Source organism: Spinacia oleracea, chromosome 5 (assembly GCF_020520425.1).
Source record: "Spinacia oleracea cultivar Varoflay chromosome 5, BTI_SOV_V1, whole genome shotgun sequence".
Taxonomy (NCBI): domain Eukaryota; kingdom Viridiplantae; phylum Streptophyta; class Magnoliopsida; order Caryophyllales; family Amaranthaceae; genus Spinacia; species Spinacia oleracea.
In genome coordinates, this window is record NC_079491.1 from 29,424,958 (window position 1) to 29,569,136 (window position 144,179).

Sequence of the window (144,179 nt, forward strand, 5' to 3'; positions counted from 1 at the left end):
GGTTCCCAAGAAAAGGAAGAAAGAAAAGGCAAAATAGAAAAAAAAGAAAAAGAAAAAAGGAGACACATGGTAGCTATATAACCAAGGGTATAATTGTACTCATACTATTGATAAGAATAAGACAAAAATAAAATTAAGGCACAAAATGGGGGCATAATGGTAAGTGGACTATTGGGTGAATAGTAATAGAAGTTCAAGGCTTTATAAGTGTTAGGATTTTGATTACCTTTTAAATTATATCATAACCTTTAAAAAGCTGGAAGTTGTAGCTTCTGAATAGTGTTCACACGTGTGATTTTCGACATGTGAGTGGAATGTACTCCAACATCTGTGTTCTTTTGCCCCTCCTATAACTTTTAGTATATTTTGATTACCTTTTATGTTATAAAAAAAAGTTGATAGATAAAAAATTTAAAGAATTACATGATTCATATTATACATTATTAGTGATTTTGAAAAAATATGTTTATTAAATGAAAATTTTATATATCTCTAAAAAATAAATAACTTTTACATGTATAAAATAACTTTTAAACATTTTGAGTTAACTTTTACTTGGTGTACAATATTTATTGTACACTACTTGTAAATAAGAATTTGTGATAGCTAAATTACCGGAATCCGGGAAAATATAATACTTTGTATATTACTCCCTCCGTATTTATTTAAGAGATACACTTGGCCGGGCACGAGTATTAAGAAAAAGAACTGAATGAAATAAAATAACAAAGGAAGTGGGGTTGGATAGATATTTTAATAATTAAACAATGGGGGACCATGTCATTTTGGGAGGGTGGGAGGTGGGGTGAGTTGAGTTTATGAAATTATTTGTTTAATAGGATGGTGGGTCATAGGGTAAATTAAATGTATTATTTAATTAGATGGTGACATTGATAAGTTACTAAATATGGCAAGTGTATCTCTTAAATAAATACAGCAGAAAAAGGCAAGTGTATCCTTTAAATAAATACGGAGGGAGTACAACATTTTACTCTTACATTTATTACTTGTATGAATGTTGAAATAGGTTCCCAAATAAGAGATTGAGAATTTGCATGTAGCTGAAAACCAACAGTAAGAACGAAAATGATTTATACTTTATTCTTCAATATTGGCATGAACATAATAAATTAAATAATATTCTCATTGTTTGGGCTCCCAATTGGATACCAATTGGGCCACTAAGTTCAAAGTCCAATTGCTCAACACAACAACATCAAACCCCTTTCTACTCAACATGGCTGGTCAGCCACCAACTAAGGCCCAAGGCCCAATAGCAATAAATGATCAATGGGCTTTTATTACACAAACACTATAAATAGGCCGCCAAGGCTCACACCTCAAGGTACGTCCAATTTATCTCCTTAAGACTACTCTCTAGAGAACTTCTCTCTAGAATCCGAGCATCGTTCTTACTTAGGCATCGGAGGGGCTTTCCTCGGAAACACCCCCCCGAGCTAGTAACTTTGTCATTGTGCAGGTAAATACGGACACAATTCATTCAAGCAATCAAGATCTTCAACACGACAAAAAGGGCCTTCATACGAAGCCATTGTTTCAACACCGGAACAATTTGGCGCCGTCTGTGGGGAAGAACACTTCAAAGCCTTGAAAAAATCAACCATCTTCGCTACGAAAATGGATAACAACGGTGATAACGACATGATAGTCCGCAAAGATTCAGAATCTGAAGCGGAAGTGCAACCGCGGTCGGTGGCGAGGTCACAGCCAAACAGAGCTACGACCGCCACTATCGCAAGACCCCTAATTCCATCCCGGGAAGAGCTCAACGCAGCCATGACCATCATGAAAAACTTCCGCTTCAACGAGAAGGAGCAGGGATTGCCAAATGACCGCCGAGAGGAAAGGAGAACTAGGCGACGGCTGAACATGCTGCCCAATGAAGAGGTTTCCAGACCCGAACGAGAGCTTCCTTCCATGACAGGAACTCACCTAACATCGAGGTGGATGGAAAGCACGTGGGATACTCAAAAAAGGGCTCAACAACAGCCAGATTGGTTTGCAAGGCCAATGTCTACTCCATCAGCTCTCCAAAGCAAAACGACAGCCCCAAACACTCGGATCCGAAGCTCGGTACTCAGCAGGTTGAGACCATGGGTTTACGACAGCCTAGGTGAGTCAAGCAGGTCTGGCGAGCGACCCGAGGTCAGTAGCTGATCGGCACGAAGGAGAGACAGAAGGAGTGATCGAACCCCTATCCCCCGACGCACACCCGAGCGTTCCAACAACAGAACCTCGGCAAGTGGAGGTATCAGAGCGAAGCTAGGGAGGAGAATCATGACCCCAACGTCCTCCCCATTCACAGAGGAGCTGATCATGGAGGAGATCCCAAAAGTTAGGCTGCCAGCGCACCTTACATACAACGGGACCATGGATCCGAGGGATCACGTCATCTCCTACGAGATTCCGAGGGATCACCCCAACGTCTTTTTTTGTTTTTTACGTTTGATATTTTTCACGCGTTTTAACGATTAATTAATTTGCATCGAGATTCCTGAATTTTTTATATTTAAACATGATAAATTACGTTTATTTATAATATTTTCACTTTTATCAAAATTCTGATATTGGGAAATGAGAAAAATTTATTGTATCAATGAAAAAGTGTGAAAGATTAAATGACCCAATGGATTTAATTGGTTAAAATAATAATTGGACACAAATTTTAATAGAATACTAAGTCATTTATGTGATAATATAAAAGGAAAATGTAAAGAACATTTTGAAATACCCAAAAAGGAAAATGTAAAAAACAAAAAGAGATGGAGGGAGTATTAATTAACTTTAATGAGTGATCACAAAGAATTTTAATATAATAATATAAATATGATGTATTTAATATAACAACGCAAATAATCATAATATTACATATTTTATTTAAGAACGTATAGAAACTTATACGACTTTATTGGAACTTATAGGACTTTATTGGATCTTATTGGAACTTATAAGACCTTATTGGAACTTATAGGACCTCATTGAAACTTATTGAAACTTATATGCCCTTATTGAAAATTATTGAAACTTATATGCCCTTATTGAAAATTATTGAAACTTATTGAAATTTATATGCCCTTATTGAAAATTATGAAACCTTATTGAAACATTTTGAAACGGAGGGAGTATCATTTATCATTCGGCAACTTTTGTGTAAGACCGCCTTACAGGAAAGACCACTTTGATTTCTTAACTAATTGGTTCTATTTCTTAACTAATTGGTTACAATTGATAAATTAATTGATTCAATTGCTTAACTAATTGGTTTCAGTGCTTAACTAATTGGTTCTATTGCTTAACTTATATGATAACAAGGTGGTCTTTTGTGTAAGACGGCCTTATAAAAAAGTTTGTATTTATCATTTATTATTTATCATTTATTATTAATAATAATTTCAAGAAGTTCCAATAAGTTTAAATAAGTTCAGAAGTTCAGATCGGATAAGTTCAGATAAGTTCAGATAAGATCTGATAAGTTCAGATAAGATCTGATAAGTTCAGATAAATTCAGGTCAAATAAGTTGAACAGAACGCACCCTATGACTCTCGAGCAGAATAACAGACTCAGAATGTGTATGAGTTTATCCACGGGCCTGGTTCCAATTCATTGCACCACTTTCTTCGGACAACCTTTTATTTTAATTTGTTCGGTAACCACCACACTATTCCAAATTCCAAATTCCAAATTCCAATTATACCATATTGCCAACAATCAGCCTTACTGCAGGGGCAACTTGCATCCTGTCCAATTTCCCAGCTATTTCTATTAAGAGGATAAATACACTAACATGTGATCGTTGAGTTGTTGCACTTATTAGTTATTACCAATTAGTTTAGGATAAAACTCTAAGATTTGATAGAGGTAGTCTGTTAAATTCTTTTACAGATTTGTAATAGATATGAATTTTAAAATACAATTTCTACTCCGTATTTTGTTAAATGGTAAAAATAATTAGTGAAATTTGGTTAGTGATAAAAGCCAATTTAACTCTATCCTTGTGACAAACACGGTTAGTTCAGTAAACACGGTTTACCGTCTAACCCTGTTTCCCCTAGTGGGCTTCATACTCCCATACTTAAGGATGGATGGTGTAATAAAATACGGAGTAGAATAATAGGGATCCTGGTTATCCCGTTGGACATCTGGGTTTCCAGAATTCCAAATGTCACAAAAGGAGGAGACTAAGCTGATGGAGATGGAGATGGAGATGGGCGTGGAGAGGTGGACACGTAGAAAGGCGCAACAAATATAGAACAAGAGAGAGGAAGTGATAAACGAAGCCCTTCTCAATTCCCATCTATCTACTCGTAATTGGAAATTTCCAACGGCGGCAACTCATAGTAATTTTTAATGACGTCAGCAATCGCCTTTCCAAATGAACACCTGAAAAGTGAAAAGTGAAAAGTAAATCAGATACTGTAGAACCCCAAGGTAAGGCGGCTATCTACATAACTTGAAAGTTGAAACGGCAGGGGGGCAGCTGCAGAAAATATTAATATTAATTTAAATTAAAAAATAAAAAAAACAAATCCCCAAATAGTTTGAATACTTGATCAATACGAGTACTCCTCCGCAATCACACAGAACCAAAGTTAAGCATCCTCAAAAGATTCTCCAGCTCTTTCTCTCAGATCATAAGTAAGCATATATAAGGAATAAGCTAGCATATATAATCAATCACTCAATCAATCTAAATGGATGGTGTTGATAATGGCAATATTGGCAATAATACATCAATATCGAAGGAGGCAGAGAGGTCAATAGCCGCATCGTCAATGTTTCCAGGGTTTAGATTTAGTCCAACAGACGAAGAATTAATATTGTATTATCTCAAGAAGAAGTTGGATGGCTTTGACAAATGTGTTGAAGTCATCCCTGAAGTTGACATCTGCAAGTTCGAGCCCTGGGACCTGCCTTGTATGTTCTTCCTTACCCTTTTTTTTTTTTTTATTTTTATAATTCTACTTTGATTATGTGCTACGGAGTAGTTCCCCCCTACCTAGCTTATATGGAGTACAGAGTACTTCATAAATTAGAAAATAGTTAGTTTTTTTTTTGGTAATTAGAAAAAACTAGCTGTGGTGGTTGATACGGAACAGAGCAAGGAATAGCTTTCCTTAATTTGTTAGACAAGTTAGAAGCACTTGAATGAGAAGTAACGAATATCTTGGTTCTTGGAGATTAATATTACGAAATTTCAGGAGACCATAAAGCTACCTAATTTCTACAGGTAGATAAAGCACCTTAATTTGGTTTCAATTTTTACTCTGTGTTGCTATAATAATAAAATTAGAACAACTTATATCGTTGATGAACAAATCGAATCAACAATTGTCCAAAACCGAGTTATTTTAGTGTTGATTTTTTCTTGGAAGCTATGAAAGTGGCTGGGTACTGGCCGGCCTATAGGCGCGCTGTTTATGTCCACCAAGACCGCGCCACTCTCTTTACTTTGATAAATAATAGTACACCAATAAAGGAAAGTGATGGTTTTCTACTGCATGTACACCTAGTATAAGGTATATTGTACACCATGCTTTTCTATTGGTTGAAATGACATATTTATTATCTTTTTTTCTCATTTTTTAGTGAGTTTGATGATGTGTCTACAAATTAATGGTATTGTAGATGAGAATCTTGTACACTAGGTGTACATATAACCTTTTCCGTTTTCTACCGATAGTTGGACAATTTCCGGTCTACACTTTTTCACTCATTTTCTTTGCTTTCCTCAACTAGAATTTCCAACACGGACTCCGTAACACACTTAACTTGTTAATACACCTCTCCATTTTTACAAATAATTCAATACTAACTATTTCTCAAAAACAAGTTATTGTTTGGAGCACTTGGTGTATTGTGTGGCTGTTTATTGAAATAATCCGTATTTATTAAGTGTTACACTATCCCTTATGGCAGCCAAGGCTATCATCAACTCAGATCAGGAGTGGTTTTTCTTCTCCCCTCGTGGTAAAAAGTATCCAAATGGTTCACAAAGTAAGAGGGCAACTCAGATTGGTTATTGGAAAGCTACTGGCAAGGAGCGTGCTGTTAAATCTGGTTCGAATGTCATCGGTACAAAGCGGACTTTGGTATTCCACATTGGCCGGGCACCTAAAGGCGAGAGAACTGAGTGGATAATGCACGAGTATTGTATGTCTGGAAAGGCTCAGGTTATTCTTTTTTCTAGCTTCATTATCGTGTTACACTACTAGCTAGCTATATTAAAAATCTTACTGCATTAATTGTTGTACTATAGGACGCGCTGGTAGTGTGCCGCCTTAGGAGGAAATCTGACTATCAAGCCATGAATGGTGGTCCAAATGGAGAGATTCAATCACCAGATCCGTCATCGTTGATGGCTAGTAGCGGGACCTACTCAGGCTGTGGTATTATGGAGCTCATCAATACATCGGCCAGGGACAAGTTAGTTGCTGAATGTTCTTTTAAGAAGTCCAGCAGCAGTCATGACTCTCATTCGGTAGAGCAGATGGATTCTGCATCTCAGTCGGATTGGAAGGCCAAAGATGAAATTATCCAACCAGAGTCTACAAGTAATAACGTGAGTGTACACACTTTGGTTTATATACATGCATGCACTCATATATGATAGAGTATAAAACTAATCTTGGGGTTTCAACCATCAGCTGGCGTTTGATAGAGTATAAAACTAATCTTGGGGCTTCAACCAAAAGCTTAAGCTGATGGTTGAAGCCCCAAGATTAGTTTATACTCTATCAATATATGCAAGTATTTCAAATCAATCAATTGCATGCTGCATTCAGAAGCTTGTATCTAAATAGCTGATTGTGATTGAATGCAGCATGTTGGCAATGAAGATGACTTATTTGCTGAGATATTGAATGATAGTATCATTCAATTGGATGAATGTCTACCCCCTGCAACAATTGGTGTTCAATCTATAGTAACCAATAACACGACCGTGCCCATTGTGCCACACTTACACAACAATCCTCCACATCAGTCCAACGTTCAACGAGTACACCCCTCTCAAGGAACGGCGAATAGAAGAATAAGACTACGAAAACTAAGAAGATTCAGCCCCTGTAAGGACGAGTTGGAGGAAAGCTTAGGTGAAAATACGGTGAGCTCCAAACCAAAACAGTTAACCAAGGGTCGAGGATGGGCGAGGGTACTAAATAATTATGCTCGTCTATATGTAGTAGTCATTACCATGGCTTTGGTGATTCTGGCCTATACCACTGCTCCTGCATACTATTAGTAATAACATAAGGTGTAGTTGAAATTCTTAGTTAAGTGCAATTTGTTATTCTCAGTTTGTATGTAGTAAGGGACCAGTGCAGGCTGGCAGGGATAATCTGGGATCGGATCTTATTGTATAAATTATGGTCGATTTGGGCCAGGCTAAAAGCTTGTTTGGTTCACATAAAAGCAAAATAACGGAGAGTGGCCCAGATTTTTGGCTGCATACATATGCATGTAGAGCTGGCTGCATATGAGTTTTTATCGACGTCGTGAAACAGTTAAAATTGAACACGATGATAACAAAAAATGAACATGAAAAAAAAAAATCTTAATGCTTCACTTTTGGGAAATAATAATTTAGACTAACTGTTGAGTAATGAGGTTTTGATGATTGTAAACTAATGATGATTATCTATTTAACATGTGTGTTAAGATTCGCGCAGGATGTACAAGTTATGATTGAAACAAGAAACAAGTAACACGAGCAATAAGAAGTTATTGTTCACTAAAGTGAAGATGGCTACGTCATACATGTTGTTTATATTGTTTATATGCAAATTAACATTTACATTTTCATGTGGTAAGTATAGTGACAAAGGAAGAACGAAATGATACTTTATATGGTCCAGCAGGAACAACCAGAAAGAGATCAGAAACTGTGTATCAGAGTTCCTAGTTGTCTGACTGTTCATGTTCCTAGTCACATGTACGACATGTACTTGTATGCGTTAATAGAGCTTAGGAGTGCATATAATACTTTCATATTTGCATCCTAATATATTTGTTATATTGTAGGTAATAGTCCATATTGGGATAAGTTGTTTATTAGACGTAGGATTTTGCATTAGTCTAGGTCTCTCATATTATCCTATCATAAGTACACATAGTTGTATGTGCTTAGGACTCTTCATATAGTTAGATATGCATTAGGAGTCTTCTAGGAATGCATATCATAGCTGGTGTCATTTATCATATATTATGATGTATTGTATACGGTTTAGGAGTCTAAGAGTTTTAGTTTGCATAAGCATTTTAGGAAAGATTAAATGCTTAGAGTTTAAGCTTTCATAATTAGTATTATGCATAATATAGGACTGTTTAGATTCACTGTATTTTAGGTATTTGAGTCACATAATATTTTCCATACATATTAAAGTTCTTATTAGGGTAGGAATATTATTTATGTATTAATATATTATATTCCATATTATCTTATGTGTATTTTAGTCAAGCAAATATTATAATATATGATTTATGCATATCTATCATACTTGACTCAATATCTAACGTGGTTTATTATGCATGCAAAGAAATGATAAATGACGTGTGTAGGTAAGACTTTGAAGAAGACCCAAAGACTTACAGGAAGAACGAGGATTCAAGAGTTAGAGAATCCAAGAGAAGAGAAACTTGGACTCGAGGAGAATTAAGAGTACAAGTACAGAGAAAGAGAAGAGAAGAAAATCTAGTAGCATTAGTGTGCTTAATAGATTTGTCTTAGAAACTGAATGTTCGGAGCTGGTGGAACAACGTACGTGGAACAGTGTCAATGACGAGGGTACTGGTCCTAGTCTGCACATAGTATATAGGATTGCATGAGTATAGTATTTAGATCACGTTACCTTAGAGTTTATGTCCTAATAGAAGTCTAAACATAATAATACTAAGTCATGTACTATAAGGAGTTTTAGTATAGTTAGGATTATGTGTTTGATAGTAATTAGGATTGCATTAGTTAATGGTTAAATAACGTTTATCTTATTTAAGAGTCATGATAGGAAAGGAGTGTCGTTTAGATAGAGTTTTCATTAATATATCTACTGCATAAAGAGTTATTATTCGATCATATGTTTGTTAGAGTTTTAGGATAAAAGTCTATCATGATAGAGTTCTATTAGGTCTAGGATTCCTAAATAAAAGATAAACATAAAATATATCTTCTAGGGTTAATAGGTAACATGCATCACTATATATACTGCATTCATAAGTCTAGGAAAATTGTCTGACTTAGTGGTGTTACGTGCTTAAGTTAAATCTACATTATAACCCACGTCAGTACCGTCAGTTCCTGTTCCACATACGTAGTTCCTGCTCCAGCAGAATTTCAGATTCTATTTGTTATTCTATCTTTTATACTTGAGAGTTGGGAAGGGGTTTGAGTGAACCTTGTAATTGAGAGAATCAGCTTGAGTCGAGCTGAAGAATTGAGAGAGAAGATCTCTAGAGAGATCATTGAGAAGGAACGGTCGAGGGACTGTTCATAAGGGAGTTGAGTTTAGGGAACTGTGATTTTCCTAATTAGTAAAAGGGTTTAAGTCCCTACGGGGCCGTGGTTTTTCCTCTCTATTAGGGTAGAGAGGTTTCCACGCTAAAATCTCTCTTGCAATCTCTTAATGTTTTTAATTCCGCGAAAAAGTAGATCCAACATCTACAAACACTAATTCACCCCCCCTCTTGTGTTGTTCATCTAAACTAACACTAACTAAGTAATATTAATTAAGAGACTCTTGCACGTCCGCACAAATTTAATCAATACGCCACAGTTCGGGAGTAAATTATCATTCGAAAAATAAACAAATAAAAAATATGAGTATTGATGAATTGTTTTTCTTCTTCTATGTTCCGCTTTCCTCTATGTTTCTTTCTCTCTCATCTGCAACTTTTCTCCATCTTAATGGTTCTTATTTGCCCCTTTTCATCGATAAATTTTCTACCACCAAATGCAAACTGATTGAGTTCACCAACTTCTCCTCCACTTCTTCTTCGACTCTGTCTTTTTTTGATGCTCAAGGATCCAAGAGTGTTGGATCGTATACATCAATGGTGAAGACGGTATCTTCCATTTGGACACCGTACAAGTCTTCTCCTTTGCCCGTGACTTCAGTCATAGAACAACTAATGTCGAGTGGTGGGGCGTGGATGACTATTGTCACTCCGTTATGATTCATCTTAACCATTTGATGCAGAGTTGACGCTACACCTCCTAAGTCATGGAGCCATGGGCGTCCAAGTAGGAGGTTAAACGTGGGTTTGATGTCCACTACTTGAAATTCCGTAATTCGTCCTACAGGCCCGGTCGGGATTGCAAGTTTGACTTTGCCATGTACCGTTCATTTCGAATTCTCATAGGCTCTTATTCCTTGTTTAGATGGCTGAAAGTCACTGTCTTTTATTTAGGCCTAGGTAGGAATCGAGCTGTGCGGAGTTGGAAAACGTTTATGGTTGAACCGTTGTCTACCAGTCCGAGAGGGATATTTTGGCCTTTGCATCCGATTATCAAGTAAAACGCCTTGTTATGGGCGCTTCCTTCTTTGGGCAAGTCTTTTTCGGTAAAGACCATTGCCCGGTCTTCTAAGTCGCCAATGTGAGGGGGTCGAAAAATATGACGGGGCGCCTCTAAAAGAGTATACGGCCCGCACGACTTTTCCCCTCTAGACGTGGCAAGCATATTAAGTAAATAGGAACTAACTGTGGGCGCTAGCCTCTTTTTTACTAGTCTGTAGGAATCGCCATTCAGTTTTACAACAACATTGAAGAAAACTGACAAAATCCGATTATCGTGATATGCCTGGAATGCAAACATATTTGACTCACAACGGCCATAGGTTCCCTTGTGATCCTTGTTGTGGAGATCGCTCAACGTACATCCATTGGAATAGAGATTGAGAGTTCAGAGGACGTTTATTAATACGGGGAGTGTCCAGTATTAGCCCACGCGGCGGTCCTTACTAGTTCAATGCGATGACAAAAGGGACATGCGTTATGCTACATTACTAATATGAGTTGATTTTAATGCACATATATTTACTAAACAACGGTGATATAGATTGATTTAAGGAGCTTAGCAATAATCAGATTTGTGCAAAGATTATCTTATTAGGCGTGATTAAATAAGCGGTTAAGTGAGCAGATTTATATGGTGATGAAAGCTGTAAAAATGTAGATTTCAGGTTACAGTACAACGTAGGTTATACTGCGGTTCTCAAGAACACTAACCACATGACTTTTCTAACTTTCCTTTTAACTTTGGAACCTTCCGGTAACTGACTGACTGCGGGGTGGATTCTTTTAGAGTTTTGTGTGTTTAGGCTAGAGATTGGGTCAGAACTTCAACAACGTCTGGACTGAACTGGGCAATCGTGCGAGCAATGTCTAGTTAACAGTGTGTTAATACGGCAGACGAATGAGAATGCGGGACAGAGAGAAAAGCTTCGGCCAATACTCAAGCTTAGGGGTTTGGTTTGGGTTGGGATTGTTAGTCAGTCACATGTTGTTCGTCACGTTTAGGAAATCTTAGTGAAGCATTGTTTGGTTTCATCATCAAACACACCGCTTCGGGCGTAGGGACAAATGTAGGCATCTATAGGGAAGAACAATATCATTAATAATCAACCCTACGACAAATATAAGATAAAATATATCTGCATACCACATATTCAAAGAAAATACATAACTGTTACAATCAAAACAATTACTATTCTGCATCCTAAAGCACATCTCGTACTCCACCGGTTCTAGCTTGACGCGAGCAGTGCTTTTTGATGATTTTGCATCTTTCCAAGTAGAGCTCTTCGCAATCTGCGCACGAATTGTTCTGATCGACGAGTTGATGATAAACCCTAAACCTGTATGAATCCAAATCTCCTTCCCAATTATTGAAACCCTAAAAAAATTACCATCCATGGATGAAAATCAAGAACCTAGAAAACTCTAGGAAAAACCCAAATAAATTGGGAACAACCCAAGAATAAATTGAGAACAAATCAACAGAAAAGAAACCAAAACAAGACAAAACATGAAGAGAAAACAATGAAAAGCAAGAAGAAGGGTCGAAAATAGTCTAATTTTCGAAGAAATTAACCTACTTTCGGCAAAAACGGCCAAGAAAACTGAAACCCTAAAAGATGAGAGAGAAGAGAGAAAAAGGAGAGAGAGAGAGAGAGAGAGAGAGAGAGAGAGAGAGAGAGAGAGAGAGAGGAGCGGTTATGATATAGTTGCATGTGAACATACCCTTGGAGCTTTATTATTAGATTGATTGTGTAACATCAATCAATTGATTTGTTGACTGGTATAAATTAAATTACCTTAAGTGTTTCCTCCATTTTATGGCTTAATTGATGACCAATTAATAACCTTTCATTCTTGATTAATCTTTTCGGCCTATTTAAAGGCTATTGATTCTTCCTCTAAAGGCACAAAAAATTTACATATTCATCCTCTATAAAAATGAAAACACAAACCCTCCATTGTTCTGGACATTGTTCAAGAGTGTTCTCAATCTTCGTATCCGTCCACACCGAAATGCAGAGTCGTGTAACCCTGGGGGTTGATTGTCATGAGTGTTGTGTAGCGGGGAAAATTCAACTTTAGAGTAGTGATTGGTGTCACGCCACAATATAATTTCAGATAAGTCATTCTAATTTCATCTACTATTAGTCATATCTCCTACAAAATTAACGTTGCGCGGGTGGAGGAGGAGGAAGAGCAGCGACACGACGTGGCAGCAAAGTTCAGACTTTAGAGGAGCAGAAAGTTATGAAAATGTTCAAGAGTGTGAGTATTGTGAAAAATGGAGATCGGGGAGGGGGAAAATAAAAATGTTGAAGAGGGTAAGTGTTGTGAAAAAAAAAATGTGAGTTTTAGTTTTGTGTTGCTTTGAATTAAACAAGAAACACTTGAGTTCAAAGTAGCGCTTGAACTCAAGTGTTACTTGTTTCTATTCAAAATAGTATTGGTGAAAATGTCTTTTTAATTTGGTTTTTAGTGCCCTCAAGTGTTGTTTTTTTTATACTAAATGATCATCATTTGAGCTTTTTTCTACTAATGTGTGTATCATTAATGGCAATGTTGTAATATTGAGAAAAATAGAGCTCAATTCTCGTTCGTCCTTTCCTCCCATGTGACGAACTTCACTATCTCCTTCTTCCTTCTCTCTCCCTTTTCCCTAAAACTTGATGTTATGCAAAGAAATTTTTATTTATAATTTAAGAAGAGTCAAATAATATATTTATTTTAAAATGAAAATGAATTTGAGTTTTAAAAAGATGACAATCGGCATATAAAATATTAGTATAGGTAGTAACAACGTATAGCGTTGGCAAATGTGATAAGGATTATAAACTTGCATACAAAATAATTTTTTTTACCATGCCCTCAATTTTTCTAAAGATATATAGCAAAACTTGATTTTATCTTATATGGTTAAAAAATATCTTTTAAATATTTTATTAAAAACGGAGCATAACCTTTTTTTTTAACGCATAACTGGGATTATATTATATTAGAAAGCAGGTTCTACAACAACCGTCGGGTGATCCAAAAACTTACATCCCGACGGAATGACGTTACAATCAAACCTACGAAGGCTCAAAAGGCTATACAACAAAAGGTACCAAAATATTCCCATCACAGCTTACAACCCTTCGAGAAATACAATTATGCTGGGGGAACCAAACCCAACCACCACCCGGCTTAAGTCGCGCCTGCTCCTGCTGCGCCATCACCCACCTGCTTCTCCCTGTGCTCCACATTCGCGGTGGCGCTGCGAACAGGAATCGTCGTGATAACCGTCGCCGGAATCGTGCCAAACATGATTGAGGTGGACACCACATCACCCTCATCCTCCTCAGGAGGAGCCTCCAAGTCAATAGGTGTAGTGGAGCTTGTGGCGTTCAACAAATGCAACTTCTCTACATCATCCAGTTTCTGCAATTCTCCCTCATACGCCATAGTTGCAAATGGTGGAGGGGTTAAAAAAAACTTTGTGCCCCACTGCCATCTCGACCGCAAAGCATGCTAACGAATGAGCCACCTTGTTTTTGGCTTTGGGGATGTGCTTGACCACGACAACATTGAACTTCGCCATTAACCCTGCCACATCGACCAGAACCGGTCTCAACTCATCATGATACGATTCACTGGCAGAGTCAAGCATGTTGGCTAAGAGCTGCGCATCCGTTTCCAATTCCAAATTCTGAATACCAAAATCAGCTGCCATAATGAGCCCTTCCCGAACCGCATACAACTCCGCTGCTAGAGGGGTAATCGCATTGAACTTACTAGCATAACCCATATACCATTTGCCTGTGGCTCCGCGAAAAACCCCTCCTCCACCTGCCTCGTTCTTTGCCTTCCAACTACCATCTGTATTTAATTTCAAGAACTCATACGCTGGGGGCCTCCAAATTTGGTCGCGCTTGCTCACCTGTGCTTTCCCTTTACCCTGCAGTGCTTTGTTAGTATCCAGTAAATCCACATAGAATGCATTATAAACCGAGAACGACTTAAACATTTTATGATCAAAGACAGCCCTATTGCGAGCCTTCCATATGTGCCATAGAGCAACACAAAAAATGATCGACCAAGCAGACCCTTGATTCAAATTAAACCATAACCAATCCCCCCATCCCAAGCTGAAAAAAGTGTGCAACTGAATCCTGTGATTTGGAAGGAGACGAGTAAAAATATAATTCCACAAAATACTAGAATCCCCACAATCCCTAAATAAATGGATGTGATTTTCAGCCACTAAATTGCAACGAGTGCAATTGGGAGAGATATAATCCAGCTTCAAATGCAACATCTCAGCCACCGGCAAAATCTCATGACAAGCATTCCACAAAAGCATTTTATACTTAAAAGGAACTTTAATTCTCCAAATAGACTTCCATTGAAAGAGTTGCGAAAGCTGGGTATGAGTGTCATTATTCTGAAGCTGAAGGAAATGAGCAGACTTAATTGTGAAAACACCATTCTTAGTATAAACCCATCTAGTGAAATCCTCCACATTGGAACAAGTGGCTAAAGGGACCAGCCTAATCATATCACAAATATCAGGTGGTATGAAATGAGACACTTTAGTGAAATCCCATGTCCCATGTCGAATAATATCACTGACTAAGAAGTGCGCTATACGGTCCGGAATATCCTTATTTATCAACTTGTACAGCGGTGCCGATCCTACCCAATGATGATACCAAAGTGACGTAGAACGACCATTCCCAATACCCACTATAAGCCCCTTTTGAAGCAAAGAACGACCCTTAAGAATATCCCTCCACATGGGGGAATGGTGCGACCCTGGAATACAGTCGAGAAAATTACCCCTTCTAAGATATTTCTCATTAAAAAGTCTAACCCAAATCTTTCCCGAACATGTAAGCATTTTCCATCCCAATTTGGCCATAAAAGCTAAATTCCACTCTTTTAGTCGTCTTATTCCCAACCCTCCCATCGAAAGAGGCTTAGTAACATTAGCCCAACTCGTACGAACCATAAACCTAGACCTATCCACCTTATTCCACAAAAATTTCCTACTTGATTTCTCTAAACTATTTATAACCCGAACCGGCAACAAAGAGGTTTGCATATTGTAAAGGGGATAAGTATTAAGCACCGATTTGAGTAAAGTGCACCGCCCCGCCATATTTAATAACTTTGCTTGCCAACCTTTAATCCTATCCATAGTTTTATCTAGCAAGCCCACAAAATTAGCGATCTTCAATTTATTCGGCCTAATATCTACCCCTAAATACTTGCCGAAGGAAGAAGTCACTTTCAGACCATGGGGATTTGCAATAGAATTCCGAACAACATGAGACATGTGAGTTGGAAATATTAAACTGGACTTTTTCAAATTAATTCTCAACCCCGATATCTCCCCAAACCCCTTAAGAACCTCAAGCATACTCCCCATGTTTTGAGGCGTTGCATGCCCAAAAAGGAAAACATCATCCGCATAAAAAACATGAGAAATTTTAACCGTCCTAGAAAGAGTAATCGGCTTCCAATGACCTAAGTCGACCTCATTTTGAATAAGCATGGAAAGCCTATCCAGACACAACACAAAAATGTAGGAAGAAAGAGGGTCTCCTTGACGAATACCCCTAGACGGACAAAACTCTCTAGTTATTGCGCCATTCCAAAGTGAAGGAAATAATGCCCTTGGTCCAAGTATGCATTCTATGTTAAGTCTAATAAATGCGGTTCAGTATTAATTAACAAGTTAATAATTCAGTGAGATCAAGTGAGCTGAATGCCTAGCTAGAGGCCGCTTCAGTTCAAGTGGAATTAATGATATTAATCCACAGCTTACTCTTGACTGAACCCGTAGGGTCACACAAATAGTACGTAAACGGATCAAGTATTTAATGGCATTAGATACTCCATCTATGGATATTCGGAATCGACGGATCTTGGTTTCAGTGGGAGCTGAGATCGTCACAGGCAAGAAATGAATACTCCGGAAACGATGATATTGCCGGAAACGGAAATATGGATCGTATCGGAAATATAAATATTATCCAAGTCGTAGATGTTGCCGGAAACGGAAACATGGTACGTATCGGAAAATATTATCGGAAATGGAAATATTACCAGAATCGGAAATATTGCCGGAAACGGAAATATTGTTAGAATCGGAAATATTATCGGAATCGGAAAATAATTCCGGAAACGGAAATATTAAATATTTGTTCGAAACGGAAATTGATTCCGGAATCGGAAATATTAAATATTGTTCGTATCGGAAATGAATTCCGGAACCGGGAATTTAATCGGAATCGTATCGTACGAATTAGCATCGGACGAGGCCTGCCGGACGAAGGCCCAGCACGAAGTCGGGCCATCGCCCAGCAAGCCAAACGCGCACCACAAGCCCAGCCAAGGCAGCGCCCAGGCCTACCGCAAGGCAGGCCCAGCGCGCGCCAAGGCCACGGCTGCGTGGGCTGCTGCTCGCACGCACGCGCATGGGCGGCCCTTGTGGCTGCCGTGTGTGTGTGAGTTTGTGTTCATGCATGATTCCTAAAACTATTAGAATTAGTATATGATTAAATTCCTATTCCTAAAAGGATAAATTAATTAATTAGAGTTCTTGTAGGATTCTAAGTTTAATTAATTCGTATCCTACTAGGATTCCAATTCCCTTTCCATAACTCTATAAATACGTGCCTAGGGTCACATATTTTCAGAGATTAATTCAAGTATTCAAAGTGAGTTTTGAGAGAAAAATTCAGCCATATTTCTTACCTAAGAGTGCCGAAAATTCTAGTACCTTAAGGGCGATTCTAGTTGGTCAATCTTAAGGCGGATCCGGACGTGCTGTGGACTATCTACGGAGGGACGACACTTGGAGTCCTAAAGAATTGTTCTTGTTCGGTTCGGGCGCAGCTAGGGAAGGCACGCAACAAAGAGTATGCATCTAAATTATGCTATATGATTATGTGTAAATAATATGTATTCCTGGGTTAATGGTTGTTTCCGCATGATTTATGTAATATCATATGTATCATAACCTAACAGTGGTATCACGAGCCCCTTATTATTTTCATAATCTAAATTGCATGAACATGGTTAAATATTACAAATTTGCAAGAATTAAAAGGGGTGATTAATTTTCGTAATTGTTAATTAATTGCAAATTGCGTTTATTTAATTATACGTACGCAGTTTTTCGGCAGTTTCTTCGTTACTCATCCAAATCGAGTGATTTTTGTGTCAATTCCGCATGTAAAAGGCATTCTAAAATTTTGACAAAAATAGTCTATTTCTGCCGAACCCAGAATTCTCAAATTCGAAGCCTAACTATGACTTTTCGAAGGTTTTAGTTTTTCGAATGCAAAATTTCGTAAATTTAAGATGTTAAAATTAAATATTTGCGATTCTTGTTGATAAATCTTGAATTTTTGATTGACCTACTGTATATGTTTAACAAGTTTGAATGCCTAGCCTTGTTAATTATGCAATCTAATTTGTAATTATGATTAATTTGTTGAAAATTAGAATAATTTAGAATTAATTTGATTTTCATAATTAATTATAATTTAATTAGATACCTATGATTAAAAACCACCATAAAAAATTGTAAATTTATGATAAATTTTAAATTTTTATGACCTAGACTTGAATCCATAATAATCGGAAATCAATTGGATAATAAATTTTCGATTTTTTGCCCTAAAATTATGAAATTAATATTATTTATTAATTTGTCATTAATTTTAAATATAAATTTTAATTTTTATGCGATTCGTTCATATAACTTGCACGCACAAAGCAATAGACGCTTCGTGTTACCCTTAAGGGGTGTTGTATAGTGCGGGCATACGACGACGAGCAAGGGAGCTCGTCGCCCGTGCGGCACGAATGCAATGAGCAAGGGCATGGTGCACGAGTACAAGGCAGCAGCCCTGCCTTGTGTCGTGGGCCACGAGCTATGAACAAATGGGCATGGGCGAAAGGCAAGCCAAGGCAGTCGCGTGTGGGCAGCAAGCGAGCTGCGCCACGACGCGCACTGCCTCGCGCAAGCGCGCGCAGCGAGCGCGCAGCGAGCGCTAGCTCGCGTGCCACGAGCGCTGCGCCCAGCGTTGAACGCGCGCAATTGCTCGCGCGCTCAGCGAGCGATGGCTCGCGCGCACAAGCGAGCGATGGCTCGCGCGCACAAGCGAGCGATGGCTCGCGCGCACAGCGAGCAATGGCTCGCGCGCACAGCGAGCGATGGAGCGAGCGCAGCGTGCGCTGGCGAGCGCGCACAGCGAGCGATGGCTCGCGTGCGTCGAGCGCTGGCGCGCGCACAGCGAGCACCACAGCGTGCGATGGCTTGCGATGGAGATGCAGCAGCTATGCGACGAGCGCATAGGCTGCGCGCACATGGCCAGCAATGGCTGTGTGCGTGCGGCCCATGGGCGTGCAATGCGTAGGGTGTTTGCGTTGCGATTAGATCGTTTTGAATGTTTAATTTGAAATTTTTCAGTTTACGTAATTTTAATTAATTTTAAAATTAATAATTTAAATTATTTTATTGGATTTTAATTTTGAATATTATAATTATAATAAATTTTATTTATTCTAATTATTTTACTAAAAAAAATTAAAATCATGAATTAATTTAAATACGACTGAAATTAAATTAAACTTTTTGGATTCAATTATAAATTTATATGAGCTTTAAATTTTAATTAAATTTGTATGTTTCCGGTTAGACTAGAAATACATTTTTATGTTTAAAATTAGTAAAGCATATGAATTTATTGGTTTAAGTGGGAGCCCTTTTAGTCATAAAACTCTTGATTAGGTCTACAAATCCTTAAGGTTAAAACAACTTGATTAGAATTAATAAGGACTGAATAATTGGTAGATTATTGGTGCCCTTGATTAATTGCTGCAAATGTTTACGTGATGCATAATGTGTTTTACTAACCAGCTATGTGGGCCATTCATGATAATGAATGGGTGAATGGTATATATATATATATATTGTATATGTACTGTTTTGCAGGTTATGAAGTGACTAGTATGGCCCAAATAGGATAGAAAATATGGTCTGCGTACCATTAATTTGAATGTAATTGGTCTAAAGTACCAAAGTTATTTTTCAATTCAAATATGGTCTGCGAACCATCAAATAGTTGTAATTAGTTATAGCTTATCCTATTTGAAGAAAATGGTGCCTCCCACGGAGATTTTCAAGACGGACTTTGAAGTCAAAGCTTCAAGATGAAGTCGGGCCATACTAGATCACATTTATCTTATGCATGCTTTAAGTTATTTATTACTTTAAATATGTCTTAATTATGCATATTATTGTGGCTTGATTATGTTGCATGATTAAGGATTTTAGTTCACTTAAAATCTAACCAACATAGTAAGAGCCTTAAGTTCCAAACTTAAAAATTGAGTTAAAAGGTGCCATGCCAAAATATACACTTGCTTGGATATCCTTTACATCAATCTAGTAATAGTTTTCGCTCAGCGAGGTGTTACTTATTGGTCCTAAAGGGGCAAGGTACACAAATAATTGTGAGTACATGTTAGTTTTAGTGAAACTCAACTATATAAGTAAGGAGTCCTTTTATGTCGTGGCAAAATCGATAGGTTTACCTAATAAGTAATTAGACGTACCTATCAACCAAGAGTAGTTTCTAGACTATTAGCAAAAGGCTTTTGCTTACCTAAAATGTTTTAGAATTGAGTCGACAAACTGTGCTTAATTCTTCAATGGTTTTAGGGTCTTGGAATCATTTATTCACACCCGCCGGAACAATAAAATCGAATAAAATGCTAATAACTTGTTTGAATTGCATGGTTGCTTTAATTTCAAGTTATTATTCATGATAAATATTTAGACTTTGCATGCTTCAATGTATGTTTTAATTATTGTTTAAAATTAAATATCTTGCACTGCAATAAATCCTTTTAGAAAGGTAACAGTAGATTTCCTCGATTGGTAGTGAATCCAAGAACGATTCACGGAAATGAGAGAAAATGAGCAATTTAAAATGTACGTTTCTTTTAGCGACTTTTATGGTTGTTTTCGAACATCAAAGTCGAATGGCAAACCAATTGGTGCTTGTGAATTCAAAATACACTGTAGTTTTGAGATCATAAAGCATTGAGTTTAATACGCTCAGCTTTACCAATGGTTAACAACCTAATATCTTTGTCCATTTAATTCTCGAATGAGTCTAGTCCCTAGACATTCGAATAGATCGATGCTTAGAGAACTTTAGAAGCTTCTGGTAAGATCATCTAGTTGAAACTTAATATTCAACATAAATTAAATGGTAAGAACCTTGTTGGGGTGACATTGGACATGTCTAACAAAGTATAAAAGTCAACACTAAAGAATTCAATTCTTAAGACTATAAGAAAGGGTACAAGAAATAGGAAAACGAGGAACAAATGAAAGGAATTTACGATTCCGTTTCTACCTATAAGTTCATGTTTAAAGAGAAGTGACCTAGCAATCAAACTTCCTTGGTATCATATACCGCTTGAGGTTCTTACTTCGGTAATAACTCAAACAATGGAAGCTAGGATACACTAATGACCTACAAGTGGGAAATGAAGCATGGAAATGCTACATTAGTTGTAGGGTCATCTAGTTTGTTTTAAGTCCTTTCAAAGGCTGGAACTTAATGGCTATTTTGTTCCATAATCAGCATACCTAAATTTCTGTTTTTCAAACACAGAAAGACTCACATTCAAGAAAAACAAAAACAATGTTTGTTTGTTTATTTGAGTGAAATGGTCAATTACGGGTTGAGTCAATATGCTTGATTAAAACAAACAACTCTTTAACAATAAAAACTTTACTAGGTTCAAATCAAACCCTTGATTTGAGTTCCATTAATCTTTGGCATTGTTGCTTAGACCATATCAACAAGTTAACATTCATAAGCTCTATTTTGATGGACTTTTTGAAAGTTGGTTGATTTCTAGATCAACTTAAGAAAAGCTAGTCTTACTTGTTGAAAGTAACAAAGAATATGAACTATTGTTAGAACGCCTAGACGATAGAGTTCAAAGCTAAAGAAAGGTTTTATGACTTTATTATTTCACATGGATTTTAGTGAATATAGGTTTATTTACTCAAATGTGATATAAGTTGAATCTGTTTGGCTAGTTCAAAGATTCAGAAGTATAAAATCCACTTGGCAAGAAATCATAAAGATCTAGGTTAGATCATGTTGATGATTACTTGAGACCAAATATGATCATCAATGATTGTGTGTTGTAATTTCACAATCTAGCTCCATAAGATATGGCATATCTAAGTTGGAATGATCGAAGTCGATTAGTACTTGATTCGATCAATGATGGATCATAAAGACTTTTCCTTTAATTTCTAAAACAAAATGCTCAACTACCACCAAACTAAACCAAATTCGTCAAAGCTATTGAAAAGTAATTTCAGAATAACTTTTCATAAAATATATCTAGAGAGTTCCTAAACTCAGTGGGAGCTTAGTGTTTGTCATTCGACAAACTAAGGCCCAAGTATAGATATATGTTTCATTGTGATTTATTCAATTGAGACACAAGGGTATTGTTTCTACCACGAATTTTTGAGAACATAATGTTTGGTTGCTCGAAATAATGTCCTTTTGGAGATTCGTTTCCAAAATGACAAGTGGGAGAAAATAGACCTCGAAAGTCTTCGAGGCGAACAACAAACATAAACGGACATTCCGGAGGCTTTTCGAAATGCTTCAGAAAATCCGAACTTATTCTTTAAGGACTTTAGAAGTGGCTTTAAAGAATAGACATCTCTTAGAAGACTTTACAAGTGCTTCAAGGAGAACAGAATATTCAAAGGACTTTCAAGTGGCTATTGATATTCTATTGTTTGATGTTCTATACCCAAGTAGGCATAGAGTTCAAGTCACTGAAACTATGCAATTCTTCTATTAGATAGTAAAGAAACCTACAACTTGCAGTCAAACTAAAAGAAGTGACTTGTAAGAAAGCTATGACGAAACCCAGATTCCCTAAAATGGTTAGAGGCCATATATAGACTATATGTTTAATTGGTTAAAGGCCATAAAACATACTCAATGTGTTGATGACAAAATTGAAATTTTGTTGATTTGCAAGAATAGTTTCACACCTATTGGTTGCAAGTTTGTTTTAAGGATAAAAACCATCAAACATGGAATTGTGTTCACACACAAAGCTAGATTAGTTGCTAAAGGTTACAAGCAAATTCATGGCATGGATTGTGTTGAAACCTCATGCAAAATCATAATGCTTAAGTCTATAATTCAAGCAATGATTGCATATTGGTACATATGGCAATTGGATGACAAAACGTATTCCTCAATCAAATGTTGGAATATAATATGTACATGGTATGTCATAGAATTTGTGGATCCAAATAAATGCTTGAAAAAGAAAGCTAGCTTATAAAATCTAAGTACAGATTTAAGCAAGCAATTGGGAATTGGAACTATATTTTAAGTGAAGCTAATAAGCATTTTAGTTTCATAAAATATACATGATTCTTATAGATATATAAGAAGTTTAGTGGGAGTACTTAAAACTTAATTGGTCCTATGTGTATTACACACATATCTCTCTGTTGTGAAATAACATTCAAATGCTAATGACTTAGATTTGAAATTATTCATCAATGATGGACCAAGGCGAAACTTAGTACATACTGGGTATTAAGATCTATTTACAAAGATCTTATGATATTGTTTTGGATTAAGTAATGGCATTTACTAAATCAAACACGAAAGTCTCCATTGGAGATATTCGACCCATGTGAATAAATCTAAGTAAAGGATGTTTGAACTATGTATAAGCATTTACTAAGTTAAACATCAAAGAGTCTAAATGAGATTCATAACCTATATTATATGTCAAAGAATTTAGCCGAATTTAGTATCTACTGAAACTAGATAAGCTAAAGTTACATGAATAGAATTCAATTGGGAATTATTCTGCAAAAGAATTTATCATGTATGATATAATATGAGGATCGCCAAAAACGTATCGTATGACTTTAGGCATGACGAACATATACCAATCTCTATTGATCTAAGTGAAGATCAACTAGATTGAGATCAAGAATACTTATGGTACTTGAAAAGGTACATAGGAATAGTTCTTGATTCAAGGAAATAAAGATATGCTAAATATTGATGCTACACGCATAAACACTGGCAAAGGATCAAGCAAGACCCTTTGGAGTTAACCATTGATAAGGACGAGCTATAGAGCATCGTGTTTTGAAATGGCAACATGGATTGGAGACCATGAGTTGTTGCGTGGGAAATTAAAATATTAATTTCTATGTTCTAAGATACAGCTGGAAAGTCTTCCACATGTCTGTGAACTGCTTGGATAAGTAAATCCAAACAAAGCATCACTAGCAACCTAAACAGTTGAAGTAAAAGTAATTATTGCCTAAGAAGCAATAAAACAGGGTTTTTTAAAGTTCTTCACTGAACTTGGGTAGATCACCTATCTGCTGGCTTGATGGTTCTTCATTAAAAAATACGTAGAACCACTCTTGAAGCAAGAAAAACGTCTGCTAACTTAATGGTTCTTCATTGCAAAATGAGTAAAACCACCATCGAAGTAAGAAAGACTAGATCACATAATAAACAAACTCGAAAAGATCTTATCATCATATCTCGAAGAACATTCGATGAAAAGGATGTTAAGATTGGCAAAGCATGATAACTAAACCTATGCAACAAGTGAGAAGCAACACTCACGTTGTAGCACTGGAAATCAAGCGTAGCTTTGAATTCCATGAATTGTTTTAGAAGATGGGTTTTGAGGCCCATGGTTATAAAACATTGGGGTTGAACATTTATCATATATGAAATGTATTTTCATATTCCATTTAATCTTGGTTTAGTATTAAATGATGAGTCCCTTCAATTTGACGATATATTCAAGATAGACTGTCAGGACCAGTCCTGTGACTAAGAAATGTCTATCAAGTGAACTTGAATGTCAAAGGTTGAAAATGGTCCCTGGTCGGAGTTTTCTATAAAATTGGACGCATAGAAAACGTTAGACGATTAGAATGCAAGATGACTAGTAGTTCTGTTTCTTGAACTATGTGGACATGGCAATGTCATAATCATTTGCATAGATACTTACTTTGGGAAGACTAGTATCGGACAAGACCTATGAAACTTTACTGTAAGAGATGAAAATCTGTCATAAGTAAATTTCATTAAAATTATTAGACACTAAATCCTCAGTACCTGAGTGATTTGAGATTACTTGTTTGAGAACTGGTTGCTTTGACGTTGACCAACCGTCGCACCGTAAAAGGAGGCTATAAAGGCAACGCTCAGGTAATCACCTATCAAACGAAGTCTAATCTCAAGATCGCAAGATTGGGATTGTCCTCCCATAAATCGGGATGAGATGCTTAAAAGTTGTACAAGGCCACTCGGAGAGCTAGAAACTGTGAAATGCATGGCCGTGCTCGGATGAATCATAAGCTATGATTATCTGTTTATTTGATCAGTTGAACTCTGAAACCGAGGAACACCTCTGGACATAATAAGGATGACAACTCTTACCTTATGTTCAAGAGCAAGCATCGAGCGACAAAGGAATTAGGAAATGCACACTTGTCCCTAAGGACAAGTGGGAGACTGAAGGAAATAATGCCCTTGGTCCAAGTATGCATTCTATGTTAAGTCTAATAAATGCGGTTCAGTATTAATTAACAAGTTAATAATTCAGTGAGATCAAGTGAGCTGAATGCCTAGCTAGAGGCCGCTTCAGTTCAAGTGGAATTAATGATATTAATCCACAGCTTACTCTTGACTGAACCCGTAGGGTCACACAAATAGTACGTAAACGGATCAAGTATTTAATGGCATTAGATACTCCATCTATGGATATTCGGAATCGACGGATCTTGGTTTCAGTGGGAGCTGAGATCGTCACAGGCAAGAAATGAATACTCCGGAAACGATGATATTGCCGGAAACGGAAATATGGATCGTATCGGAAATATAAATATTATCCAAGTCGTAGATGTTGCCGGAAACGGAAACATGGTACGTATCGGAAAATATTATCGGAAATGGAAATATTACCAGAATCGGAAATATTGCCGGAAACGGAAATATTGTCAGAATCGGAAATATTATCGGAATCGGAAAATAATTCCGGAAACGGAAATATTAAATATTTGTTCGAAACGGAAATTGATTCCGGAATCGGAAATATTAAATATTGTTCGTATCGGAAATGAATTCCGGAACCGGGAATTTAATCGGAATCGTATCGTACGAATTAGCATCGGACGAGGCCTGCCGGACGAAGGCCCAGCACGAAGTCGGGCCATCGCCCAGCAAGCCAAACGCGCGCCACAAGCCCAGCCAAGGCAGCGCCCAGGCCTACCGCAAGGCAGGCCCAGCGCGCGCCAAGGCCACGGCTGCGTGGGCCTCGCTGCGTGGGCTGCTGCTCGCACGCACGCGCATGGGCGGCCCTTGTGGCTGCCGTGTGTGTGTGAGTTTGTGTTCATGCATGATTCCTAAAACTATTAGAATTAGTATATGATTAAATTCCTATTCCTAAAAGGATAAATTAATTAATTAGAGTTCTTGTAGGATTCTAAGTTTAATTAATTCGTATCCTACTAGGATTCCAATTCCCTTTCCATAACTCTATAAATACGTGCCTAGGGTCACATATTTTCAGAGATTAATTCAAGTATTCAAAGTGAGTTTTGAGAGAAAAATTCAGCCATATTTCTTACCTAAGAGTGCCGAAAATTCTAGTACCTTAAGGGCGATTCTAGTTGGTCAATCTTAAGGCGGATTCGGACGTGCTGTGGACTATCTACGGAGGGACGACACTTGGAGTCCTAAAGACTTGTTCTTGTTCGGTTCGGGCGCAGCTAGGGAAGGCACGCAACAAAGAGTATGCATCTAAATTATGCTATATGATTATGTGTAAATAATATGTATTCCTGGGTTAATGGTTGTTTCCGCATGATTTATGTAATATCATATGTATCATAACCTAACACAAAGAACACTAATACGGGGAGTAGTAATGCAAGACATAATTAGACTTATTAACTGGGAAGGAAATCCAAAGCTACTCAAGGTATCCCGAATAAAGCTCCATTCCAAACTATCGTAAGCCTTAGTTAGATCAAGCTTAAGAGCCATTATTTTCTTACCCTTTTTACTTTTATGGAAAACATGAGCCATTTCCTTCACTAAAATTATATTATCCTCAATTCCCCGCCCCGGAATGAAACTGGACTGAAACGGACTAATTAACTTACCCAGAATTGGACGGACACGAGTGGTAATAATTTTAGTAATAAGCTTATAAATAGTGTTACATAATCCGATGGGTCTAAAGTCCCGCATACTTTCAGGAGCGTCCACCTTTGGAATGAGAGTAATAAATGAACGATTAATATCCGACGGGATGGCCGCAGATAAAAAACAGGAACTACAAAACTTAAATATACTATCTCCGAGCTCAGCCCAGTATCTCTGAAAGAAAATGGGCTGAATGCCATCCGGACCAGGGCTCTTAATTGGGTCCATTAACCTTAAATTATGCCAAACTTCATCCTTAGAGATCGGTTTAAGTAAACTCAACCTATCCTCATCAGATAACTTGTTAACATTAGGATATGAAACCCCCAAAACACTTCTAATCAAAGACGTTTGGAAAAGAGTATCAAAATAGGAAACATCCATATCTTTAAGCACTTCCCCCTCCGTAACCCAAACACCATCCCCATTTTTAAGAGTTAAAATTTTCCCCCTACTTTTCCTAACTTTAGCAATAATGTGAAAATATTTGGTATTATAATTCCCGAATTTCCTCCAATTTAATCCGGCCTTTTGAGCCCAAATTAAACGTTCTTTCCTAAAAATGCTATTAAGCTGATTAAGCAAATCTCGTTCTAGATTAACCAAAAACCGACTATACGATTTAGATAAAGCCAATTGAATACCGTTGATACGCGCCAATAACCGTTTTTTTTGCAGTCGTAAGTTACCAAACACATTACTATTCCAACCAACAATGTTTTTTAAAAAACTGTCCCGCCCTCTAATGAAATCAAACTCACAGTCAGACCAATTATGCAAAAAGAAATCCTTAAACTGGGGGTGTACTTGTATTAAATTTGTAGTCCAACTTTTAATGAAAAAGATTTGGGATGAAAGAGAAATACAAAAATCAAAATGTGAACATTACTTTCCCTTCCTTGATGTGTTTTTTTTCTTTGTACATAATCAAAACTTGGCATATCTTCCCTCAAAAAAAAAAAAAAGAAAAAAACAAAACACGATTAGGCGATTAGCCCCCAAATCATACATTTCCAATTTCAGTGTTCCATCTCTAGCATAATCAAATCCAAAATTCCCGTAAAAGTAAAGGCAAGAGAGGAAAGAAGACGCAGAGAATAAGTTCGATCAGGCGTTCCGAATTGAGATTTGAGGCTGAATCGGTGGATTAGATGCTACACATTTCCAGTCCGCACTTGTTCCTCCCACTTTTATTGGTATATTTCTATCTCGGGACTGTTAATTAGGGTTTAGTTACATTTTGCAGAAAGGATTAGGGTTAGGGTTACTGGGTTATTGCTATAGAATTGTTAATGAAATTGGGTGCATTGGTGTTGAAATAGGTGGTGTAAGAGGAGGTGGTAAAGATGTCTAGGCCGATGTTGCTGGTATTCTTGCTGCTCATTCTTATCATTACTTCTCAGTTCGAGTGGAGGCAACAGCTTGTCGCTGATGTCGATTCCAACCACACTTTGTCTCAGAAACATCACCGTATTTCCAACAGAGAAGAAGCTGTCAAGGAGAAGGTTTTTTTTTTTTTTTTGTTGCTGCTGACTATTTCATATTATTACAACTGCTAGCTGTGCTTCATTTTCTGTAATTTCAAACTAGCCTATCTAATGATTTGAACCTCTATCGTGTTTACTGCAGTTTCTAAAAGCTTCATCTTAATGTCCAATGTTAACTGCAGATTTCGCCTTTGTGTTTCAGTAAATCAATAGCGTCTCTGGCTCTTTTGCAATTGCCTCCCGCATTTAATTTGCAGCACTCTCTTGTCTCTCCATACTTCCGCAATCATAATCTTTGGGATGAATGTCCCCTCTCCCCTTTCAAATTCCACTGTTTGGTCTCAATGCCATTTGACAGTTTTCTTCGTCCTACTCTTAAATACCAACCAATATAATGTGTTGAGTCAGCAATGCATACACTCACTAGGAATGTCATTGTGGTCCTCGTAGAGTCGTATGGCACATATCACTCTGCGTAGAAGAAAGTGATGGAAGCACTTTTCAAATTCATTTAGCATATGATGTTAGTTAACTGGATTTACTGGATAGATCCTGCTATGAGATAGGGATCTATGGAGAATGGTGGAAGTAATAGTGAACATGCCATTAAAGGGAAAATTGGATGCAACATTGGGTACTGCTCTGAGAAATGAAACATTCAGCCAGTGAAGGAAGTAAAAAAGGCCCCAACTTGTATTCTACGAACTATCTGAGTAGTTGAGATGTGAGATATGTTGTCTATATGCCTTGTTTGTGGGAATGACCTTCCTTGTGAAATTAACTCCGTATTAATCAAGATAGGTTGATTAGGAAGAGAACGCAGTCTTTGTATGAAGAGTGCTGTTCGTATAGTATTGTGTTGGTGATTGTGGGGAACAAGTTACTAGCTTAAAATTGTTGAAATCTTCCAACATATTTTTATGTATTTTTGTTCTTGTTGAGTAGTGAAATCCTTGAAGGCAGGTGTAGGCATCTGGTTTTTATGCTTTTATTGTGTAAATGACTGACTGCTAGTTTGTTCTTATGGCATCTCCAGTGGTTGCCTACTATTTGGTGTAGCTTGCCAGTGCCATATAATATAAGCTCTCTTAATTTGTTATCTGGGTACCACTCCAATGGTAGGCTACAGGGATATAGGTTAAATGGTCCGTCCTGTCAGTCAACACTCCAACATTGTTTATTTGCAATTGTAATTTTTTGTTTTCCCTGTTGGAAAACTATTTGTAGTTTCAGAAAATGAAATGAAATTATGATTGACTGCTAGTTTATTCTTATGATATCTCCAGTTATTGGCTACCAGTTTGTATAGTTTTATTTGTGGTTTTCCAAGTTTTGTTGCTACTAGGCCTACAACCAGTGAGAGCGCTGAACCCCCCCCCCCAAAAAAAAGGGAACTGAAATGCTTAGTGCTTAGATGGGGGATAACCCTAAGGCATCAGACACCTCTATCATGCTTGCATTTTCACTGTGTTTGATGTTAATGCAAGTCTCCTGTCTGCCTTGCTTCGTTTTGATTTTATTAAAAATCCAATCAGAGTTTCCTGTTTTGGCTACTTATCCTGAGCCCAACTAGGAACATTCTCCCGTGGCTCTTCAGCAGTCCACCAGGTAGGTAATTTTGAGCTGGGACTAGAGGCTGCAATTGGAGTTGCTCTTATGTTGGTATGGCTGGCTGATTTCTGTTAGGATGTACCCATAGTAGACATGGTGTTATAACTGTTTAGACATGGTGTTTGAACATTTCTGCCTTCTCTCTTGCTAAAACCATCTTCCGTTTTGGCTGTCTACCTTTTTGTAGTTGACAACAATTCATATTCTATTACCATCTCTAGTTATTGAGGTAATTAGGTGAAATGCTCTCTGGATCAATCTAGTGTTACTCACCAATCTGTTTTTTTTGTTATCCAGCGTGTTAGGCTTTTAGTTTGAAGTATTTAAGGCGCCCGTGATGTTTGTGAGACAAATTCTGATAAATTTAGTAGAATTTTCCTATTGTATGACGTGCAGTAGATAACTTTGTCTCAACTGAACATCTTGACAATTCATCTTCTCATGTTCAAACATCGCAGATCATTTTATCTCAAGAGAAGAGCATTCAGAAACTCAATGAGCTTGTACGAAGTCTGCGAGAACAGTTATCAGATTGCCGTAGTATTAATGGAAGTGCAAACAGCAGTTTAAGCAATTTAACTGAAAGTATTATAGAGCTTGAACGGCAGCAATTTTTGGAAGATTAAGCAAGCTGTGCGTATTGTTCCATTTAATCATGTGATAGGAGGGTTTTATACGTGTTTTGTGCCCTTGAATGTTGCCATATTTGTATTCAAAATTCATTCATACACACAAGTTGTACCTGCTGTAGGGAAGAGAGTATTGTATCTTATAAAGGCATGTCTATATTATGTTTTAAATATGTGATATGACATTCTCTTTAAGATTAAGCTTGATTGTGAAAATGTGGCAATGAAATTGGTTTGGATCCAGATGGGATATGTGTGCTAGATCATTTAAAGAAATTGGTTTTGATCCAGATGGGATATGTGTGCTAGATCATTCAAATTTTGTGAAGCGTTCTTAGTGTTTAGAAATTAGATAGCCTTAACTGGTATAGATGAGATTTCATTGCATGTCAAGAATAAAGGCACCTCAGGGCTTAGAGGACTTTACTCATGGAGCTATCCGGCATTGATTGTTTTTCTTTTGGTGTAAATGAGCCATAATGGCGGGGATTAGAATCGATACCAGGATCACCTGAAACCGGGAGGGAAGCTCTAACCAACTGAGCTATCCCCCACTCTCATCTGGCATTGATTGTGATTAGTTGTAAATCCATCCTAAAATATTCAATTATAGTTCTTTTATTATTTTTGTACTTGCATCTAAAGATGGCACTGGGACGGTCATGTGCACGAAAAAGCATAACCCGACACGAGAATGAAGTTGTGAGCTATGGGTTGGGCCCGATTTGTATTCTTTTTTTTTTTGGAAATAGCACGACAAAACACGTTAAATTAAGTGATATTATGCTTAGTCGAGTCCGGACACATTTTTTTAATTTGAGGCACAACCCGGCCAAGCACGTAACAAATCGGATTGGCATACCCTTTCAGACCCTAGGCACATGACCTCGGCATGAAGCACGACCCGACCCACAACCATCTTTACTAGCGTTAGTTAGGACTAGTTTTATATGTACGTGATGCGTGTGAGAGTAAAAAAATAAATATTGTGTTATTACATACCATCCAATAAATAATAGGTTAGAAAATTGTTCACAAAGTTCAGCTAAAGAAATCATCTCTATAAAAACATCTAACAACATACGCATGTCTTTACTTTACATGACACAAAATTCTAAATGGTAAGGAGCAGTACAAAAGTAGAGAAATTAAACATAATTGGGTTTCACTTGTAAATAAGGCTGGAAAAGGCAAGTGTATCATGTCATTTCAGAGGGGTGGGGTGGGTGTAATTCTGAAACTATTTGTTTAATAGGGTGGTGGGACATAGGATATACTCCCTCCGTCCCTTAATACTCCCACCAGTTTGACCGGTACGGAGTTTAAGACATTTAGATTGACTTATTAATTTAATGGGTGTTAGTTGATAGTGGGGTATTTTTTTAATATAGTTAGTGGGAAATGGGTAAGAGGTGGAGAGTGGTGAGTGGGGGTGTAATTTTTTAAATGATTTTTTTGTAGGGAATAGGGGTGTAGGTGAGGTTAGTAAGTAAGTGTGAGAAATAATAAAATATTGGTATAAATTTTCATTTATAGAAGCGGTGCAAGTATTAAGGGACGACCTGTAAAGGAAAGCGGTGCGAATATTAAGGGACGGAGGGAGTATTAGATAGATTATTTAATTAGATGGTGGGGTTGATAAGTTACTAAAAATGGCAAGTGTATCTCTTAAATAAATAAGGCTAGAAAAGGCAAGTGTATCTCTTAAATAAATACGGAGGGGGCAGCTCTTTAGTTCTAAAAAAAATTGTAACAGATAAATAAGGCCTCGTTCGGTATCTTTTTTGTTTCCAGTTTTCTGTTTTTTTACTAAACTAAAAACCAAAATATGAAAACCACAAAAAGTAGTTTCCAATTTTTTTATTGTCAGTTTTAAAAATCAATATGATTACTATAAGTATGATTATTTTTTAGTTAATGGCTCAATCAAAATCACATGACTTTGTATTTGTATAATTAGTAGTTATTCAACTACAATCAATAATAATACTCTAACATGATCTTACATTATAGATCACATAAAGTGAGAGCGAAACATGTATTGTGTTTTGAGTGATTAAGATGGGGAGGGAGTTAAGTTTATATAGTAAACAAATGTTACTTATATTTTGCTTCTTGTGAGTTGATTGACGCGAATTATGGGTTAATTGTTATTATCCCCAAATTTAGATTAATCATAAATTATAATTGCAATAATTACAAAGATGATTGAATTTATTTAATTTATTTTCACATTGGCAATTACTCCGATATAATTATTCTTGATTTAATATAAGGCAAGATTTGTTATTAATTCAATTATGAGCAAGGGTATAATATATAGACTATTCTATAGGGGACTCCAAAAGTGTAGTTACTAAATTGAGCTCATGAGTTCTCTTATGAAATAGAGATGAATCAATAAGTTGTCACTTTTATTCCTTAATTAAATTTTATTAACTCAAAACCCTTATAAATATTTTGTTTTCTTGTGAAAAAAGATTAAAAAATAACAATTTTCCATAAAAGTAAAACAATTATAGTTAATCTTTTATTTTCCCTTTTCTTTAATAACCACATAAATGGCAAACGGGAAAAACATTTAGGGACGGAAAAAGTACCAATTAGGTATGTACATAAAATCTACCCCTTCCGTTCCTTTTTGTTCTTATCGTTTGGCTTTTTACACGTTTATTAACGACTAATTAATGTGCATTGAGATTCCTCTATTTTTTTTATTTAAACAAGGTAAATTGCGTTTATTTAAAATGTTTTCACTTTTACCAAAATTCTAATATTGGACAATGAGAAAATTTTAATTTCACAATGAAAAAGAGTGAGAGATTAAATGAACCAATTAATTTAATTGGTTAAAAAAAAAACCCGTAAAAAAAAAAAAGAGACGGAGGGAGTACTAATCTAGGGAGATTTCCAAAATTGAGGCCATGATGGTTTTATAGAACGTCGGCCCCTTATTTCCCTGTCAATGTTTGTAGACTAGTGTTTGTTGACTTGTAACTTTACTTGACCATCATAAATGTATTAATGTATTATTATGTCCATTCATTTTTTGATACTAAACCTCTAATCTTTGTGCTTTAACCTCTAATATTGTGTGTGTGGTGGTGAATTGAGCAAACTTTGAGATGTTTAATATTGATATTGATACTGATATGGTTGAGCCAGTAATGGTTAATGGGTTGAACCAACGAGTAGACGATCGAAACAAAAATATGCAGAATTTGGATGATTGTGATCCTATTTCTTGTACAACTTTCAATATCCTTGCACCTATTTACAAGCGACTTGGTGGAGGGGTATGTCTTTCTGTCACTAATTTTGTCTATCTTTTACTAACTCGATCTTTTGGTCTCTTGACTCTTGGTGTGATTATTATTGTTTTTCATTTCAGACACGTGAAAGCGAGTTTAGGGAGTCTTGGCATTGTAGGAACAACAAGATATTGGATATGTTGCTAGACTTGAAATCCTCTGTATTATGTTTGCAGGTAGGGGAAACTCATTCTTTTCTGTCAAAGAGATATAGTAGATTCATTGAATGACTTTTTAGGAATTTTGGGTGGATAATGAGGAACTAGTTGGGATGTATGAGAAGAGGCTTCATGATGCGGGCTATCATACTTACAAGCTTGCTCGAACTAACAATCGTGGTGATATATGGTACGTGCTATTGGAATGCCTTTCTTCATGATCAATTTCTGGAGTTGGTTGTTTTGTTTTGAGCATTAATTAATAGAAAGCTTTTCTTTCCAGGTCTTTTAACAGCACTACATCAAAGCCAGTTCCGGTTGTTAAATTACAGAGAATTGTTGTTCAATGATATTGCTGATCGTGTAGCACAAGTTTTGCATGTTGAGGTATTTTGTGACATTGCACAGAAGAATACCACAAATATAGTGAAAGAAGTGATGATTGTGAATACTCATTTGATATTTCCTCATGATTCAAGATACTGCTTTCTTCGGCTACAGCAGGTGCTGCTTTATGTATTCAGCATAATTTTATTAAATGTAGTCAGCTAAAATTGTAGATATCAAAATATATGATTCTGGTTGGGTGTTTTTGTTTCAAAGGTTTACAAGATTTTGCAATATATCAGGTCATACATGGAGAAATATGCCCTCCTTATACCTGTCATCCTCTGCGGGTATGGTCTAATTAATCCCAGATCTTACATGTTACAGTGAACGGTTTTCATATCCTGTATATCTTTGTGTTACATACCTGATACCTTTGTATAGGGATTGGAATGGAAGTAAGAAAGGACATGTCTACAAGTTTTTGCGATCACAAGGTTTTGTCTCGTCCTATGATATTGCTCACCATCATCAGGATGATACTGAAGATTCACAAAAGGTCCGCTGGCATGCCTCATTCGTCATTCTGATATCTGACCATTTTTCAATTTTCAGTCAAGCTAGTAGTGATGGTAATACTTATTTTACAGTGGGTTAGTCACCGCAACCACAGAGGAAATATATGTGGAGTGGATTTTATTTGGCTGCAGAATCCCGGGAAACAGCAGAAAGCCTTAAAAGAAAGCTTCATGGAAGCACTTTTGGGAAACATTAAGGTAACTTTTTTATTTTTTATTTTGAATGTGGTTACAACTTACAAATCATGGTATAATGGAGTTGGCAAAGTGTAATTCACAGAATCTCCTGCACAAAGTTATAAGTGGAGGCGTTGATCAGTTGCCACTGAGACTAAGGGACGGATGTATAACATATTCTGAGTTTTCTCAAGCCCTTGTAGAGGTAGCCTGTAGTCTTTGCTGTGATAAATTATCCTTTGTTGAAATGCTGCATCTGATGATTAAAACATTTTATTGTTGTAGTTGGGCATAAGTGAGCATCCTCATGGAGGCCTAAATGGTGAGGATATCAGAGAAATATGGGAGCGTATAGATGCAGATGCAGATGCAGATGCAGATGCAGATGGAGATGGAATTGTTAACGTGCCAAACTATTTGGTACGGCTTTTCCTTGACATTCACATTATATGTACGTTGATCCATCAGCTCATTCCTGTAGAGTGCATGCATGACCCTTTGTACTTAATTGATTCATTTTCAGCATGAAGAAGATGATAATTATAGTGTAAAGTGTAAAGGAAGTAGAAGATCCGAGGAATTGTGTGCCTGCAATTGGATTTGTGGTCAAGAAGGCTACACTTTTCCCTCAACAAGTGGAGGAAGGCTCTTGGCCGGAGAATTACTTGCTTTCTGATCATGCACATCTCACTGTCCAATTTTCACTATCTCAATACATGTAAGCCAGTGTGTTCTATCATGTTATATACTTAGGGTGCGTTCTATTCACTTGATTTTCACTTATATACTTATACTTAATAGTGCGCTTAAAATGAACTAGGGCGAGATCATCGTGTTGAGTTTTAGTTGATGATTCCAACCAATTAACAGCAGAGTATGCATGTTGTCATGTTGATGTACTCCACATCTCAGTATCCGAATACATGTATACATGTATGTTTTTTTTTTGACATGAGCTTAAACAAACTAGCTTAAACAACCTAACATTTATGTATACATGTATGTTAGGTTGGGTAGATAACCAAGATCGATTACTTCATTAGTAGACTCATGACTTTTTATCTTACCATCAAGGCATTATAATTACTCCGTAATTAATACTCTAATTTCATAATGATTGGCCATATATATATACATGAACACAAGATTATATTATTGGGAATGAGATTAACATTTAATGTCAACATTAATGATATCACCTCAATAGTCAAACGTGGATCATAGACTGTCATCTTCCTATTTCCATTTCTATAATCCAAATTCAACTATGCAAATTCAACTATGCAAATTCAACCAATTCAACCTCACTGTGAATATAATTCTACTACTCATAGCTTTAGGATATAATTGTTGTAATTATCTTCGTCTGATTTCCTAACATTGTAAGTATTAATACTTCACATTATAAATACAATCAATGGAATACTCTCATATTCAGAGAGTTCACAAAATCCAACATGGTAAACGCACTTAGATTAAGGAGTATTATAAAACATCTACTCAGTATCCGCAATACTGAAAATTATAAGGTGCATTGTGCACCCAATAGTATTTTTATTCTCATTGATGGTCTTTCTCACATTTTCTCCTCACATGTAAGCAAAAAGGTGAGAATGTAAACCTTATATGTTCTAATCCAATCACATGACAAAAAAGGAAAACAAAAGTCGCCAACCAAAGCCGATTACTAAACAAGGTCAATAGGTCATATCGGGACTAACTTAGCTAACGAGGCTAGTTAACCCCGAGTCCGATGCATGGTCCAAGCACATAGTTACTGAATTTGAGCGGGCTTGGACTAGGGCCTTATAAATTTTACTCCAAATTAACGATGAAATTGGGCCATCGCTATAAATCTAAATAAAGAGTGAAGATTCAATAGACTAACCACTCAGAATTTAGGGGCCGTTAGATGGGCAGATGATGATGTCACTTCACGTCAGGTGAATAGATGATGCTATAAAGAGAGGCCGCACATTGATCCAATTGCTGCACTTAATACTCTTAATTAATACAGGACGTTAGCTACTACCCAAATATGGAGTATTATTACTGCTCTACTCTTTACCAATTGTATGTTGGTTGTGGTGATTGAGGTTGAACTTGGTAGGGAGGATCGCGTGTTCATCATCTGAAATAACAATTGAGAGGGGACTGAAACCTATCTACCCATAACTCGCCCCAAATTCGAATTAACGCTAAGATAAATCAGGTGATAACACCAAAAAAAACTTACCCTACTCTTTCATTTAAACCATTTTGGAAGATCCCGTCAAAATAATAATAATAATAATAATAATAATAATAATAATAATAATAATAATAATTGGAAGAGAGATCCTTCTTCAATACTCACTTTACTCCGTATTAAACTTTCAATTCTCATACATATAAGATCAGTACCCAATTTATTGTTTAGTATATTGCATGCCGGATTACATGTCACATCATCTTTTACTTAATTATCTCCTTCGCCCCTTTTTATTCTTTACGTTTAGTATTATGCACGCGATTTAACAACTGCTCTTTTCGTCTCTTCTTATTCTTTACGTGTATTCCATTTCGGGTGTTCCATTTTGTTCTTTACCTGCATTTCATTTTACATTATCACATAAATGCCTTAATATTTTATAAAAATATGTGTCCAAATAATATTTTAACTAATTAAATTCATTAGGGCATTTAATCTCTCACACTTTTCTATTGAGGCATTAAATCTTTTTCCGTTTCCCACAGTTAGATTTGTTATAAAAGTGAAAATTTTAAAATAAAGGTAATTTGTTTTATTTAAATACAAAAATAGAGGAATCTTAGTGCACATTAATTAGTCACTAAATCGCGTACATAATACCAACCGTAAAAAAATATTTTGGGACAGAGGGAGTAATTAATATTGATTATTCATTCTTTTTTTTAAAAAAAACAATGCAAATTACATTTATTGATAATGTTTTCACTTTTTATCTAAAATATGACATTGGAAAAATGTGTCAATGGGAAAGTGTGGAAAGTTTAGTGCCCCAATGAACTTGATTGATAAAAATAATCACTTGCACGATTTTTGGTACTCCCTCCGTCTCCTTTTGTTCTTTATGTTTGGTATTTTCACGGGTTTTAATGATTAATTTGTATCGAGATTCCTTAATATTTTATTTAAACAAGATAAATTGCGTTTATTTATAATGTTTTCACTTTTATCAATATTCTGATATTGGGAAATGAAAAAAAAAATTAATGTCCCAATGGAAAAGTGTGAAAGATTAAGTGACATAATGAATTTAATTGGTTAAAATAATAATTGGACACAAATTTTGATAGAATACTAAGTCATTTATGTAATAATATAAAAAGAAATGTAAAGAACATTTTGAAATACCCAATAAGGAAAACGTAAAGAACAAAAAGAAATGGAGTAGAATATTATGGATATTTATGCTACAGTTAAAAAGAAATATTTCAAATGTAAAAATTAAAAGTGGATACTCAAGACGGAAAGCGTAAAGAATAAAAAGGAACAGAGGGAGTAGTATGCTATTTAACATGGTCAAGTGATGGTCTAACAACTAAATAAGTTTAGGTTGTCGTGACAAATTAAGTTTTATTTTTATTAAATTTAATAATAACCAAAATAAGTTGGAAAAAATTAAAAACTTGGATCACAATAAAATGTGCGCCACTTGGTATATGGATACAAATAGAGAGTTTGGTTTGACCTACAACGGATCAAAACGCGGTGCGGAAATATGTCAAAGGTAATAAAGGAGTAAAATACATAATAGAGTAGTAAAGGGCCAAATTTGCCTAGGATTTTCCCTATTTTATTTTATGTCTCTATGAAAATGAAAAAAGGAATAGCGGTTAGATTGAGAAGAAAAAAAAAAAGGAAATAGAGAATGGAGATTAGAGAATAGAAAAATGAAAGCAATAAAGTGCGAATTAAAGGAAGATGACTAGGTGAGGTAATGAATTAGAAGAAGGGTCGCAGCAGCTTAGCAGATGCAATTACTCCCAATCTTACTAATATCTTTCAATTTATACGCCTCTCTAATATCTATTGCTCTACCTGAGTACAATATAGGAAATATACATTTTTTTTAAAAAAAAAAAAGAAAAAGAAAAATGTATATATGTTCCCAAGTGTAGGCATATTAAAGAATTTGTTAAGGCATTTAATTTACACTCGTCTTCTTCCTGAATCCTGATAATAATAAAATGAAATTATAATTAAAAAGTTTCCCTCTAGCTCTTGCTTAGTTTGTTGTTCGTTGTTGTTGGTGATCGGCATCGGCCACCACCAACATAATTATCTTTCTCAAAAAACAAAACAAATCTCTCTCTCTTACGGAGTACTCTTCTACAATTCCTATCCATAATTTAATTAAGAATTAAAGACACCCTCTTTAATTTTCTTCTCTCTTCAATTTCCCCCTCTATATAATGAACTTCACATGAACTTAACTATTCCCATTTCCCATTTCCCATTTCCCAACCCCCTTCTCTTTCTTCCATTCTCTTTCTTAATTTCTCTCTCTTCTTTGTTTCATCAAGCTAAGGAAAGGAAAGGAGCTGCTCATATATATCAATTTCAAGTAAGTGATTTAATTTTACATAATACTATATATATATATAGATAGAATGAATGAATGAATGAATTTATAATAAAAGTGTTGGATGGGATGGGGTTTCAGGTATAAAAAATGAGTAGGAGGAATAACAATAATCGAAGGGGTGGTGGAGCAAATCAAGAATTGGATTTGAAGCTAAATCTGTCACCCCCACCAACAAGGGTGGTTGGGGGACCAGTGATAGGACGACATAATCATCATAGAATGTCAACATCATCGTCAGAGGAGTCTCCACCAAGATCATGTGTTTCTTCTGAAGAAAGCCTGAAATACGCTAGCAGTCCTGAGACTTCCTCCATGGTTCTTGTGGGTTGTCCCAGGTGTCTTATGTATGTCATGCTGTCTGAGGCTGATCCTCGCTGCCCCAAATGTAAGAGTACCGTCCTCCTCGATTTTCTCCGCAACAACAACAACAACAACAACAACAACAACATCATCAACAACCAAAACAACAACCATCACAACGACAACGATCGACGCTAAACTCCATTGCCCGCCTTCTAAAAATATAAATATATAAACTTAAATGAAAAAAGCGGCAGTTGGTTATTGCTTATTGGTACGTGCTACGGAGTACTTAGCTAGCTAGCTACAAACGCAACCTTAATTAGACGTACTCCTCTCTCAGTCTCTGCTTTAATTTGTCTTTCATTAATTATATATTTACTATTTAGGTGTTAAGTAAGTTTATTTAGATCCATCTGCTTAATTAATTGAAATGTCCTCTTTGGTTGCCCATAAGACGGGAGTTAAGCTAGCTGCTCTTATGAGTTACGATCATTATGTTGTAAATCATTTCCCCGTCTTCTCTGCAACCAAATGGTTATCATTTTAATTACAATTATTATTATTATTATTAGTATTATTATTGTTGTGTTAAAATTGTATTAGTTTGGGTATTAATGGTAGTAGTTGTTATCTTCAATTTTGCTTCTTAATTAGCATTGAATCATTGAATGTGGATGGATGCAACAACATTTAAAGTCTTAATGGAAATTATTCACATTTAATTTAGATGATAAAAAGGGTCTCCTTACTCCCTTGGTTTTGCATGAAACGAGGGTGACATTACTCAATGCCTTTCTAAAGTCAAATTTCATCATCTTAATTTTTTTTTATTAATTAAATAATATTATTTACGTCTTACGTGGCCAAGGCAGGGACCATATCTACCAAAGTCATCAAACTGTTACTACAAAGTCTACATGCACTACCACTAGTACTACTATTACTAGTTTACTACTACTGCTCCCTGTTTACTTATTAGCATATACGTAGTAGTGTAGTACAAACAGAAACTGATTTAATTTAAATAAATTAAAAATCAAGAAAATAATTGAACACTACACGTGAAGCCTTATAAATGTTTAACTAATTGTGCGTCATTGCTTAATTTATGGCGCCCAGTTAGCTAAACCCATACTTATTACCCGAAAGCCCATAATCAACACCACTTAACCCAATTAATATTCACTAATTAAGTTTAATTAAATACTATGGAGTACTAAAAACCTTTATTTGCATGGACCCATTCCCATCAAATCCATTGTACTATGTGTCTATGTTGCAACCCTAGTAGGCCCATTTCATCTACGTACTACTTCATACTTTCAATCCAATGTGGAAGTGTGAAACCTTCTCTTCCAACTTTTCCACTCTCGACGTGCCACAATTCGTCTTACCATCACATTTTTACTAGCATACGGAGTATTACGTATTGCACTTTAAATTTTCATTCTTTTATGATATTATAGTTTCAAATTTGATATCTGGCTCCTAATTAATTACATTTTACATTCTTTAGGTTGAAAAGACTCGGGAAAGAATAATAAATTTTTATAAGAGCGGTTGAGGAGTTATAATTTCTAAGAAAATAAATAGCTTGATTATTTAGTTGTGAACAATGCTCGATGTGTCATAATCAAGTGCTTGTACAATCATTTCTTACCAATTGCGCGCTTATGCAACACACTTAAAATTTGTAATCCACCATAAAATTTGTTAACATAAATCTAACCCTTACACAAAAAAAATACCCTTAATTAAAATAAGTAATTGAACCATTATTATCTACGGAGTAGTCAAGAAAAAAAGACAATTGACCAATTTATGTGGGGACAAAAGAAAGAGAAAAGCCCACTTTCACTTTTCGTATTTTCCTTAGTACTAAGTAATATCAATAGACAAATGACATCTACATAATAATTAACCCAAAGAAAAAATAGTCAAGCTAGCTTTTCTTCAAATTTTATTAAGATCAGAAATTTGTATAAAATAGGTTGCACGTTCAAATCCCTTCCCTCATTCATAATTCGTAATGTGTTGCGACTTATTCACACACAAAAAAAAAAGGAAAACTCGATCACTGGATTTTAAATCTTACTTCTGGAGAATTAATACTGCAACTGTCTTATACTAAAATCAGTCACTCCCTGCTCGAAGTACGACAAGAGAGTGACCGTATTAACTGTGTAATAACTTATACAAGTATATCAAAGTGAATTTCCCATTTAACATTGGATGACTGATTTTAGTTACAAATTCTACTTGATTAACTCTTATTTAGACTTATCTAAATGGATTACTCTCTAAGGAGTCAAAATAAATTGATCATAAAAACACTTAGTTTAGTTAAACGAAATGATAAAGGTCGCAACTTGCGACTTTTAAGCCGTGTTACAATGATGACATGACACGCTTATATGTCATGATTTAAATTGGAAACTAAAATATTTAGATTATATAACAAATTATACATGTTACAAAAAATGTAGAAAAATCATAATATTCTAATGTACAAATTGAATAATGTAAGTTTTCATTTCAAAAATATATTTATGATTTGTATAGAAAAATATTTGTTTCCTTCTCTGTATCAACTACCTTATTTACATATTTTCATAGTAAAAATATTTTGATGACGTATGACCTACATGACGCTCATATGTACCATTTAAAACCCAACACGTAGGATTGCGACAACTAAATGTTGTCTCAACTTGCAACCTTTATAATCACCCTTAATTAAATCCGATGAAACAAAAGACAACAATTAATAAAGAAAAAATATTGGTTAAATCCGATGAAACAAAAGACAACATTAATAGAGAAAAAATATTGTTTAGTAAAAATGTCAACTCCTAACCAAGTAAATTATCAAAGATGTTGTACGGTGCAAAGTTCACACACCATCGTATTTTTGTAGAAGAAAACTTTATCTGATTCAAATTGATTATGTATTTTGTTATATTTAAATTTCTTTTGAAACTATCTATAAAAGATTATTAACGAATATATTTTAATTACTATAAATAAATACATTGTATTAAAGATGAGCGTTAGGATCCTCTAGAGTTGGAGAGAACTATCTATAAAAGATTATTAACGAATATATTTGATTTTTCCATTAAAATAAAATATATTTTCAATTAAAAAATGACAAATAATCTCAATCCCGTACTTCTCATTAATTATCAACGTCATATATATATTACATTAGGAAGGCTAACTAGGTAATTCCGTATATATTTAGGATATTACAATATTCACATAATAAACTCCGTATACTCCGTATCCTATTGTAACATCCCCCCTCAAGGTGAAGCATGAAGATCCCGAATGCCCATCTTGTCTAGAAAGAACTCAAATTGCGCCTTCCCCAATGCCTTGGTAAAAATGTCCGCCAATTGAACCTTCGTCGACACATACGACAGACAAATAATACCCTCCTTGATTGCATCACGTATAAAATGACAATCCAACTCAATGTGTTTCGTCCGCTCATGAAACACTGGATTTTGTGCAATATGTAATGCAGACTGACTATCACAGAACACGTTCATACCTTGTTTATGCGAGACTCCCAAATCCCATAGTAGTTGTTTCAACCACTTTAATTCACAAGTTAATGCAGCCATTGAGCGATATTCTGCTTCCGCCGACGAACGAGAGACGGTATGTTGTTTCTTGGTTTTCCAAGACACCGGGGACAGACCAAGCAACACAAACCAACCCGTCAAGGAGCGTCGAGTCAACGGACAACTTGCCCAATAATCTGAATCGCACCACCCTTCCAACTGTAAAACACTATCCGAACGAAGGAGACACTAGTAGAAAAAACCCCTGTTGCAACCCCCTTGTTGCAGCGTACATGTGTTAATACGCTTCAACAACCAGTCGGTCAACGCGGGTCAAACCCTTTAAAGGGTTATTGCAGCGTACAATTTAATTGTTCCCTGCAAAAAAGTTTGTTGCAGCGTACATTTTAAAAGCCCGCTGCAATAGCTCGTTTTTGTTGCAGCGTACTTGTTAAAGCCCCCTGCAATAACCCTGGTAAAAAAAATTTCGCTGCAATATTCGTTGAAACTAATTCAAAACAAATTAAGCATCTCTCACTCTCAACTCCCTTCTTCTCCCTTAACTTTCCCTGCGTCATCCCCTCAAAAAAAACCCTTTCTCTTCGTCGGTGGTTCTAGCCTCCTCACCAGAGGCCACCTATTAGCTTGCTCGGCCGTTGGTTCCAAGGAAAAACTTAGCTTGCTCGCGCCGGTGGTTTCAAGAAAGAAAGTTGCTCGCGTCCTATTTTCCGTCAACCTCTTCGCCGCGGCTACCTGTCCCCTCTTTTAGGTTTGCTCGATTCGTTTACCTGATTTTTGTTTTAAGAATTAGGGTTTTTCAATTCGTTTTTAGGGTTCTTTGCGTTTGTTCAATTCTTTTTTAGGGTTTGTTCAATTCGTTTCTTCAATTCATTTTTTCAATTCGTTTTTAGGGTTCAATTCGTTTGTTCAATTCGTTTTTAGGGTTTGTTCAATTTGTTTTTACGGTTTGTTTAATTTGTTTGTTCAATTCGTTTGTCCAGTCACTGTAGCTAGGCCTAACATGGTAGGAGTATGTGAGAGACACTGACAAAATAAATCAATGTAACAATGCAACTATTTTCTATGCGCATCCTCTGCTAGATTTTCCTGTATATAGACTTAGTGAGGTAGTGTACAGTTGTTGTCACTGACTCATTGGCTTGGCTTAACTTCCCTTGCTTTATTCCAAATCATGTTTTGATGACGAGTTCTGGTCTTCCCGTTATGATTATATTTTGGCCTTCATCTCTGTTCCACATTACAAGCTTTTTGCTTAAAAGACATCCTAATTTGAAAGTGTAACAATTTTTTTCATGAAAGTACTATTCTTAGAGGTCGTACCCAGTTATTCTCATAAAGTTGTGAGATCTCGGTAGAGTCCAAGAAGTCAATGATCTCTTTGCAGCTACCATTTTTCCATATGATATGTAAGGTCGGTTATTAGTTTGTTGTAGTGTAGATTCCGGGTGATAATCATTCTGGCTTGTGAGTATAATTTTTAGGTCAGCATAGCTTCTTCATCCCTGAAAATAAATCATTCGTGATAGCCTCAATCTCAAAATAGTATAATCCCCTCCCCCCCCCCCCCCCATTTGTATATATGTTTTAAGTTTTTAACAGAAGATTGATTAGTTAATTCGGCTTTGGTAGGCTGTCGTTCATAGAGCTAAGAACTCAAAATATTCAGCTGATGAGGATATGGAGGAGACAGATGTTAAAGATCCAAATTTAAAGCAATCTCTGGAGTCTGCTACTTCTCAGATTAGCCAGCTAGCTCTTTCTAATAGTCCTACTGGTAAATCTTCACTGAATTCTATTGTGGGATCAGATACGGCCAATGCAGGTGTAGATATTGACTTTTTGACTTTTTATGTCTGTACATTGATGATCTGCATGCAGGTGTTGCCAATCTTGCAGCTGTTTTTCTGTTCCCGCTTTTCATAAATTATTTTCAGATGGGTGTCACTGGAGCAGCCACTGCCACTGTTGTGTCTCAGTATGCACTTTCTTCCTGAAGTCTGTTAGTCGGCTTTCTTTTAACTATATTGGTAATCATGCTGCTTGTTTGTGCTCCAGATACATAGGTAGCTTCTTGATGATTTGGTTTCTTAGCAAGAGAGTAATATTATTACCTCCAAAATTTGGAGATCTGAAGTTTGGGGTCTATTTAAAATCTGGTGAGTGTCAGAGAAATGTTTATGGTTATTTTCTGTTTTTGATTCTTTATCCAACACATTGATTTTAATAACCTTCTACTTAATAATCACCATTACAAACTTCTTAAATTAGTCTGCTTAAGTGGCCATTGTTTGTACCTACTTAAAGTGTTACTCGTACATGTTTGGATTGTCGTCTGTTTCCTTATGTTTACCTTTTTTCCAGGTGGATTTCTGATTGGAAGAACTGTGGCTGTTTTGATAACTATGACGATGGGGACCTCGATGGCTGCTCGTCAAGGTCCTCTAGCTATGGTTGCTCATCAAATCTGTATGCAAGTGTGGTTGGCTGTCTCTCTTTTAACTGATGGATTGGCCGCATCTGGTCAGGTATGAGCTTTCATCTAACTAGGAGGTTCGATATCCAGGCTATAGGTTTTTCAGGCATCTAGACTACCTCTATTCTACAGTGCTTGTCCATTATGATTTATGATTATCACAAAAGTTGAAGATTGTGAATAATGTGTGGGTTTTAACCAAATAGGAAAAGCTTCTTGGATTAATAAGCATTTGTTGTTGTCCAAAGATCCTGATTTGTGAACAATAAACCAAATAGGAAAAGCTACATATTTTCTCAGAGTATTACACTTATTACATGTTTAATATGAATAGTTTTAACTTTCTAACACTCATTCCAATCTACTTATGCAAATTTAAGGCTTGTTTGGTCGTTATAGGTCATATTAGGCTAAAATGAGGCTTTTTTGCTCCCAAATATGAAATAAAGAACCTTAGGACTCATTTTAAACATATTAAATGTTTTATATGATTAGTTTAACTTTACAAGACTTAATCCAATCTATTTATGCACATTCATGACTTATTTGGCCGTTATAGGTCATATTTAGGCTAAAATGACATTTTCGCTCCCAACTTTGATCTAACGAACTTAAAAACTAATTTCAAACTTATTACATGATTCATATGATTATTTTTAACTTTTCAAGACTCAATCCTATCTATTATGCACATTTGAGACTTGTTTGGTCGTTATAGGTCCCAACTATGAACCAAAGAACCTAAGGACTCATTTTAAACTTACTAAATGTTTTATATGCTTATTTTTAAATTTCTAGGACTCATTCCAATCCATTTATGCACATTTAAGGCTCATTGTGTCGTTATGGGTCATATTTAGGCTAAAATGACATTTTCGCTCCCAACTTTGAACTTAAGAACCTAATGACTCATTTTAAACTTATTATATGATAAATATGCTTAGTTTTAAGTTTCTAAGACTTATTCTAATCTACTTATACCCATTTAATGCTTGTTTGATCGTTATAGGTCATATTTAGGATAAAATAAGGCATTTTCGATCCCAACTTTAAAATAAAGAACCTAAGGACTTATTTTAAACTTATTACATGTTTAATATGCTTAGTTTTAAGTTTCTAAGACTTATTCTAACTACTTATACACATTTAAGGCTTGTTTGGTCGTTATAGGACATATTTAGGCTAAAATGACATTTTCGCCCCCAACTATGAACCAAAGAACCTAAGGACTCATTTTAAACTTACTAAATATTTTATATGCTTATTTTTAACTTTCTAGGACTCATTCCAATCCATTTATGCACATTTAAGGCTCATTGTGTCGTTTTAGGTCATATTTAGGCTAAAATGACATTTTCGCTCCCAACTTTGAACTTAAGAACCTAAGGACTCATTTTTAAATTATTATATGATTAATAAGCTTAGTTTTGAGTTTCTAGGACTTATTCTAATCTACTTATACCCATTTAATGCTTGTTTGATCGTTATAGGTCATATCTAGGCTAAAATAAGGCATTTTCGCTCCCAACTTTAAAATAAAGAACCTAAGGACTCATTTAAAACTTATTACATGTTTAATATGCATAATTTTAACGATCTAAGACTCGTTCCAATCTATTTATGCACCTATAGGCTCATTGGGTCGTTATAGGTCATATTTAGGCTAAAATGAGCATTTTCTCTCCCAAATTTGAAATAAAGAACCTAAGGACTCATTTTAAACCTTTTAAATGATTAATATACTTAGCTTTAAGTTTCCAAGACTCGTTCCAATCTATTTATGCACATTTAAGGTTCATTGGGTCGTTATAGATCTTATTTAGGCTGGATTGACATTTTCGCTCCCAACTTTGAACTAAAGAACCTAATGACTCATTTTAAACTTTTTACATGTTTAATATGCATAGTTTTAACTTTCTAAGACTCATTCGAATCTATTAATGCACATTTAAGGCTCATTGGTTCGTTATAGGTCATATTTAGGCTAAAATGATATTTTCGCTCCCAAATTTGAACTCAAGAACCTAAGGACTTATTTTCAACTTTGTACATGATTAATATGCTTAGTTTGAAGTTTCCAAGACTTATTCCAATCTATTTATGCACATTTAAGGTTTGTTTGGTCGTTATTGGCCATATTTAGGCTAAAATGAGCATTTTCTCTCCCAAATTTGAAATAAAGAACCTAAGGACTCATTTTAAACCTTTTAAATGATTAATATACTTAGCTTTAAGTTTCCAAGACTCGTTCCAATCTATTTATGCACATTTAAGGTTCATTGGGTCGTTATAGGTCTTATTTAGGCTGGATTGACATTTTCGCTCCCAACTTTGAACTAAAGAACCTAATGACTCATTTTAAACTTTTTACATGTTTAATATGCATAGTTTTAACTTTCTAAGACTCATTCGAATCTATTAATGCACATTTAAGGCTCATTGGTTCGTTATAGGTCATATTTAGGCTAAAATGATATTTTCGCTCCCAAATTTGAACTCAAGAACCTAAGGACTTATTTTAAACTTTGTACATGATTAATATGCTTAGTTTGAAGTTTCCAAGACTTATTCCAATCTATTTATGCACATTTAAGGTTTGTTTGGTCGTTATTGGCCATATTTAGGCTAAAATGAGCATTTTCTCTCCCAAATTTGAAATAAAGAACCTAAGGACTCATTTTAAACCTTTTAAATGATTAATATACTTAGCTTTAAGTTTCCAAGACTCGTTCCAATCTATTTATGCACATTTAAGGTTCATTGGGTCGTTATAGGTCTTATTTAGGCTGGATTGACATTTTCGCTCCCAACTTTGAACTAAAGAACCTAATGACTCATTTTAAACTTTTTACATGTTTAATATGCATAGTTTTAACTTTCTAAGACTCATTCCAATCTATTTACGCACATTTAAGGCTCATTGGGTCGTTATAGGTTTTATTTAGGCTAAAATGACATTTTCGCTCCCAAATTTGAGCTACATGACCTAAGAATTCATTTTATACCTTTTACATGATTAATATGCTTAGCTTTAAGTTTCCAAGACTATTAGGACATTGTTATTAGTTGCTTGAATGTTAAAGTGTGATATTTAATTTGAATTTAATCTAATGCTTAGTTGAAATTTCTGTTTTTGTAAAGGTCTACACTCCGAGGAATGCGCCTATACTAGTGAGGAAATTGATGTGGTTCGTGAGCAACGGGCTAAGTGTTTTACCCGCAAGTATTTACTATTGGCTTGAGCGCGCTTGATCGAGGTGGTTTAGTTGTTATAGAACAATCGTTTACATTAAAATGTATGCGTACATTGAAATTGGAACGTATATTTGAATGTAGTACGTGCACTTTGGTTTTGGGATATATATATATGTATACAAAACACCAGTTATTATTTTTTATATTTGTTCTACAGGTTGCGATATTTTATTTATTGTTGTTGACAGGTTCCTATATTTGGTGCAAGACACCCTAGGTATAGATAAATAAAACTAAAATTTTCCCGCCAAAAGCACAGCTTTGTTGCAGGGGGCATATACTTGTTCGCTGCAACAAGTGTGTAAAATTAGGCAAAAATCAAGACTTGTTGCAGCGTACAAAATGATGTACGCTGCAACAGACTGGTTTGTTGCAGCGAACAAAATGATGTACGCTGCAACAGACTGGTTTGTTGCAGCGTACAAATAAAAGCCCGCTGCAACAAACCAGTCTGTTGCAGCGTACATCATTTTGTACGCTGCAACAAGTCTTGATTTTTGCCTAATTTTACACACTTGTTGCAGCGTACATGCAAATGTACGCTGCAAAAAAGTACTTTTCGCAGCGTACATTGTACGCTGCAACAAGTCAATACTTGTTGCAGGCCCCCCAGTTGCAGCATACGATGTACGCTGCAACAGGGGTCTAAAAGCCCGCTGCAACAAGGGTTTTTTCTACTAGTGAGAATGCCTTGCACGGGGCACTTTTTCAAGTACCTCACCACTCGTAACGCCGCTTCCCAATGTTCCTCTTTCGGTGACTGCATAAATTGGGATAGAATATGAACAGAATAAGCCAAATCGGGTCTTGTGACTGCCAAATAGATCAAACGCCCAATCAGGCGCCTATACTTCTCACCATCTGCAAAATCTGGACCGTCTGCCAATGCTAATTTTTTATTTTGCTCCATCAGAAACTCCGCAGACTTTGCACCCAACAACCCAGTTTCAGAAATTATATCCAAAGCATATTTTCTTTGACAAACATAGAACCCCAGACTACTACGAGCAACCTCAAGCCCCAAAAAATACTTCAGAGCGCCCAGATCCTTCATCTTAAAACATTCACTTAAATATGCTTTAAAACTTTCTAGCGCAAAAGTACTATTGCTTGCAATAATCATGTCATCTACATAAATAAGCACATTTAACTACAACGTACCCTTAGAAAGTGTAAACAAGGAGTAGTCCGAGTACGACTGATGAAATCCATAGTGCTTCAGGGCCGTAGACAATTTCTCGAACCAACACCGAGGTGCCTGTTTCAAGCCATACAAAGATTTTCTCATTCTGCATACCTTGTCCGAATTATGTTTCTGAAATCCAGGTGGTATTTTCATATAAATTTCTTCCTCCAAATCTCCATGAAGAAAAGCATTGTGAACATCTATCTGATGCACCTCCCAATTCTTAACACTTGCTACCGCCAGGAAAGTACGAACTGTAGCCATTTTCGCTACGGGGGCGAAAGTTTCGTTATAATCTAGGCCTTCCTCTTGATGATTGCCTAGACAGACTAGGCGTGCCTTTAAACGCAACAGGTTCCCATCTTCGTCCCTCTTCTCAGTGTACACCCATTTACTTCCGAGTGCTTTCTTCCCTTCCGGCAAACTTTCCAATGTCCAAGTACCCTGATCCTCTAAAGCAGCGATTTCAGCCGCCATTGCATCGCGCCACCCCTCATGTTGCATTGCCTGTTTAAAGGTTTTTGGTGCCTTTTCTTCCTGCAATGCTGCAATAAAATTTCTGTGTTTCGACGAAAAACGTTCATAATTAACAAAATAGGTGATAGGATAAGGAGTACCTGAAGACGATGACATTGGTGAATTCTCGGATGAACTATATTTTTTCCGGATTGTGTGCGTCATGTAATCCCGCAACCTCGAAGATGGGAACTTCTCTCGATTGCCCCTACCCAATTCCGTACTATTCAAATCCATCTCCGTACTACTCGTACCCTCCTCATGTAACGTGGTCTGCTTCTCAACCCCGTTACCACAACAGCACTTTGCAAGCTGATGTCCCTGCACGTTGCTGCCTGCAGTCCCTCAGCATGCAGCGCCTCACAAGGCTCGCCTCGCCCCTGCGCCTCACGCTGCGCCTCAGTCGCCTCACTTCGCGCCTCAGTCGCCTCGCTCTGCGCCTCGCCTCGCGCCTCACTCACAGGCAGGCGCTGCGCCTCGCCTCGCTCCTCACTCACTGGCAGACTTGGCTCCCCCTGCAGCACTGCTTCTGCTTCACTCACAGGTAGATGGCTAGCAGCAGCAGGACGTGCCACTGTTGTCCCAACTCCCTCATTCCCATCATCTCTCAACACATCCCATTGCTCAAACCCATTTGCGCCCTCCATAGAGGCATGATCAACCTCCACATTACCATTCGGAACCTCCACAAATGGAAAAATATGCTCACGAAACCTCACATCCCGTGAGACAAAAAATTCATGGGTCTCAACATCATACATATTCCACCATTTTTTTCCAAACGGATACCCTACAAAGACACATTTCCGACTACGTGAGGCAAATTTATCTCCCTTACTCCGTAGATTATAAGTGTAACACAAGCACCCAAACACACGGATAGTTGCAAACGACGGCACCTTCCCAAACACCATTTTATACGGAGTTTCATTTCCAAGAATAGGGGTAGGCGTTCGATTAATCAAATAACATGCAGCCATAACACATTCCCCCCAAAACCTTTTAGGCAAATTCCCTTGAAAGCGTAACGCTCTCCCCACATTCAAAATATGTTGATGTTTTCTTTCAACTCTCCCGTTTTGTTGAGGCGTTCCAACACACGAAGATTCAAACAACATGCCATGCTTAAAGAAATATCCTTGCAAACAGTTAAATTCCGTACCATTATCACTCCTAACCACCTTGATTGTTTGATTAAATTGGCACTTTATCAAAGCAACAAAATTAAAAAACATCAACTCAACTTCAGTTTTATTACGAATCAAATAAATCCACACACTTCTTGAAAAATCATCAACAATTGTTAAAAAATATTTCTCTCCACAAGATGACGGAGTTTTGTAAGGACCCCATAGATCAATGTGAACTAACTCAAACAATCTACTAGCATGACTATCACTAACAGGAAAACTCTCTCTACATTGCTTTGCACGCGGACATACATCGCAAACTTTATTATTCTTTCTACGAGTACTACTCATAGGAGGGAGTAACTGTAATATCTTCTCCGACGGATGCCCCATACGTTGATGCCACAAATCAACCACACAACGCACCGCAAGCACCTTCACTCTCGGAACTCCTCGGAAAAAATATAGTCCTTCTTGTCGATCACCCACGCCAATCACCGTCCTCGTCATATGGTCCTGAATCACACAAATTTTGTTAGTAAATTGAGCTGAACAATTCGATTCGTCACTTAATTGAGTTACAGAAATTAAATTGCAGTTTAATTTAGGTACAAATAAAACACCGTGAAGAACCAATCTCCCTTCCAATGTCACAGAACCATATTGATTCGAGTTTGCCGCCACACCATCCGGTAACACAACCGAACAATCTTGAGACGTAGTAATATTTCTCAAAAGTGAAAGATTTCCCGTCACATGATTCGAAGCACCTGTGTCAACTATCCAGCGTAAGTCTAGATTACCTTGCAATTTTGCCTTAGGCTTAGACAAAATATCCATTATTTGCTGCACTTGGTCTTTCGAAACCCCCGCAATACCGTGCAAATCTGTTACAGCAGCTGTTGTCCCTGCTTTGCTGCCATCCTGCGCTACTACACTGCTGCTCGCATTAGGTGTTGTTACAGCATTGGCACGTGCTGCCACAACTGTGCCGGTATGTCCACGGCCAGCTTTGCCGCCACGAGAACCTGTTCTGCCACCCCTCCCTGGACCACGACCACCCCGCCGTTTCTCATCCCACCAATCAGGAAACCCAATGAGTTGATAACAACTTTCCTCTTCATGATATGGTCCTCACGATTACAGTGAGTACAGAACTTGGCAGACACATCAACAAAATTTGGTCTAGACTTGGTTTCGACTTTAAACGCCATCACATTCTCCATTCCCTTACTGCCTTTAGCCCGCATATTCTACGTATTAACCACAGTCTGGTAAGCCTCATCAACAGAAGGAAACAGTGTTTGAGCCAACAATTGGGCTCGAATGGCCTCATAATGATCATCAAGGCCTATTAAAAAATAATGCAGACGATCTTCCTCCCGTATTTCTCCAACCTGCTTTGCGATATTGCAGGTACACCCCGCACATGTACACCTCGGCACCCTCGCGTACTGTACGTACTCCTTCCATATTTTCGACATTCGTCTGAAATACTCCGTAACAGCCTCGGTGGTGGCCTGTTTATAGCTACTCAATGCCATTTTAATATGACAAACTCTCGTCCCGGTCACCACGCAAAACCTCTTCCTCAAGTGACACCATAATTCGAACGCAATATCATAGTCTTCAATGGAAGACCGTAGAGTCTCGTCAATTTTGTTCGTAATCCATGACACAACCATAGAATTCACAGCGTACCAATGCTTCATCTTGTTTGAATCAGTAGAAGGCTCGGTAACAGAACCATCCACAAACCCAAATTTAAACTTCGAAATCATTGAACGCCTTACAGCCTTTGCCCATTCATCGTAATTAACTGAACCGCGAAGCTTCACCGGCGTTATTATGATGCATGGCCCATCGCCAGAGCCAAGATAATAGTCGAGGTCGACCCGCGGAGGCTCCTTCGCCGGTGGTGATCCTTCATCGTCTCCCATGGTTTACGATTAAACGGCTGCACTCCTCTAAGTTTGTGCGGAAAAAAAAAATTATTCTAGGTTTAACCTAGGCTCGTGATACCATGAAAAATAATCTCAATCTCGTACTTCTCATTAATTATCAACGTTATATATATTACATTAGGAAGGCTAACTAGGTAATTCCGTATATATTTAGGATATTACAATATTCACATAATAAACTCCGTATACTCCGTATCCTATTGTAACAAAAAATAACAACATGACCAAAACCTAGGTGCACGGTGATTCTTCTATGCAAGAACATCTCCATTTCAAAGGAAATTAAGGTACCAAACATACTACGTAGATGATTTTTACTTTCTTTTATTACGAGTGAGGCACAAAAACATTACAAATTTGAGGAGAGGGTATTTGAATATGTTAGTTACCATACACAAATTTTAGTCTTTTTGACTAGGCTAAGGCTAAGTCTTCATTGATAACATAGATGGCATGGATTTGTTCATTATGATTTATGGTTGATATCCGTGGAAGAATATCAATGCTGCTCCCAGTCTGATGCAACTTAATTTCTCAAAACTATGTGCATTGCACTAATTAATAAAATTTTCAAATTAAGCCTGAGGTAAGAAATAATTCAATAAATACACGATATTAAACATGTTGAATCTAACATGATTCTTTTCATTTCTGATTTATTGAGTCTTAACTACAGTATTCAACATATTTAACCATTTTCTTTACTCGTAATAAATGACAAATCCATCAAGATCCTAATTTTTCTTTAGAGCACGATCAACCCTATATCTTAAGCCTTGAGTTATGCTGACATGGCATATGACTCACATAGTCTTAAGATTGAACAAAGTAACTTGTACTCCGTAGCATTGAAGTGGATGCGTTTTGCCAAAGTCTTAAACTGATTCTTGAAAAACTAAGACTCCACTTATAATTAAGACTCCTTGTGTGAGTTGAGTAAAATAATAAAATAATAAATGGTGCATAAATATACAAGTCTTAAACAAGTTTGAAGGTGAAGAGCTAAATTTGATTGAATCTTAAAGAGTCTTAATTATAATTTAATTATTTAATAATAGTAAAATGCTGACATGACATGTGAAAAAAATCTTAAGACAAGACCCCCTTGATCTTGCTCTTAGAGCATGATCAGCCTCAAATCTTAAGATATGAGTTGTACTGACATGGCATATGATTCATCAGTCTTAAGATCAGACATATAGAAATTGTAGCATTCAAGTAGACAAGTTTTATCAAAGTCTTAAAGTGAGTCTTGAAAAATTAAGACTCAACTTAAGACTTGGTATGTGAGTTAAATTAAATAATAAAATGATATTTTACATAAATTTACAAGTCTTAAATGATTTAATGGGTGAAGAACTAAATTTGATTGAATCTTAAGGAGTCTTAACAATTATTTAATTATTTAATATTAATGAAATGCTGACATGGCAAATGAAGAAAATCTTAAGACAAGACCCCCTTGATCTTGCTCTTAGGCTTTAGGAGGGTGCATCGGCAGTTCATATAAATATCGGGAAGTGATAAATCCAAAAAAAAATTTACTTCTTCTAAGGAAATCCACATTTTTTAAAGTTGATTTCCTTGGAAGAAGTGAAATTATTCCTTGGATTTATTATTTCCCATAAGTATCAAGTATTGTTTTCATATTACTAAATTCCGACAATTCCCCAAAAGTGTTTTTTAAGTTTATTGCATTTATGTGTATTAAAAGATATACTGAATACGCAATTTAGGTCATATGGTTTGAATATTTAAAAGTTGAATCCGGTCTAAATGTTTCTGATCGATTTTGATTGGTCTGATTATCGGAAATGATATCTTAATATGAGTGAACTTTACAATCAAGTAGAAGATTTATGTACGTTTAATGAATACGCACCCAGAAAACTCGTTAATTAGGAAATGGTAAAGTTATATTGTTGGTAAACTAGATTGGAAAGAGTAGTACTCCGTACTTAATTAATTATTGAAATAAATATATAATGTCCTTTGGTAAAGAATAGACAAACAAAGAAAGGTAGTTTGGTACATAAAGATTGATAAATAGAAGCTATAAAAATGAAAGGTTGGTAAGAGGCTGGGTAGGATAAATTAAAATGAATTAATATAGTTCCTTTCAACCATTTAATTAGCAATGAATTGGAATTGAATTAACGAGTAGACATGGATCGAAGTTAATAGCTAGCTCTGCCATTTTCATCTTAAATTCAATAACATTAATACCATCATTACTTTGTGACCCCTTTCTTCATTGCCATCTTCTCTCTTACAACTGCAATTTGCACCCACCTCAACTCCATTTTTTTTTTATTACTACTCGTACTCACCTCATTAATTCTTGAATTAATTTTCTACCGATCGATAAATGCATATTTATTTTAATTTCATTCATTAATTTAAACTCCAACCAAGAATATTAATTATCTTATTCAATTTCCTTTTTTCTGTATCTTTACAAATTCGGTTCACTTCAATTCAATTCAATTCAATTCAATTCAGTTCAGTATGATATTATAACATACATGTACATATTCTATAAGTTGGATGATGCAATTAAGTAGTTAATGAATGAAGATGGCACATGTTTGTTTTAATGAGGAGAAGAGTAATAGCCGCAGCTCCCTAGCTGTACCCATTTATAATCATCCATCACTAACTACTTATTATTACTATTTGACATCTTTTATTTAAATTTGCCTAGCTCAAGCTCCATCTTTAAATTCTTTAGCTTAATTAATTAGTGAGATAGATCAATCAATAAACCATATCAATCAATAAAGGTATATAAGGCATATACGTTATTTAATAAAGTTTAGATAGTATAATAGTTGGTGCGTAATTAAAACACACTTAAAGAAGTTTAAGTTAAATAAATGAAAGTACATGCCATGATATTATGATCCATAATGACTCATGATTCACCAAGTTGGACTTTGCATGCCACATTCAACATTTACCATTGTCAGCTGTCGCTTATTAAGGCTACTTCAATTCTTCCATCGCTCGATCTTCACGTACTTTTAGCTTCTTAATTTCAACTACCATCAATTTCATATTATCCCCCAAATTTAACTCTTTATATTAATTTACATGTACATTAATTAATTAATTCCGTCTTTTAATTTGTCACACCAACTCAATCTTTGAACATCAAATTTAATCTCACATTTACGTTGCTACAAATACTCTTTATCATTCTAAACTTTCATTACGATTATCGAATATTCTATGTCGTCAATGCAAAACTTACAACCATAAATAAGGAACTCTTTAGGTAACATGATCTACTCTAACTCTCTAACCTATCAACCATACATTTCTGTTTTAATTAACTTTTTGCGACATTAATACATATTAACGATTTTTATATATACTTGTGAAACACAGTCATACTTGTGGTAATTATTAGTTTCTCCATTTTCATAATGTTCTTTGTATTTACTATTTCTACGGACAAATTTTTAAAAACATTAACCATAATTACTAATAGAAAAAATATGAACTTGTATTCGATCAAAGTCAACCAAACATTTAAGTTTCGAAACATTTTCTCAGGTAGGTTGTTTATGGAACAATAATGAATACTACGCATTTTCCCAGTGGTTGCTAAGATCAATTCATATATATGTATGAAAATCGAAGAGAAGGATGGATCCAAATCTTGAACTCGAGATTTCATAGAATGGAATAATTCGTGATTATAGTGTTTCTCATCTTTAATTGTACAATGAGGCCCAAGTTGAGGGGGACCAATTTCATTGACCAGTCAAAATCCTTTAATATTTTCTCCAATTTAATATACGGACTCTAGTAATTTTTGTGTCGTACAATCGTATCAATTAGAGCAACTCCAATGGTGAGCTATAAATTGGTATGGCTAAGTTTGCCACATCAAATTTCTAACTATAATTGATTAAAACTACAAATTATCACATTGGTGGGTTACAATAATATTTAATTCAAATAATTTATTTATTAGAGCTACTTCGTATATTTTTTTGAGCTACGTAGCCCAAAATAGCTACAAGGTTTTAACAGCGGCTTATATCATTGTTGTACCAATGGTGGGCTACCTGCTCACATGTTCATTTTTTTTGAGCATGTCCCTTTTGTAACCATTGGAGTTGTTCTTACTCCCTCCACGGAAAAAGACTACATATACCCTCAGGGTATGATACCCTTGGCTGTGATTGGTCTAAAATTTTAAATTTCATGTGGGGTTGTAATTTTAGATTTAAATTGTAATCCCATGTGGGATTACTTATGTGAGATCAACCAATTGGAGCACAATGTATGTTACTATTTGATACCTTGAGGTATATGTAGCAGCTTCCCTCCCTCCGTCCCATTTTTATTGTCTTGTTTGGCTAAAAATACGATTTTAAGAAAAATGAAATGTAATATATAGGAAAGTGAAATATAGTAGAGTGGAATATAATATATTAGAAAGGGGAATATAGTACGTGGGAAAGGGGAATATAGTACATGGGAAAAAAGAATATAGTACATAAGGAAGTGAAATGTAGTACACGTGGAAGTTTGTTGTGTTTTCAATGCAGTTTAAAATAATACTTCCTCCGTTTTTTAATACTTGCAACGTTTGTTATTTTCACGCATGGCAATGCATAACTTTGATCATTTATATCTTAAATTCACTTTATGAAAAAATTATAAAAAATTGATATTTTGAAAATACACATTGAGACGAATCTAACAAGATCCCACATGACTATGTTTTATGTTATAAATAAAACACCAACAATAATCAAAGTAGATTATGTGAATAGTGTAAATAATCCAAATATTGCAAGTATTGAAAAACAGAGGAAGTATAGTACATTGGAAAGTGGAGAATTTCAAGTCAAAAAATAGAACAAGACTATAATTTTGGGACCGATTAGAAAAACAAGACTATAATTATGAGACGGAGGGAATATATTCTATTACTCCTTCCGTCCTTAAAGGGATTGTTCCATAATCAAAATTCACTTTCCTTAAGAATTAGTTATAAAATATGCACATAGGTTCGTAAAGTGGGTCCGTAAGCTAGGAGAGAGATAGAGAGAAAACAAATGGAAAAAATTTACCATTTAAGATATGGGGTCTGGTAAACTTAAAGAGACATTTAAAAAAGGAATATAATCAGGGTAATCTTTTAGGGAATGAGAGAGTGCTCCGTAGCTTGGAAAATATTATTTGCATATTTTACCTTCTTTCACATAATATACCTTTCTTCACAAAAACTCAACTAGTACTCCCTCCGTACGTTTTTAGCAGTGACATTTTGACCAGCACAAGTATTAAGAAATAAGATATAAAAATAATATAAATAATAAAGAAAATAGGGGAGGGAGTAATAACCAAATAGAAAAAAGGGATGGTGAGAAAAATATCGTGATCAAAGTATAGAGAGAATTTACTTAATAGTTGTAATACCTCGTATTTTTCTGTATTTATAAATATATTTTATTATATTTATAAAATCATTTTTATGATTTTTAAAATTTAAATCGCATTTAAATATTATTTAAATGTATTTTAATTAATTAGAATATTTATTATTTTAATTAATTACAAAAAGAATTTATTATTTCATGTTGGGAATTTAATTGGGTTTCAAAAGTAAAACGATTTTTAATTAATCTAGCCCAATTCATTTCCAAGTTCAAGTCCAAACAAATTAAGCAAGCACATCCTATGTTTAATGAAGCCCGAAAGGGAATCCTAAAGCCTAGCCCATCTTGGAGTTTCCTAAGCCTATAAATATGGGTGTTCACCCTCAAAATCCCACACTATTATTCATTAAACCTAAAAGTAAAACTCTAACTCTAAATTCCTCTTTCTTTCGTCGAACTTATATTTGGCCGTTTTTCACCTAATTCCGTTCCTTTTCAGGAAACGGTTTCTTCTTCAAAGTTGTAGATCTCGAAAAGTTCTTGAACTTTTCCTTTTAAGAATCGATTGAATCCGAGTTATAGATTAGAAGTTATGAGAGTTCTAAAATCCTGCTGCAGTATTTCAGTTTTCTCTTTTTCTCTCCCTTTTCTCCGCCTTCCCTTGCGTCGTTCCCAGCCCCGAGCACTCAACGCCCATCACTCGTTACTCTCCTTCATTACTGCCTGCTTCCCCTCACACACACTCGCACACTCGTGCCTTGTTCCCTCGCTCTCTCGCCCTCCCTTTGTCGCACAGCACTCGCGCCTCACGCCGAGTGTTGCTGTTGTTTGTTGTTGATGATGTTGCCTTCGTTGCCCGCACACACCCGCAACGCACACACACGTACCCCTCGTGTGTGTTGCGTGTGTATTGTATTCCGTATACTCCGTATACTTTTATCCCTATTTCAATTCCGTTTTTAAATTATTAAATTATTATTATTGTTTTGGATTAGTTAAATTGCTGGGAACGGTTATGAACACCGTGTTTTAATGTTTTTCGTATTTGAATTGATGGGATTGATTTTAATTGTACAAACTATTATTTTGAGATTTAGTAATTAATTAAAGTGTCAATTTTTATGGTCAAAACATGGTTTTATTGATGACCTATTGATAGGACTTTAATTCCAATTGTTTAGGCGATTGATTCACATAATTTAATGACGATTTAAATTATGAGAATCAACTTAAATTTTCAGATTCATTATAAAGCTTTAAATGTTGATTTTCAATGATTTTAAGGTCAAAAAGTCAATGTTTTTTATACTAGGACTTGAGTTGACTATTTGAGACTATTAAATTGACGAATAACGATTAATTTCTAATTAAACCAAGGGTTTTAGTTTCTTAAATAGTTGCTGGAAATTTAGTAAACATGATTAATAATTAAGTTTCTCCTTTGTGTTTATAGGAGTTGATTTCTAGTGAGTCGTGATTCGCACAGTGGCCCCCGTACTTAGGTATTCCAGGTACGTACAAGACTAGACTTTATGAAGTGTATTGAATGCGAATCATGTGAACTTATGTGTTTAGAATTCATGTTTGATGTGTAGACAAGCATGTGAGGATTGTTATTGAATATATGTGAACGAGCATGTTATGAATTGAATTATGCTTTATAGATTCTGTTGAACTATCATGTTATGGACTTTTATAATCGTTGAACTATGTCAAGCATGTTGTTCAAGTTGGTATGCATGTATGAGTGTTGCGCATGCAAGTTATTATGATTATGCTATAGTACGGGATGTCTAGCATACAGTGAGCATATTGAATATTGCCGCAGTGCATTGTTTATTCTACCGCAAGTGTAGAATACGTTTAGAGAGTCTATGTGAATTGAACTAAGGACTATTCGTGCTAAGGGCACACCCCGCTTGTTAATAGGCAATGTCGGGTTATCTCAAACAGTGTTTTTGAGAAGGAACAATGAGAGTAATTTCACTTTAGTCCTATGTTTGATCACAAGTCCTAAAGGATTAAAATGAAGTGTCATTGTTGAATTATGTGTTGGTGTAATTGTTGAATTATTTGTGAGTTATGTCTTTGGGTTGAGTCTTGAACATAACATACTAATTAACGTAAAATGCAAACCGAATGAGCTTCAAAACTCTTAGAACGTATATACCTCGAGTATGAACAATGGGGGAGTCTTGCCGGAAAACTTGTACTCCTTGAATGATACAAGACGTTGTTTCATTCTTCTTTTTATGCTGTTATGCATTAGAATTGCGTCGGTATGGCCCGACTATCGGTAAGAGTCTGACTTATTATTATTTGGTGTATGGTTGGCTCCCATCACCCTTTTCTTTCCTTTTGAGGATACTTTATTTTACCCATTTGAAGCTAATTCTTTATTAAAATGTGAGTTAAGAGTCGTGTCAAGTATCAAGTCTTGTCTCCATGTTTACTTGTTTATTAAATGGCTTTTGCATGTGGATTAATAATTCGTTGAGTGAAGCATATTAGGATAGAATATTATTCAAGCTTGTTCGTACTCAGCTTTTGCTGACTTCGTGCTTCATGTCTTTTGGTCATGGCCTTCGCCTTAATGACCCTATGATGATCCATCATTGCATTTGCGTTGTTGGGGAGTAGATTTTAATAAAACAGGTTTGTAGAGATAACTTGCAGGAGAAGTTATCATGGGAATCGTGTCTGAGAGTTTATTTCTCTTCCGTACTTTATAAACTCTACTTTTAATTATAGTCATGACTATCGTTACTACTATTACTATTTTTGAAATGATTTATTACTTTGGTTTGGCCTTGATGGTTCCAAGTTGTTTTAATGATCATTAACTATTTAATACGTTTTGAAAGTTAGTTATTTCCGCTGCGTAATTCTGGTAAATAGTTTACCCGTTATCACGGTGGCGGTGATATCTTGGTAGTTCCTTTGTTTTAAGTGGGAAAATGTTTTGTAAAAGCAAGGAATTATTGGGGTATTATAATAGTGGTCCCATGAGAAGTATTATATAATTTTTAAGTGGGTGAAATTTACCAAAAATAGATATGTAACCCCTAAGGCCCTATTTATGCATTATTTAGTTCACCTTATTTCTTCAGGACTTTATTACTTATTTCAGATTCAATCAGATCAGATCAGATCAGATCAGAAAAAGTAAGTGTAGTTTAGATGATGATTATTATTATTTAACGAATATGTCTAGATCAAAACCGGTAAGATCATATCATGTCCAGATCAGAACCGATTTGTATAGATCATGTGTAAATCATAACTGATATGTCCATATCATAGCTAATTTGTACAGATCATGTCAAGATCAGAACAGATCTATATAGATCATGTCTAGAGTATCGATATGTCCAGATCAAATCATGTTTAGATCATAACCAATCTGTACATATCATCTCTAGATCAGAACCGATATGTGCATATCAAAACCGATTGGTACATATCATGGTCATATCAAACCGATATATCCAGATCAGATTTTATCTGTACAGATCATGTCCAGACCAGAACTAATGTATACAAATCATGTCCAGACCAGAACCGATATGTGCAGATAATGTCCAAATCAGAACCGATATGTCCAGATATGTACTAATATATTCAAATCTAAATTGATATGTCCAGATCAGAACTGATATGTCCAGATCATAACTTGTATGATCAGAACAAGTATGATTGATATGTGCAGATCATGTCCAGATCAGAACCTTCATGTCCAGATCAGAACGATTATGTCTTGATGAGAACTGGTATGTGCAAATCATGTCTAGATAAGAACTGGTATGTACAATTCTTGTCCAAATCAGAACCGATCAGTACAATTCATGTCCAAATCAGAACCGATCTGTACATATCATGTCCAGATCATAACTGGTATGCTTAGAACCGGTATGACCAGTATGTGTAGATCATGTTCAGATTAGATCCTGTGCAAATCATGTCCGGATCAAAACCGATCAGTATACTTCATGTCTAGATAAGAACCGATTTGTACAAATCATGTCCATATCCAAATCTATTTGTACAGATCTTGTGCAGATCAGAATCCATACATCCAGATCAGAACCGGTGTGCAGTGTCCTAATAATGTCCAAGTTATAACCATTATTTTAAAAACTAATATGTCCTGATCATGTCCAAATTAGAACCGATCCATCCAAACCATTTCCATGTCTATCTAATGTATGAAATAGTTAAATAATTACTAAAGTCAAATAAATAATTTGTAATTATAACAATAATATAAATTTGTATAAAAATTTACTTTACGTGTAAATCATTCAATTTTAATAATTGTAGTTTTTGTTATTTAAAACTTAATTTGAAAAATCATATCAAAACAGACCAGATCAAAAAAACAAGTTCAGATCAGATTAGATCAGAAAAAATAAGTTCAAATCAGATTAGATCGAATCAGATCAGATCGGACAAGGAGAAATAAGGTGAACTAAACGGGGCCTTAGTTCACGTTATTTCATGACCTTATTACTTATTTCAGATCTTATCATATTAGTTAAAAAAAAAAAGAGTTCAGATCAAATCAGATCAAATGATGATTATTATTAGAAATATTTTATATTTGCTACCTTAAAGATACAATACTTTTGTATTAACTATCTAATGAAAATTTTATTGTAATTTACTACCTTAAATATGTTTTTGTTTTCGAATCGCTACCACTTTACCGTTTTCTCGTTTTATAATTAGGAAATTTTGTGAAACACTACCTTTAAGTTTAGTGGTTTTGTGAATTGCTACCTTATACAAACTTTTTTTTAAAAATTTAACTACCTTATAAGTTTGGTTTGTTTGACTAACACTACCATTTGACTTTGGACATAGTTAATTACGATTTATTAGTCAAAATTTCAATCAACATGCTCTTAAGACTTCAATAATATGAGCAAATAAACTATTATCCGTGCTTCATATAATTATATTACGACAATGAGAATGTGGAAAAAGTTAATTTTGATATTTAAGATTAAATATAGAGTTCTTACTAAAGAAAGTATATGGCTAGGGGGCTCATTTTGTTATATTAGTTAAAAAATGGCCTATAAAATGTTTGAGACAACCTTGTTAAATACATTTAACCAATAGTTAACTTTTGTTATGCATATCCGTATTCTTTATGTAGCACAAATTCTTAAAAATGTATGATAGTATTATAATAATATAATTGATAGTCCAAGCTAAACTATTTTAAGATTTTCTATATCAAAGGAACGTTCGAAAATATCCGTACTTAGTATATGACACAATTTCTAAACGAAACTTGATAGTACTTACAATTAATAATTATTTATGTTATAAGATAGGCAAATCAGATAACGACATTTGTCATCTCTACATCGATTTGCCTCTCTTTTTAGTGTAGTACGGAGCATATATAGATTTAAATTAAGAAATTGACATGAGTAAATAAGTAATTCGTAGTATAATAAATTATTACCATAAGTAATTAGAAGATTTTGGGTAAAAAATATACAAAGTATATTAATTACTTTATCATTGGTTAGTTACCAATATTATAAAAGAGGCAAATTAGAGCGGCATTTGTTCAGCTCCACATCAATTTGCCTCTCTTTTAGAATAGTACTCCGTATACATATGTTTGTTAAAAATCGACTAAAATAAGTCAATTTATTGGCATAAATTATTTGGAGGAGATTTTTTAAGCAGAGAGGACTACATATTAGTCGCGCATCATTTTTTTTGTTTACCATTTCTTCCATTTTTTTTTGGGATAAACCACTTTTATTTTCATGGTTGTTAGTAAATAAATTCAACTATTAATATCGAAATTATCAATTAGTAAAAATTATTTTGAAAAAAGGTAGTATTATGTAAGTATTTAGACATATCCAAAAAAATTCTACAGAGCACATGACTATGTTCATCATAAAGTATTAATAATCATAAAAAAAAAAACAAAAAACAGAAAATGTAGTGTTATATGCGAATATTATAGCTAGTGTAAACTTAAATAGTTGCATCTAAAAAATGTAGGAATTGCGTAGTAAAGTAGTAGATAGATTAGATTTCACAACAATTTCTCATGTTTAATGAAGCTACATAATTATTTTTTTAACGTAGTACAAAATGGTGGTGATAATTATCGATTTTAGTTGCTAAATATACTACGTATAAAATAGTACAATCAATGACGGTTATATTACCGCATTTAATTGTTAGAATATTATAGAGTACTATTGTAATTTTTTTTCATACATCTTATTCCTTGATTGATTTTCCATTTCATTTGTATTCGAATTATGTAAATACTAAATACAAATAATTAGACCGCTCTTAAATTTTTATGAAAATCATACTACGTACTCCATATAATGGATTAAAGCTCCGTTCTATTGGACTTATTTTGACTGAACTTATATTATCTGAACTTATCTGTATTTAACTGAGCTTATCTGAACTTAACTGAAATTATCTGAACTTATTTTATCTGGAAAAAAACTTATTTTGTCTGAAATAGACTTATTTGTGTGTGAAAATGTCTGAATTTTTTTTATTTTTGCTGAACTTAACTTATCTAAACTTAATGAACTTATCTGAACTTATTTTGTCTGAAATAAGTCAAAATAAGTCGAACAGAATAGGGCCTAATTTTTATATAAAGATAATCTTATATTGGTTATATTTGTTACCATGTAGTAAAGATATATAATTAAAAAGATATTCCCTATGTATAGAATGAAATCTTTTTTATTTTGAGGAAAGGAGAATCAATTTTTTTTTTGAGGTAAAAGTTAACAAAAATAATTATAGAATCAAGTATTTTACTTTTTTTTAATAATTTTTTTAATATCTATAAGAGAGACCAATGAATGAGTGACATTTGTCATCAATATATGGTTTATACACCCGTATTGTGCACCCTGTTTTACAAAGAACATATAGTTCAAATACAAAGAACATATTGTTCATACACAAAGAACATATAGCCAATGAACATATAGTTCAAATCAATAGAACATATAGTTTAAATATTTCACTAATACATGTACATTGATATCGTTTTCAATGTTCATTAGATTTTTCAATAAATGTTCAATAGGGTGCACAATGAGCACTGTGCACCCGGGTGTATAATCCAAATTGCGATTTGTCATCACCACATTGATTTTCTCTTTTTTAGTATAATATATATAGATAGAAGATTTATAACATTACGATATTTATGTATATAGTGTGAAATTAAAGAATTTTAAATTTTAAATTTATGAAAAGTATCAAAAGTCTTGGTGTAATAAGAATTGGAGGAAATAATTTATTTGTAACGATTTATCATCCATTTGATCAAGTAGTATTGAAAATTGGGGTTTATCTTGGGAATAATAGGAGTGGGCGAGTGGGGGCGGTGACGAACGCAGATCTTACTCTGTCTTGTGGTGTATCTCTTTATCACCCACACCGGAACCTCTATTTACCGATTTTCTCTCTCATTAGTTAAAACTTCGATTTTGTTCGCCGAAAATGACGATCGGCTCCGGTGGATCAAGCGTCGTGGGTAGGATGTTAATTAATTTGTTTATCTTTTGATTCATTAGCTATTTGTTCACTTATCGTTAAAGTTATTGAATACTTAGCTCTCTTATTTATCGTTAAATTTAAGTTTACTATCCTTGTTTCCTGAATTGAGTGTGTTTTGATGTTAGTTCTTATAGATTCAACATTTGAGCTTACTGCAGCTCATAAACTTTAGCGTTTTATTGAATTCCGATTTTAAACTTAGGGTTTGTTTCTTTTGTTTCAATTTCAGATTATCGTAGGTTGTTCACTTCTTGTTTCTTGTTCGGCTGTTTCAAGATGTTGTCTTTGTCAATTTTAAGGATCATTATTGATAGGGCTTATATTTCCCACCCCATCAATATACAAAACTCTTATTTGCAAAACAAGGAAATTCAAATGTGAATCGGAGGGTTATAAAAGTTATATAACGTGCATGGTACAGTCAAGGAAATGCTGATTTCAGGGTTGGAAGGTCTAAGGTAGGCTGATTTCAGTAATAAACATGCTGTAAGGCATTAGGGTTAGATATGTGAACACTAATTCTGAACATCGTCATACTTTTTGAAATGTTAGTTTTTTTGGTCCCTATGTGAGTTCTAAATTGCTGTTTGGAGTAGTTTAGTGTTAAAGGGGATGAATCTAGTCATCGCCCAACTAAGGTGGTGATTGGTGAGGAGCATTGCAAGTTTCGAACCCTCTACATTTTTCAGAGGAGGCCTAAGGCCCTGAAATGATGCTCAATGCATTTTGTTCCTGGTTAGTAAAGTCTTTAAAATCGAGAATTTTAGTGAGTGGCATGTAATCCTTTTGGTTGCAATTTATGCTAAGGCATTTTTGAATGCGTAGCCATCCAATTTTCTTGACAATTTGATTGATTCTCCACATTTTCTCTTTCAGCGATAGTTTGTCTTATGCTTTGTATAAAATCCATGAGCATTTTTGGAATGAATCGTACTGTGTATTTGGAATCATGGATAGAGTACTACTGAGGGAAAGGGAGCTAAAAATAAAAGTTACTCGGGGGAGAGTGAATGGGGGAGAATTGGAGGTACTCATTTGCCTTCCCATTTTTAACTCAAATTATTCCAATGTTGGAAACATTTCGAAAGAAAATGCAAACTCTCATTTCCCTCCCTCCCTCCCTTCCCTTCCCTTCCCTTCCCTTTCTTTTTTCTTTCTTCTCCTCCCCTTCGTTTCCTTCCATAATAGCTACCCAAACACAGGGTTAATTCATTTGTGAGATTCCTTTGGATGAAATTCATGCCCTGGATTCTCTAACAGCATACTCATCATTTTTTTCTTAATTATTTCCAATTGACTCTTCTCGTTCTCTCTTGCAAGAAAGGGTTTGTCTGCATTTTTCTGTATATTGGCTACTTTTATTTCCTTTTAGTTGAATTTCATGTAAAACTGCACTTGAACTACATTATGTAGGCATGTAGAATGTATAGTTGTATACTCAATCATACTTTTACTGATGTGGTCATACAGTTCCCAGAAACTTCAGGTTGCTGGAAGAACTTGAACGTGGTGAAAAAGGAATTGGAGATGGGAGCGTCAGCTATGGTATGGATGATGGTGATGACATCTACATGCGTTCTTGGACGGGTACTATAATTGGCCCTCATAATGTGAGTTGTGCTTTACTTGTCACTATATGCTCTTTTTGTAAGAGTGTGTCTAATTTCTGAGTAGAACGTGGTGTTCATGATGTTCTCTTAAGTCGTTTCATCACTGAGAAATTATTGCAGAACTATGTTGTTCATACATGGATTTAAGTGTCATGTCCGACACTACTGTCGGAGGATGCTACACTCAGGCACGGAGACACGGTCAAATAGGTGTCTTAACTAGTTCTTTAGACACGACTATCCTATAAAGGTTCAAAAAGAATCTCACCCCATATTATTTTAATGGTTTTTTCATGAAATACCCCTGACTTTTGGCGTAATTCACCAAATGCCCCTCGACTTTCAATAATACATATAAATATCCCTAAAACAAAACTCCATACCCCATATACACTTACTTTTAACGTGCCGTTAGTGCTCCGTTAGCCCAAATTTCAAATTCACCAAATACTCCTATTCTTAAACTCATTTCACTTTATACCTCTATTCGGAAACTTAATTCACCAAATACTCATATGTTTAAAGTACCCATTTTGATTCTCAACGGCTAGATTTTGTGTTTATAAAAGTAGCCGTTGGTTATTTATTGCATATAAATACCCTTGTTTTGCATGGCAGTTCATGTGGTTGAGCAATTATTGTGTTAATTTCTTAAGATTTTGTCATGAGTTCTCTCTTGGGATAAAGAGAAGTGTTAGCATGTATCCCAAACAGTACAACACCTTAGATAACCGATTTGATAGTGAAAACCTACAGATTAAGATTCAGTCGATCTTGCTGACAAAATCTATTCAAACCTGTAGATTAAGGTTAAGTCGATCTTGCTGACAAAATCTATTCAAACCTATAGATCTTGTAGGAGTCCTAAGTTTCTTCAAGTACTCAGTTGCTAAAGATTCATGCTAACTGCGCTCAAGTAATGACAAACTAGGAATTGTTAATAGGAAACTGATTTATGCATCCTATTCCATTCGCCTCAAGTAATGATACACCGTCCGTATTTGGTTGTTAGTAAATGACCCTCTCATTTGGGGTGGATCCTCGAGATCAAGTAGGCTAGCCACGGTGCTAGCATGAACCACCTTATACCCAACTGTGTTCCCTACCCGAGTGTTATTTATTTGGGTTAATCGCATGAAATTCAGATGGGTCGCTGCCTTTCATTCAGTTTTTTGCTATTTATTTGGCTTTTCATTTAGTTTTCTGCTATTTATTTGTTTTTTGTCTACTGTCCAACAAGTAATGGCAATAGACTTTTTTGTTGAAGTGGTTGTGATTGATGATCGATATTTTCTACATACAGCCAACATTAAGAAAGAAGAAAAAGAGTACGAATGTGATTATTGCTTCATGATTATGTTTGCCATTGAATGATTGTATTTTCTTTTTCACCATGCAAAACATGGTTATGTATATGCAAAGAATAACCAACGGCTACTTTTTCAAACACAAAACTAGCCGATGAGCATCAAAATGGGTACTTTAAACATATGAGTATTTGGTGAATTAAGTTTTTGAATGAGGGTATTTAGTGAAATAAGTTTAAAAATAAAATAGGGGTATTTGGTGAATTTGAAATATGGGTTAACGGAGCACTAACGGTCGTTAAAAGTAAGGGTATCTGGGGTATTAAGTTTTGTTTTAGGGGTATTTTATGTATTATTGAAAGTCGATTGCCATTTGGTGAATTACGCCAAAACTCAGGGGTATTTCATGAAAAGACCGTTATTTTAATATATAAAAAGAAAAAGAAGAGGAAGGCACTAAGCCACTAAGTTACATAACTTTTAAGTTTTTTATTTTACTAAGAACTTTCTGATCCGAGTAACATGCGGTAAGACTAATTTATTAATCAACTATGCTTTATCTTCATCTTGGATACCAAAAATTCAACTTTTTTTTTTTCTCTTTTTCTTTCTCCAATCTCGACACTTGATTTCGGATCCGTTTTCCGACACGGGTGTCGACACTTCCTTGGACACCTATAGAGTGTTATGTCGTGTCGACACCCGACTTTCCCAGTCAACCAGGATGTCAGAGTAACATAGCTGCAAAATGTTAAATATTCAAGAATCATGTAACTTCTTTCGCTATTATATACTACATCTGTCCACTAATTTCTACTCTCTGCCCTCTTTCTTGAGTCTTCTTTCATATAGGGCTGGGTAATGGGAGTATATTGTTGCTAGATGCAAACTGTTGGTATCTGCTATGGTGATAAATAATTCCAAATGGCACATAAGCTGTACGTTGTAGTTAGGTTTTTTGTAAAATTAAGTTGAAGATTCATTTTGGTTCTGTAGCAGAGCGTACATGAAGGCCGTATCTATCAGTTGAAGCTCTTCTGTGACAAGGATTATCCAGAGAAACCTCCAAGTGCCCGCTTCCACACACGGGTTAACATGACTTGTGTGAATCCTGAGACTGGAATGGTAATGTTCTTGACTTCTTCCTAACTAACTTGGGCAAATGTGCTGTTTAGTCTTCATACTATTTATTTTCAGTCTGTTGAGGATGCCAACATAAGAAGCATGTTAATCTATTGAGGATATCATATGTTCCTTGCAGCTAGGAGAGTGAGGGATTATCATATGTTTCTTATAGAGGAATAAGTTAAATATCTGCCTGTGTCTATATTGGTGGTGCTGTTTAAGTCCACTAATTGATTTTTGATGTGTAAAAATGTTTTGGACTCGAATTATTAGTTTATAGGTGAAAGTTATCTATTTGTGAATCTCAATGAGATAAGCAGGTATTATGTTGTCGTATAGAGAGCTTATTTCATGCTGAAGTAGAATGATATTATTTCAATGAGTGTTAAACTGTGTGATCTTTGATGTGATAGTTTATGTCTTGACAAGCAACATGTTGGGTGGCAGGTTGAACCAAAGAAGTTTGGGATGTTGGCGAATTGGCAGAGAGAGTTCACCATGGAGGACATCCTGAGTCAGCTGAGGAAAGAAATGGCTGCACCCCACAACCGAAAACTTGTTCAACCTCCAGAAGGAACCTATTTCTAGGTGCGAAGGCTTAAAACGACAGGAGTCTTTTATAAGGTTATATAATTCAGTATATATTTTAATTATGATATGGAAGTCTTTGAAGGAAAAAGATCCAATACTGTTTTCTTATACATATTGTTGAATCTTCCTTCTACAATGTGTTTGTAAGAGAAAGTAAAACTTGAGACCTGAAACACGGACCCCCTTGTTGGATGATATACGCTGAATTATCTCTATTATTTTGGATGATATACGCTGAATTATCTCTATTATTTTGGATGATATAGAATTTGACTGATTGGTAATTCGATTCCATAACCAAATAAATTAATTGACTCCATAATATGCCGAATAAAGGGAGAAAAAACTAAAATTGGTCTTGGGTAGAGGATAGTGTACGTCATGGAGTGTGAATACCCTGTCGAATACATACTCCCCAAGTTCTAATCTCCGTACTTCGTGTGATGGGTTGATGTTGGATGTATTGGGAAAACAACTTAAAGCTTATGGAGTACTGACGTACTGTACTTCATACGGAGTATTAGAGCATCAATTATAAAGGTCACTCTTATTTACCCACTCTTAATCTCTCTCTTCATCCACCTCATCACCCTCTCCTAATAAGAGTTATCTCTCAAAAAATCCAAGAAATAACAATCTCTTAGTTATTCCCTCTCAAACACCTTTTACCTGCATTTATTTTTATTATTTTTTAACAAAAATGTCAAAAACAAATAAAATATTCCCACAATCATCCATCTCACCCCACTCTTATTTCTAAGAGTTACCTCTTATTTAGAGGATGTCTTAATCAACCTCTAAATAAGAGGTAGCTAAGAGTTAGCTCTTTTTTATTAAGAGCTAACTCTTAAAATTTCTCTCTCTTTAAGAGTGGGCTAAGAGTACATTACCATTGATGCTCTTAGATATTCCCTCGGTTTCACAAATATGATTATGCCTCACTTCTTACAAAGTTACGAGCGTCGCTAAGATACTTTGGGAGATCCTACTACATGTACACCTAGTGTACAAGACATCTTGTACATCATGCTTTTCTATTGGTTGAAATGATATATTTATTGTCCTTCATTTTCATTTTTTAGTGGGTTTGAGATGTGTCAACAAATTAATGGTGGTGTACAAGAGAATCTTGTACACTAGATATACATGTAGCATTTTCCTACTTTGGGCCTGTGCAGTTTTATTAAATTGGGCATTTTTTCACGATTCAACCTTATAGAAATATTAAATAAACATTATTACGAGATCGATTTTGATTCTATTGACTGTCTTTTGGGATTTTAATAGCACTTGAAAACCAAATTTTCCTATTAACATCATCACCTATATTTCAAAAAATCTCTACTCCTTATATTACGCAAATATGATGCAGGGGTGTGCACGGTGTTCTTGGTGCACTGGTGTCCAAACGACAGACAATAAATATACAACGTGGATATCTTGTTGAATCCGGAGAAGAAAAGAACAAACTTTGTTTTTTTGATAAAAAAAAGAACAAACATTGTTCTTTTGTTAAAAAAAAGAACAATGACTGCTCTGTCCCTTTTTTTTCGTTCTTTTGTTTTTCACTCTATTTTTCTGGTATATATACCTTTTTTTTTTTTTTTGTAATTTTCGAATCAGAATTTGTGAAGAGGAGAGAGAAAAACTATGGAAAGGAGAGAGAAACTGTGAAGAGGAGAGAGAAAGTAATGGAAAATTCTCAGATATTGGTTGTTTTTTCTACTTCAATATCAAATTTTTTAGATTCTTCTTCTTCAAATTTGAATTCCTCTGCTAATAATCCAATTTGTGAAGGTAATTTTTCAATTTTTTAAAAACGAATTCCTTATTTATGATAGATTTTGATTTTGATTTCGATGTTCATTATTTTGATCATTTCAATATATTTTGATTTTTTTGATCATTTCGATTTCTGCATTTCTCAATAACTTTGATTAATGTATTTTGATTCTATATTTTGATGATTTTGATAATTAATGTATCTTGATTATATATTTCTGATGATTTTGATTTCTGTTCTTTTTTCGATTTTATATGTTCTTTTAGTCTTATCTTTTGTTCTTTTATATATTGGTTCTCATATATGTATTAAGAGATTGTAATAATGCAGAAAATAATTATTGAACATGTTGTTCTTTTTTGCTTTAACTTGTTGTTCTTTTATGCTTTAGTTTGTTGTTCTTTTATGCTTTAGCTTGTTGTTCTTTTTTGCTTTAGCTTGTTGTTCTTTTGATATTACACACTTCAGATCAAATTGTTCTTTTACCATTTTTGTTGTTCTTTTATCTTTTATCTTATTCTTTTTTCACATGGTTAAAATAAGTGTTCTACATGATATGTTCTTTTCTGTTATTTATAATGTTCTTTTTCTTTACTTTATTATGTTCTTTTATGCTCTATTGTTGTTCGTTTTTTTATTGGTAATGTTGTTTTACATGGTTAAAATAAGTGTTCTACATGATATATTCTTTTCTGTATTTATAATGTTCTTTTATTTATAATGTTCTTAGAGGTTCATCCTCTTTTTGTTCTTTTGAGGAATTGCTCTGTTTATTCAGCCTCTCTTCTTGTTCTTTCAGCTGTTTTTGAAGATTTAACATCATTTGTTTTTTGTCAAGTAAAAGCTTCCTTTGCTCTTCAATACTGTACTTTTTGAAAAAAGAACAAACATAAAAGAACATTAAGATTTATATCTAATAAACATAAAAGAACTGAACAACAAAACACAAAAAAAAAAAAAAACAAGTGCACCGTTCTTATCATGAACATGGTTTGTATTTCTTCTCCTTCCCCCTTTTTTTTTATTTCTTTAATTTTTCATTTTCTATATATATAATATTTCTCCTATTGGATTCATAACTTCTCATTTTAGAAACACATTCTTGAGAGAGAAAGAGGAGAGCTTTTAGTTTCTCCCAACAAAAGAGAGATTTTATGAGAGAGAAAGTTCAAAACCAAATTTCTCCTCCTTCTTTCTCTGAAATGTGATTTTAATTGAATTACGTTTACAAAAAAAACTAGTTTATTAAGAGAAATACTATTAATTTCGCTATTTTCTGAATTTTTTTTATTCATTCAAAGAGGTTTATGCTGTTGATGAAGGTGCATCGGGTGATTAAGGTAAATTTTCTCGTTCTTAATTCTATGTTCTTTTTAAATTTTAATGTTCTTTTCTTATAACTTTCTATTTCTTTGGCATCAAAATAGTGTGTTCTTTTTTAGAATCAGCAATTGTTCTTTTTACATATTTATAGTGTTGTTTTCAAATATTTTTTGATAAATAAAATAACGGAATTAAAACATATTTTTAATCTTAAATAATAATATATATCAGAAGTGCACTAACGACTTTTAAAATTCGACGTCGTGTTATTTTTTTAATTAGAACATCAATTGGTTGAAAAAGAACATTTCCAAAACTTAAAAGAACAAGAAAAAATATAGATCTGGTTTTAAAGTTCATCAAAGATTTGTCGTTTTATTTTTTAATTAGAACATAAATTGGTTGGAAAAGAACATTTCCAGAACTTAAAAGAACAAGAAAAAATATAAATCTGGTTTTAAAGTTCATCAAAGGTTCGTCGTTTTATTTTTTAATTAGGACATACTGTAAATTGGTTGGAAAAGAACATTTCCAGAACTTAAAAGAACAAGAAAAAATATAACTGCTTATTATATTTGTACCTTTTGTCTGATTTGTCAATATTAGTGTTCTTTTTGGTTTTTTGCTAATGTTCTTTTACTTTACTTGTTAATGTTCTTTTCTGATTTATTTTCTCTGTTCTTTTTTTTTTTTGCAATTTTTATGTTTGTTGCGTTTTATTGTTATTTTTGTGCGTTTTTGGGCAGGTGCACGAAGAGCACAGTGCACACCCCTGTATAATCCGAGCGTTATACTTCCTCCATTTTTTAATAATTGCACCATCTTGATTTTAATACTATTCACATATTCTTATATAGTTTTTTTTTTGTGATTTATATGTAAGGAACAATATATTCATGTGGGATCTTGTTAGATTCGTCTCGAAATATACTTTCAAATTATCAAATTTTTATAATTTTTTAAAATGTATAATGAGAGATATTAGTGGTTAAAATAGTGCATTGATAAGCGTGAAATCCCAAATGGTGCAATTAAAAAAAATGGAGGAAGTATTAGGGAATGTTTGAGACGTTGCAACGATTGTCCATTTTACTCTTTACTTAAAACAAAAAAATAAACACAAAATATTTTATATTTTAATATAGAAAGAAATCAATTTAAAAGATATTTATCAAGATCACAAAATATTAAAACTATGAAACAATATAAATAGGAAAAAGTGCAAAACGTAGTTATCCAATTAATTAGTGCATTTTTTAAAGGCAGTATTATTTTGCGTGCATTTTTAAAATCCTCAAATTTTATATGTGACTTGCCAAACCAAATGATGGTGTGACCCTTTCACACAAGTTACTGTTACAATTTATCCTCTATTTAAAACAAACAAAAAAATAAGATACTTCGTATATCACTTGTACTTCAGGGTAACAACTGGTAATGTCATTGAGGCCCATCGTCCAGTTAATTTTGGGCAATAAAATCGATAGGAATCCTTGATTCATTAATGGTGAAGTAGAAGGAAAGAAAAGAGAGTGGCAGGTGGATTTCTGGATTTAGAACCAAAAGAACTTAATTGCTGGAGTTGTTAATGGCTTCTTGTCTCCATTTTGGAGGTATAGTCACAGATTGTTTTAAACTTTAACTTAGTAATATTGAAAGAATTGTAGTTCGTGAGTTTTATTAAAATACAAAGCAATGCTTATATACATAGTACAGTAGGGTTGGGGTTTTTGGAGGCTTTCCATAATTACAGGATATTGTTACAAAATATAAAATATAAATATACGGTGTCTATCACACCCCCGCAGTCGAAGCGGGAGGTTCACGGACGCTTAGACTGTCTCGAAAATCATTAAAGAGTATGCGCGGAAGACCTTTGGTGAAGATGCATGTCAGCAATCTGATAGCGAGACGGGACATGTAAGATACGAGCCTCACCCTGAGATACATTTTCACGTACAAAGTGAATGTCCATGTCGATATGTTTAGTGCGTTGGTGTTGCACAGGATTGCCGGAAAGATAAATTGCACTAACATTATCACAATAGACCAATGTGGCTTTGCGGATCGGACAGAAGAGTTCCAAAAGAAGGTTACGGATCCAGCAAGATTCAGAGACAACATTGGCGACCCCCCTATATTCAGCTTCAGCACTAGAACGGGATAATGTGGGTTGTCGTTTGGAGGACCAGGAGATCAGGTTGTCACCGAGAAAAACACAATAACCGGAGGTGGATCGTCGAGTGTCAGGACAACCACCCCAGTCTGCATCTGTATAAGATATGAGTGATGCAACATATGATTTGTATTGATGCAAGCCAAAACTGAGAGTACCTTGAACATAACGCAAAATGCGCTTAAGAGCATTCATGTGCTCTATCTTCGGATCATGCATGTGAAGACAAACCGCATTGGAGATATCCGGTCTGGTGAATGTGAGATACTGCAAAGCACTGGCAAGGCTACGATAAAATGTAGGATCATCATATGGAGTACCGGCGGTGGAGCTCAGTTTTGAGCCGGTGTCAACAGGTGTGGGTGACGATTTGCAGGATGCCATACCTGCCCGTTCAATAATTTCCTCGGCATATTTTGTCTGAGATAGAAATAGACCACCTGCATGGCAGGTTACTGCAATGCCCAAGAAATAACTGAGAGGACCTAAATCCTTCATAGCAAATTCAGAACTCAGACTACACATAATTGATAGGCGAAGAGAATCAGTTGAGGCAGTCAGAATTATATCATCAACATATAATAGAAGATAAGCAATATCATTACCACGATGATAAATGAAGAGAGTGTGATCAGATTTGCTGTGAGAAAAGCCAATAGATGCGACAAAATCTGCAAATCGTTGATACCAGGCTCGGGGAGCTTGTTTGAGACCATATAAAGATTTCTTCAACAAGCAAACATGATCTGGATATTTTGGATCACGGAAACCCATGGGCTGATGCATATAAACTGTTTCAGTGAGATTACCATGGAGAAATGCATTTTTGACATCCAACTGATGAATAGACCAAGAATGTGATAAAGAGATGCTCAACACAGCCCGAATTAGGCGAAGAGAATCAGTTGAGGCAGTCAGAATTATATCATCAACATATAATAGAAGATAAGCAATATCATTACCACGATGATAAATGAAGAGAGTGTGATCAGATTTGCTGTGAGAAAAGCCAATAGATGCGACAAAATCTGCAAATCGTTGATACCAGGCTCGGGGAGCTTGTTTGAGACCATATAAAGATTTCTTCAACAAGCAAACATGATCTGGATATTTTGGATCACGGAAACCCATGGGCTGATGCATATAAACTGTTTCAGTGAGATTACCATGGAGAAATGCATTTTTGACATCCAACTGATGAATAGACCAAGAATGTGATAAAGAGATGCTCAACACAGCCCGAATAGTTGCCGGTTTTACAATCGGGCTAAAAGTCTCGAAACAATCAACTCCCACCTGTTGAGATTGTCCATCACCTACAAGTCGAGCTTTATGCCTCTCAAAAGAACCGTCAGATATCTTTTTATGAAGAAAAATCCATAAAGAACGAATAATATTCACATCAGCAGGACAGGGTACTAATTCCCACGTCTTATCTTCAATTAGAGCAGAATATTCATCTAACATTGCCAATTTCCAATTCGGGTCATTTAAAGCACTTACTGGATTTTTTGGTATTGGAGAAATGGAGGGAGGAGTGGTTGTGCTCAAATTGAAAAGTCGTTTTGGTTTAAATATACCATGCTGACTCATTGTGCACATCTTTGTGGGTTGTGCTGACTGGGCCGAAGGGAGAGCAGTAGTCGGTTGGTGGGCCGAGCTAAATGCTGGGACGGGTGATGGGGCAGGAGCAGGAGATTGGTGAGCCAGAGATGGAGGAGTAGTGTGGGCCGTTGGAGAGTGAGAAGAGATTGGGCCAGGGGTGAATGGGGAAGGGGAGTCACGCTGCAAGATGGCAGCAGAGGGGACAGGCGAGTGGGCCTCCTGAATTTGGGCCACTGGCTGCACATTAGGGATGGTCTGGTCTAGTTGAGACAAAATATAAGGTGAGGGTGCATCCATGAATTCATATGAGATGGGGGTTGGGTTGTGGATTTTAGAGAATGGGAATTGGGTCTCTTCAAACAGAACATGGCGGGAAATAAATATTTTCCGAGTTGATAAGTCATAGCATTTGTAACCCCGATGATTCGAAGGATAACCCAAGAAAACGCACGGTGTGGACCGTGGTTGAAGTTTATTGATGGTGGTGGATGGGAAGAGGGGGTAGCATAAACACCCGAATACACGGAGGTGATTGAAAGTCGGATCTTTTTGAAAGAGAATTTGAGTCGGTGACTTATACCCCAGAACTTTTGTAGGAAGAATGTTAATAAGATATGTTGCCATTTGAAGAGCATGGTGCCAGAAAGAGGGGGGCATGGAAGAGTGAGCAAGAAGAGTCCGAACAATGTTGTTAATGGACTTTATTTTTCGCTCAAATTTTCCATTTTGTGGCGAAGTATGAGGGCACAAAAAACGAAATTGCATACCATTTTGGTCACAAAGTTTATGGGAAGGTGCGTTGTCAAATTCTCGCCCGTTATCACATTGAAATTTTTTGATATTTCTTTCGAACTGAGTGGTGACATAGGCATGGAATTTTTGAAAAATCGAAAGTACTTGTGATTTTTTGGAGATGGCAAAATTCCACAAATAATTCGATTAATTATCCAAGAATAAGACATAATAGCGGTGATCAGATGAACTTATAATGGGAGAAGTCCATAAATCACTGTGCACAATTTCAAATGGCAAGAAAGTAAATGACATAATATAGAATTTTGAAATGGTAGTTTCATGTGTTTCCCAAGTGGACACGATGGACAAAAAAAATTGCGGTCCTTATTACATTCAATAAAATTGTTGCTACGGAGAGAGTTTAAAACTGATTCCCAGGGATGCCCTAAACGGCTATGCCATAAACTAAAAGATAAAGCAGTAAAAGCTGAAGGAGAATTGGCCCGATTTTTGGTAATAGGATAGAGTTCGCCCGAGCTTTCACATCTCATTAGAGGCTTCCCCGTCCGTAATTCCTTCACAGAAAACCCAAAAGGATCAAACTCAATAGAACAAGCATTATCTGTAGTAAATTTTCAAACAGAAACAAGATTCTTAATGAGTTTGGGAGCATCCAATACATTTTTTAGAGTTAAGGGGGGGTTAGGTCTTGTGAGGGTCGTGCTTCCATAACCAAGAATTGGGATTGAGTGGCCATTTCCGACAACAATTTCTCGATTAGTGCTCAAATTGAAATAAGACGTGAGAGTACCTGGATTTGCCGTCATATGGGAGGTAGCCCCGGTGTCCATGTACCAATTATCATCCGGTGGTGTGAGGGAGAGTGTGTGCATTGCCTCCTCGATGTCAGTAGGTTCATAACCCGAAGTAGGGGGAGCAGGAGCATGACAGGCTTGGGGTGGACGTGCACCCAAGATTCCTGGTTGCTTGGGATTTGGTGCACGTGGCTGCCATGTTGAGGGATAAGGGCATGGTGGAGTTGCCCATGGCTGCGGTGACCAAGCTCCCCATGGTGTGAATTGCCAGCAGGCTGGCCAAGGTTGTGCTTGTGGTGTTGCAGGTTGTTGAGAGGTGTTGTTGCCACGACCACCGTCGCGGCCACCGCGGCCTCCCCTGTTGTTATTGTTGTTGTTGCCGCGACCTCGACCACCGCCTCTCCTGTTGTTGTTGTTATTGTGCTCATGGCCACCACCACCACTGGCAGCAGGGGCAGGTGGGTCATCCGGCGGGTTTGGACCCGCAAAGAGAGCGGCATCCCGAGCAACACGCTTTTCCATATTCGACTCCTCCAACACTAGCATGGACCGAGCCTTGGAAAAAGAAACAAGAGGGCTGCTATGTTGGATAAGTGTAGCAACACCACTATAGGCTTCATTGAGACCAGCAACAAGATGAAGCACCTTCCTTTGATCGGTAACCGAAGCCCCGACATTGCCAAGTTGTTCAGCCAACATTTTGATACGCTGACAATAAGATGTGACGTTTGGAAAGTCATCAAGGTGGACATGAGATAACTGATTTTCGAGTTGTACCGCCCTAGTGGTTTGATTATCATGGAAGAGGCTAGCCAACCGATTCCAGGCGTCCCTGGCTGTAGCATCGGGCTCGAGAATAGTGTGTAGAATGTCGTTTGATATCGGTCCATAAATCCACTGCAAGACAATCGCGTCTAGGAGATCCCACAATTCGGTGTCCTCGACGGAAGAAGAGTCCTGTTCAGGGGGGATTTCTTCTTGGTCGTAGCGCCGGCAGGAGGTTGAATGATATGGTCGAGGACCTGATATGCTCGGGCATGTATCTTGAATAGGGTAGCCCAAGAATTGTATTGAGAACTCTCCATATCAAGGGTGACTGGATTGAAGTTTTTCACATTGTTTACGGCGAGGGCCGGGTGAAACTTGGGGTTGTCAGCCATGGAGAGATGCAAAGAAGAAGAAGAGAGAAGGTAGAGGAAGAAGAGAGTAGCGGCTGTAGAGCAGACCTAGTCTGATACCATGAGAAAATTGTATTTCGTGAGTTTTATTAAAATACAAAGCAATGCTTATATACATAGTACAGTAGGGTTAGGGTTTTTGGAGGCTTTCCAGAATTACAGGAATATTATTACAAAATATAAAATATAAATATACGGTGTCTATCAATTCTCTCAAATGTTAGTAGTAATTGTGTCTTATATTTAAAAGTAACACCATTAACATACAAAAAATAACCTTTAGTAATATTAGTCGTTTTGTGCGTAATATTTAAAAGTAACACCATGAACATACAAAAAGTAACCCTAGTAAAATATTAAAGTAGCATCCAAATGTTTTAAGTGAATAAGTACCTTGATTACAAGTAAATTTTCTAAACCTATAAAAGTAAGAAATTAAAAATAGAAGTAACCTTAGTAATTGGAAAATTTAAATTTAATAATCCGACCTGTCCGGTAATCCATTAACAGTCCACCTATGAGGTATTCCTAGCTGATCCAACCTTTGGTACCTATTTTCTTTAAACGGACTTTATGATCAGTTACCTGAAAGAAATGTCAACGGCTTTCATATTGACTCTATTTATGTGAGTTGGCTTTTATTTTTTACATTTTTTGCAATTAATTTGATGACTTGGAGTCTGGGATAGAAGCCCCTTTATTGAACTTCCTTTCCCTTTTGTTCTCTCAGACTCACGAGCTCTCTCTCAAGCTCAACAATGGCTTCACTCATCTTCTTTCCTTCCCTAAACTCTCAACTCTAAGATAGTATCAAAGCGGGATGATCCTAGAAAAATTTATGAGTTGATTTAAAAGAAAAATTTATGAGGAATTGAGAATTGATGAGTTGATAAGACCAACAACTCTCTGTCAATCATTGACAGTGGTATTGGGATGACCAAGGCTGGTGAGTTTTAATCCATTCCCTTTGTTTCTGTTAATAGTTTCTTGTTTATTTTCACGTATTTCATCTACTATATACTGATTGTGTGTTATTGCAGACGTGGTGAACAACCTGGGTACCATTGCCAGGTCTAGAACAAAGGAATTCATGGAAGCTTTGTCAGCAGGAGCTGATGTCAGTATGTGTTGATTCCTGGGTTTTGATGATGATAAGCTTACACTCTACTGATTGTTGAAATAAAGAATGACAGGAGCAAGTCACTATAAGCTAGGACAAGTATACAACAAGGCAAGCTGCGAAGCAACAAGGAAATTAAGTCCAACATTATGAAAAGTACAAGTCTAAAGCGTATGGACAGATTAAATCATGGGCCAAGGAGTATGAAGCCCAGCAAGTCAAATAGAGTCCAGAAAGGTATAAGATCAGTAGATACAAATATAGCTTAGTATAGGAACAAAATATTTCATAGAGTCCTAAATCAGTTTTGTTTTATAAAAGATAAGTGTCGATATACAAAACTGATTTTACTATTTTACTTAAGGTTAAACTCTTAAACGTTTTGAGTTAATTCACAACTCTCAAATCCGTAAAGATTGATTTTATCTAAACGCGTTTTAAAGATATTATTTGCGAAAATCTATCGTTTGAAAAGAGTCCCAAATTGTTTTGAATTAGAATCTAGGGTAAACTCTTAGTTTCTTATATATACACCTTAAGTTCTCTGCGAAAGTTTTTATCAGACTTATTTACATTAACCAGAAGCTTTCAGGTATTACCCTTAAAGTCTTAATCTTTAAAGAGTCTGTTCCTGTTCCCATATAGAGCAATATTTGTTACGTGGTCTTATATCTTGTATTAGTATTAGTTTAATATTTCTTTGTTTCAATCTAAAGTGTTGAGTTATTGTATGATAAGCCTGAGTCAGGCTTACTTGAGCAAGAGAGAAGATCTCACAAGAGATCTGTGAGGAGAAGCAGTTGAGGGACTGTTTCTATAAGGAAAGGAACAACGAGGGGTTGTTCCTGGTCATATGTAGTCAGAGGCGACTAACAGATTGTGGCTGTGAGGGGGTCGAAAAAGCACGAGGCTAATGCGTGACCTTGTCCCTCGTGGGTGTGACGATTCTTTTTATTCAATCAAGTGTAATTGGATTTCCTGTGAGTATACACCCAATTCACTAGTAATATAGGAGTCGCCATTCAGTTTTTAACGACAATGAGAAAAACTGACAAAACCCGGTTATCGTGACATAAAGGGAGTGCAATTATGTTTGACCACGACGGCCGTAGGTTCCCTTGTGATCCCTGGTGTGGGGATCTCTCAATATACACCCGCAAGGTAGAGATTGAGGGTTCGGGGGACTGTAACTACCGAGAGGAGTACTTCGCTCGTCGATAACTCCAGAGGCAGGATATCCTTACTAGCTCAGCATAAATAATTGAAGGGACATGCGTTAACTATTAAACTAATCTGAGTTGATTTTAGCAATATGCAACATATAATACTAATTCGATCGTGATTATCTGATTTAAATAGCATTAAGGGACCTAGCATGATAATCCGATTTCCCAAAAATACTATATTTGTTAGGCGTGATAGAACAATCAGATTAGGTTAGTTTAACAGTTCATAAAAAGGGCGAGGAAAGTAGTTAAATCATCGAAAAGGGACACATTACGACGCACCCTTGAGAGGTGCGTCACGGTTCTCAGAAAACTAACCACTTTGACTTTGCTATTTCTCCTTTTTATTTAACGAATCTCAATTATGGGACAGGATACGTTCTGTTCGATTTATGGATCGATTGCGACAGAACGCGTGAACAATTTCGCAGCGAGAGGCTTAGGCTAAGGGTTGGAGTCAATACTCAGAATATAATTGTGTGTTGCTGTGTGTTCCTTCACGTCGAATTTAGGGGGCTATTTATAGGGAAGAGTTCGTGGAAAGATAGAATTGCAGAGTTCTAATCCACAAAGAATTAGGAAAAAACACGTACCCAGGTATTTTCAGCGCCCAGGCCTGGGCGCCGAAGATTTCGGCGCCTAGAGCCAGGCGTTGAAAATAGGGTATGGGCTGTTTTCTTTAGTCAGATTCGGATTCCTGAAATCCGTAGAGTTTGAGATTAATTCAAGTCTTTTAGCGCGTATCAATTTTGTGACGGAATGCATCCGGGCCCGTTACGAACTCTAGGCTCGTTAGGATTTCAATTAATACGTAACTCTTATTTCCGAATCACATTAGGAATAGGATTCTCGCAGTTTTCTATCTCATTTAGGATTTATGTTGGAATGCAACACCTAATTCTGGCAGGTTTCTATCTTTTATGATCTGCCAGTTTTAGAAGCTACCTTTTACGGCAGTTACTATTTTTAGCAGGTTTCCATAAATAGCAGGTTTCGGGTGAAATGAAATGGGGAATCGAGATTCGTTTATTTTATAGGAGATGCGTTGTCAAGTGGAGTTTTTATGCTTTCATCATCGAACCTTTCCCTTGCGGGAACGGGGACAAAAGTAGGTGTCTACAGTTAGCCTCCACTTTGACTGAGTCTTGGAGTAAGACGATGGTCAAAGTATTAGACGGAGTGCGTCACACAAGCCATGGTGTATGTGACCTGTTTTGCGAGGGTCTCACGAGCCCCCGAGTGATAACATTTGACTTTAAGGGTCATCACTTGAAGTGTCGACATATCCCTCACGTGTCATTGGGATTTGTCAACTGATAATATAGAAACTTCCTCACTTTGTCATTGGAAGGATCTAAAGGTGCGTAGAAACTCCCTCACTTTGTCATTGGGAGTAGCTACAGATGTTTTCAAAATCAAAACTGTAAAGTGTAATTGGGCCTGGCCAAGCCCAATCACGAGGTAAAAAATGTTTTTAAAGATTCTCATTTTCAGGGCTAGCTAAACGAGAAAACCCCCTTGTTTTTATAGGACGTAAAACGAAGGAAAATCCAACACCCTTGTTTTTATAGGACGTAAAACGAAGGAAAATCCAGCAAAAGTTATCGCTGCAGCGACTAAGGACCTGCGCGGTGAGTGACGCAGACCCCGCCAGCTGAAGATGGCGAGCCTGTCCGCTGAGGGTGGACGCCCCGTCCGATACAAGTGGACGAATCTGTTTTGATGTTTTGAAAATAAGGACCTACGCGGTTTGTGACGTAGACCCCGCCGGCTGAAGATGGCGAACCTGTCCGCTAAGGGTGGACACCCCGTCCGATAGAAGTGGACGAATCTATTTTGAAATTTATTTTGCTTTTTTCAAAATAAGGACCTACGTGGTTTGCGCCGTAGACCCCGCTGGCTGAAGATGGCGAGCCTGTCCGCTAAGGGTGGACACCCCGTCGGTTAGAAGTGGACGATTCTGTTTTGAAGTTCGTTTATTTTTTTTAAAAATAAGGACCTACGCGGTTTGTGACGTAGACCCCGCCGGCTGAAGATGGCGAGCCTATTTTGAATTTGAAGACTTTATTTTTCGAAAACTGAGGACCTGCGCGGCTAGTGACGCAGACCCCACCCGCTGAAGGTGGGCGAGCCCTGTCCGCTAAGGGTGGACGCCCCGCTCGCTGGAGGTGAGCGAACCTGAATTCGTCTTTTCGATTTGGGATTTGCGTGTCGCGATCTTGCCCGATTGAGGTGGGCAAGTCCTTATTTCATTTTTTCTTTTGATTTCTTTTGAGAATTTCTTTTTATTCATTCTTATAGGAGCGAATTCTTCCGAGGGATGCTCGGATTTAGTTGTAACCTGAATGTGGGTTGACAATGTGTTTAGATGGACCATAGTCTCGTGGTCATCTTCTTTCATGGTTTTGAGCTAGTCTTTATGGCTCAATTTTGCCATTACCTGGGTCCTTGATTGGGGGACCATGTATAAGTATCAACGGTGACCTTTGTCTTGAGGTCGTAAACCGGTTCTTTTTTTCTTTTGAGATTATCCAAACACGGGACTTTGTACAGCGTAGTCTGGGAATTTTGTTTTAACTTTGCATACCTTTTTTGAAATATATATTTTCTTTCGAGCCCCCAAGCATTCGTGCTTGACGGTCATTTCTTGTCAAAGAGGTTCCTTGGGGATACGCATTTTGTAATGTCCTTGATCGTGTTTTGGGATCGTGCTTGTAAGTGCGAGCGATCTTTGTAGTGGTGTGCTATTCTTGACAAAGTCGTGAGGTGCGACTTTCAGTAAGGAAATCGGTAATTTTTGAGTCGAATGGATGCGGCAGGGCCCAATAGAAGTTAGGGCCTTTTTTGAGCCTGGGTTCATTTTCGGCGCCCAGGCCTGGGCGTTGAAATAATTCACGCCCAGGTGGGGCGTTGAAAGTGTTGTTTGGGCTGGTCTTTTGATGACACAGTCGGCCTCTTGTTCATTCGTTTATTTCACTTGGAAGTTCTATGTATTCTCTTCTCTTTTGCTTTTTCTTTATTTTTAGAACGTGATGATTTCCTTGAGAAGCCGTAGCCGATTGGTGGACTACGGTGCTTGTCGCTTTGGGGCGATTATTTTAAGGAACTGTTGCTCTTTAAGGCGTACAGTTATTGCAACAGTTGGGCGAGTCTATATGGCCCGATGAACATACCTTGAGGCGTAAGACTTTGATCGCTCTTGTATATATTTTTCCTTTTGAACGCGTTCGTGAATGATGATATGTATGTGCGAACGAGCGTTCATAGAATGGCCGTTGCGTGCGGTCCATTAATCAGTTCGCTTGAATCATTTTTTTTTGAGCAATGACTGATTTTGAATAGTTTGCTTAGAGGCTTGCTAGGGTTCAGGCCCATTCATGAAGTGGGCTTAAACATCGTGCCCTTTCGATTGTTCAAACATTTGCTTCAAGATTTTTTATTTTGTTATGGTTGTTTCGTAGCTTGGAGCCCCCAAGTATGCATGTTGGGATGCTTCCTTTTGGCGTACGATTTTTGTAGGTTCTTTCGAGAAATATGCCTTGGGGTTCCGCTCGTGTAGGTGCGAGCTATCCCTTTCGTGGTAGGTAATATTTTGCTACCTTTAATCCTTAATGTAGAAGTCGTGTGGCTTGCATTTTGAATTTGGGCGATAAGTAGTCTTTGCCTCTTTTACACGTGCTCTTGGTCGTGCCTACATTAGTGCAATATGCCTTACTCTTTTTTGGACTTGTACCGTGGGACGGTTGAACTTATGGTGCAACGTAGGCTTGTGTGGCCTAACGGCGTGTCTTAGAACATTCCTCCAGGTGTTGGGATATCATTATTATTTTTTTGCACTGGAGTACTTCATCATGCCTCGTTCAGGTGTTTGAACAAGTGTAACACCTTCTGCGTGGGTTTGCACGGCTTATTACTTCGTTCGATGCGAGGATTCATAGGTGTTTCTTTCTTATTTTTATATCTGGGTAAAACTTGGCTAGCAGAAAGATTCAGCGCCCAGGCTGGGGCGTTAAAGATATCGGCGCCCAGCTCTGGGCGTTGAAAATGATTTCTGGGTATATTCTGACAGTTCTTATCCTTAATTTTTTTCTTTCGCTTTTGCTTTGGAACAATGTAGACTGTGTAACGGGCGCTTCATAGGGCGAGCATTATGTGCAGTGGTTTGATCGGAGTTTTGGTGACTCGCGATTTTCAGTTACCCGTGATAGTGGGGTGACTTTATATATTCTAAGTAGTGCTTTAGAATTTGAGAGGGGTTTTAGCCATTCTAAGGTTCGTTTTACATGATTAGAGCTTAGGATTGTGCCCCTATGATGTATGTATAGCATTAGCGTCGAGAATTTGCGATAAAATCGTCATTTCGAGCATTTGTAGAGTGTTTTTCTCAAGCCTCCAACTGTAGCTACGGGATTGGCTTGGTGTTATAATGCCTTGCATACGTTTTTATGCATTCATGGTGACATGGATCATGAATAGTTTGAACCAGACTCGTTTAGTGCGAGGTACGTTCGAGTAGTGATCTGCTACTTCTCTCGTGAATGTCGTATTATGCGACATTGCCATGGTCAAGGTAGTCACATGTTGAAGTATGCCTTGACCAAAAGCTAGGTTCCTTTCTTTACCCATAATCATATTTAGAAATCTTTTTGACTCACTTGCAATATCGAGATAAACACATAATTAGCTTTAAAGCAACGACACTTTATTATGTTCGAAAAAGTCTTTGAAATTTGTTTGAAACTTATTAAAAAATCCGAGTCCTACTGTGTACAATCCGAGGTGTCCTAGGCAAGTTGACTTATGGAAGGGTTCGTACAGGATCACATGAGTGAATCAGAATACTGTTACGTTTTTTGGAATGCTGTCTAAGGATTTGCTGGAAGCCAAGGTGCAGGTGTCAAGGTATACTTGTGCCCGTTCGGCATATGCTTTAGACTTTTAGGGCCGTCTTTTCCAGAATTGCGGGAATATAAACCGTTTTCAAATTGACTTAGATTTACTTGGCGTATGTCTGTACAAAAGGTCAAGGTATACTTAGTTCTTTCCCTATCTCTTTCATTTCACTTTTTAGCCCCTAGTTGCTGTTATGTCTTCCCATTAATGATGCTTTTAGATTTCGATTTTAGATGCCCGTGTCATATGTCTGAGTAGGGTGAGCCTTGGTTAAGTGCCAAGTCCTATTGACAATGTCTTATTTTTTTCAAAGGGGATTAGCAAGCATTTGAATTACCATGGACGGGTGCCCTGAGTTCGAAGGAACGATGGGGCGACGCCGTAGAACAATCCTCTTTATTGCAAGCTTACTGCCTTTATTACTTGTTGGCGATTATGACTGTGTCTAGTGGTGAAAGAAGGTCTTTAAGCAAACGACTATGTCTAGTTGTGAAAGAAAGTCTTTAAGTGAGTTAGTTCGCTTTAGGGAGGGTCAAGTCGAGTACTTTAGAGGTCATGGACGCTTGTGCTAGCCCCCATTCAATTGAGGCAAAACGATCTATTGAGTCTTGGCTAAGTGCCTAGGAGTGTGAGTGCTCCTTCTGGCAAGGGTACGTGCCCTTATTATTTTTCGATGTCTGCTCATTAATTTTGGCATTTTGATGACTTGGATTCTTCCTTTGACTTTCATTTTTCTTTCGACTTGGATTGCAAGTAATTAAATTTCAATAAGGGACTTCTATTTTTTATTCTTGTTTTTCTATAGGCTTTAATATTTTTGCAAATTGGTTGGACCGAATCATGGATTGCCTACGTATCCGCCTTAAATAAATTTAATTTGGAATCAGGTCTTACGTAGTTCTTAGCCTAGAAAATGGTTTCTTAGAATGCCGATTTTAAACAAGTACGTTCTGAGGTGGAAACATATTGTTTGAAACGGTGGAATAAGTGAAGTTTATTATTATTTTAATCTGCTGCCTTGCCGTAAGCCAAAAATTTGTTTTATATCATGTTTTTTTTTTAGTACATGTATTTTTTGATGGTACGTATATCTGAATACGTGTTGTACCCCTCCAAGTGTTCGTTATTTTTCCGTGCATGTGCGGATAAAATGACGAGCACTTCTGGACAAATTTTAGCAAGCAGAGAGATTCAGCGCCCAGGCTGGGGCGCTAAAGATTTCGGCGCCCAGCGGTGGGCGCTGAAAATGTTTTCTGGGCGGATCTTTTTTGGTGCGCTAAATGCTTCTTTTTCTTTTTAGACTAACTTTAGAGGCGCTTCGCAAAGTTTGCTTTTTTATTATTTATTATTTTTTGTACTTTTCATTTGTCTTCTTTTTTACTCGTGACTCAAGACGGTTTGAAAGATGGGTTGAATGAGATGGGATAATTTGTATAGGTATTGGTCAAGCATGAGGATTACATCTGCTAGGATTCACATTTTACGGCCTCAGGCTAGTGTCACGAGTTTACATCAATCAAGGCCAACGAGTAGCATAGGGACGGCTCAAGGGTATATCAACATGACGTATCCAAACCAGTTATATGGTCATTATGCTAATGGTGGTGTAAGAGCATGTTTGGACTTTGGAAATGATGGGCATGGCGCACGTGTCAATGGCCGTGCGTGGTTTGCGGTTGATAACAAGTTCAAAAAGCAAGAGTTGAGGTAATGGTTTCTTGGGTTATGGCAATGAGAACATGGATGGGTTAAATGAGCTGAACAGGGACCTCAGAGCGAAGACGTCTAAGAACATAAGGATTGGAAAGGGTAGACATCGTAGAACTTTATGATTTGGATTGGTTGACTCAATTCTTTTCCTTCTTTTACTTAGGTAAATTTCGCACTTTGGGAGGTACGGGCTAAGTATTTCATGGCTCGCTCTTTTCGCTCTCCCTTTTCTCTTTCTATTTTTTTCTTTTCGCTCGGGATTTCTCCCCAACATAAATCCTTCAATCAATTTGGGCTAAAAGGTAGATGGTTGTGGTCTTTGAGTCATGAGGCGAGACTGAGTGAGCCTCGTTTGGTAGGCCTATAATGGACTTTTAATTTTAGTAGGCCTAGGGTGGACCTTTAAGTTGTCTTACTTTGCAAGCGTATTTAGTCGTTTCTTAAAATGTGCAAATAGTGTAGATTCAAAATGTTGTTTTTACCTTATTGAATTTTAACGAAAGAATTACATCGAAAATAATTTTTTGCTTCTTTTCAGATTCCAGTTTCCGGGGTTTAATTGGAAGTTGTGATTTAGACTCAAACTTTCACTAATCTTTCTGATTATAACCCGTGTATGAATACAAGGAGGTGGCCTAGACTCAAAATAATGGTGTGGCATAAACCTATAACACTTGACCAAGCGACTCTCAGACTTAGGCTAATTGGACCATAACTTTCGTTGGTTGACTCTTTAGATTTTAACCCTTGGGTGTTCATTTGTCATGCGTCATTTTGCTTAATGTTGGCAAGGTAGTTAAATTGGGAGATCGAATTTTTATTTTTGCAAGGCTAGAATCATTAGTGCGGCTTCTCTCTTAGTGAGTATTGCTTTACCCCAATGGTAGCCTTATGGCATGCCGATTTGGGTATTTTCATGGTTGTTCATGTTGCATTCATGGAAAATCTTTTAGTCCGTACTTAGTAGTATTTTAAGGAGCGAGTGACTCGAGAGGACTATGATAGTCGTGACCCAATGTGATTATAAGCCTTGAGGCCATTAATTTTTTCTTTGCCAATGGTATTGACACCTTAGGTTCACTTTGGGCGTTGTGCGACCATGAGGAATGATTTCCAGAATGTGACTGTTTCCATTTTGCAAATACTATAGTATATTCTTTTTATTGGTGAGAGAGTATTGAGGCCGTAGACTCTTAGCAAGAGATGACAATTACATATGGGTGCTTATTGATTTAAACGTTAGGAAGGGAGACTCAATATGGTTTAACCTTTTGACTTGCAGGACGACACCAAGCATTAGGACCGATTCTATGGATAAGACAACTAAGACTTAGGATTTAGATTGTACTTTTGGCATAGCCTAGTCTAGACTTGGATTTATTTTTTTATTCGAACATTATTTTTCCTTAAAAACTTCATTTGAACATTATTTTTGAATACTTTGCCCATGTGACATTCATAATTATTAGCATATTCGGTTTTTAGTGCCGAGAATTGTCGTCGTAGGAGGCCTAACAACGACGCAAAGAGTTATTAAATTTTTTTTTACGAGTCGCTTTTGAAATCGAGTGCTTTTCTTACGCCCTCGTAGCAATTTTTTTTCGAAAAGTCTTTTTTTTTGCTACGTATATATTTTTTTTTATGCGCGGGCACCGAGGCTGCTGTGCCTGACCAAAAGGCCAGGCAGCAACTTCGGCGCCCAGAAGTGGGCGTGAGAAATTTTGGCGCCCAGCCAGGGGCGCTGAAAATGCGTCCCTGACTGGTACTCATTTTCAGTTTTCATCTACTTTTGTTTTTGCGACTTTAATTTTGCGTGCTTGCCTTATAACGTCCTTTACGCGTTGTGCAGCGTTTGTGGGATTCGTTACAGGCCATCCCAAGCGTCGCTTATTTTTGCGGCGATCATTCGGGTTTGCGGAACACGTATTTCGGTATAACTCTTTGGCAATTGGTTCATGAATGTCTGGGCAATTTTTAAGGTCGTTGGTTTTCTATCATTATTTGTCTAGCATTATTCGTACGCACAATCATAACATAGTGGCACAGTTCGCTACACATAACTACATTACAAACATGGATTTGAAAATTAAATATGTCACGTAGTTTATGATAGCTAGGCTTCTATGGGTAGTTATTTGCGCCTGGCTTGGTACCGCTTCTATCGTAGATCCAACACATGTCCTGGTCGAGGTAGTGTCTTCAACAGACGAATTTCGCTCAAGAGGCCAACCCGCAAGTGCAAGCCAAGGGGGCATGCAGGCGAGAGGGACCTAATGAGCGAGCGATTGGGTTCGGGATAGGTGTACTACCTGCACAAGTACCGAGTGGGCCACATGCGCGGCGTATGCACCCCCCTATTGGCGGAAAAAGGTATCCTTAGTCCCAACTCCCGAGGGAGCCGAGATTCGTTATGCAGTTCTGCCCGTTCACATTAATATGCTAATTTTCAGGTCGTCCCAACTTGATGGGGAAATAAACGCGGGGTAGGATCGTTTCACCCTTCGGCTATTTTGATTACCTACAAGCACGAGTATTTCCTTCATTATCCCCAGTGGAGTCGCCACTGTGAGGGGGTCGAAAAAGCACGAGGTTAATGCGTGACCTTGTCCCTCGTGGGTGTGACGATTCTTTTTATTCAATCAAGTGTAATTGGATTTCCTGTGAGTATACACCCAATTGACTAGTAATATAGGAGTCGCCATTCAGTTTTTAACGACAATGAGAAAAACTGACAAAACCCGATTATCGTGACATAAAGGGAGTGCAATTATGTTTGACCACGACGGCCGTAGGTTCCCTTGTGATCCCTGGTGTGGGGATCTCTCAATATACACCCGCAAGGTAGAGATTGAGGGTTCGGGGGACTGTAACTACCGAGAGGAGTACTTCGCTCGTCGATAACTCCAGAGGCAGGATATCCTTACTAGCTCAGCATAAATAATTGAAGGGACATGCGTTAACTATTAAACTAATCTGAGTTGATTTTAGCAATATGCAACATATAATACTAATTCGATCGTGATTATCTGATTTAAATAGCATTAAGGGACCTAGCATGATAATCCGATTTCCCAAAAATACTATATTTGTTAGGCGTGATAGAACAATCAGATTAGGTTAGTTTAACAGTTCATAAAAAGGGCGAGGAAAGTAGTTAAATCATCGAAAAGGGACACATTACGACGCACCCTTGAGAGGTGCGTCACGGTTCTCAGAAAACTAACCACTTTGACTTTGCTATTTCTCCTTTTTATTTAACGAATCTCAATTATGGGACAGGATACGTTCTGTTCGATTTATGGATCGATTGCGACAGAACGCGTGAACAATTTCGCAGCGAGAGGCTTAGGCTAAGGGTTGGAGTCAATACTCAGAATATAATTGTGTGTTGTTGTGTGTTCCTTCACGTCGAATTTAGGGGGCTATTTATAGGGAAGAGTTCGTGGAAAGATAGAATTGCAGAGTTCTAATCCACAAAGAATTAGGAAAAAACACGTACCCAGGTATTTTCAGCGCCCAGGCCTGGGCGCCGAAGATTTCGGCGCCCAGAGCCAGGCGTTGAAAATTGGGTCTGGGCTGTTTTCTTTAGTCAGATTCGGATTCCTGAAATCCGTAGAGTTTGAGATTAATTCGAGTCTTTTAGCGCGTATCAATTTTTTGACGGAATGCATCCGGGCCCGTTACGAACTCTAGGCTCGTTAGGATTTCAATTAATACGTAACTCTTATTTCCGAATCACATTAGGAATAGGATTCTCGCAGTTTTCTATCTCATTTAGGATTTATGTTGGAATGCAACACCTAATTCTGACAGGTTTCTATCTTTTATGATCTGCCAGTTTTAGAAGCTACCTTTTACGGCAGATACTATTTTTAGCAGGTTTCCATAAATAGCAGGTTTCGGGTGAAATGAAATGGGGAATCGAGATTCGTTTATTTTATAGGAGATGCGTTGTCAAGTGGAGTTTTTATGCTTTCATCATCGAACCTTTCCCTTGCGGGAACGGGGACAAAAGTAGGTGACTACAGTGGCCCGAGTAGATTAGGCTTGTAAAGAAACTGAGTTGTTTTGCTTAACTAGTGAATGTGTTTAAGTCCCCAAAGGGGCCGTGGTTTTTTCCTCTCTATTGGGCCTAGAGAGTTTTCCACGCTAAATCTCGCTTGCATATTTTACTGTTTCTGTTCCTAGTAGTTTAATTTTTGTAAAACCGTAAAATATCAATTCACCCCCCCTCTTGAGGAACTCTGTGAAACTAACAATTGGTATCAGAGCCAGAACCCTTTAACTGCAGGTAATTCTGTCGGGAAAAACGATTCTGAAGCTATGAACACCACTGAGAAACTCGAAGAGGGATACTCAACACAACGACCTCCAATGTTCAGTGGCAAATACTATTCATATTGGAGGAACAGGATGGAGATCTTTATCAAGGCTGAGAACTATCAAGTATGGAGAGTCATTGAAGTTGGAGACTTCCAAGTCACTAAGCTAAACACCTCTGGTGAAACCTTTCCTAAACCGATTGCTGAATTTGACAAAGCCGACTACGAAAAACTTGAGCTTAATGCCATGGCTGTCAAAATTCTTCACTGTGGACTAGGTCCAAACGAGCACAATAGAGTAATGGGATACAAGAATGCGAAGCAAATTTGGGATCTGCTCCAAGTTACTCATGAAGGAACAAACGAAGTCAAAAGATCAAAGATTGATCTTTTAATGCACCAGTATGAGTTGTTCACCATGAAGCCTTCTGAAACAATTCAAGACATGATCACCCGCTTCACTAACATCATCAATGAATTAAACTCTCTTGGCAAAATCATAACCCCTGAGGAACAAGTTAGAAAGGTTCTGAGAAGTCTTCCTCAGGATCCCTGGATGGCCAAGGTAACTGCTCTTCAGGAAACTAAAGACTTCACCAAGTTTAACCTGGAACAACTAGCTGGATCCCCTCCTGACCCATGAACTGCAACTAAATGCACGACCTTCAGAGAATAACAAAAATAGGGCCCTCGCTCTAAAAATTGAAAATGATGAAAACTCTGAAGAGGATGAGGAAACAACCCTATTTGCTAGGAGATTCAGAATAATGTTCAGAAACTATAAAGATGGAGATCACAGAGGCAAACTTAACCGGAAATTCTCCAAAACTGATATTGGATGCCATAAGTGTGGAAACTTGGAACATCGCATTAGGGAATGTCCCCTCTGGGATCAAGAACGAGGAAAAGGAAAGGAAACAACCAAAGACAGATTCAAAGATAACAGGAACTCATTCTCCAAAACTGAGGTGAGAAAGGCCATGATTGCTGCATGGGGAGACACTTCTTCGGATGAGGAACAGGAACAACCCAACGAAGAAACAGCTCACCTGTGCCTTGTAGCTGAACATGAAGAAGATGGACCTGACTCAGAATCTGAAAAATTCCAGGTCGAAGTGAGGGGGAACAACACATGGTATCTAGACAGCGGTTGTTCCAAGCACATGACAGGAGACAGAAACAGATTTCTCTCACTCACGACCTATGAAGGTGGAACTGTGACTTTTGGAGATAATAAAAAAGGTAACATCATTGGGATTGGTAAGGTCGGTAAGGTCTAGGACATAGCTTGTTAAGCATCTCTCAATTCTGTGACAAAGGAAATTATGCTAAATTCTTCTCGAATAAATGTCTGATTATCAACAGTAACACTGATACAGTTATCTTAGAGGGACAGAGGAAAGGGAACACATATGTGGTTAACCTTAACTCTGTTCCTCACTCCAATCTGACCTGTCTCAGTGTTATTGAAGATGATCCATTATTGTGGCATAAAAGATTTGGTCATGCTAGTTTCTCTCTAATGAACAAGTTGAATTTAAAAAATTTAGTCACAGGTCTTCCGAATACAAAGTTCGCAAAATTATCAGTATGTGATGCCTGTATCAAAGGAAAACAAGTAAGGACTTCCTTCAAGTCTAAGGGAATAATCAGTACAACAAGACCACTGGAGCTGATCCACATGGATTTATGCGGACCAATGAGAACTCAAAGCAGAAGTGGAAAAGGATATGTGCTCGTAATTGTAGATGACTTCTCAAGGTACACATGGGTAATTTTCCTAGCCAGCAAGGAAGAAACATTTGAAGAATTCGTGGCATTTGCCTCTAGGGTCCAACGTGTTGTTCCTAAGTTTTGGTTGATGACACACACATATTGCAAACTTCCTGATTATGGTTGCTAATGACTATTGGACAGGTAAAATGCCCAAGTTTCTATTAGGATAGGAACTTGAATCAGATGGTGAAGTTCCTGATGTACACTTGGAACAGTCACTGGAGTTCCAGAGCTGGAAGTTGTATCTGTTCCAGTTTGAAGTCACAAGAGGAGCAACACAGTTACATATCAAGAGTTCCGAATACTCACAAGAACTATTACAGACTCATGGCCACGAGTCCCTTTGATAGACACAGAGGAACTCATCATTGTTCCTGAGCTGGAACGTCTGAAGCTTCTGAGTTGCAAGTTCCAGACAAAAGGAAGACATAAAAGTCTAGGTAGTCTACTGTACTTAGAATTTTATGTAAATATTAATTTTGCAAAAGATATATAGGGTACTCAAGGAACTTGTGATTTAATTAGGTCATTTATTTTACTGGAAGAAATTTTTATGAAAACATGTAATTAAATAAAAATAAGTTTTTATTATAAAATAGATTTACGTTTTATGTTATTTTATCAAAACTTATTTTCCTAAAAATTTGCCACAGTTTTTGTAAACAAATAAAATCTGTTGAAGAAAATCTTTTAGGGTTTGATTGAGTCAAACCACTAACTGCCTTGTTGCTGAAACGTGGGAAGTGGCCTTCCCCTTGTTCCTCAAGTCAAGGGACGTGAAGAACAAAGCACTGGCAGTTGGCAGTTGAGGTTTTGAAGGGAACTAACCCTAGGGATAAATCTATAAAAGGGCAAGTATGTTTTCTGAAAAATTACACAAACTTTCTAAGAGTTCTTGCTTTCCTAAAAACGTATTGTCAAAGATTTTCTAAAAACCGTTTGTGTCCTAGTTAATTCAAAGTTCCTAAGTGCCCTATATCCACATAAAAGCATCATTAATATCTAGAGTTATCCAAACACGAATTGTATTTTGTATTAGTGAGGATAGAGTTATCCTGTTTAGACTTAGAGTTTAAGTCTGAGAGAGAGAAGTAAAAAGAGTTGTAATCTGAGTAGATTACTGTGAGGAACACAAGTTTGAGAGGAACTTGTGTTTGAGAGATTATTGTAATCGAGGTATTACTATAATAAAAGGAATTCTCTTCTTGATTAGTGTCAAGAAGTTTTTACAATTATTGTTATTGTCTTTTCTATTCTCAGTTCCTTGATTGTTTCTAAGTTCCGCAAGAAACTTTACCAAAGTTCCAATTACAATTCACCCCCCCCTCTTGTGCGTGTTCCTACTGGAATAACACAACGACAAAGTAATCACAAACTGGTCCACATCAGATCAGATCATGGTACTGAATTCCAAAACAAGAAATTTGATGACCTATGTAAAGAATCAGGAATAGATCATAACTTCTCTGCACCTAGAACTCCTCAACAGAATGGTGTAGTAGAAAGAAAGAATCGAACTCTTGAAGACATGACAAGGACAATGCTGATTGCTAGTGGACTTCCAAAAAGTTTCTGGGCCGAAGCTCTAAACACAGCATGCTATGTGCTTAATCGAGTATTAATTAGAGTAATCAAAAACAAAACCCCATATGAATTATATAGAGGAAGAAAACCCTCTATAACACATCTCAGAATCTTTGGATGCAAGTGTTTCGTCCACAATAATGGAAAAGATCAACTGGGAAAATTTGATGCACGAAGTGATGAAGCTATATTCTGGGATATGCTTCAAACAGCAAAGCATATCGAGTATTCAACAAAAGGACCATGTGCATGGAAGAAAGCATACATATTATATTTGATGAAACTGACTCCCAAAACTTTGTTACATGTACAACCCCTGACGGAAACTTCGAACTAGGACTCACAAGAGAAACCGAAGACGAAGAAGTAAGAAGGACTTCTCAAATAGAAGAACAGGCTCAGGATGTTGAAACACCTGAAGGAGGCACAGTTGAAGTGGAACAAACGCAAACTGAGGATCATACGGAACCAAATGCTCAAGTGGAACAGCATGCTGAAGAAACCACTACACCATTCCAACCCAGACCTTGGAAACATCAAAGCTCACATCCACTTGACCAAATAATTAGTGATCTTGGACGAGGAACAACAACGAGATCACAACTTAAAAACTTTTGCGCTTTTTATGCCTATTTATCAATGCTTGAACCTAAAAATTATAAAGAGGCACTAACTGACTCTGATTGGATCATTGCCATGCAGGAGGAACTCAATGAATTCGAAAGGAATAAAGTATGGCATCTTGAGCCCACACCTTTAGCCAACAGAGTAATAGGCCTAAAGTGGGTATTCCGAAACAAACAAGACGAACATGCAACCATTACTAGGAACAAAGCCAGATTGGTCGTCAAAGGGTACAATCAGCAAGAAGGGATAGATTTTGAAGAGACATTTGCTCCAGTTGCCAGAATGGAAGCAATACGCATACTTATAGCGTTTGCATCATACATGGGGTTCAAACTCTATCAAATGGATGTAAAATGTGCGTTCCTAAACGGACATCTCAAGGAAGAAGTCTACGTGGAACAACCACCAGGATTTGAAGATCCAGAATACCCCTCACATGTGTACAAGCTGGAAAAGCACTATATGGATTAAAACAAGCTCCAAGAGCATGGTATGAACGACTCTCTCACTTCCTACTAGACAATAAATTCAATCGAGGTAAAGTTGATAGAACCCTGTTCCTTAAGTCAAGAAATACAGACATACTAATTGTTCAAATTTATGTTGATGATATTATATTTGGTGCTACTAACGAAGATCTTTGCAAGGAATTCTCTGACTTAATGCAGCAAGAATTTCAAATGAGCATGATGGGAGAACTTAACTTCTTCCTAGGTCTTCAAATCAAACAAACGGAACAAGGCATCATGATACATCAACAGAAATACATAAAGGATCTCATCAAGAAATATGGAATGGAGTCTGCTAAAAGCAATCACACACCAATGGGAACAACTACAAGACTAGATGAGGATCAAGAAGGTAAAAGTGTTGATCAAACAAGATACATAGGTATGATAGGCTCTTTACTTTATCTCACAGCAAGCAGACCAGACATTGCATTCAGTGTAGGTGTCTGTGCCTGCTTTCAATCTAATCCAAAGGAATCCCATCTTACAGCAGTCAAAAGAATTCTAAGATACCTAAAAGGAACATATGACTTATGCCTATGGTACCCTAACTATGATCACTTTGATCTCAAAGGATATACAGATGCTGACTATGCAGGTGATTTAGTAAATAGAAAAAGCACATCAGGGATGGTGCAGTTCCTAGGAGCATGTGCAGTTTCCTGGGCTTCCAAGAAACAAAACACTATGGCATTATCCACAACAGAAGCCGAATATGTAGCTGCTGCTTCATGATGTTCCCAAATGCTATGGATCAAACAACAACTTAGAGACTTTGGTATGAAATTAAAATGTGTTCCTATCCTGTGTGACAACACTAGTGCCATCTGCATATCAAAAGATCCAGTCCACCACTCAAGAGTCAAACACATTCACATTCGGCATCACTTTCTAAAAGACTATGTGGAAAAGGAACTGGTCAAACTTGAATTCTGTCCCACAGAAGATCAAGTAGCTGACATCTTGACCAAACCACTTAACAGGGACAGACATGACAAGCTAAGGTTAGAACTTGGTATGATACGAATACAATGATAACTGTTGCCCTTACTTACTTTCTAACTTCACTGGATATTATTAAAAAAAATATATAAATAAATAAATTATTATTACGTTTATTTTTTCTTTGCTTTTATTTATGAAATTTTTCTTGAATGGACTAACAATCAGACTCAGATTGCAAAATCCAGCTGTGTGCATTACCACAGCCACGTCTGCACACTATTAAGGTAATCGCACTTGTTTCCAATACTTGCTTTCAATTCGAGGTCTAAGTGGGAATACTAAAAATGAATGGAAAGCATTTAATTTGATTCATCGAATCTTACAAAACCCGGTGCATGCATTACTATTCCATTTTTATTCACTCAAACACGCTTCCCACACTCCGATTCCCAACACAAAAACTCTTCCCATTCCAATCATTCCGCCTATAAAATTCTCGGAACATCCCCTCCTTCTTATCAAATCCCCAATTTTTAAATTTCAAAAAATTAACTTATCTCTCCTAGTAAATCGCAACAGCCTTCCCTATAAAATCATGACCCTCTACAAACTTCAATTCCCAAACCCTACAAATTCATCTTCTCCTTCTACACCCATCATCACCGTCATACCTCTTCAAACCATTCATCCAGAAACAATGCCTCCCAAACAACCAACTCCCAAACCATCAGCCACAAAATCAACTGCAAAACTCACCACCAAACGAAAGCTGGTCTTGAAGAAGGAAGTCGCTGCTTTGACTCAGGGGGAACCTCATCTTCCAATGGAGAAGAAGGTAAAACTCGAACCCACAAAGTTTTTCTATTTCCCCCCCGATCGTATGCTCCCTAGTCTTAGCATTGATTTTGGTTGGTGTCGAGAAGTAGGGTTTGTAGAGTTGTTGGAGTCGATCGAGTCTCAAGGTTGGACTTATCTTTTTGAGGTTTGTTCTAAAGCTTGCATGTATCCAGAAGCAATGGGGGAATTTTGCTCAAACTTTGTCAATCAAACGGGGGTTTGTAGTTCTGAAGTTAATGGGAAGCAATTTAGCTTCGATGCTGAGAAATTGGGGTCTTGGTTCAAAGGCCCTGTGTTAGGAGAGGAAGTCTATCACAAGGGTAAAGGTCCAATTGAGCTCGGGGGTGCAACAATGAAGGAAGTTTACTCTTATTTTGGTGGTCAAGGTAAGCACCCAAAAGCTCTCAACCAGTTTGTCCTCACTCCATTTCAAAAAGTCCTTTTTAATGTGGTACGAAGGGGTCTTGTTCCGCGTCATGACAAACGTGCTTTGGCAAGCAGGTTAGATCTGATCTACATTTTTCTCCTAGAATCCCAACGCCAAATAAACTTTCCTGTTGTTTTTATTTCCCATCTCACTCACTCCATCTCCCAGAACAATATGATTGGATATGGGTCTCTTCTTACCTTCATCATGAGAAAGGTTGGAGTTGACCTTACTCGTTACACAGCTGAACCTCTTACTCCAGCCCATATTCTTAACAAAGCTTGCTTGAATGGGATCAGCTTGAGTGTAGTTGATGGAGTCGTCTGTGTTGGTAAGACGAATGTGGGAGATACTACACCTCAGGAAGAAGAGGGAGAAGAAGACGTAGATGATGAGGAGGAATTTTCTGAGGAAGAGGGAGAGGTGGCCTTTCCCTGTCAAGAAGAAGAGGGTCAGTCCGAGGATGTGCCTCACAATGCGGGTCCAAAACAACAAAGTCCAAAACCATCCGTCTCACTTATCCAACAGCTTCATCTCTCCCCTGTGTCCACTCAGCCTATTCGCCGTAGCAGCCGTCTCGCCAGTTCCTCCAAGGGAGTACCTCCGGTGTATCGGGTTGAGGATTCTGACTCGGACAAGGAAGGGGAAACTCAGTCTGCTGCTCCCTCACCAGATGGCTCAATTCAGCTCCTAATGACCAAGGTAGATCAACTGCAGCTCGACAATGTTGTTCTGCTGTCTGCTGTCACATCTTTACAGGAGCTGATACATAAGATGCAGCAGGACCAGGCTGAGTTCTTCAATGACATGACGGAGCGCCTAGCTGACATGGTGATAGAAGAGGTGGCTCCTGCTGATGCTGCTGCACCCCAACCCTGACCCTGCTACAACCTGTGATTACCCCACCCCTTATATTTCTGCTATCTCACAAACAATTTTATCTTTGCCTGCTTTCTGAACAATTTTTTTTGGTTGGTTTTGATGCGCCAAGTTTATGACTAATGATCATTAGTGCGCTTTTCTTACGTTCTGATAGTTGACCCACATTGACTTGTAGGATTGTTTGCTTGTATTGTGCTCTTTGTTGCGTTTTCCTTGTTTTGCTTGCAGGGGTGCGGTCAAACTCGTTGACCGACTTGAGCTGCATGATGTCTATCTGATTGGAAGGGTAACATAATTCACATATGTTCTTTCTTCTGCTTCGAGAAACCGTTTTTCCCTTGCACCCTTTTTGATAATTCCAAAGGGGGAAGATATTAAGAGGGGCAACTTGTGTTCAAAACTATTGGTATCTATACATAGGTTCGACACCTCAGTGACTCTTCTGTGCCTGGCTAAGATTGATCTTGGTACTTGACTGTCAGGTTACATGTTCCATTCCTCAGTCATTCATATATATTTTACTTTTATTAAGTTGTAAGGTTGTCATCATCAAAAATGGGGAAATTGTTGATTCATGGGTTTTGATGATGATAAGCTTACACTCTACTGATTGTTGAAATAAAGAATGACAGGAGCAAGTCACTATAAGCTAGGACAAGTATACAACAAGGCAAGCTGCGAAGCAACAAGGAAATTAAGTCCAACATTATGAAGAGTACAAGTCTAAAGCGTATGGACAGATTAAATCATGGGCCAAGGAGTATGAAGCCCAGCAAGTCAAATAGAGTCCAGAAAGGTATAAGATCAGTAGATACAAATATAGCTTAGTATGGGAACAGAATATTTCATAGAGTCCTAAATCAGTTTTGTTTTATAAAAGATAAGTGTCGATATACAAAATTGATTTTACTATTTTACTTAAGGTTAAACTCTTAAACGTTTTGAGTTAATTCACAACTCTCAAATCCGTAAAGATTGATTTTATCTAAACGCGTTTTAAAGATGTTATTTGCGAAAATCTATCTTTTGAAAAGAGTCCCAAATTGTGTTGAATTAGAATCTAGGGTAAACTCTTAGTTTCTTATATATACACCTTAAGTTCTCTGCGAAAGTTTTTATCAGACTTATTTACATTAACCGGAAGCTTTCAGGTATTACCCTTAAAGTCTTAATCTTTAAAGAGTCTGTTCATGTTCCCATATAGAGCAGTATTTGTTACGTGGTCTTATATCTTGTATTTGTATTAGTTTAATATTTCTTTGTTTCAATCTAAAGTGTTGAGTTATTGTATGATAAGCCTGAGTCAGGCTTACTTGAGCAAGAGAGAAGATCTCACAAGAGATATGTGAGGAGAAGCAGTTGAGGGACTGTTTCTATAAGGGAAGGAACAACGAGGGGTTGTTCCTGGTCATCTGTAGTCAGAGGCGACTAACAGATTGTGGCCCGGGTAGATTAGGCTTGTAAAGAAACTGAGTTGTTTTGCCTAACTAGTGAATGTGTTTAAGTCCCCAAAGGGGCCGTGGTTTTTTCCTCTCTATTGGGCCTAGAGAGTTTTCCACGCTAAATCTCGCTTGCATATTTTACTGTTTCTGTTCCTAGTAGTTTAATTTTTGTAAAACCGTAAAATATCAATTCACCCCCCCTCTTGAGGAACTCTGTGAAACTAACAGTATGATTGGTCAGTTTTACGCATTGTTGCAATTTGATGATTTGGAGAAGAAGAGAAAGCTTTCTTTTTGTGTGTTAATGGCGTCATTTGAAGCAAAAACAGAAAAGGGAAGAGAGGGAGGAGGCCAATTAAAGGAAACTGGCTTAATTGTCAATCATCACCGCGACGTAGGATAAGTGACCTGATTTTATAGGTCGTAATTTAACGAGGTCTGTTTAAAGATAATAGGTACAAAAGGACGTTGGATCTGCTAGGAATACCTCATAGGTGGGACTGATAATGAATTATCGGGTAAAAGTTGGATTATTAGAATTTAATTTTCCTTAGTAATATAAGTAGTAATTGTGCCTATTGTTTAAAAGTAACATCATTAACATACAAAAAGTAAGTCCGATAAAACATTAAAGTAACTTCCTAATGTTTTAAGTGAATAAGTACCTTGATTAAAAGTAATTTTTTCTAAACCTATAAAAGTAAGAAATTAAAAATAGAAGTAACCCTTAGTAATATATATTAGTAGTAATTGTGCCTATTGTTTAAAAGTAGCATCGTTAACATACAAAAAGTAACCCTAATAAAACATTAAAGTGACTTCCTAATTAATGTTTTAAGTGACTAAGTAACTAGATTGAAAGTAACTATGATAAGACTACAAAAGTAACTAAAATTAAATATTAATCTATTACAAATAAAAGTACACAAATTCTTATTTACAAGTGGTGCACAATAAATATAGGCGTTAACCACTGAGCCAAACTAAATTTCTTTGTATAATAGTCAACTCTTAACCACTAAGCCAAACTAATACCGAGGGAGTAATACACATATACAGTACATAACTACATACTTCGTATTTGATATTTCTTCTATTTTTTTAATAGATGTATCCTTTTGAATTTTAACACTATTTGTTTACTAATTTTAATTTCATTTATTACCAATATGTAAAGATAAATTTTGTACTTTAATTGTTACTCCCTCCGTTCCTAAATAAGTGTCACATTTTCATTTTTTGCGTTCCCTTGTAAGTGTCACATTTCTATTTTTGAACATGTACTTTTCCCATTTTTTCATTCACTTTTCACACTTTTTCATACACCTTTCCCACTTTTCTATAAATCATAATTACTTTTACTTACACATTCTACACTTTTCCACTTTTCAATCCCCATATACACTTTTATTTGTACTTTATTCAATTAAACAATTATCTACTTTATCCTTTCCCCAAAAAAACATACCCAATCATTAACTCTTACACACTTTACAATTTTATTAATTACCGTGCCCGAGCCCAAATGTGACACTTATTTAGGAACGGAGGGAGTATTAGTTAATCTGATTACGCAATATATATTTTCAAAATATCTAATTTTAATACGGAGTTTTTTTTTTTAGTAATATATAGTTCAAAATATTGATGAGCAAAATTATTAAATTAATACTTCATCCGTTCCATAAATATCACACAATCTTGTTTTTTACACTATTCATTTAGGCCTTTGGTCATCTTTTGTAATCGATACCTATGAAAAATTATAGTCATGTGAGATTTAGTTAGATTCATATTGACATATGTTTTCTAAATATCAATTTTATTTTATAATTATTAGTTATACATAATTCGAGATATTAAGATTCAAAGTATGTGTTGAAAAACGTAAAGTCAATCATGATGCAATAAATTAAGAAATTGAGAAAGTATATAAACAATGTAGAAAGTCAATATGGTGTATCTATTGTGAAATGTAGGAATTGTGTATTTTTTAAACCCCTATTATTTGGAGCCCTTGTGAAGTTGTGCAGCTCGCACTCCCTCTCGCGGCCCTTGCACAAAGTGTAACCATATTTTTGGGAAAGACCGAAAAAGGAAAGTGTAACCATGTTTCTAAATTAGAGGGTAAGAATTTAGAGCTTACCAAAAAAAAATTTGTAGCATAAAATAAAATATGCTAGTGTGCGTTCTCTTCATCTTAATAGAAAAAAGTTTTAGGTCTAATAAATTCGGATAAGTTATAGTTAGTTTTTATCAAGTCAATCTATGTCAGGGTGCGTTCTAGTCACCTGATTTTGATTTATTTTTTCTGAACTTATTTCATCTTAACTTAATTGAACTTATTAGAACTTATCAAAACTTATTTTAGTTATAAATTGTATTTGGTCAACCCTTATTTATCCTGAACTTAACTGAACTTACATTTATTGAAATAAGTGGAAATAAGATGAATAGAACAAAGCCTCAATCAGGTCTTATAAGTTGATCTTTTTGCAATGAGGTGTAATCAGGTACAATAAGTTCATTTGATCATGTACTATCAAGTATAATTAGTTCCAATAAATTAGATTACTTCAGTTAAGAGAAGTTTAGATAAATTAAGATTTCCTCTAGTGAAAAGAACACCCCTAAGTAATAATTCCCCTAAAACCAGTAAGTAGAAATGATAGTAGGGGGAATTGTGCGTAATGAGGAAAGAATGTACCATAGAGATATTTGGAAATGGAAAGGTACAAGTTGTACATAAGAAAGTACTGTTAAAAAGGTTAATTAGGGAGTACTCCGTAGCGGTCGGAGTAGAGTAAAAGCGAAGGAGTATCGGAGAAGCTTATTTTGTTGTGTTTTAAAGTCAAAAGTGGGAATTGCTTTGATAATTGATAGTGAGATTATTATAGAAAGAGATTCCTAATTGAAAACGTGCAGCAAATTAAATGAAAATTAGTCTACTGACTGGATTATTAGCAGTAGTAATAAATGAATTAGAATTAAAATTAAAATAGAGTTGTGTAGTGTGGACCATTTTTTACTTGTTTCCGTAACATAAAAATAGAAATACGGAGTAGAATTGTCAAAAGTGAAGCGCGTTGAAGTTTGACCCATGAATATATGATTACACTGATTTTGTGCATCCAAGTTGGCGACTCAGCACTCCATTTTACGTTTTCACATCTTCTTCGAACCATCTATGCATAAGATTAAGCACCCTCCTTTTCCTACACTCCTATATCCTTGTTTATATAACTTCACCACCTTATCTTACTTCTCCCTCATCGCTTATTCATCCTCATTCAAAAACATCTCTCTTCTTCGATCTTCGATCTTCGATCTTCTCTCCTTTTCTAATTAATAAATATAATTAGGATCATCATCCCGCCGCCATGTTTACTACTGAATCAGAATCAAAATCAAAATCAAAATCAATTTTAACTAGAGAAGTATGGGCTTCTAATTTAGTTTCTGAATTTCAATTGATCTCTAATTTAATCGATCATTACCCTTTTATTTCAATGGATACTGAGTTTCCTGGCGTCATTCACAAGCCTCTACATCATCACCGTCGACCCTCACCTTCCGATCTATACACCCTTCTTAAATCCAACGTCGATGATTTGAATCTTATCCAAGTGGGCCTCACCTTATCCGACTCTTCTGGTAATCTCCCCAATTTGGGATCTAACAATCAGTCTTACATCTGGGAGTTCAACTTCTCTGACTTCGATGTGGAGCGTGATCCTCACGCTCTTGAGTCCATCCAGCTACTCACCCAACAAGGTATTGACTTCCAGAAGAACAAGAAAGAAGGTATTCAATCCCACAAGTTTGCAGAATTGATGATGTCATCAGGCTTAGTTTGCAATGACTCCGTAACTTGGATCACCTTTCACAGCGCCTATGATTTTGGTTACTTGATTAAAATACTGACACGCCGCAACTTGCCCGAATCTGTAGATGAGTTTTTAAGTTTGACAAGAGTGTTCTTCGGGAATCGGGTATATGATATAAAGTACATGATGAGGTTCTGTAAGAGTTTATATGGTGGGTTAGACAGGGTTGCTAAAACACTTGAGGTGAAGCGGGCCGTCGGGAAATGCCATCAGGCTGGTTCAGATAGTTTGCTGACATGGCATGCATTTCAGAAGATGGTACAACTCTATTTTGTAAATAATGTCCCGGAATATCACTCTGGTGTCATCTATGGATTAGAGGTCTACTAGGATACTACCACACATACTGCTCCCATGTATGATGTATCCATTCATAGACTAGCTTCTGTATCTCCATTACATAACTAAGCTACTGTTAATTCATTTTATTAATTCCTTATTAAATCATTAATTACATAATTTCCTCCATCTTGATTATTACGAGTACAATTATTAGACTTTGGTTTTAAAATACAAGTGGATGTGATTGACAAATTCAGCAATCATGTTCTCCTTTTGAAAAGCATTGAATTTAGTCTATTTTCCAATTTGATTAAGATTACTGGTTTACTAACACGGAGTACTCCGAACATCAATCATTTGACTTGTTGTTTTGACTCATTCCAACTTTCTCAACTACAAGTAAAGTCATGGAATAAGATGACTTTGAATAATATAAGCGCGACCAAAGAGTTAGGACTTAGGAGCAGTGACCGGCCATGACTAGTCAACAATTTCCCATAGTCCCCTTGTAAACAATGACCTACTCATACTCTGTATGTGTATGGGCGTAAACATGTATACACTTCGTACATAAAACCAACACAAGTTAGACCCTGTTTTTTTGTTTGAATTTTTGAGAAATTCAGTTCGGTTTTATAAGTTTAGTTAGGTAAGTTTGTGTTAGGCTATCTAAGGGTTAAGCTTGTTTGATTTAGACAAATCGGTTCTAATCAGGACATATTGGTTTTAATCTCAACGTACATGAGTTCTAATAGGGACATATTGGTTTTAATCTTGACATACACGATCTGGATACACCGGTTCTAATTTGGAAATATTGGTTATAATCAATCTTGACGTACAAGATCTTAATAGATCGGTTGTAATCTGTACGTATATATCAATCCTGAGATGGACATGATGTGGAGTGACTTGTTATGATGGACATGATATGAACATTGGTTATATGTATTTGATTATTTTGTTTACAGTATGTCGTAAACGTACAACCGATCACAATTACAACACCATCACCATCACCAACAACAATAGAAATAAAAATATTAACCAAATAATCGTAATAATAATAATTATTATTTTATGATCTGATAATAAGAACTTATTTAATTTAGTCTGATTTAATCTGATTGCAAAAAGTAATAAAGTACCACGGAGTAAAATAAGGTGAATTAAACAGGGCGTTAGTTGTCAAATACTTCGTATTAGTCTTCAAATTGTGTAAGTAGGAGTATTCTCCCACGTGGAAGAGAAATGATGTTTTGGTTGTCTTTATAGATGTACTAACTTTTTACTTTACCCTTGTTTGGGACCACTAAAATTAAAAAAAACAAGGAAAACTAATTTAATAACACAAAAATCAGAAAAAGAGGAGGGGACCATTTGATGAAAAAATAACCCCATATTACCCCTATTTGTGTTGAATCTGTGTGCTTTAAATCTGAGCATTTTGATTGGTTGAGAATAAATATTATTGTATTCTTATTGGTTAAACTATTTTGATTAGGATCCATGTGCAAAAGAGGAGGGACCATTTTGCTTATTCCAACACAAATACAATCCAATCATTAGAATTATCCACTCCAAATATTTTTCTTAAAAACCGTGAAATTGGTCAAAAAGGAAGATAATTTTGGGACGGAGGGAGTAGTATTTAACATTAGTTTAGTATTATCATTATCATAAATGTCTAATTTGGTAGGCTGTGTTCTGTCGATGAAATCATGATGCAAATACACCCGTCTCCCATGCATTGATGCATATAGTAATTAAGAAGTTGTTGTAGACATGTAGTTGTATGGTTACGGTGACCTTAACTTTATTTAGGGGTAATTTTATATACCTCACATGCTCATGAATCGAGTTGATATGATGGATTTCACGGACCTCTCTTAAGATTTGTCGTATCTGGAATATGTACGTAGACATATAGTGGCATCGAGAACGAAATCTTATGCATGTAGTACATCGCAATTCAAGGACTCTGTTTTACAGAAAATAATCAAGGCGATGCAGTTAATTAAGATCGACTAGCAAGATTGGTTTTAAGAAAAATAGAATACTTGAATTTCCAGATTGGAAACAAGAAATGTGAAAAAGTGAAGTAAGCTAGCAATAAAACTGAGCACACTTTTATTTACATAATCCTCGTTGTGATAAAAGGATAGCTGCAATTGTATATGTAATTCATCATTGATGATGTTGGGATGCATTATTTTGAAATTGATGAAGAAACAATGGCGTATTGAGAAACTTGAAAGAAAGCACAAAGGATGAGATGGTGGTGAGTAGGAGAATTAAGGCGTAAGAAGCAATGAAGAAGTTGAAAAAGTTCATCTGCACAATATATTTGATTCTCCATTATCATTTCCAACATTGATTTTTGGAAGTCCTCGTATGGATTCTCTGAATCCATCAACACCGCTGTAGTACTAATACTAGTACTACTACAACTATTGTTCCATCTTCTTGATGCCGATGCTGAGGCAGAGGCATTCATTGTCTCAATAATTTGATTGCAGTTGTGCCAATTAGATGGACCGGAAGAGACTACAGAGGAGGTGGAGGTGCAGGTCTCTGATCTATCGTTGGAGGAGGAAAAGGTGGATGATCTGGGTTTGGGTTTGGGTTTGGGTTTGGGTTTGGGTATGGGCAGTATGGGTTTGGGTTCATAGACATGGGCAATATTATTGGAGTTGTTGGTGGAGGAACAGCCACAGCCTAAGCCGAGATGAGTAGTGAGGTTCTTCAGGAACTTTTTCCCTTTGAATGGGGACATGATCTGATCAGGAGACAGCCGGTTATGGAGTTATAAAGAGGGATGCCGGCCAGACTCGGATGCTAGCCAGGAGCTGAGGTTGTTAATCTGGTTATTCTTGTTGTTGTTGTTGCTGTTGTTGTTGTTGTTGTTGTTGTTGTTGTTGGGGTTGGTGTATAGTTGTTGTGGAAGTGAGGGTGAAGAGTGAATGAGAATCTGAAACCAAGGAAATAAGAGTAAATAGGAAGGCATAGCAATGACAAGATCATGAGGGACATTTGACTCCTTTTTAAACTTTATATCTAAGCCACTATCATATCAATATCCACCACTTTTATTCATAAACGTAAGTATATCTTGCTCAAGGGTTTTTGTCAGCTACTTCTATTTTCCCATGTGAACTTCCATCACAAAGATACTTTTTACTATTTCGTTAATTGGTTACTTCTCCTGAAAATGACTTCAATCACGAATACATGTCTAGCTTTATCCAATTCATATCTGTTGTGATAATATGAAAAATTAGAACAAACTTTTCTGATGTATAAACTGATTGGTGAACAATTGTTGCGTTGTGGATATCCACTGTCCTAAAAGACGATTTCACGCTACCTCTCGGTGCAGTAGAACAGAATGCGGTCGCCCTCCAAGATTAGCGCAATTCCAACTTTGTGTGCACTCACAGAACCGGATAGAGCCAGAACATATGCCCAAAACCGAGAGCAATTTTGTGTGAGAGAGAGTAATGTGTTTTTTTTATTTTTCTGGAAAAGTGTATGAATGTTTCTGTGTTTTTTAATGAACCAAAATTCGGATTAAGTAATCAGAATTAAGGAGAGCAACAACCATAAACGGCTGAAAAAACAAAGATTGTAACGGCAAAAACCGGATAGAAATTATCAATGCTGTAACGGACATCATTAACGACTTAACCAAAAAAGCACAGTACCAAAAAGAATAGCTAAGGCCCACAAAACTCACCCCACGTCCGCGGACAGCATTGCCAAGGCCAGAGCCCAGCAAGGCCCGACGCGCACGCGAGTGTGTTATGTGTCCGCTCATATCAAGGTTGTTAGGATCGGGATCCCACCTTGGATCGGTGAGGGGGGTAGGATCGAATCGGTAGAATCGGATCGTAAGAAAATTATAAAAGGGAGTAAGAAAAATGATGCTAAATGAATAAATATATATCTTTCAAATAATATAAATGCTAAATAAATATTTTTCCTCACATAATATTGATATTTTAAAGCCAATATGGCTTTGTAATAGTTATATATATTATAGAAGAGAAACATTTTCGTTCATGAAGTTGGGTTATCAATTTTTAGGATTAAAGAGAAATTAAGTTAGTTGCTTTAGAGATCATTTTAATAAGTAAAATGTAGGATCGACCGATCCTGCTTTTTACTTTACGATTCTATACGATCCTGCTCCGATCATGTACGATCCTGACCGATCCTGCACCAATCTAAGTGAAAAGTAGGATCTTGCGATCCAATTACGATCCCACCGATCCTATACGATCCTACCGATCCTGCTACGATCCTGACCGATCCTACTACGATCCCACCATTCCGGCGATTCTGCTTGCGATCTGAATCGTTTTGCAAAAAATGGATCGTAGGATCGTACGATTCTACGACCCGGATCGCGATTCTAACAACAATGACTCATACCACTCTCACACTTTCTCAAACAAGAGTTAAACCCACACCCCAATTAATAAACAAGGAAAATATGAGAAGTTTTTCCAATTTGAAATTCTCTTATTTTTACTCTCCTTTCTTTGTGTTTCCTAACAAGAACTTCCAACAATATCATCACACCTTAATGTATACATTGTGAGACAAATAAAATAAAAGCAGTTCTTGGTACAACATCAATTCAAATCAAAGGTAAAATGTGTTTGAAATTATAAAGGAGGCGAGAGAGGGGAAAGTAAATAGAAAAATTATATTACTATTTCATTCAATCCAATTAATTAAGTTACATCAAGCAACTTCATAAAACATACTCCCTTCGTTTCTTTTTGTTTGTTACGTTTGGACTTTTGCACATTTATTAACGTATAATAAAGATTCTTTTTTCTTTTTTATTAAAAAAATAAACCCAAGTAAATCAATCCACTAATCCTTACAACAACCAATAAGATTTTTTTAGTTATCAAAATGAACCAATAATGAAAAAACACAAAGATTATTAACTTAACATACTTGGAAAATTGTAAAGAAATTTAAAGAGTTGAAAAAATTGGACCAATTAAAATTAAAAGATGGCACAAAAAATGATAGTATAATAAGTTTATAAAAGGAAAGATTCTCCCACGTAACAAACATTGTGAAACACCCTAAAAGGAATACGTAACAAACAAAAAGAAACGGAGGGAATACTACATTATGTGAAATAATCCACTAACCCATTATTACCCACTAATAATACTCATGTACCTAAAATTAAGAAATATGATAATCATGTCCCATAATCCATTAAACTATAATTTTGGGAGTATTTCCAATAAAATGTTACCACCACTCCCAAGTCATAACATATACTCTCTCCGTTTCTTTTTGTTTGTTACGTTTAGACTTTTGCACGTTTATTAACATATAATAAATATTATTTTTTTAAATACTTTATATTCCATCATTAATCCTGATTTTATTTTTCCAAAATCTGACATTTATTGTCTCTTTGAATATAGTGCAAAGCAAGTTCATTTTTTATTAAAAAAAATAATCCCAAGTGAAACCTTTGCCAACCGAGGACAATTTTACTTGGGAAATTGTAAAATATGTAATGAATTGAAAAAATTGGACCAATTAAATTAAAAGCCGACACAAAAAATAACAGTATAATAAGTTTATAAAAGAAAAGATTATCCCACATAAAAAACATTGTGAAACACCCTAAAAGAAAACCGTAACAAACAAAAAGAAACGGAGAGAGTAATTACAAACATGAAGATTTTTTTATAACTAAAAAACAGAGGGAGTACTAAATGTTACATAGTACTACCTTAACTCAATTTTTGGTGATCTTTCGGCTGCATCTTTAAATTATTAATGCAATTATTATTGTTTTTAACAAAAACTAAATTTGGGTTATGGAAAACATGGTATCCGGAGTATGTATTTTCAGTCTAATTGTGTTTACTTAAAGAGACTCAAGCTCAAACCAAAAAAGAAAAGAAAAAGAGAGACTCAAGCTGGCTACTAAAAGCGTTTTAATTTTGATTTCACTTGCACAAAATTGGGAAACTCCGTAAATTATTGAAGTTAAGCCCAATGGTAAGTGGTAACTATTAGGTTCATATTGCACTCATACCGTCATACGGTAGTATGGAAAATCAAAAGATCTTGTGCGCACAAGGTGTACAATAAATTTATTGTACACTAAGGTAACTTTTACATAGTTATTTATAACTTTTACTATGTTTTGATTAACTTTTATATTATAACAAAAAAAAGCTTGATAGATAAACATTTTAAACGGTTAAATAACTAATTTTATACATTTTTAGTGATTTTGAAAAAATATTTTTTTATTAAAATGAAAAAAATTAACTAAAAAATGTATAACTTTTAAATATATAAAGGTAACTTTAACGTATTTTAAGTTTACTTTAAAAATGTGAGAAAAAGTAAAAAAAATCGGTGACGGAACCTCACATTGCCCGAATTTTAAGTGGTACCAACATTCAGTGATCGATTCATAAAACTTTAGGAAGTAAAAAAAAACTCAACCGCTTCCCCTCTTCAGTTTTTCACTATTCCTCCTTTAAAACCCTAAATTTTTTAATGGCTATCAAAAAAATTATTGGAGATTGTTTAGGTCTATTCTTTTGATTTCATATACTCCATTATCGGCTTATTGGAGAGAGTTTGGTCTATGTTTATACATAAAGATTTGTGCGATGTTACGCCAGATGTCAGTTCTACGTCTAAAATCAAAATGTTTTAAGATTTAATTCAATCTCAAAACTACAACAGGTCGAAACACTCACTCTCATAAAAGAAGTTGTATCATACAACGATGTAAAAGAAGATATTCATCCAAGTTAGATATAATCCAAATTGTTTTGTATCTCGTATTTGTTAATTTCGATATCTATAGTAGATATCATACGATAATTATTATAATGAAAACCCAAATATTTGTAAACAAAAGGTATCAAAATCAAAATATCCACGGATAAATTATTTGTAGAACAACCAAGTCATAAGAGGTGCACAATCATATACAAGTATTACTCTATTAAACAACAAAAATCAAAATGAAGAGTCGTATGTTGAACAGTAAATAAAACTGTACACTTGGTACGTAGGTATGATGATGTATTGTTAAACTATAAGATTCAGTTGCTTATAATTATCAGTCATTCCCAACGGAGAAGCACAGACCTATAAACCTTCTGAAAAACTTCTTAAATTTACCGACATTGAGAGTGGAGGATGGTGCTGGTTTGGGTGCCAAAAATTGATCTTCGTTAATAGTGATTCCATTAGTCGAAAGCTCTGGTAACGGACGAGCCAGAAACTTCTTCCACCATGGAATTCTTCTTTTTGAGTAAGGTATAACATCTTTGAAACAGGTATATGATTCCATCCTAGTTAATCTTTTTCTATTATTATTATTCAATCTAAAGCTTTTCTTCTTCTTCTTCTTCTTCTTCTTCAAATTACCAGCTGCAGGTTTTATGGTATTCAACCCTAATTCAGTCGGATCATACTCGTCGTAGTCTATCAGATCAACTACCCTACTACTTCTCTTACCCATGCTAACTGCTAAGCTAGTATGCTAACTGCTTTGCTTTTTTTTTTTTTTTTTAATTATTATTATTATTACTTGCTAATCTCTTTTGCTTTTTATACCTCGCGATAGCTATTAGAGTTTCAACGTAACTAATCTCCCTAATACGATATCTAGTAGGGTTTTATTGAAATACGAAAATACAAGTATGTTATACGCTTAAACTTCCTTTCCCTAAACTGTTTTTAATTCTGTCTAATATATACAGGTAGAAGTTTCTAGAATTTTATTAAGGATAAATCATTTTTTACCACCTAAAAATATCGAAATATCTTTTTCAAAAATTCTTATTTACAAGGGTTGTACAATAAATATTGTATACCGAAGTAAAAGTTAACTTAAAATGCTTAAAAGTTAAGCTTATATATGTAAAATTTATCTAATTTTTAGTGATAATTTTTTTTATTTTAATAAAACTTATTTCTTCAAAATCACTAATAATGTATAAAATTAATCATTGAACTCTTTAAAATGTTTATCTATCAATTTTTTTTTACTAATATAAAAGTTAATCAAAACTAAGTTAAAGTTAAAAAAAATGGGTAAAGGTTATTTTGGTGTACAATAAATTTATTGTACACCTTGTACGCACAAGACCTTTTGTATCTTTTTTTACCACCTAAAAAAACCTAAACATGTATTTTACCACCTAAAAAGAATTTTAAACTTGTTTTTCTACAACCTGTAAAATGGAGTTGTATTTCTAGAATGTAGTACTCCCTCCATTTCTTTTTTATGTATCAATTTGGAATCTGGTGTGGTTTTTAAGAAAATTAGAATATTGGTTTGTATGGGTATAAGTGTAATGATTGGGTGTAAGAGAAATGATTGGGTGTAAGAGATTATAATAAATAAAGGAGTGAGAAAATAATAAAGAAATAAGGTAAGAGAGAGGAGTGATAATGATGGTTGATAAAGGAGGTGAGAGAGTGGGTATATGGGGAAGGGAAAAGAATTAAATATTATGGGTGGGGAAAATTAGGTGAGAATATGGGTAGAATCTTTAGTTATTTTGGTAATTAGATAGAAATGTAAGGGTATTTTAGGATAAAATGTATGTCCAAAAATAGAATAGATTCTAAATAGATACAACAATATGAAACGCTTAAAATAGAAACGGATACAACAAAAAGAAACAGATGGAGTAATAAAATAGGTGCACTCAAGACTTTTTTGGAAAAATAAAAGTGGACAAAGGACATGAAACGTGGTATTGTAGAAAGCCATATGGGCCGTAAAAGAGTTGAAAGGCTGGGCCACAAAGGAAGCCTTTTATAGTTTTATGTAATTGTTTGTATTTGTATTGTATGGACAAGAAGAGTTGAGGAGCATCAAACATGAGTCGGGCTGCTTCTTCTTTCATCCTTTCTCTCTCATCCTCTGCTTCTTCTTCCTCCTCTATCTTCCATGATAGAACTGGAAGTAGCAGGTTCATAATATACAAGAAAGTAACATGGCTTTCTTCAATTTCAAATTACAGATTTCAAGTAAGAGCTGTTAAAGATAAAACCAAGGATACCCCAACCCCAACCCCATCATCGTCATCATCATCTTCATCATCATCAGCAGATGAGATCACTAAGAAATACGGACTTGAAGCTGGTCTTTGGAAGGTAATTTTAATTTTATTAATTTGTTTATTGTTTGATTAACATGTTATTGATTAATTTGGGTTTCTATTTATTTAAAAAGAAAAAAGTAATAAAAATAAGGGTATGGTGGTGAATGGTGAACCCAGATATTCAGCTCAAAGGAAGACGAAGGCGAAGAAGGGAAGAAAGAGAAAACAAAGGGAGAGGAAGCAAAGGAGTTGCTGACAAAATATGGAGGAGCATACTTGGCAACTTCCATCACATTATCTGTAATATCATTTACAATATGCTATGCTCTTATTAATGCTGGTGTTGATGTCTCAGCCTTACTTCAAAAGCTGGGAATATCATCAACAGAAACAGGGGAGAAAGTTGGGACATTTGCACTTGCATATGCAGCTCACAAGGCCGCATCTCCTATCAGGTTTCCGCCAACAGTTGCTCTCACTCCCATTGTTGCTTCCTGGATTGGCAAGAAAGTAGATAAAGATAACTGATCCCAGAAATATATATATATATAGACTACATACTTTTCTTCGATTTGTGTAATACCAGAATATGTTATTGGATATATGTAGCGGATTCAACTCTTTGTCATTTCATTGTGAATTTGCATTTTAGTGTGTTCAGACTTCAGAGCCAATTCAAGAACCATTAACTGTCTAGAAAGTTATTACAATTTTTACAATCACACCAGACTTAATTGCTGGCCTATCTCAAACAATTTATCCCACTCAACAATTGGAGTATGTCACCAGCTAATTACTCCATCTGTTCTCACTAAGACCAACAATGTAATATACAGGCTACACCTACAGACTAACAGCTAAAATGTCCCAGTTTCGTTCACAATTAAGCGATTATCCCTACCATCCGCCTGTACAAAACATCAGGAACAATCTCTCACTTTATGCACAGAACAATGATGTTGCAGCTTGTCCTTGAAACGGTTTTCTGCCAAATTTCCAGGATGGATCATATTAGGTAAGAAGCTCAGTTCAATCCAAGCAATAGAGATCAGGATGAAGAACATTGGCAAGTGTCTAAGAACTTCATGTCAATCACCTCCCAGTTGTGTTAGTAGGGAGAACTTCTGCTGCACTTGGGGGTGGGCTTTGTGGCTGTGGTGTGCCAACAGCATAGTCTTCATGGATAGTCCCTAATTCATTCCATTCAACTCCAGCTATCAACGAGTTAGGGAATCAATTTTCAATTTTCTATGAACTTGGGAATCCAGAATGAATTGAGACAACTGTTATTTAGTTTTCTTTAGGGGAACTTAAGAATTATTTTGTAACGAGTAACAAAGTTGAACAGAAATAACAAAAATTGAAAGGATACAATCTGTTCTCCACATGTCAGTAATGCTGACATCATTATCTGATAGCAACCAGTAATCAGCATCACTCTGTAGAGGAAGCACAGGCCATAAATGTATTAGCTCTCATAAAATCAACTTTAAAAGCCAAAATTAACAAAACGCAAATATCAGACTCAATATCCAAGTCCAATAATTTAGACAGGTATTTGATGTTAGGGTAAAGCTTGTTTGGAAGATCCAACAAGATAAAAATTTAAATAACAATCTACGGAGTATATAAATAAGATACCATGTCCTTGCTAATGAGAGCAACAAAATACGTAACCTGGTCTGAATATAAAATTCAAAAATATTCTACCATACGTAATAAAATCATTATCACACTTACATCAACTTCAGGTACTATCTTCATGATTCCACTCACAAAGTCCTGAGGAGCATTGGCATCTGAACAGATTGCAAGGGTACCTTGTCCTTGCATTTCAGTCTTATCATCTCTGCGTTCATACTTGGCTGCAGCTGTTGTTTCTTCGTCATAACCTGAAGTACTTGGTATACTTGGCGGAGGCTCAGCACCACTGATCTCCTCAAACTTCTCTTCAAATTGACTAGAAAAAAGTGCAAACAAAGACGGGAATTGGTTTACAAGTTGCAAATGCATGCAAGTTGAACATCCGAAGTCCAACAAATCGTTAAAGAGGCCAAATCGATCACTCAGCAAGGCAAAACATATCGTATATTCAAGAGACCACAGAGGTAACCAAAAAAAAACTGTCCTCTAGGTAAAACTTGAATTCCAATGAGACAACTCATTTTACTCTTACCTTTTTTTTTCCCAAGCTGAGAATGAAAAAATACCATTTCCTGCTTATTTCAGAAGCACTTTAAACCCATCTAAAAATTATCCTGGCTAAATAACTCTCTTAGTAGAGCACAAAGATAGAAAATACAGAAGATAGGAAATCAGACATACAGAATACACATATCAGAGGTAATTGATTTCTTTCACCAGAGGCATAAGGAATGTTAGAGGCGTGCACAACAATGCCAACCCATGCACCAGACTGCCAGAGGCATAAGAAATATTAGATATAATACCTGACGAGATAGACATCAATAGGACCCATTGTGCTCCTAAGAACTATTCTGTATCTTCTTTGTGGATAATCAACAGCCTAATACATTAAACATGTAGGCGAACGTCAGTAATGTTGATAATAAACTATGTATATAACAAAATGCTGTATTTAACCTTTGAACTTGCCTCATCTGGATCTGGAACCTCCAAAGTTGTGCCATGTGGAGCTTTGATTGCTATCAAGGTTTCATTCTGTCATAAGCCACATATTACAAGTTACAAATAACACATATAGGCTTATAGCAGCAAGCCCTAATATCAATTTAAGGAAAATTCTAATATGAATTAGTGGAGAATCACTGAAATATCTTAAATAGGAAAAGTACGAAGCAGCAAACCTGAAAACAGGGTAAGCCCTTTATGTCTTCTTCTGTTACAAACAGCCACCTAAATAATGCCATATACAAGTCAGACTCAAAGATTGTTGCCAGCTAATTAGAATTAACATAAATTACGAAAAGCTGAGAGGGGCTGGGGTATAGAGAGGTTGAAATCTTACTTCTGATTATTTTCTTCTTCACTCATTTCCCTCAATCTTTCTTGCATTTCTCTACAATACATTAAAGCATCAGTGTTATTTAAGGTGGGGAAAGAAAACATAATAGGCTTTTCAAGTAGACTCATAATGAATTGACCTTATTTGCTCATCCAATTTACGTTCTTCCATTGACAGGTTTTCAACATCTGCCTGCAAGAGAAGATTACGTGTGAGCTAACAGTCTAACACCAAACAAAGAGAAGTAAATGTGAGTACAAAAGTGAGGAACACATGGGCCTTTTTACATTGCTGCAAACATACTACTATACTACACACCTGTAGACTAGTAACGCTATCATCGGCCTCCCCCGGCCTTGAGACATCAAGTCCCCTGATCAATTAGTCAAACATTAGCCCAATTCTCCACAATAAGGGCCACATAAATATTTAGATGTAAAGGCAAGCTAAAGAAAGCTGCTAAAACACACACACACACACAACCACACACACGCCCAGATATACATACACACACACATGACACATGTCAAGTCATACATACTTCCATTGTATCCTATTCTTCAACTTCTTTTCTATGAGACCAATGCCCTCAAGAACATTAGTAATATCATAGATACGCCTCTTTTGGACCTGAAGAACACAAAAGAAACATCAGATCACTTCAGAAAGAGACAAGAAAGAGCCCAGTGCAAGTATCACAAAAATCACCTCCAAAGTATCAGCAGCTTTGTTTAAATCAAGAATACCATCTTCTGCATGTTTGATCAAATTTATAAATTTCTTCGTCAAAAGTCCTGGATCGGGAAAAGGAACTCATTAATTCATTATCAGCAGTAACATCACCAAATTAAGATCATATGCAATGCAGCAAAGCAAATGTAGAAAAAAAAAATCGGCTGAACGTTGAACAAATTACTAAGGAGACAGTGTCAGGTCAATTACCAAGGGAGCTATCATAGCGACAAGGACCAACTGGAGTCAGGTTGTTGCCCGGAGAACCTGCAAAGTTGATGTTGTCAACTACTGTAAAACATAAAACATAATATCCCATAATTTTTCAAAGTCTAAGATATAAATAGCCTACGAAAAAAGATAAATTATCTTGCGAGTGGAACTTTGCCATGTTACAGCATGACACCATAAGCATTAGTTCCTCTTGAGCAGAAACTCCACCAATTAGATCACATCATGTCAACCTCCCTTAGGCCCTTTAAGCACTACTCCGTGTAATCTATTATAAATAAAGGCTTCAGAGTTAAATACTGACCAACATTTGACATGGGAGTCTGAGGCACAGCTCTATTGCATTTGCTAATCCTTGATCCTCGTCCCTTTCCAGCCTTTACAGATACAGGTGTCTGGAGAGGGCTACTAACTACTTCAGTGTACCCCGGACTGGTCGTCCAATCACTAGACTCGGCATCATATTCAACTGTATCACTCTTCCGCTTCATCGGCTGAAACCCACCATAATGTATGAGCCAAAAGTTGACATATGTACAAACAAGATAAACACATGACACAACCCAAGGCTAATGGAGAAATGAAAAGCCAACGACATAGTACAACATCATATTACACAAGACAGCCCACTATAAATCTGAGGACAAAAGCATTCAAATTAGTGTCTATGTAGCACAGAAACGGGAAAACCTTAAGATCCAGCTATTTTTGGACTTCATTAGAAATAATTAGAATAAACAAAACAGAATGTGCATCAAATATGCAATATAACCAAGTCTGCATGAAAAACAATTTCCAGACATAAAAGAGAGAAGTCTAGACCCTTACATATTACAACCAATAAGCTAACCACACCAGAAATCAGAGGACAAATGAATACATACAAAATATCCACCATTAACTTCAACATATACTAGAGTATATAAGCTGAACTTAATCTAACACATCACCTAAGTAAGTAAATAGTAACACAATACTTTTCAACATGTAGCCAGATTACTAAATTGAAATATGCTATGAACATCTCAGTTATCATCAGAAAAAAAGTGTTAACGGGACAGCCGCGGCTACAGAAAAGAATATCAAAAGTACATGACAATACAGAAAGATGATTAACCCTAAACATGACCAGAGAAGAAAAATCAGTACAGAGATACTAGAGGACAACTACAGCACAAACACCACTTTAAAAACAGAATTTCAAAACAGAAAATGACATAAGAATGCAGCGAAAGAGATGAAGTCACTATAAGGTAGGTGCATTGCTTCATCTGCATAATGGTTTCTACTCGTATTTGATATACTTAAGAGGACAACTAACAATCTACCCTAAACTAAACACAAGCATGGCTAGTTCACAAATATCCAGCTCTACTTCTTCCAATTTTTTTAAATGGTGTCTACCTGTAATGAGCCTCCAGATTAGCCTTCTGCAGAAATTTTAACTTTTAAGAGGGAATGAGAAAGTACACATAACATTTTCTATATTTAACTGAAAGAGTTATTTGAAAAGTTTCTAATTTTATTTTGATTAAAAACATGTCTCCAGGTCAGGTGAGTTAGGTGAGGAAGTGCTTAATTTTTTGTGTCTTGAACCGAAGATCTGTTGACCACATCAGGCCATAGTGGTTCGACAAGTGGGCTTGCTCACTTTGAAAGAGTGCTTAGATGATCCAGTAGCTGTTTCCTCTGCAGTTAACTTGCATATCGCATCTTTAGTGTCTCAATACCCACATTAGCTAGCGCTGGTAGAAACTGGAATCTCAAACTCTCAATAATACAACACATAAAAGAATCTCTAGGAGAAACTAAGATTTTTATGCCGGTTAATTTCAGCCTATAAACTGAGCTGAGCTAGAAATGAGCCACACATAATACTACAATGTCAGCACTGCGCCAGAACGGGAAGAGGCTCTGACAAAAAATTATAGCATTGACACTTAATTACAAACCCTATCCGACTTCAGTGATCAATCAGTGTATGCATTTCAAGTACAACAATCAAGTGGGACATTTGAAATCAGGATTTAATAAGCAATTCCATGAAATGTTACATTATATCCCTGGAGGAAATTTTGATAATCTCATCAACAGTTGCACATAGCAGTTCTGGACATGGTATGACTAAAAGAAAGTCATATGATACAACCAGATTACAAAACTAGCATCCTTATTAACAGACAATCAACTTCTAGGAAGTGGTAAGCGCAAAGCTTTGTATTTTAATTAATAGAGAAAAGCAGTCTAACAAGTAGCAGCCCAATACTGATTACTGAGTAAAGGGGATGTTAAGAAGAAACAAGGAGTTTATTAGCAGGCTAAATTGTAACTGCCTAGAAGTTAGAACCCTATTAACATGATTGACAAATAAATTGTGGCAACCCTAATTCTTATGTTTCACCAACATTGTTTTACATTACTAATTTTAACACTTGAAACAACAATGCCTAATTCAAACAGCATAAACCAAAACCCTTTGTTCAATCAAGAAGTTTATTTACCAAAAATAATCAAGAATTATGAAACTAGTCTCAAAATAAAAACTCAAACAAGATCCCCAAGTCAATTGTTCCAAAAATAGCATCCAAAAACCCCCCTTAGAAAACAAATTAACGAAAGGAAAATAGAATAAAATAAATGAAAGGGACTGACAGGGGTTTTGACAACAATAGTCTCAGAGTCGAGAGGAGGGAGAGCACGATTGTCGGAGAAGCGATGGTAGTCTCCAGGCGGTGGAACAAACGGCGGCTTCATCGATGTAAACGGAAGCTGCCGCTTGAGAGGTTGCGGTTGCTGCTGCTGCGATTGGTGGTTCGTTGTCTTAGACGTCGACATCACAAAGATTTCTCGGTAATTTGTAAAGCGATCGAAGCTTGAAGCTGAGGGTTTTTAGGGAGGAGGGAATTGCGAGGGTTTTGGAAATTTAAGTATGAATTAAAGTATGTATATAGGAAGAGAGAGAAATTAGTGAGAGAAGAAGGATGAGGAGATCGTGGAGAGGAAGGAGATCTGGAAGGCGGGAGAAGCGTGGTGGTGGCGGTGGTGGTGGGAAAGTTGGAGGAGGAAGAGAGAGAGAGAGAACAAGAAGAAGAAAACGAGGGAAGAGAGTGAAGGAGGGAATTTGGTTCGGATATAGATGTGGAGGGAAGCCACTTTCCTTTTCCATTTCCCCCTAATACACCCTTTTCTTTTTCCTTTTTTTTTCTTATTTCTTTTTTATTTGTCTCCCTACCTTCTTTTCCCCCCTTTTTTTGTTTTTTTTTTCCTTCTATAGTTCTACGGTTCTACCGATCATCTCGTCTCCGTTGTTTTTATTTTTATTTTTTCCGGGAGACGGGAATGGATAGGGTTGCATACGTTCGGGAACCTATTTTTTAATTTTAATTTTAATTTTATAAACTCATATTTTAGTCTTAATGGACTCTTTATGGTATAATACTCCCTCCGTTCATTGTCCACAAGTGCTTTTGTTCACTTTATAAAGAATATAATCTATAAATGAAACATATTTGTTGAATTATTAGGAGGTTGTCTACCTCGCTGGTGGACAGCATAATAATTGTTCCGGGTGTGGAATAAGAACAGCTGACTGTGGGATACTTGATTCCTGTTGAGGGTGCCGGTTGGTATCTGCACAACAGAATAGATTAACTAGCCTCGGGGGTGGTTCGAGGATCCCCCTCCGATGCCTAAGTAAGATTACTGAGAGATTGAGAGGTGATTAAAATATAATCAAAGAGTAAGAAAGAAGTGTGTTTAAGTGTTTGTGTACCTCATAGCAATAAATGAGGTGCTCCTTATATAGACCAATCCAAAGGTACGATCAGGTGGGTCCCTTGTGGTTGGATAACGACCTGTTGATAGTGACCCTTGGTTGGTTGTCCTCTGTGATAACGCCGGTCTGGTTCCTCAAATACTGCCGGTAGGTTCTGTTTACCTAAGATGACCAGATTACCTGCAGGTTGAAGTTGGTTGAAGTTTACCTACGGGGAGTTCTGCCGGTACCCAGTGGTGCCGGTTGGACACTCCGTACAACTAGCCCCCTCAGAGTAAGCGCATATATGACAATTGATGCGCTTGCTCTGAAAACTGGGAAAAAAATGGATACATGCTAGAGAACAAGACACTTCATGCTCCAGACATAAGACCAAAGGAATGAAATAGAGCAGCTAACAACTAACTCAACATCGGCTTGGAAAGTCTTATATCTTACTATGTCTAAAATGGGATCGGACCGACAGCCCACCACTGGAACTTGCTCTCGCTCCGCTCGTTCCCACATGGTGGTACAACTAGCCCCCTCAGAGTGAAGCGCGGGCGTCGACTGCGTTGCGAGTGTTTCTGAGGAAAGACCTCGAACAGTTTGCCGACTGCCTTCGCTCTGATAGGAGGTTTTGACGGTTAGGCCCTTTGAAAAATATTTGGATTACTAACCCCCTTGAAAAATATTTGGACGACTAGCCCCTTTTGAATAATATTTGGACGACTAGCCCCCTTGAAAAATATTTGGACGACTAGCCCCCTTGAAAAAGATTTGGACGACTAGCCCCCTTGAAAAATATTTGGGCGACTAGCCCCCTTGAAAAAGATTTGGACGACTAGCCCCCTTGAAAAATATTTGGGCGACTAGCCCCCTTGAAAAAAATTTGGACGACTAGCCCTTTTGGAAAATATTTGGACGACTAGCCCCCTTGAAAAATATTTGGGCGACTAGCCCCCTTGAAAAATATTTGGACGACTAGCCCCTTTTGAAAAATATTTGGACGACTAGCCCCCTTGAAAAAGATTTGGACGACTAGCCCCCTTGAAAAATATTTGGGCGACTAGCCCCTTTGAAAAATATTTGGGCGACTAGCCCCCTTGAGAAAGATTTGGACGACTAGCCCCTTTTGGAAAATATTTGGACGACTAGCCCCCTTGAAAAAGATTTGGACGACTAGCCCCTTTTGGAAAATATTTGAACGACTAGCCCCCTTGAAAAAGATTTGGGCGACTAGCCCCCTTGAAAAATATTTCGACTAGCCCCCTTGAGAAAGATTTGGACGACTAGCCCCCTTTGTGAAAAATATTTGGATGACTAGCCCCTTTTTGAATTTCCTCTTTACAAGTGGCGGGAGATTGGTAGCCACGTTCTTCCACGTGGCCTTCATCCCGGGTCTCATTTCTTGCGCTTACTCTTGGCCGTTGATTTCGATTGCAACTGTCTACTCAACTGCTTGACTTAAGGGGCATGACCCTTCGCATACCCCACTTTTAGCTTTAAAACCCAGAATTTCCTCACAACTTCGCCATTTCTGCTCTTTTTGTATTCCATTTTCTCTCCCTTCCCTTGAGGTTTTTTTGTGTGAGACTTCGTCGCTGCCTTGTCAACCTTCTTTGCTATTTGTGGTGGTTTTCTCTTTGGCCAGGTTTCCAGCCTCCCTTCTTTTTGGTACTGAGAATCGGGTATTCTTTCCCTTTTGTTGTTTCTGTGGTTGATTTTTCTCCGTTTTTGTGTCTTTTGCAGATTTTTTCTTGTTTTTCTCTTTCACGTGCTTCATTGTGTTTCAAACTCCGGAAAATTCATAGGTACCCCCTCTTCTATTCTGTTCCTCTATGTTTGCTTAGTTTTTTTCCCTTTTGTTGTGTTCGACTATTTACTATCCGCCGCCCCCCCCCCCCCCTTTTTTTTTAAATGACCAAAACTTTGGGTGGGGACAATTCTTCTTCTCAGCCGTCTGGGTATTCTAGTTGGAGTGTTCCTCGAGAGAGTAATTGTAGTTGGGCCCAAGAGAGGTCGTCTTCTCAATCTGGTTTAAGACGGACCACCGTTCGTGAGATATACGACGAGGGTTTAAGTCAGGCTGAGAGGGAGCGTTGTTTTCCCCTACATCAACTGCGGGCTCGAATGATAAGGGAAATGCGGTCTCATGAGCCCCCCATTCCGGCTATTGAGCCTATTTTAGATGTTTCCCCTATTTCCGTGCGATATTACATTCGCTCTTACCGGAATTTTTGGATTCCGCCGGTAGTGGACACGAGCAGTATGGAACTAATACTGGCAACTTCGGTGTTTCTTTTGGTCAGGCTGATAGGATGGCTCCAGAACAACCAGCTAGCACTAGCGGCCGCCGCCCTGGTAAAGAGCCTGTAACTGATGATATTGATATGGCTACCGGCGAATACTCTGATGGTGATTCCATTTTTGAGGATTCCACCGGTACGGATGTTGACGAACACAGGGGTGGTGGTGGCGATGAAGCCGTCATATCTGGTAGGAATGATATGGAAGCCAGCGACGATGGTATTGGCTCAGATGATGATGATCCTGCCGACGTGATAGTGGCCAGCGTTCTTGCGGATGAGGGTAAGGAGCAGCCTTATTTTACCGACGACGTCACGGATGTTCACAGGAGAGAAGAGCTTCCTCCTTTAGATAGTCTTCCTCGTACGACCGAGATTTTGACGACATGGCGTGATTTGATTATAAAGAAAAATCATGCGGTTCATGGGGGGACTTTTCTTGGTTTGCCGGCTGAATATAAGTTGGTAGTACCGCCTGAAGGTGCTACAATTTTTTACTGTCCTCCCGGCCATATTGTTGTGTACGCGAAGCATTTTGATTTTGGGCTTCGCTTTCCTTTGCACCCTTTCGTTGAGAAGATATTTCGAGCCTGGAATGTCTGTTTGGCCCAAGTTACACCTACTACCATCAGAACCGTCATTTCTTATGTTTGGCTGTGTCTGTTTAAGCAATGGCCGCTGACGTTGAATTTATTCAAGCGGTTGTTGTGGTTAAAGAAGGACGATGAGACAGGATGGATGTCGGCATATAGTGCAACAAAAAGGAAGACTGTGCATCCTCCTATGTCGAGCTGTAAAGACTGGCAGGATCGTTTTTTACTTTGTTCAAGTTCCTGACGACTTTTCTCTTCGGCGGACCTTTACCAAACCTAGGACTCGAATGGAGCAGTATAACCAGCGTGGTTTGGGCCGTCGGGAAAGAAAAGCGTTTGATTATTTGGAGTGTGATATTCTTGATGTCGGCCTCAGCAAAAAGCAGGCTGTAAATAGAAATTGGCTCCCTAACGCCTATTACATTTTGGGTAGCCAACCCTTGTCTGCTGTCGGCTTATGCAATACTCATTGTTTTGGTAAACACGCCATTAGTTGATTTGTCAGCTTTTGTTTTTGCTAGTTTTGGTTTTATGTTTTGCACAAGTGTCTTTCCGGTATTAATTGTTTTGTCGTCTTTTGCAGGTACGAAAACCTTGGATAGAGATATTCTTGGTTTTGACGAGAATTGGAGGCATGTGTGCACGCAGCCTCCCCCACCTAAAGCTAAATACGACACGATATCAACGTATTCGACATGAGCCTCTTCCCGTCGCTCTACTACCACTGTTGCGAAGAATCGTGTGAGTGGCGTCTGCAAATCTAAATCTTCTTCTGTTGCTGTTTCTAAAGCTCCACCATCATCTACAATGCAATCCAATCCTACAGGCCGAGGTGGGAAAGGCCGAAAAAGGTCTTCTCTCAATACCAGTCGGTCTAATCCGACTAAGAGGACGAAGGCCACTATTGAGGATGATGTTCTTGCCGATATTGAGACAAATGAGCCTGTCTTGGATTCTGCTGCCAAGAAAACTGTTGATTCAACCATTCAGGTGCACCCGTCTCCTCAACCTTCTCTTGAGATTTTGGACACCGAGCGTCCTGGCGGCGGTTTTGATTCTAATTTTCACCGTCAAGCTACTTCTGCTGCTGTTACCGGGGGTAATTCTTGTATGCCTCCTGTTAGTCGCAGCGAGAACAAATCTGGGGATTCTCGGCTGAATTATCACCTACCTTTGCGTACCGGCGGTTGGATTGAGGATACTCCTTTCAAGATTCCGCCGCAAATGAAGTCATGGTTTGAGACTCTTGGCGGTGAACCAACCGATCAGTTTTATCCCACCATTGACTTGCTGTGTGGGGAGTCGGTGGCCACTGACTCAGTTAAGGACGGTGGTGATTTAGGCTACCGCGCTTTTAAGGACTTGATAACGCCTGCTGACAGGCCACAAGGTCAGATTGATGCCCCTGCTGCTCAACACTTTAACGACCTCTACAAGGTATGTTATCTTGTCGTCTTTTGCAACGTGTCAATTCGGTTGAGGGCCGTTTTGAATCCATTCTTTGTTTTATTTTCAGGCCGTTCAGTCCAGTATGGACTTGTACTATGTTTATCGCTGGAATCAGCTGCAGCTGACCCAGAACAACATTGATATGGCCGACTTAAAGAGGCGGGCTGAGAAGGCGGAGTCTGCCTTGGAAGGCAGCAAGAAGAAGTTGGATGCTGTAACTTCTGATTTTGATTTGGAGGCGGCTAATAAGCGGCTTGAGGATATAGAGCCTAGGCTGCAGTCTGAGACTGAGAGGGCAAACGGCTTGGATCAGCAGTTGACGAACGTTAATGAAGGCTTGCCAGGGGTGAAAAAATCTGCCGCCAAGAGGGATGTTGACAAACTTCTTCAGTCTGATTGGTTTAACGACCTTCTGACTCTGCGCCATAACGGCGGTTGGTGTGCCGCCCATCGGGTCGTTTGCCATTTGAAGAAGCTGGATGAGGATGGGTGGCAAGAATTTGAGGATGGGTATGAGGAAAAGGAGTTGTACAAGATTGCTACCGGATTTGAGCCTCGGGAGATACCCGAGGCGGTGATCTGTAATGCTAATCAGAGGACCCTGCCTCCTTTGCAGGTTCCAGAAGCAGCCTATTGGTTTGATGATGAACATGTCGTTTGACGGTTTCGGAAGTCATCACCTCCCTCCTCTTGCGGATCTTCTTCTTTTCCCAGCCGGCCTCATACTTGTTAGGATTTTATTTTGGGCGGCTGGCTTTTGATTTTTTGGCAAATGTTGTTAGGGCACTTTAATGTTGATGTAATTTAATTTAGAACATCGTATTATCGTGGCGGTGTCGGTTTTAATCGGCATCCCTTTGTGCCTTGTTATCAGCTAATCACTTTGCAAGTTTTTTGGGTGATGGTTGTCGGGTTTTCGTGTGTTTCCTTTTGTAGCCGTGTATTTATAACCAGTAATTTTGATTGCATATTGCACCGTCTATTTATTTCGTTTTGCGTATGATACTTGCAATTTTGTCGGCATAAATTGTTTATTGTCGGCGTCACTATATTGCTAACTTGTTGAATGATACACTTCGCAATGGAGTGCCTCTTAACAGCGTTTACTTCCTCCAAGGCTACTATTCATAACAATTTATTATGGATTGTTACGCTTCACAGTAAAGTGCCCATACGGCATTTATTTTCTTTACTGCTACTAATCACATCCATACACTTCGTTGAATGCTACGCTTCACAATGGAGTGCCCCTTAACGGCATTTATTTTCTCCAAAGCTACTAACCACAACAACTTATTATGGACTGCTACGCTTCACAGTAAAGTGCCCATACGGCATTTATTTTCTTTACTGCTACTAATCACATCCATACACTTCGTTGAATGCTACGCTTCACAATGGAGTGCCCCTTAACGGCATTTATTTTCTCCAAAGCTACTAATCACAACAACTTATTATGGACTGCTACGCTTCACAGTAAAGTGCCCATACGACATTTATTTTCTTTACTGCTACTAATCACATCCATACACTTCGTTGAATGCTACGTTTCACAAAGGAGTGCTCCTTAACGGCATTTATTTTCTCCAAAGCTACTAATCACAACAACGTATTATGGACTGCTACGCTTCACAGTAAAGTGCCCATACGGCATTTATTTTCTTTACTGCTACTAATCACATCCATACATTACCTTTGTGCGTGGATTCTTGCAACGTTTGTTTTTTGCTCTTTTCTTCCTTCATTTATGGACTGGTCGTATTTGAGGACCGTCCTAATTATACACAACAGCAAAATGCAGACTGCTTAGTGCAGTCAGTCTGCGTACATATCATCATTACACTTTTTCAAACATAGTACTTTCTCAGAGTACTGGCATTCCAGGAATTCTTGAGCGTGGTACCATCCATCTGCATTAACCGGTATGATCCAGGAACAATTTCCTCCCATATCTGGTATGGTCCTTCCCAATTTGCTGTCAGTTTTCCTTGAGCATTTCCTTTTCCCGTTGCGGCCGTTCTCCGTAGTACCAGGTCTCCTACTCCTAGAGGCCGGTGTTTTACTTTTTTGTTGTATGCTCTGCTCATTCTGCTTTTATATGCTGCCGAACTGACTTCTGCTTTCATGCGGATTTTTGGCATGAAGTCCAACTGATCTCGTAGCAGCTGATCGTTTCTTTCCTCATCGTAATGCTGGATTCGCATGGTTGGCAGAGCCATTTCTGCCGGTATGACTGCTTCAGACCCGTAGCTTAGCTTAAACGGACTCTCGACGGTAGCCTCCTTAACAGAAGTTCTGTTGCACCACAAAATTTCTGGCATAAGATCTGCCCATTTGCCTTTACAGTCTTCTAGTTTCTTTTTCAACGCAGCCAGGATTTGCTTATTCGCCGCCTCTGCTTGCCCATTGCTTTGTGGGTGACATACTGATGAGTGGGCTAACTTTACCCTGTATAATCCCAGGAAGCATTGTATGGGTGCACAATCAAACTGTGATCCATGATAAAAAAAACTATCGCCTGCGGCAGTCCGAATCTTGTTATTATGTTTTTCCATATAAATGTTTTCACCTGGTTTGCCGTTATTTTTGCTACCGGCTCCGCTTCGATCCACTTGGTGAAGTAGTCCACTGCTACTATTAAGAACTTGCGCCCTCCGGCTGCCATTAGGAATGGTCCTACAATATCCATTCCCCATTGCGCGAATGGGATTGGGTTCAGAATGGGCATCAAATCATTAGCTGGCAAGTTTATCACAGCTGAAAACTTTTGACATTTCTCGCACTTTTTTACGTATGCTCGACAATCTTCTAACATTGTTGGCCAGTAATAGCCTTGTCTTTGGCAGATGATGGCAAGGGGTTTTCCACCGACATGGTTCCCACATGTCCCTTCGTGCATTTCTTCGATCAGCCTTGCTGACTCGAATGCTGTCAGGCACCTTAACAATGGCAGGCTGAATAACTTTTTGTACAGTCGTCCCCACAGGATGATGTACCATACCGCGTCCCTTTTTGTCTTTTTGGCTTCTGCCAAATCTTCTGGTAGGGCTCCAGTCTGTATGTATGTTTGGATATTATCGTACCACTCTGTAGTAGTTGTGATGGCCATGACCCGTAATTCTTCCGACTTCGTATTTCGCTTATTCATGACTTCCATCATGACTGTTCTTTTTAAGTCGGCGATATTCGAACTTGCTAACTTTGATAGCGCATCTGCCAGCGTATTTTCTGCCCGGGGTACCAGATTAATACCGAATTTCTCTAACTGAGCCGACACTGACTTCAGCTTTTCCAGGTATTTTATCATCGAAGGTTCTTTGGCCTCGTATTCTCCGCTGAATTGACTTGCTACTAGCTGGGAGTCTGTTGTCAGTGTTACTCTTTTGGCATATGCTGCGAGGCACATTTGGATGCCAACGATTGCTGCCTCGTACTCTGCCTCATTATTTGACGCGGCGAACATAAATTTTACAGCATACTCAAAGATATCTCCTCCTGGCGATTTCATGATAATTCCGGCCCCACTGCCTGTCTGCGCAGCTGAACCATCCACTGACACTTCCCATTACTTCAGCTTGTACTTCATCTTCTTGGTATGACGCTTCAACTATGAAGTCCGCCAATGCCTGGGCTTTGATTGCCGTTCTTGGCCGGAATTCCAAGTCAAATTCTGACAGCTCTATTGCCCACTTTAACAGCCTGCCTGATGTATCTAGCTTGCTAATGGCTTTTTCGAGAGGGAAGTTTGTCAACACTTCGATTGTATGTGCATCAAAGTATGGTCTTAAATGTCTAGCCGTGATAAGGACTGCATATGCCATTTTCTCCACCAACGTGTATCTTGTTTCTGGGCCGTTTAGCACATGGCTCACAAAATATACTGGTTGCTGCACTTTGTTATCTGTTTCGGCTACCAGTACTGCTGCGACTGTTTTTGGCGACGCCGATATGTACAATTGTAATTTTCCGCCTTCATTTGCCCTTGCTATTGTTGGTAGGTTCTTCAGGTGAATTTTTAGAGATTCAAAAGCCTCTTGCTCTGCCGGCCACCATTTGAATTTCTTGTTTTGCCTCAAGGTTGTGAAGAAGGGCATCTGCTTATCTGCCGACTTGTTCACAAATCTGTTCAAGGCGACCATTCTTCTTGTCAACCGTTGTATGTCTTTTACACTTTTGGGTTGCGGCAGACTGATAATTGCTTCTACTTTTTCTGGGTTTGCGTCTATGCCACGCTCGCTGACTTAAGAATCCCAAAATTTTTCCTGATCTTACTCCGAAGACGCATTTCTTCGGGTTTAATTTCATCCTGTACTTTCTCAAAGTCTCGAAAGTTTCACGGAGATCGGTAATATGATCCTCCTCTTTCCGGCTTTTTACGATAGAGTCGTCTACATAGACCTCCGCGTTTCTGCCTTTTTGGTCGGCAAACACCTTGTCGACCAGCCTTTGATACGTTGCCTTTGCATTTTTCAACCCGAATGGCATTGCCTTGTAGCAGAAAACTCCTGCATCTGTGATAAAAGCCGCCTTTTTTCTGTCTGATTTATGCAGGCTGACCTGGTGATATCCTGAGAAAGCATCTAAGAAACTGAGCATTGCGTGGCCGCTAGTAGAGTCCACCAGCCTATCAATCCTTGGCAGCGGGTAAAAATCTTCCGGACATGCTCTGTTAAGGTTGGTGAAATCTACACACATCCTCCATGACCCACTCGGCTTTTTTACCATTACTACATTTGCCAACCATTCAGGGTAATCACATGGCTCAATGAAACCTGCCGCCAACAGTTTATCCACCTCTTCTTGTATTGCTGCCATTTTCTCCGTGGAGAAGTTACGCTTTTTCTGCCGTACTGGCCTAACATTTCTGTCGGCGTTTAACCGATGGACCATTATCTCTGGATCCATACCAGGCATCTCATCTGCTGAGAATGCAAAGATGTCCGCATGCTCTCTTAGCAAGCTTATGAGGTTGACCTTCATGTCACTCTCCATTTCTGTACCAATCACGACCGTTCTATCCTGCTGTCCGACCTCCAGCTCAATATTCTCCGTCAGACCATCTAGCATTGGTCTTGGTGCTGTTACCGGTCTTTCATCAAAGTGTTATATGTCTAGGTCAGTTTGACCTCTTTTCGTCGCATTTTTCTTTCCTGGCGGCCTTTTTTCTTGCCTTGCCCGCTCAGTGGTCAAGTTTACTTCTGGGACCATTCTTCCCGGTGTTCTCAAAGCAGTCAAGTAACAGGATCTTGCCACCAACTGACTCCCCCTTATCTTTGTCGGCCTTTCCAGGTTCGACATATATATCATTGTCAAGTGATAGGTGGAGACTACTGCCTGCGCGTCGTGTATGAATGGACGGCTGATGATCACATTGTAGGCCGCTGGTACTTTGATGATTAGGAAATCCACCATGAGATCTCGCATCTCAGACCCCTCTCCGATTTTCACTGGCAGTCGTATGCTACCTTCTGGATACACTGTAGATCCTGAGAAACCGATTACTGGGTAGCTCACCCTTTGAAGCTCTTCCTCTGGTATGTGCAACTGCTTGAAAGCTTCCCAGAAAATGATGTTTGCTGAGCTACCTCCGTCTACCAGTTCTCGGTTCACATCGGCATTTGCTATGTCAATTGTTAGAACTAGCGGGTCATCATGCGGGAAAATGATGCCTCTGCAATCCGATTCCGAGAATGTCATCACTGGTATGCTGGGTGGGTTCGGCCACACTCTTGTGTTGTGATAGTTTACCATGTGCCTGTGTTCCTCCAAACTTCTGCTGGCGTCGCTTATCGTCCCTCCGTGGACTGGGCCGCCAGAGATTACATATACGGGTGGTTTTTTCCCGCCATCCCTCTGTTCTGCTCTGGCACTGGTTTCCGGTTTTCTTTGCTCAATTCTAGGTGGCTGATATGGCTGTTCGATTCTGGGGTATTGTTGTTGATTTTGCTGCTGTTGTGGCCGGTATGAATTGGCAGGGTTTCCCCCCACCGAGTTGTTGTTACCATTTCCCTGCCTCGCCCTATACTGCGAAAAATACCCCTTTCTGATCATATCCTCAATGTTGTCTTTGAGGTCTCTGCAGTCCTCTGTGAGGTGGCCGTGCTCATTATGGAAGTCGCAGAATTTTTTGACATTTCTTTCCCTACTCTACATTGGTGGCGGCCTTCTCCAACCGTCCATCTTGTTGTTTATGTTGTAAATTGTCGTCCGCGGTGTGTTCAGCGGTGTGCAGTTATCAAAGAGTCCTCTGGACTCCCTTCTATCCTGTCGGGGTCTTTGCCCCTGTGGATTGGCATTTCTGTTGTTCTGGTTTTTCTGGCTTGCCCCTTGCTGATTATTGTTCTGGTGAAAATTGTTTGCTCCTCTTCCCGCCTAGGGGTTGTTATAGTTTGGATTGTATCCGGCATTTCCGCCGGTTGCCATTGCTACACTGGAGATCTTCATCATTTCATCCCCCCTGATGTACTCATTTGCCTTGTCTAGGACGTTGCCCAGATTAGTGTATGATTTCCGGCCGAGGTACTTCTTGAATTCACACTCTTGCATTCCCCTCATCAGAGCCAGAACTGCGACCTCCTGCTGTAGGTTGGGGATAGTGATTGATTCGTTGTTAAAGCGGGTGAGATAGTCTCTTAACGGCTCTCTATCTCTTTGAGCGAACGACATTAACTCTCCCGACGATTTCTTTCTCTTCTGTTTGCTCACAAATCGTGACAAAAACGCCGCCTGTAGCTGTTGAAAGCTGTAAATGGACTGAGCCTCTATGCCCTTATACCAGCTTGCTGCAACTCCTAAGAGTGTGGATGGGAACACCTTGCACCACATGGCGTCAGAATCTGTGTACATCATCATGTGTTGTTCGAATGTGGTGCAGTGATCCTCCGGATCCGTTGTCCCATCGTATCTTCCTGTCGGGATTTTTATCTTTTCCATCCTTTCTTCAAGGATTTCTCGGCACAGGGGAGAGTCTTTTGGCTGGATTGTCTGCCGTCTAGCTACCTGTAGAACCGGCGCTCTTCGCTCATATTCTGTGGTGGGGATTTGCTCTGTTTCATGCCATTCTGTTTCCGGTGGATCCGAGCGCTTTCTTTTTTCCGTGGTGTTTTCTTGATTTAGTGCGGTTAAGAGATCCTTAACAGGCAGGTGGGGATTTGCCGACTTGGTCTTTCTTAGACTGCCGACTGAACCTGGCTGCTGGGCGGCCGGTAATTCAGATAAAGCGGTCATGACCGCCGACAATGTTTTCAACTGCTCTCCAGTGAATACTTCCGATAGGGGAGACAGGCGCTCCTGCAACGTCTGTTCTAAGGGTGTTTTTGGTTGCTCTCTGACAGGGCTTTCCATTTCTAACTCATCATCATCTTCTACTGTGAACTCTTTTTGCGCCGGTAACGGGGTGTTTTTTGTCACTGGGCTTAGAATTGGTTGCGCTTGCAATGGATGGGCTGGGTTTACAAGTGAGGGTTGGAATTTGGAGGTTCCCGCCGATTGCGGAGTTGTTGCTTTTTCCTGGCTTTTCTTTGATTTTTTACCGTCTTTCAGTGAGAGATCCATACTGACTGTTCTACCTTTACAAGGGATGAGGTCCCCTCCTTCTAGCGCCAATTGTTCCGGGTGTGGAATGAGAACAGCTGACTGTGGGATACTTGATTCCTGTTGAGGGTGCCGGTTGGTATCTGCACAACAGAATAGATTAACTAGCCTCGGGGGTGGTTCGAGGATCCCCCCCTCCGATGCCTAAGTAAGATTACTGAGAGATTGAGAGGTGATTAAGAGATAATCAAAGAGTAAGAAAGAAGTGTGTTTAAGTGTTTGTGTACCTCATAGCAATAAATGAGGTGCTCCTTATATAGACCAATCCAAGGGTACGATCAGGTGGGTCCCTTGTGGTTGGATAACAACCTGTTGATAGTGACCCTTGGTTGGTTGTCCTCTGTGATAACGCCGGTAAGGTTCCTCAAATACTGCCGGTAGGTTCTGTTTACCTAAGATGACCAAATTACCTGCAGGTTGAAGTTGGTTGAAGTTTACCTACGGGGAGTTCTGCCGGTACCCAGTGGTGCCGGCTGGACACCCCGTACAATAACGACCCCATACCTACCTAAAAAAAAAAAAAGATGGCTCACCCTTAAATAAATGTGTAAAAGTGCTGCAAATTTGTTATATAATGTCAACGGTAATATAAGTATTGTCATTGTTATATACTGTTATTATTGTATTAAAATACTGTCACAATCACCCAAAAAAAGAAATTATGTATACAACTGTAATGAAATATAAAAAGTAAAGAGACCACTTAAATGAATGGATAAAAGTGTTTCATATTAAATGAATGGGTAAAAGTATGTATAAAGTGTTATATAAGTATTGTCATCGTTTGCATAAATATTGTCATTATTGTATTAAAATACTGTCATTGTTGTTCTAATTACTGTCATTGTTGCCGATACTTAGTACTTTGTTTGACTTTTCAACTCATGAAGGGAAAATACCATTTTATCCCGGGTATGGGGTAATTATGCCGTTGTCCACCAGCGATGTAGCCTCCCTCGAATTATTAGAGTTTCATGTAGGAAATCTATTGATTTCGGCCAATGAAAAATAAAATTTATTTTATTTCACTTACCTATTCGATTTCTTATTTTGTTCCCTAAAATTTGAGTATTATGCTAATTGAGTGGTGGGGAAGAACATAAAAAATAAAATAACACTCATGCATATACAAAAAATAAAAAGGGAACTTGTACGTTACTCGAAACGTCACCTAATAATATAAGTATAAAGTAACTAATAATAAAAAATAAAATGAAGCTCGTGTATTGTACGGGCTTCAAAAACTAGTTGGGTATATTCAAAAGCAAATTGGTAAGTAGATTTGTCTTTTAGTTAAGTTACATAATTGTGTGTGAGGAAAAATATATGGGGACCATAAACCAAATAAGGTATGGGAACAACAAATAGGGATATCCATTGATGATATATGGGAAAAAAAATTAGGGACAAAGGGAATACTCCCTCCGTTCCGGAATACTTGACCTGTTTTCCTTATCGGGCCGTCCTTTAATACTTGACATGTTTCTAAAATGGAAATATTCTAACAATATTATATTATTTCTCACTCCACCCCTATTAACCCACCTACCCCTTACTCCGTACAAAAAATAATTAAAAATTCAACCCCACCTCTTAACCCACCTCCCACTAATTACATTAAAATAATACCCCACTATCAACTACTACCTATTAAATTAAATAAGTCAATTAAAGTCCCTTAAACTCTGTGCCGGTCAAACCGGGTCGAGTATTATGGGACGGAGGGAGTAAGTTCTACCATCGTTTCAAAATAGTTGCAACACTCTGCTTTTTGCACTGTTCATATAATCTACTTTGTTTATTTTATAATCAAATACTGAAACACATTAATGTGGGATTTTGTTATACTCGTCTTAATGTATATTTTGCGGAAATCAATTTTGTTACCATTTTTACTTGTCGACAATTAAAAATACTGATTGTTCAAGCTATGTATTGACAAACGTGAAAAAAAAATGTTACAACTAAAAATAAAACGGAGGAAGTATATAAATAGTTAAGAATTTGAAACGGGTCTTTGATTACTTTTATTTGACACTATAGTCGGTTATTTTTTTTTATTATTATGTAATGTGCAAAAAAGGGGTAATGCATCATGACCTACATTTATATTTCATTTGTTCTTTTTTAAATGACACGATTATTTAGGCACGTTTGTCAATGCACAATTTCAAACATTAATATCTACCATTATGGATAAGAAAAAGTTACTCCGTATAAAAAGTTAATATTTAAAAAATATTTATTTAGACGAATATAATAAGACCCCTCACGACTTTCTTTTTTCTTAAGTGTAAATAAAAAACGTAAGTCAAATGAGCTAAAACTCATTTGTATCATGTAAATAAGACCGGATGAAGTATAATACTCTGTCATAGTAACATAGTTAAAAAAGCATGCAACCCCTGTATGTTCGCATAACCGGTGTGAAGTGGCGTATTAAAAAAAATTGGGTGTTGCATTACCGTCGTTACAACTCACAATATATATTAAAAAAACGTAAAACTATAATGCATCTCAAAAGTTATAAATATTCATATTTACGATCAAATACCTACAATACTATTACACCTATTATCTACGGGTTTCTTGTGAATTTTGGAATGAATAAATCAATTTAAGATACCGGGTGTTTTAGGTTTTTAAAATTGAATTTTAAAGGCGTGGTTGGTTTTTTCTTCAAAACTTTAAGAAGACCATATGTTTCAAAGGTCTGGTCTCTTATGTTCTCTAAAGAATTTGATATTTATAGTTGGCTTGTGCGGGGTATTTTAGAGCATCTCCAATGGTTTAGCTAAGAACTAGCTTTAAACTTATAAAATTTCAAGATAATAGATAGACTAATTGTAATACCCCGAAATTTTTAAACTCGATTTATTAAAATTAATAATATTTTATTAACGTAATTTCGTTTTAATTATTAGAAATAATTTAAAATTTTCGTTATTTTAAACGATTTTACGATTTATTTTAAACGATAAATTTATAAACGAAAATTTATTTATTTTTCGTTAACGATATATTTTACGAGACTTTGTTTTAATTAAACATTTCTATTTTTAGTAATTTCCAAAAATAGAAACAGAATTTCCGAATTTTAGTCAACCATGTGAAATTACGAAAATGCCCTTGGAGCACCAAGATTCCATTTCCCTTTCTTCTCTTCCTTGCTCCCCACGTACAAAGTAAGGAGGAAATTTCCTTCCTTCCTTCTTCCCTCATTTCAGTCTCCATTCAAAACAAATATCAAGTTTGCTTCTTCCACTTCAATCCTTTACAAATTCAACAATTTCAGAATTTCCATTTGCAAAAACAAGAGACCAATTCCACTTCTTTTTCTCTCTTCTCTGATTCAAGCAATCAATCACCACCATCACTGAAACCACCGTGACAACCACCGCCCACCACCACCATTATCTGCTGCCCAGCACCACCATCTCAACCACGCAACAACCACCAACGCCACCTTGTAGCCACCACAAACACCCCCGCATTCCCTGCTTCCCCTCCCCTGTTCGTACTCCCTCTCCCTTTCCCTTACTGTTCCGCCACCGCAAGACCAACCACCATCAATCACCACCGCCTCCCTACCATCATTGCTCACCCCACCTACCTTCATCGCCGGTAAGAACCCGACCCAAATACCCCACTCAAACTCCCCTGCTTCCTAGTTTTCGCACCCCACCTCTGCCTTGCACTCCTCTTCGCTCCGCCGCAGGCACCGCCGTGCCACCACGCTCCACCTCCCTTCTTGTTTGCGCAGCCACCGCACCCCCTGAACCACCTAAGCCACCGCACCCCCTGAACCACCTAAGCCACCTCACAAAAGTCCCCTGCCCTCCTCTTCTTTTCGCACAAACCTCCCCCTTCCTTGCTGTTTCGCCGCCGCGAAACCACACCAGCACCACCGTCTCTCCGGCGCGTCCCTGCTGCGCCGCCGACCACCATCTTCCCTCTCCTTCCTCCTCGTGCTTCCCTCCTCCTTCGTGCGCTGCCCTCCCCTGTTCGTGCCCTGTTTCGCACCACCCCCCCCCTTCCCTCTTTGGTCGACTTTCAGATAAACCAAAAACCAAATGCCTGATCTTGTTTGCTTGCTTTAATAAACCCAAATCAAAGCTGGCCCAATTCTAAACTCTTGGGCTTTTGGTAAGGCAATTATAAATTTTCAGATTTCAATTAATCAATATTTATATTATAATAAATTTGTACTATATAATTATTTACTAATAAAATTACTTATTGTTTTTCAGGTTTAATTATTGATTACAAAAAAAAAAAAAAATTTACTAGCTTTATAAATCAAAAATGGAATTTAAATAATATTTTTTTTATGTAAATCGATTTATGAAATATATATATATATATATATATATATATATATATATATATATATATATATATATATATATATATATATATATATATATATATATTTTGATTTAAATTTCGTTTAGTAATATTTTCGTTAAATTATAAAATTATACTTTTTATTAAAATTCATTATAAATTCATTATGATTTATAAATATCGATTTGAGATTATTTATCGTTTCAATAACTAATTCATTAATTTAATATTCTGAAAGAATCGGACTTGAAGCTCAGGACGAACGATCCATCGAACAGGAAGTATAAACTACGGTTGAGGTAACATCTATTCCTAACACCCACAATCCCCTTATGAACTGTGTTTTATGAATTTATGAAATATGTTTATAATGATATGCTTTAATGGATTGTGGGATATGAATTGTGTTTATAAAGTGTGTTTTATGCATGATGATATTCAAATGTGCTTATGAATTATTTTATAAGAATGATGAGTTACGAATAAGATACGAAACATGATAAATAAAAGTGTAATCGGTTCTGGCAGTTAGTGGGGTTACTATTTCTAGGTCGTGCACGTACCGCCGTACCGTGGGACACCCAACAAGGGAGAGTGCTCCTTGAGGGTTACCGCAAGCTAATAAAAAAGAAACTATTTAGGTACGGGCGTATGTCCAACAAGGGAGAGTGCTCCTTGAGGACTATCGCAAGGTGGGAGGCGTCCCGCAAGGCTAACTTGTCAGTTACCAAGTAAAAAGAAGGTTTTATGAAAGATAATGGGAACTATCAAAGTTTCAAGTTATAAATGATGTTTTATTGCATTTATGAAAATGTTTTACTATGTTCTATTCTCCCTGATTGCAAAGTAAATAAAATGAATTGAAATGAGTTTACGCTGTTAGGGTAGTATGTTACTGGGCCTCGGCTCACGATGTTGCTTTTGTTTTAGGTACGAAGAAGATCATGGGATGCCTTAGAGTGAGGATGCAACCATCAAATTCACGATCGATGTTTAATAAAGATAACTATGTCATTAGTAATAAAGGGATGTATTAATTAAACTCTAAGTTTGATTTCACGATTTGAGTTAGATTTTTAAATTAATGTTTAAACTTGTTAGAAATATTTATTAAGGTTTACTTAGATTTCAATGTAAATTTTAAAGAATTAATCGAAGTGAAGCATAATTACTGTTACTCAACAGTAGTCAGTAAACGTAAAAAGGTTATGTCGCCTTGTATTTCCCACGAGGGAGATACGGCAAGTGACGCTCCGACTAAATTAGGGTTTCCGCTGCTAATTAAAGATAATTAACCTAATTAATGGTGTTTAGAAGCCGGGGTGTTACAGTTTGGTATTCAGAGCCAAGGTTCTGGGCCATAAGTGCTAAAACTTACGGGTTTTGCACGTAATAAAATTCAATAGGTTTTAAGCGAAGAGTTTCAAGAAATAAGTTAAAAAGAATATGTTAAAATCAATTCAAGTTAAAATGGAATGAGTGTGAGTGTAGGAATGGGATTAAAGGGATTTATTCTCCTGTTATTTATGTTTTCCTGATTGAATATATTATGCGAAATATCGATTGTCGAGGGCATTAACGATGCCATGAACGAAGCTCACAACAAGCGCAACATTCACGATGGCGCCAACATTGGTATTATTTTAATTTATCTCTCTCGCTTTGGATCCGAACTTCCCATGTTTTCATGTTTATCATGTTATGAGTTTCCTACCCTAGACAGACTAGGCAAAGTTTAAGCATTACTGTTTTCTTGAAAGAAGTTAAGCTAAAGCACGGTGCGAACACAAAGATTTTGTGGATATGAATTGTTTTGAGGAATTTTTATGGTTATGGAATCTTTAAGGATAGTATAAATGTTTATGTATCAAACGAGCATAAGGTTGTATTTCACGAGTGGTGGATCACTAATTAAGTTAAGGTTATTATAGGTTTATAGTGTTCAAATTATGAATGAAATTGATTCTAGGGTTACCTTCCCGTGTTATCCATGATAAATATTTTGGTGTATAAGTACAAAAGTCTAGTATCTAAAAGATGATTGATATGCCTCTATTAAGGAAGCTAAGAAGTTATACATAAACGTTATGAACCACATGAGTTAGGGTAGAAGACCCGTTTTAGTTGACATATGAATAAGATTTTGAGGATGTTATCAAAAGGAGTTATCAGGAATTAGTATATCAAAAGATTGAATGATAGAGTATCGAAAGAGCATGAGTTTGTATTTCGTAAGTGGCGAATCAACAATTAAATCGAGGTTTAAAGCATTGAAGTTATGATTGAAATCGATTCTTAGATTACCATTCCGCATAATTTATAAGGATTGTTTTTATGTATTTATCTGAAAGGATGCTTGATAATCTCCATAAAGAAAGCTAAGTGAGATAATTTAAGGTTTGCAAAATGTTATGGGAAAACATGTTTTGGTGGTGATCGAAAAGACGAAATTGAGTTTGCATATAAAGCTTTGAGGATTCTACCAAAATGAGTTATCTAGAATTAGTCTGGGTATCAGGTTGATGATATCAATGAATGTTATGAAATTCGAAATGAGTTATGAATGATTGAGGAATGCAATGAAATTGAGAATAGAAAATCGACAAAATGACATGTCTATAAAACCAGGTAGTCTGAACTAAGTTTTCTTGAAGATAGATTGTTTCTGATAAAGGCACATTTGATGACTTAGCATTATCCGCGAAATACGAGGGTTGTCTACCTGAAATACTAAGAATAAGTAACGACCGAAGTCGTATGTCCAACGATGTATTTTCTATCACGTGATTGACTCGAACCCCTGCAACGAACGTAGTCAACGAAGTTATTCAACGTAGAAGAAAATAGCGGAGATCGAAATCAAAACGAATCGAATAAAGAAAGTCAACAAAAAGATTCCTGCAGCAAGGAAGCTCAAGAACAAACGAAAACGCAATATCTCCAAATAGTCGCCTAAGAATGATATAATGTACTAATCGCGATGTTTTATGTAAACGTGTTATGAATCAACCATGCTCGTGTGTTAGATCAAATGATTATAATATGAATGTTATGCTTATGTTGAAAGTGAAATTTCAATTTTTGAATTATGATATACTTTATGGATTATGTTTATGATGTCATGATTGCATTGGTAATAACTAATCTTTTTACATGGAAGCCGCCTTCGATGGAAGTTCTCCTGAGCTCAGAGAACGAGATTGTTATAATAAATAAT

The 144,179-nt window shown here is 36.9% G+C and overlaps 11 protein-coding genes and 1 long non-coding RNA gene across 13 annotated transcripts; 9 read left to right on the forward strand and 3 right to left on the reverse strand.

The window, feature by feature from the left end:
- The first annotated feature begins 4,148 nt into the window (after positions 1–4,148).
- On the forward strand, positions 4,149–7,479 carry LOC110798803 (NAC domain-containing protein 89). The gene is made up of 4 exons (XM_022003994.2): positions 4,149–4,936; positions 5,939–6,192; positions 6,279–6,581; positions 6,843–7,479. Exons 1-4 carry the CDS (start codon positions 4,714–4,716, stop codon positions 7,260–7,262), a joined length of 1,200 nt encoding a protein of 399 aa, XP_021859686.1. The 5' UTR covers positions 4,149–4,713; the 3' UTR covers positions 7,263–7,479.
- A 20,265-nt stretch (positions 7,480–27,744) lies between these two features.
- Positions 27,745–30,816, forward strand: LOC110798804 (uncharacterized). Its single transcript, XM_022003995.2, has 3 exons — positions 27,745–28,040; positions 28,167–28,349; positions 30,401–30,816. The coding sequence occupies exons 2-3, from the start codon at positions 28,191–28,193 to the stop codon at positions 30,566–30,568; spliced, it is 327 nt and encodes a 108-aa protein (XP_021859687.1). The 5' UTR covers positions 27,745–28,040; positions 28,167–28,190; the 3' UTR covers positions 30,569–30,816.
- A 2,797-nt stretch (positions 30,817–33,613) lies between these two features.
- LOC110798808 (uncharacterized calcium-binding protein At1g02270) lies at positions 33,614–39,714 on the forward strand. The gene is made up of 10 exons (XM_056828712.1): positions 33,614–33,867; positions 33,963–34,058; positions 34,121–34,225; positions 34,323–34,544; positions 34,644–34,717; positions 34,812–34,926; positions 35,018–35,143; positions 35,226–35,327; positions 35,408–35,542; positions 35,646–39,714. The coding sequence occupies exons 1-10, from the start codon at positions 33,697–33,699 to the stop codon at positions 35,796–35,798; spliced, it is 1,299 nt and encodes a 432-aa protein (XP_056684690.1). The 5' UTR covers positions 33,614–33,696; the 3' UTR covers positions 35,799–39,714.
- On the forward strand, positions 39,576–40,620 carry LOC130460906 (protein GL2-INTERACTING REPRESSOR 1). The gene is made up of 2 exons (XM_056828713.1): positions 39,576–39,711; positions 39,811–40,620. Exon 2 carries the CDS (start codon positions 39,820–39,822, stop codon positions 40,228–40,230), a length of 411 nt encoding a protein of 136 aa, XP_056684691.1. The 5' UTR covers positions 39,576–39,711; positions 39,811–39,819; the 3' UTR covers positions 40,231–40,620.
- A 3,648-nt stretch (positions 40,621–44,268) lies between these two features.
- On the forward strand, positions 44,269–49,496 carry LOC130461096 (protein DETOXIFICATION 45, chloroplastic-like). The gene is made up of 6 exons (XM_056829026.1): positions 44,269–44,373; positions 45,255–45,399; positions 45,504–45,600; positions 45,681–45,781; positions 45,987–46,150; positions 49,240–49,496. The coding sequence occupies exons 2-6, from the start codon at positions 45,303–45,305 to the stop codon at positions 49,348–49,350; spliced, it is 570 nt and encodes a 189-aa protein (XP_056685004.1). The 5' UTR covers positions 44,269–44,373; positions 45,255–45,302; the 3' UTR covers positions 49,351–49,496.
- Positions 49,497–53,438: 3,942 nt separating this feature from the next.
- On the reverse strand, positions 53,439–54,125 carry LOC110798797 (uncharacterized). The gene has a single exon (XM_022003989.2). It carries the CDS (start codon positions 54,123–54,125, stop codon positions 53,439–53,441), a length of 687 nt encoding a protein of 228 aa, XP_021859681.2.
- Positions 54,126–66,897: 12,772 nt separating this feature from the next.
- On the forward strand, positions 66,898–71,986 carry LOC110798807 (ubiquitin-conjugating enzyme E2 variant 1D). 2 transcript variants are annotated; one of them, XM_022004000.2, is made up of 4 exons: positions 66,898–67,100; positions 68,594–68,733; positions 71,040–71,165; positions 71,613–71,986. In XM_022004000.2, exons 1-4 carry the CDS (start codon positions 67,067–67,069, stop codon positions 71,751–71,753), a joined length of 441 nt encoding a protein of 146 aa, XP_021859692.1. In that variant the 5' UTR covers positions 66,898–67,066; the 3' UTR covers positions 71,754–71,986. The 2 variants fall into 2 exon arrangements, with proteins under 2 accessions (XP_021859692.1, XP_021859691.1); XM_022003999.2 differs by having other exon boundaries at positions 66,899–67,100; positions 71,037–71,165.
- A 34,828-nt stretch (positions 71,987–106,814) lies between these two features.
- Positions 106,815–108,026, forward strand: LOC110776420 (probable CCR4-associated factor 1 homolog 11). The gene has a single exon (XM_021980983.2). The coding sequence runs from the start codon at positions 107,052–107,054 to the stop codon at positions 107,886–107,888; it is 837 nt and encodes a 278-aa protein (XP_021836675.2). The 5' UTR covers positions 106,815–107,051; the 3' UTR covers positions 107,889–108,026.
- Positions 108,027–110,049: 2,023 nt separating this feature from the next.
- Positions 110,050–115,374, reverse strand: LOC130461389 (transcription repressor OFP4). Its single transcript, XM_056829478.1, has 4 exons — positions 115,281–115,374; positions 114,999–115,178; positions 111,400–111,500; positions 110,050–110,619 (listed from the first exon to the last, which is right to left on the reverse strand). The coding sequence occupies exons 1-4, from the start codon at positions 115,372–115,374 to the stop codon at positions 110,050–110,052; spliced, it is 945 nt and encodes a 314-aa protein (XP_056685456.1).
- A 1,330-nt stretch (positions 115,375–116,704) lies between these two features.
- Positions 116,705–117,635, forward strand: LOC110776426 (uncharacterized). Its single transcript, XM_021980989.2, has 2 exons — positions 116,705–117,020; positions 117,146–117,635. The coding sequence occupies exons 1-2, from the start codon at positions 116,745–116,747 to the stop codon at positions 117,494–117,496; spliced, it is 627 nt and encodes a 208-aa protein (XP_021836681.2). The 5' UTR covers positions 116,705–116,744; the 3' UTR covers positions 117,497–117,635.
- LOC110776425 (transcription factor E2FB) lies at positions 117,632–124,068 on the reverse strand. Its single transcript, XM_021980988.2, has 15 exons — positions 123,570–124,068; positions 121,222–121,411; positions 120,897–120,953; positions 120,663–120,748; positions 120,496–120,584; positions 120,273–120,327; positions 120,094–120,146; positions 119,958–120,008; positions 119,797–119,845; positions 119,585–119,650; positions 119,419–119,495; positions 118,709–118,928; positions 118,341–118,407; positions 118,065–118,182; positions 117,632–117,953 (listed from the first exon to the last, which is right to left on the reverse strand). The coding sequence occupies exons 1-15, from the start codon at positions 123,750–123,752 to the stop codon at positions 117,908–117,910; spliced, it is 1,407 nt and encodes a 468-aa protein (XP_021836680.1). The 5' UTR covers positions 123,753–124,068; the 3' UTR covers positions 117,632–117,907.
- A 16,622-nt stretch (positions 124,069–140,690) lies between these two features.
- Positions 140,691–142,074, forward strand: LOC130462119 (uncharacterized). The gene is made up of 3 exons (XR_008922259.1): positions 140,691–140,761; positions 141,201–141,261; positions 141,893–142,074. It is a non-coding gene; the product is annotated as an uncharacterized lncRNA (long non-coding RNA).
- The last annotated feature ends 2,105 nt before the right edge of the window (positions 142,075–144,179 follow it).

What these genes read in the sequence shown, in the direction of transcription:
- LOC110798803 (XM_022003994.2), top strand. Translation starts at nt 4,714, where the DNA reads ATGGATGGTGTTGATAATGGCAATATTGGCAATAATACATCAATATCG. An exon ending in CGAGCCCTGGGACCTGCCTT is followed by an intron (nt 4,937 to 5,938) that starts GTATGTTCTTCC and finishes CCCTTATGGCAG; the next exon opens with CCAAGGCTATCATCAACTCA. An exon ending in CAGAGTCTACAAGTAATAAC is followed by an intron (nt 6,582 to 6,842) that starts GTGAGTGTACAC and finishes GATTGAATGCAG; the next exon opens with CATGTTGGCAATGAAGATGA.
- LOC110798804 (XM_022003995.2), top strand. Translation starts at nt 28,191, where the DNA reads ATGTCTAGGCCGATGTTGCTGGTATTCTTGCTGCTCATTCTTATCATT. An exon ending in AAGAAGCTGTCAAGGAGAAG is followed by an intron (nt 28,350 to 30,400) that starts GTTTTTTTTTTT and finishes CAAACATCGCAG; the next exon opens with ATCATTTTATCTCAAGAGAA.
- LOC110798808 (XM_056828712.1), top strand. Translation starts at nt 33,697, where the DNA reads ATGTTTAATATTGATATTGATACTGATATGGTTGAGCCAGTAATGGTT. An exon ending in CCTCTGTATTATGTTTGCAG is followed by an intron (nt 34,059 to 34,120) that starts GTAGGGGAAACT and finishes ATGACTTTTTAG; the next exon opens with GAATTTTGGGTGGATAATGA. An exon ending in GAACTAACAATCGTGGTGAT is followed by an intron (nt 34,226 to 34,322) that starts ATATGGTACGTG and finishes CTTTTCTTTCCA; the next exon opens with GGTCTTTTAACAGCACTACA.
- LOC130460906 (XM_056828713.1), top strand. Translation starts at nt 39,820, where the DNA reads ATGAGTAGGAGGAATAACAATAATCGAAGGGGTGGTGGAGCAAATCAA.
- LOC130461096 (XM_056829026.1), top strand. Translation starts at nt 45,303, where the DNA reads ATGGAGGAGACAGATGTTAAAGATCCAAATTTAAAGCAATCTCTGGAG. An exon ending in TCTTTCTAATAGTCCTACTG is followed by an intron (nt 45,400 to 45,503) that starts GTAAATCTTCAC and finishes ATCTGCATGCAG; the next exon opens with GTGTTGCCAATCTTGCAGCT. An exon ending in TGGGGTCTATTTAAAATCTG is followed by an intron (nt 45,782 to 45,986) that starts GTGAGTGTCAGA and finishes CCTTTTTTCCAG; the next exon opens with GTGGATTTCTGATTGGAAGA.
- LOC110798797 (XM_022003989.2), bottom strand. Translation starts at nt 54,125, where the DNA reads ATGGGAGACGATGAAGGATCACCACCGGCGAAGGAGCCTCCGCGGGTC.
- LOC110798807 (XM_022003999.2), top strand. Translation starts at nt 67,067, where the DNA reads ATGACGATCGGCTCCGGTGGATCAAGCGTCGTGG. An exon ending in CGGTGGATCAAGCGTCGTGG is followed by an intron (nt 67,101 to 68,593) that starts GTAGGATGTTAA and finishes GTGGTCATACAG; the next exon opens with TTCCCAGAAACTTCAGGTTG. An exon ending in CTATAATTGGCCCTCATAAT is followed by an intron (nt 68,734 to 71,036) that starts GTGAGTTGTGCT and finishes TTGGTTCTGTAG; the next exon opens with CAGAGCGTACATGAAGGCCG.
- LOC110776420 (XM_021980983.2), top strand. Translation starts at nt 107,052, where the DNA reads ATGTTTACTACTGAATCAGAATCAAAATCAAAATCAAAATCAATTTTA.
- LOC130461389 (XM_056829478.1), bottom strand. Translation starts at nt 115,374, where the DNA reads ATGGGTAAGAGAAGTAGTAGGGTAGTTGATCTGATAGACTACGACGAG. An exon ending in GTTTTTCAGAAGGTTTATAG is followed by an intron (nt 111,501 to 114,998) that starts GTCTGTGCTTCT and finishes TGTCCGTTACAG; the next exon opens with CATTGATAATTTCTATCCGG. An exon ending in ATTACTTAATCCGAATTTTG is followed by an intron (nt 110,620 to 111,399) that starts GTTCATTAAAAA and finishes TCTCCTGATCAG; the next exon opens with ATCATGTCCCCATTCAAAGG.
- LOC110776426 (XM_021980989.2), top strand. Translation starts at nt 116,745, where the DNA reads ATGAGTCGGGCTGCTTCTTCTTTCATCCTTTCTCTCTCATCCTCTGCT. An exon ending in TTGAAGCTGGTCTTTGGAAG is followed by an intron (nt 117,021 to 117,145) that starts GTAATTTTAATT and finishes TGGTGAACCCAG; the next exon opens with ATATTCAGCTCAAAGGAAGA.
- LOC110776425 (XM_021980988.2), bottom strand. Translation starts at nt 123,752, where the DNA reads ATGTCGACGTCTAAGACAACGAACCACCAATCGCAGCAGCAGCAACCG. An exon ending in CTATTGTTGTCAAAACCCCT is followed by an intron (nt 121,412 to 123,569) that starts GTCAGTCCCTTT and finishes GGTGGGTTTCAG; the next exon opens with CCGATGAAGCGGAAGAGTGA. An exon ending in TGACATGTGGAGAACAGATT is followed by an intron (nt 118,183 to 118,340) that starts GTATCCTTTCAA and finishes ACTCGTTGATAG; the next exon opens with CTGGAGTTGAATGGAATGAA.